The sequence below is a fragment of the Oxyura jamaicensis genome, chromosome 23 (genome assembly GCF_011077185.1).
Source record: "Oxyura jamaicensis isolate SHBP4307 breed ruddy duck chromosome 23, BPBGC_Ojam_1.0, whole genome shotgun sequence".
Taxonomy (NCBI): Eukaryota; Metazoa; Chordata; class Aves; order Anseriformes; family Anatidae; genus Oxyura; species Oxyura jamaicensis.
Genome location: NC_048915.1, coordinates 1,751,910 through 1,896,088, shown reverse-complemented (window position 1 = coordinate 1,896,088; position 144,179 = coordinate 1,751,910).

Genomic DNA, 144,179 nt, shown 5'->3' with positions numbered 1-144,179 from the left:
CTCAACTTGCTTCAGTGCTTTCCAAAAATCCCCCTAGACGCTTATTTGCATCTTCCAACTGCTATGATAAAATATTTTTTCTTTCCAAAATGTCAGTTTCCTGAGACTGAAGCCTTTTACTGTAATGTAGGAGCATTCACTCATATTTCGGAGGTCCCAAGTAGTTCAGGCTGAGGCGCCGAGTTGGATTCATCATAATTTGTAAGTGCCCCCGAGGGATCAGCGTGCTGTCAGCTGCTCGCTCCCTTCAAATGCAGGGTCTGGAAGCACGGGAACGTCTGCGGCGTGGGCAAATGACATCCCGAGGTGGCAGTGAGGTCCAGCTCCGCAGGCTGAGCGGCCTTTAGGGGAAATTCAGACAGACTCCACCAGCATTGGCCTCTGCTGGACTGCACGAACTTGCCTGTTCTGCTTTCGACGCCTGGCCCAGGACACTGCCAGGGAACAACTGGGCTAAGTCCAGCGGTCTCGGTTCCTCTGTTTCAAAGACATTTTCTTCAGGATCACCGTGCTCTGCTACCTGTGCAATGGAGCGTGATTCCTACATCTTAACGTGCTCCGTTTCTTCTTGCATGCAATAGCAAATTTGTATTTTGGTGTACTCATGCGTTTTTGGATTCTGATGAGAGATTTTCCATCTCGGATATGCCCCAGCATGGATGGTGCGAGAGCTATCTCTGGTGTTTGTGAATTCACATTTCCAAACCTCCTGCAGGATGAAATGAGCCCCCTTCACACATTCTCCCAAAGCTTTACCTGTCTTGTTAGCATTTTCAGAGTGCCGCTCTTAAGGCCACCAGATAATCCAAGCTCTTCCTGGTATGTTAGAACCATACGGCACAGCTGGGTCAGGTCCTTTCCTGGCTTCTTCATCCTCTGATGGGATGTAAAGGCATCTTCACAACACCTCCAGCCTGCCCCACACTTCCCAAAGCCGTTGCAGTAAACGTCACTCAAGAATCTTTGTTCTCCTTCCCACGACAGAGGAGCTTTGCACCTCCCTCCGTGCACTGCGATAACCCTCGCTCCATAAAGCGCCGGCAGTCACGGAGGTACTTCTGATGGAAGAAACCTGTACCATGAATAATTGAGGGGCATCACAGAAGCTTCTTCTAAACCGAATGGAAGCATTCGAATTGCTTCTGTAATGCAACACACCCAGTGTTCAAACACAGACAGCCGTAGAGGTGAAATAATTGTCCACTGTAATTAAGACCAGCCATCGGAGAGTACACGACGGAGCTGCCAGAGCTGGGGCGAGGTCTGCTTTACCCAAGTCCCCCTTCCTTCTGCGCTCTACACTTTTTCCACAACGCTGCACAGGGTTGAGAGAATTAAAACAACTTTCTTCCATTTTCAACAAGAGCTGAACCCAAACCACCTGCTGGTAAAAACTTCACTGGGTGTCCCTCGCACGTGTGTAGGGAACATGTGCTCCTGTGCGGTGCGAGGAGGAATGGGATGCAGAAGAACCCAGTGGCGTTTCTGCCTCTGCATTAGGTGTTCACCTCCATGCCCTAATGCGTGTTTTGCCCAAAGCTCCCAAATTCAGGGAGCTATTCCAGGGTTTAATTGAATTGCATCTTTGCACCACCCTTTGCTCATCCTTCATTTGCTGCAGAGCAATTGTGCGTACCCGTGGGCTTGAGCCATCCTTTTACTTAGTGAGAATGTCACTGGCTTATAGGTTGGGAATGAAGTTTTCTGCTTCTGCTTCACTTCCTATCCTCAAACACCTTCCAATCAAAAACCAGTACCTGATTGACAGTGATCCTGCTTTCTCTGTGTTGATTGATTTCAAGTTTTTTGGAGGAAAAAGGGAACTAAAAGGGTGTGAGGGAGGCGACCTCCTGACAATTGCCGTGGATTCCTGACTGTTGAATCAATAGGCTTTTAGCCATTAGCTTTCAGGATAGCGAGTTGTCTCCCAGCAGTGACACTTACAGAAACTCCCTGTAATTCCATAGGAAATTTAATGCTGGCCATCAACAGGAGTCAAATTAAACCCGCGCTGCGTGATGTGCTGGCTCCAAGCGTGATGTGTAACGCAGAGCTAATTTCTACAGAAGTTTCAAACCCGTCTAGGTCAGTTCCACTGACACACTAGGGATAATTTATTCACCTGGAGAAGGTGTTCCAGTCAGAGAGATCATTAAGGGGAAGAGCAGAGTAATTCTTCCCACACCGACCTCACAAGGAGGATTGGATTGGGTTCTTCCTTTCTTTACCTGTTTTGTGTCAAATTGCAGAATATGGCTAAAGGGGATTTTATTCACTTTGTTTACCAGCTGTGCTGAGTTCAAAACTGCTGCAGTTGAAAAGCTCACCCAGACACTACGAAATTGGGGTTATGTCCTTGAACAGCAAAATTTCAAGTTTCTACTTTATTTAACCTCTCAATAGCTAACATATCAAATCTTCTCCATTCACAGGACTGAAGACTTCTCTTAAATGTCACCCAGCAGCGCTGAAGACCCAGTTCTGGGAACTAATATTCCAGCTGTCAGTGTTGTGCTTAAAGATGTCATTGCCATGCTAAAGACTCTGGAATCAGAACTTAATTAGCTCTTTTGTTTACAATGAGCAAGGAAGACCAGATTTCTCTCTGTTACCAAAAAAAAAAAGAGGAAAAGAAAAAAGCCAGACAGAAAGATCTATTTATGACAACAAATTAAGTAGTGTTAACTCCAGAGACACACAGGGAAAGAGGAGAAAATAGAAGCATGGCTCTATTTTTACAGTCCCAGTTTCACTGAAATAAGCATGCCTGGGACATCACAAAATATCTAGACCAGCTAGGAATGACTTGAAAAATGGGACTGTCCAAAGGGGGAGACCCTTGAAGTTCGACCTGAAGTTCAAAAATATTTTAAAGAACAAGGTCAGGAGGCTGCAAGCACGGATCCTTTGTGCACGGAGCCATCCCTGCACTTTTAGGCAGATGGGGGCACCCCGCTGCAGGAGTCCGCTGGGAGCCCACTTCAGCACAGCCCCTCCGTACTATGGGACCTGGGGCACTTCTCATCCTTCGGCGGGGAAGCAGCAGTTGAGCAGCTGGCTACACACAGAGCTCTAACGTCCTCCTGAAGAAACGAAAACCCCGCCTTCGGTGTGTATTTTTGTTGTTTCAAGAACTGTGTAAAAATGTATGTGAAACACCAGCAGTCTGAAATGCCCTACGGATTGCGGCTTACAGACACTCAGGCACGTAGGTAACTTCCTCTCTGGGAGAAACGATAAATACCGAAACCGCTCACCAGCCTAAATATTTGCAATTCTGGGCCTTCTTTTCTTGCCAGCACCACTGGCATCCCCAGCTCAAGCCTGTGCTTGCCTGCTTTTGCTGTCGCCTCGAGGGCTGCATAGCCCACTGCCCACGTGAGACAAGGCTGTCACAGGCATCTGACATGCTGCAGCACCGAGCTGAATCGAGTAGCCTGATGGGTCATTCTCTTTAGCTCGATGTCTGCTGAATAAGAGGATTATTTCATCTCTCCCCTGCTGCCTCTAGGAAGGGACTGAACCGGTGAATGTAAAGCAGGCGGCAGCTCCCCAGCTCTAAGCATCCTGCCTCCAGCGTGGGGGCTTTTCAGCACTGAGAATCCCTTCCTTGCTTGGCTCTTGCAGCAGATGTAATTTAGCTCATCGTGTTGTAACATCTGCCTGTGTCTGCCATCAGCGCCAGCATCCTTACTTCAGCAGGAGCGAGGTGGGAAGGCATCGCAGGGAGCAGGGGCAAGGCAGGGCTGGATGAGACCTGTGGGCTCGCCAGAGCTTCCTCCAGCCTTGGGGGGCTCAGGAAAGCAGGCCAGCCGAGCCCCCAACAAAATCCCATCCCTACAGGACGGCAATTCTGTTCCCTGGCAGGCAGGGCTTGCTGCCCGCCTCTGCCGAGCTGCCGCTTGCTCATTGCCTGGAAGAGCAGGGATCAGAAGAGAGCAGGCACCAAAAACACCAGTGAGAAAAGCAGGGAAAAGACAGGTCACTTAGAAAGTGCCTGGACGTGTAGCGTTCCCCCAAGCATGAGCTGAGCTGGAAAACATGGGAAGCTCTGCCACACCTGGGCAACAGGAGGCACGCTCGCACAGTGGAAGCAGATTTTGGCATTAACTTCCTGAGACCCCAGTGAAAGCACAGTAACGAGATTTCTTCAATTCACCAAAATCTCCCGACACCTAGTTAGGAAGGAAAAGGCCTCGCACCGGAGCAGGAGCTGGGCAAGGCAGCGGAGGCACGCTGCTGCACGAGCATCACGGGCACGGAGCTGAGGCAGCACCCACAGGCAGAAGGGCTGGTTTGAAAGGGACTCTCCGCTTTCTTTTTCCCCTGCATAATGGAGTCAAGATATTTTTATTACAATTATTACTCTTATTTTTTCAGATGGGATGCAATGTTAATAGAGCTCCTCCACAGTTGCCTGCAAAACATAATATATATGTATTTGAGGGGCAGAACAAGCTATCCTTGAATATAAACTGATGCTTGGTGAGACTTTTCAACTTACCGCTAGGGAAAATACATCTCAGCTAACTGTGTTTCTCCCGTTCGGCATCATTACACCGCGGCAGTATTCTGAATTTAAACCCACTCAAGGTGGCACCTAGGTCACCAGAGCCAGCTGTGACCTTGAAGAGGCAGAAGGCGTCCACCCCGTACCAGGAGGGTGCTTTCAAACTGCTGCATGTTACAAATACAGTACGCATCCCATTATGGCCCCTGGCATGAATAATGTGGAGCTACCAAAAATACAGTCACCATGGTAACTGCTTCATGATGTTCGGAAGGCTGGGTGGAAAAGACCGGCCTGGGAAGGGGTCAGCTCCACACAGATGGTGTTTGGGAGGGGAGCAGAGCACGAAGCTACCACACGAAATGCAGCACAATGGGAAGGAGATGGGAAGATGCCTGAGCGTGGCTCTCACCTGAAGTTCTTGGTGTGGAGCAAGCAGCTGTGGTTGTCGGGGACTTTTGAGGCACAGTTTAGTGTTTTAAGAGGCTCTGGTTCCAATCCCTCCAGAAATAGCTCTGGGTTCCTCTGTGGGACTCCTGCTCCTGGGGACTGGCGGGGCTGAGCATCAGCTCTGAGGGGCTCCAGCGAAGTTTTCCTGTTTCCTTTTGTCTACAGTGCTGATCAAGACAGGGAATTCCCATCTGCAGTTAGGGGATGAGAAAGCCCCTGGAGTACCTCAACTGCATCCTCACAAGGACTATCACAATGAAGGACAGGGCTCTGTGGGGCTAAGTCTTCATTTCCCATGTAGAATCAATCCCTTTCTCTGGAAGCAGACCTCTAATTCCATTATAATCAGCTGGGTTTCTGTTTATTTCTGGTTTACTTTAGGGAAAGTCTGGGGCTAGACAGAGTGAAAGATGAGGAAGTCCAGGATAATGAGAAGTTCAGGCTGGGAATTTCAAAATAACCTAAGGTTACATCTCCACCGCAGTCACGGAGCAGTAGCTGTGCAGCTGAGAAGTATCTGACCTCGTCAGAAATGTTTCCAGCCTGTTGGAAGGGTAAATTAGTGCAGGCTGAGCTCTATGCTTGTTGAACTATTATCAGTAACGAATTTCAGACAGCCTCCTGCTTTTGACTGTTTAGCTACCTGGAACTTTTGCATTTCCTCGACTTCAGGTCTAACACGTCCTTAAGAGAGCTATGCACCAACAGGCTACTGTCCAGCCCGTGGTTAACCCCTTCTGGCCTCCAGACACCTTCACTAACTTTAATTTAAATATGTAGCCGTAACTAAACAGCCGGAGGAACAGCTTTGGCATTAAAACACTGGAGTTGCTGGGCTGCATGCCTTCCACCCAGTTTTTAATCTGTCTTGCTCTCCTTTATTTACACCCCCATTTTTACAGTTTTCCATTGCCATGAACAGCCCTTATGTAGGTAGAGGATTGCCAGGATTATCTGGCTGGCCATGCTATAAACACACATTCTGAACTCGAGAACTGTGGGATCACTACTGAAACTGAACAGAATCAGACGTAAGGGATTAGGTTCTTTCAGAGTTGCACCTGAAGCACCTACAAATGAAGAAATACCTCGTGGTGGTGGCTGAGACGAGGTGGGGCATGCATATGTACACCAGCATTTCAGATAGGCAGCAGGAGAGACAGCCGCTGTGCTGGGAATTTTTATTGTTCTTAGATAAAGGCTTTTATGTGTCCGTTTCACAATGGACAGCAATGCCACAACTGGAGGTGCATTCAGTGGAGCTGACTTAAACAACCTTCCCTGGAATTCAGCCAGCTCGCTGCCCTCGCTCCCCAGAACAGCTCCTGTTCATCCTCTGCTCGCGTCTCCCGGTAGAGTCCTGTCCTTTTGTAAGCACAGACACTGCCTGCATCAGCTCTAAAGTAGTCTGGAAGTGCACCTCTCTGGGGCGTGAAAAAAAGGGGAAGTTCAGCACCCTGGGCACCTCATTAGTGGCAAAGAAGCTAACAAATGGGAGATGATCCGCACACACTCAGTAACTGGGATGGCATTAGGCTTTTCCTGTTATTATCGGGGATGCAGTACCTGGATCGGGAAAGAAACTCCTGTTGTGGTTTGTAATGTTTTCCAGTGAGAGACAGTCTACTACATAAATGCATAGTACTTAAAAGAGATGTTTTTGTTTTTTTTTTTGAACATGTGAATCCCCTTCCTGGTACCTGAACTGCTGTTCCTGTGCCCTGGCCACCAGCTTGCCCCCAGTCCGAAGACCCGAGCTGTCTTGTCTCGGGGGGTTCACCACTACAGGATGCCTACCATGAGCTGCCACGTGGTGTTTGTGTGCTTGCCAGGCAAAGTGATATTGCCTCTGCACCGTGTTCAAGGAAGTCTATTTTCCTTGGAACAACTCTACCATTGCTCTCATACGGCTGTGAGTTATTAGCCCATGGAAGTCCAGATCCATCATCCCCAGCATTAGTCCCAGCATGGCAGAGGAGGACAGTCCATCACTGGAAGTTCAGCATTCTGGAGCAGACATCCCTCGGCTTTTAGTGGTTGTCATTCTTTCATTACTCACTGCAAATGGGAGAACAACAAATGAAAGGCTTTCTTCTCGCAGCGTTTCAGTAGATGGGCAAAGATAGCCAAGGCAATACATTGCAGGATACATTGCTTAACTTAGAGGTCTCTGTGCTGTAGCTCCTTATAACTTATTCATGATTCATTACTCTTTCTGGGTTGAAAATTGAGAGAAGGCCATTAAGTAACTGGAATGCATATTTATTCAAGACTAAACAGATGTTTTGGAAACGAGGCTGCAGATAACGAGTCAGCAAGAGACGCCAGGTTTTTAAAGGCAAACCAGCAAACAGCACAGAGAGAGACTGCAGAGCCGAGCGGGGAGCTCCTGAAGCTTGTAAAGAGTCTCCCAGTCTGCCCTCACCAGTGATGCAAAGGCAACTGTCGGATGGATTTCCAGCATTGCCCTCTTCATTAGGAGCCAAACCCACGGAAATGGGCCTCGCATTACACGCTTACTTGGGTGCAACAAGCCGGGCAGTCGGAGGGCTGATCTGCTCTGCCGTGAGCTGGAACCGCTCAGCAGAAGTCACGATAATTTGTGCCCATTTGAGGATCCAGCTCTTTGAGTTTTGTTAAAATCAAATCTTTCCATCCACTATTTCTGATGAATATTACGAGCCTGTCTATTTTTTTTTTCATTTCTCAAATGTCAAGTAGATCTTTTACAGCAGCTCTTAAGAAGATAAAGGGGATTAAAGGATCATTTTATCCTATTTAAAGTTAGCTCTGAGACGATAGGAGTAAACAGGCACATTTTAAAGGATGTTAATCTCAGCTTTCTTATCCCCCCCTTTTTCTTTTTCTTCTTTGCTAGCAAAATTTCACTTTTGTGGGTGAAATGACTGAGAGAAGGCAAATTTTACTACCCTTTCTCCTCACTTCAAAAAGCAAACACAAAATATCACTCCTGATTGCAATATTAAAACCAAGTTTAAATTGGGTTGTCAATCACTGGCTTAGATTTTATGGCAAAAAGATGGAAGGAATCAGGGGAAACAAAAAGTTCTCTGACAAGCGGAGGGAGCCTGTCCCCATCACTAGAATTCAGAAAGCAAGGCAGCTGCTTATTAGCAGAATAATGGAAATAACATTGTTTAAAGAAAACTGAGCATCAGAAATAAGAGCTTTGGACTATCTGTAGGGATTTCAAAATAAGCTGTCAGGGGATTGGGAGGCAGAGACAGACTTGTTAACCTCTAACGAGGGATGGTTAGCTCACACTTAATGCTTGCTAACTAAAACCCCGCTGTTAGCATTTCTGGCCTGGGCTGAGTTACTGTTAGCAGAAGGCACCCAGCTGGCTTCTCGCTGTCCCCATTCAGCCGTGCAACAGGGCCAGCAGAGCAAGCTGCTTTCTCCCCATAGTCAAACGTGACAAACTTGGTCCTCAAGATGCTTTTCAGGGCAGGATCAGGAAGGCACCTGGGCCCCGGGTGAGTTACTGGCCTCCCCGTGGCAGCAGCTGCAGGGTTAGCCGTTCAATCCTACAGTCTGCCAGCTGGGAACGTGCTCAGAGAAGGAGCCAGAGCCTCGGAACAAAGCCGGTTTGCATCCTGCTCGCTCTGCGTGACAACAGACTCGGGGTGGCTTGGAGCTGAGCGACGCGGGAGGAAGGCTGCAGTGGGGGCATGCAGGGTGGGTGCCAGCAGGCCTGGCTGTCTCCCCGTTCAATCCAGGGAGCTGAGCTTGAGTTTAGCAAGGAGAACACGGCCTTTCGTGTCAGGTCTTGTGAACGTCGCCACCTTTGGGATCAGGGGTCACCGGTGCTCACGAAGTGGCCCAAGCAGCAGCCCGCCTGCGAGCTCAGCCACACCACATCTCTGCATGAACTGCTGTAGGACGAACCAGTTCCTCTCCTCATTCACCTGAGACCTCCAGGGCAGTCCCAGGCACTACCAGCGTGCCCTCTGCCTGCAGCCCCTCTTCCACTTCCTGCCCACTCCCAGAACCTGGGGGCTGCAGGGAGCTGCTGCAGGGGTTCGCAGAGCAGCAGCCAAGGCTGCCCAGCAGAGGTGGAGCAAGGCAGAGAAGCAGGCATTGCAGAGAGTGCACCAGGAGCTCCTTAAGGTACATTTCACCTGGGGGCATTCGGTGAGGGTGGATCTGAAGGCAGCATGGTCAGCACTAGCTGTTTCAGCAGGAGCTCTTGGCCGGCCTCATGCAGTGCTGCTCCCAAACCAGGAGCGCGTGCCCTGAGTGCGTGTGGTTGCTCTCTCTCCCAGAGTTTAAGGTTTGTTCATGCTTTGTTTATTTCCCTTAATCTAAAATAAAAGTAATTGAGACTGAAAGTTCGTGTTTTACTCTTTGTCTGAGAAGCATAACAAAGAAAAACAATCGCAGAGGAAGGCAGTACATTTCACTTTCGAGCTTTCAAGGGATTATTATCAACGACAGGAGAGAAAAAATAACAGCTTTTGAAACTTAGGGGAAAGTACTTTGACAGGATCCCCATTAAACAGCCTCCCTCGTCTTGAAGCTGCAGTAATTACGTTCACTTAATACCAGACAGTAAAATATTTACAAACAACACAGGGAGCTAAATGAAGTTTCCAGCCACAGCACAGCTGCACGTCCAGCTCTGCCTCTGCTGGAGCCTCTTCTGCTGGGGGGAGGCCCTGCTGTTCGGCTGCGATGTGCTGCACCAGCGGTGCACAGACCAACGGCAAGAACCTGCCACCACTGCCACCTCAGGAGGAGTAACTCCAGTGATGGACAGCCGGGGAAAAGCATCGCCTGGGGTCAGGAGGAGAGGCACAGCGTGAGCCTGGCACGTCCCGGCACAGGGTGAGATCTCCCTGCCCAGCATCTCCCTCCCAGCTGGAGCCAAGCTCCTCTTCCCCTCTGCAGGAGTGTCCCAGGGCTCCAGGAGCTTCGTCCCTCGGCTTCAGAGCAGTTGGGCTGAGCCTCTCATTAGCAATACCTCCTCCCCACCAGGGCTGCGGAAGTGGAGTCTCTCTACAAAGTGTCTTTCTAGTTATTTTTGCCCACTTTGCTCCGTTCCTTTTTATACTTGCTCTATTGCTCCTGTCGGTCTCCCAGGTAGAGGGAACACTTTGCTGCAAGCTCCACTAGACTGAAGCCCCAGGTAGAGGAAATAGCACAAACCCACGACAGTCCAGTGCTCAGACAGCCGAGACTCCTCTGTCGGGGAAGATTCATCAAATCCACCTTTAGTAGTGGCTTCATTCATACGATTGCTGCCAGATGCCAGGTCATTAATACCGATCATCATCTGGATGAAACAGACCCTCGGTTAATATGCAAGTATCCTTCTTTTTTCTTTTTTTCAACGAGGGAACATGAACTTTGATACCCACAAAAATTACACAGGACATTCTGGAGAAACGATTGTCAAAGAAAACAGTAACCTGGCTTATCAGGCACTGTCACAAGCCAAGCTCCATCACAGCCTTTCTCGGAGAAAAGCTGCAGGGACGCAAAGTGAATGAGTACACAGTAGCACATCGATCCCACAGCCTGGAGCCTGGCAGATAAAGACTTTAGGAGAAGGTTCCAAAAAAATAATTTGGACATACATTATCTCAGACAATACAGCACTGCACACAGCCATGGCTTTTCACTAGACCCCAGCCGGGGCTTTCAGAGGGGGGTTCACGGCCCGAGCAGCACCACGCTGCAAACCACAGATATCTGGCTAAGGAGGAAATAAAACGATGTAGAGAATGGAGAAGAATCAGCCTGTGGCTACAGCAAGCTTGCTTCAAGTGTGTCACACAATCCAACCGGTTCTCCCCCTTCTTTTCTGCACCATGTTGCTGCTCCCCTCTTTATCTGCACCGCATACAGATTAGCTCTCCTCTGGGTCCTCCACAGAAAGAATCAGGTTGGTTTTATCAGAAAATAAGCCTGGGCGCGGACCAGGGGACAAGTCCCCGTGCTACACACGATGTGCACGTGCACCAGAGTGCACCACCCCTCGGCGTGGTGCTACGGAGCGGGGCACTGCTCCCTCCCGGGGACATGGCCAAGCCACCGGGCCCTGCTCCTCGGTGCGTTTCGGTACCTGCCTGTCACCACTCGGCTCGGAGCCCCCAGACCCTTCTCGTCCTGGTGAGCGCAGTATTCCTCCCACATAAAGCCCGGTCTCTAAAAATGAGATTTTGTTCACCTTCCAAGCAAGTTGTTGGCTGCCCTTCTGCACAGAGAGGTAGACGGAATGGACAAAGCAACAACACAGGGAGTGAGGAAAGGGAACTGGAGACACCGGGGACATTTTCCTTCTTCCTGCAGGGCGTCGTGGGCAGCTGGCTGCTCCACCTCCAGCACCCACTTACGGGGGCACCAAGGCCGGGGTCCCTCCGCAGCCTGCAGCTGCTTGGTGCTCCTCGCCCAACCTCTCTGCCCGTTTCCCTGTGCTGCAGTTGGCCTGGACCTCAGGAAGAAAGGGGCAAGAAGTGATCACGAAGAGCTGGAACCCCCAGACACAAAGGGTATGGAAGCCAGGTGGCTGCCTTCAAAGCCGTCCTGCAACCATGTCCCAGAGCAGCAGCCCTGTGCCGCGTGCTGCCAGCTGCAGACCAAGGCCAGCGCCTGCCTCTGAGGCTGACAACTGAAATAGAAAATAGTAAAAAAAAATGAGCCCCAGAGATGCCGGACCATTTCCCTGTTGCCTCACCACCACGGGGCTGCTCAGCTCCAGCCCCTGCCAGAGCAGCTCCTCATTCAGACCGTGCCTCCAGCCATCCCCCGGAGACCTGAGCAAACACCGAAGTGCTCCGATGAGCCGGACTGCACACCGAGCAAAGCTAAACTGAGCAAAGCCCATTTCAACTCTGAATGAGCACGTCCAGATAGGTGGCTAACACGCTTTAACCGACCCACTTGAGAAGTTAATTTGGACAAATTTTCCCGAAAGCTGTCATGTCGGGGGGTCCTGCATCACCAGTGGCCTGGGGAGTATTAGGAAAATGCCCTCTTCATTAACCTGCTGTCAGCAGTTTCCTTCCCAGCAGCCGTGCACGTTTTTAGTAGTTTACGGTTGTGTTGGACAATATAACACCACAAGCATTAAATTACTCTGCCACTTGCCAGAGAACTTGAGCCATGTAGATGGCTTTTAAATCGCCACACAGCACAAAAGAGGTCTTCTGCAACAGGTACCTTCCCCATAATTGGAAACTTCTTTAATACTTTATTGATTGATTTCTTTATTACCCTCTGACGAAGTTTAACACAGTAAACAGAATTGATCCCAGAGGCCACGGGCTGGGGCCAGCCGCTTTCTGCCTGCTGAGAGTAGGTTGGATTCTCAAATTGAATTATAGTTATTGTTCTGCTTGTAGCATTTTTTATGTCTCATCATGACAGATGGCTCTCTAAATGATAGCAGATTTGTATTTCATTAGGACACTTAGTCAGAAGATCAATACCTCTTCCACACACCTTTCTGAGAACACACATACAGACCATAGAGGCTGCTAGGAGCTTAATGCAATTTAGACAGCATTAGCTACACAGCAGACATATGTTTTACTTGTAATAATGTCTCATTGATTCCAAAAAGGCAGCCCTGGAAACCCAAGCGCTCTTATTGTCACACTTCATTTTTCCCCCTTGCGTGGTGGAAAATGGCATTTTTTGGAGCTGCAGAGGAAGGTGGGCAGGGCCCGGAGGCAACATCTGTGCTCCGCAGAGCCTGGGCACGGCTCTGTCTCCAATCTCCATTGCCCTCTTGTGGTCCTCAAGCAATATCTCATCAGAAGAGACCTCCACAGCCTGAAAAATTATTTCTAAATTGCAGCCAAACACACCGACGGAGGCTGTTTCTGTCTTAGAAGAAAGGCAAAGCATTTCAAATAGGCTTTGTTTTGCTTAACGCCCTCCTGCTCCCTTCATTGTTCTATCTTTCCACTCCCCCATCTTCATCAGTGTCATTGATTCTATCCAGGAGTTACTTTAGAGTTCCAGGCTATATTGATTAATTTGGGTTGTAACGAGTCTTTTCAATGTAAGCAGCGGTGCATAAAAAATTGGTTTTAAACCTCCCCCTTATGGTGCATTGATTCCTTGTGATTAAAGGACGATATAAGGCTTTAGCTATTTGGTGCTTGGTGCACGGGTATCGCCACAGACAAGGCTGGAAATGAGGTTTCCAAAACTGCTGAGAGCACTTGAAGGTGTGTTGAGCAAACGGTGCCTGCAGATGAACACAGCTGGTGGCGAGAGGAGGGCAAACTCCTTCACCCCTGGGCAGGAAGGACAGGAACGCTGAGAGCTCCTGCCTCCGCCGAGACGTGCTCTCCAGGACACGAAGAACACGTCACGGTGGAATGGGCACCAAGTCCTTCTGTGGCTGTGTCTTGGATACCTTTCAAGGCACCTTCAGAGCAAGTAAAGGACGCAAAATCACCGGCTGAGGGTACTGCCATCAGGGCTACCACCCTTCCGAGCTCATGGCACGTGGGCTCAGCACCTTCTGCTGCCTCTCCCCGAGCAGGGGCTTGGAGCTGACCCTCCCTTAGCCCCGGTAACTCCTTCAATCCCTTGGATGCAAGGGAAAGAAGTCGGTCCTGGAGGTTCTTGCCGTATTTCATGACTTACACATGTAGAAACATTCCAATGGGAGAGGGAATAATTCGCAGTGGGATTTGAACCCAGGTGTCCCACAGAACAGGCGGAGCGATCTGGTGAGCTGCCAGAGTGGGGCTGCCTGTCAAGATGAAAGGCTGAAGGGGCAAGAAATCCGGTGGTTGCTGGACAAAGTTAGGGGGTGTTAGTGATTTCCTGAGTGGCTTGATGCAGTCACCTTCACCCAAAGGCTTCCCCCGGAACATCCTGGCAGCTCTCCCTTCTCCAGTATTCCATCCCAGCTCCCCCCAGTCCTGCCCCTGGAAACTCTCTGCGCTCTCCCCACCACCCAACCTCCGTGTCACTTCTGATTTACACCGGGACCACAGAGATCAGCCCCATGCCTCCCCTGCTCTGCGGATGCTCAGTTTCAGGAGCCTTTGACACATTCTTTAACAGAGAGGAGGAAAAAAAAAAAAAAAAAAAAACTAGTCTTATAAAAAACGTTTTATGTTGAGCAGTGCTTACAGCTTCATGAATTGCAAAACCATTTTAAAATCTTGGTATTACAGGAAAATCCGTTCTGGTTCACTGCCTCTGTCACTAAAACTCATAGCATGCACCTTGCCAAACCAATTAATGCCCACCGATAGACGGGGATCCTGAATCCCATTTTCTAGGCCAGTCCCCATTCCTCTGAAGAAATATTTCATCCTCCAGTACAATTTAAGAAGTACGGAGGGCGAGTCAAAACTGGGGGGGGTGGGGGGGGGGATCATGTTTATCAGAGAAATGCCAGAAGAAACCAAACGAGCATATTCTTTACAATATGATCTCTTTTCTGTTTCATTTCCTCTCCTTTGTGTACGGAGTGGCAGTAACAGCAGCATCGAAGACTTGACGGCCGAGAACTTTTGACCCAGCCCTGACTTCTCATCATAAAGTCTCCTGGCCCCAAAGTCCCCATTATAGTTTGGACTTTGAAGAGCAATAAAGAATGTCAGGCTGACAAATATATGTTATCAGAAGAGATTTCTTCTTCGGTTTACAAGATGATTCCACAGTTTTATTGCACCTCTCTGGAGGTCCCAGACTATGCGCTGTTATTTTTCTGCTCCCGCTCTGAGAGATGAGCAAACAGCCTCATATTAGGTTTGTGCCCAAAGTAGTTGTCACTCCAGGGTCTTAAAAATTTTAATGGATAAATCTTAAAAGGTCAATGGCTGACAAAATCAAAGCAGATTGCTAAAAGGAAGGAAAATACAGATGACAACATTGACGCAGGCTAATAGGGATGCATCCAGCTCTGCGAACTGACCCCAAGGTGCGGAGCTGTGACTGCTCCAGACACCATTCTGCACAGTGACAAATGAACAACTCCGCCAGCAAAACGACATGCATATTTGCTACTATCACTCCACATTTCAGATGCTTCTAGAAATATGGAATTTTGCAGAAAAATCCTCAATAAACTTAATGTTATCATCACATCATTGTCCCTCTTACTGCTACTCAGTTGTGTGAAGACGCCAGCTGATAACCAGGACAACCCGCGAACCTCCAGTTCCTGTCTCAAAGAACTGATGACTAAATAGAAAATTGAAGGCAAGTGTTGGGAAAGAAAACAGAAGCTCCTCTCTCTGACAGCGTGCCTTGGATTTCCCTTTCCCGGTACCCTAATCCTAGGCTGAGAAAAATGCTGCTGTTACTTCAGGCCACACTGAACAGAACAGATCTCATTCCTGCTGCCGGGACCAGGATCCCCCTCAAGGTTTCCTGCACTCCCTGTGTTCTGTAAAGCATGCACTTGAACAGGGATGTGCTGATGTGGGATGAGGGTCACATTCAAGCTCTGTCCTCCTTAGCAGCTCCAGTAGCTGGAAGAGAGCTGCCCCCAAGTAATTCTCTGCTCTGCTCAGCTGCATGGGTAAGTGGCCTTAAAATGTACATCAAGTGGCTGGGAAATGCTCACCACTTGCCCTTAGTAGGGTGCTCTCAGCTTCAAACCTACCAGGAGCTGTCTTCACACACTCTGCAAATGCCATGGCTTTGACTCACAGGAACAAGGCATGCCCACGCTGGTGACCTGACTCTAAGGCCTCTTCCCGAGGCAGACCAAGAAACAGCTGGACAGTGGGCAAGGTCAGCCTGCATCGTGAGCAAACCGTTAGCTTTGGCCAGCCAGGGATCTGCACCACACGCCTGTTCTTCTCCCCACGCTTTCTGTGCGGCGTCGCTACGCCCAGTTAAACAGCTTTGTGCTGTTCCAGGCACATCCGAGTGACAGGGGATGTGTCTTCATACAGGCAGGCCAGCAGATACACAGGCAGAGCCTGCACCCTCCCCTCAGCAGTGTCTGCTGACACTGTTCTGAACGCAGCTGCGATGTAGGAATTACTCTACCAAAAGGACGTCTACAGGCTTTGTACTACAGCATCCATATTTCTGCTGCTACACCTGTGCCTATCTACGTTTGAGGGTGCATTCGTACGTCGTTATACATCTGCATGACGAACTATGTTTTAAAGCGTATCTTCAATATTTTATACCCCATGAGCACGGCACGTACTGTAAAAATAGGAATTAGCAAGCCAGTATCCGTGGGCCAGTCTGATGGACGTATCGGGAGCTAATTGCTCCGCACCCACCAGCACCCCACGAGAGAACGGCTTTCAGAGAAACACACATCTGCACTAACTTGAAGGAAAGGGCTGCATCGTGTCAGCCACGTGCGTGCAGAGACGGGGCTCTGCAGTAGATGTGCTTGGTGAGCGGTGAGGTACAATTAGGTGAGTTAAGTACAATAGCAGTAGCAATGAAATGCTGCATACTTTCCACTGCAATAAAAATGATAATGATTCTGCTGAAAAATATCATTACTTCACACTCATTTAATTCTGGAAATCTAAATTCACAAAGGAAACAAGAAGCCCTTTAATCTCCTGGTAGATAAATAGCCCAGTTTTATTTCTACTATTATTTTTTATCATTTTCTAAGACTTTTTATAAGACTTCAGAACATAAGAGCAAAGTTTAATTAACATTATCACATTAAAAAGCCCAGCCAAAATTTTCATGGAGTTTTAATTGAAATATAATACTGTCTCAATTCTTGTGGTTTTTTGCATCAAGCGTAATGACGAGAACCACAGCGTGCGCTGATTGCTGATGGTGTGGGGGATATTAGCAAAGAGGGCTTATCAAAAGTTGCCATTTGGATAGCGTCGGATGATCCTTCCGTGCAAAGACGTACCTAGCTGCGTTGTGAGCAGAAAGCTGTACTTGCTGTTTCCTTTGTTTCCACCTCCAAAATGATTGCTCTGTCTCCACAGGTGACGCCAATTACAAGCAAACATTTTTTGGATGGAGGTTCGTGCACCTGCTTCTCAACCGTGCAGAGGATAATAAGGCGGCTTTATACTCAAATAACACCTTCCATCAGAGGATCTCTGAGCTCTTTGGAAATGTTACAGTCTGTCCCTCGGCAGCCTTTTGGCAAGAAGAATCAGATCTGGGCCCTCTGACTAAAAACATGCAGGCATTCCCCTCTGGTCACAGCTGCAGCGATGTTCTCAGCATCTCATTACGAGGCAGCCGACGCTGGAAGGTCAGCAGTGCCACCGGCGCGGTGCCAGTCCCCAGCTCTTTGTCACACACGAGGGCAGCGAGGTGGCTCTGCCCACAGCTACCGGCGAGGAACAAAGCAGGCAGGTCAGTGGCAGAGTCACCGGACCCAGAAGTTCCCTTGGCTGTGCCAGCCCAGGAAATAATAGCTGACATTTCCATTTGCAAAGCTTTCCAAGCGAAGGGGTAGGATGAGATTTTCAAAGCTCCCTAGGAGCTCTGGACATCGCTGTCTTACCTGGCTTAACAAGAGCTGCACCTCCATCCCTAGGCAGTGAAAACCTGTGCTGTCCCCTTGGATTTTCGCTTGACCCCGACTTGAGTGAGACATGGGGACATCCAAGGGTGGCGAAAGCCCCATGTTCTGAGCGAGAGTGCTGCTGGTGGAGGCACAGTCATGTGTGTCCCAGCAGAACGAGGATCTCACGTCGGTGATACCCAGCTCTGGGAAACTGCTTTGTTCTCGATGCTGAAGCGACAAGACAGAGGACAGCCCAGGCTGCCGAGGTGCCCTGAGGAGCCCTGCACCCCATCTCCACGCATCCAACAGGAGGGTGTGTTTCCTCCACACTCAGGCCTTCCTGCTGACACTTCTCACAAAACTGGAGCTTGCCTCGCTCCGAGGAGCCTGCTCTGGCTGAATGTGGAGCTGTGCGGCTGATGTAGGCAGAACAGAGGATGTTCTCCTCCCGTCCTCCAGCAGGCTGGCTGGGATGACTTCAAATATTTCCTCCGGGCTTTGAGTCACCCATCCCCGAACGACACGCCGAGGTGTTCTGGTCCACGCATGCATCACTTTTTTAAAGAGTTTATTTTCCAGCCGACGACTGGTAACATTAGTTCACCATTTATTTACTCTCAGGGAGGCAAAGGCAAAAATTGAGCGTTTCACTTACATGGTCACTAGCTGGCAAAATTCCTACGTTTGATTTTCCTGAGGCTGTCTGCATCATTTTGAAGTTGCAATAGGAAGCCTGCTGGTCAGAACATTTCCAGCACAACGTATTGTCATTAAAATACACTGTGCTGCTGTAGCCAGCTTCTCCCATGGAATTATAATGGTTTTGAGGATGGTTTCTGATGGGAAATTTTCTGAAGCTTGACTTCTGTGACCGAAGAGGGAGAATGTGCTAGAAAGAGAGAGTGCCGGCAGAAATAGGGGGAGAAAAACAGCAAAATGGTGTTTCAAGAAAATATTCTAGATTTGGTCTTCACTGAAAAAGCAAACCTCAAATGTCTTTGTGAAACAAAATCAAGGTTAATTTCTTTTTTTTTTTTTCCTGGACAGGAACACTAGAACCTGAAGCAGCCAGTGTGAGTTCATGGAAAGTTTCCAGGCTGATGTTTGACTCCATTCTTGCCCTGGACCAGCCTTCCTTTTCCAGCCACCTACAGCAGAAAGCTTACACCAAGTGCCCCTTTCTGTGCGGGATCAATACCTTGGCTTACATGCATCAATCTGAGTAAATAGCCCACTGTCCCAGGAGTACCATAACTTTGATTGGGATCTAATTATAAGACTTTCATACTTATATATATATATATAAATCCATATTCCTTTGTGCTGCTGAGTTGCCATACAATTTGAGAGAACTGAGGACTTTCAAGGAGCAGCTTAGGGGAGACCCTAAGTGGCTAGGGTGGCCTCATCTGAATGGTTGGCACAGGGACACTCCCCTCCTCGGTACAGACCTAACATCCTTAATGAGCTGCTTGGGAACGTTTTCCTCTGTACGTTAGGAAAAATACATAAATGACCATGGTTATGAATTTATATTCTTTCTCAATGCTCTCAACTTCTTGGCAAACACAACAAAGGACAGATCTGAAGACCAAACTCCTATTCTCCTCTTTGTTTCCCCCATCCTAAATCAATAGATATATAAAAGTTAGAGATGAAAACAAATCATGATCATGCTGCAGCTTTCAGGGGAAAATACCATCTACAAGAAAACAAATCAATAAAACTTCGTATTCTTGGACATGGTCCTCTGTTTTGGTCAATAAATGCGCTGTGTTCTGCAGTATATCACTGAAGCCTACAGCAGTTTGCCAATGACTGAGCACGAATATTTGTGGGGGGAAAGAAATGGCAACTCCAGTTATTAAGCAAGTGTATTTCTCAAATGTAACGTGGTTGCTCTGAAGAATTATTTGCCCTGCCAGCAGATGGCCACAGATGAACCTGAACGACTGCACAGACTTCTAGCGCTTTCTTTGCGTAGCTTGCTGCCCGAAATAGAAAGCACTTCCTTAGCATGCATTTTCTGCATTGTTTCAGATGGGAAGGTTCATTGATTTTAACAGGCAAACTGACAAAAAGCAAGTTTGACGGAAGAAATGGAGGTAGATGGATGAGATTGAATCATCTCTTTAATGTTCAAGCAAGGCTGTCTTAGTAAAAAAAAAAAAGCAAAGTTTCATAAATACCCAGCAAAACCTCACCTCAGAATGTAGATCAAGCACTGAAGAGGCTGCTTTGTTTGCTGACAGAAGGAAGCAGAACACAATTATGTTGGTAAGAACTTGGGCATGGTTTGTATGGAATTATCTCCATGAACGGGAAATAACAGAGGAGGGGCTGCAGAAAGCGGAGTGGCTTAAAAAGTTGCTGTGCACTGATGTTAGAGATGTAGAGGCCAGTGTGTTCCTCAGCCTTCAAACTAACACGAAGAGCAGAAATGCTCTGCACCTCACCCGTCTTCTTACAAGGTTCAGCTGCAGCACTGCATGCAGAGCAGCACGACCGCTGGAGGCTCCTGAGAAGGATGCTGGTCCTCTGGTTCATTAACAAAGGGCACCTCGGGTTGTTACTAAACCCAAACCAATATTCTGTGCTCCGAGGGTATGGACAGCAACAGGCAATCAAGTCAGCGTGGTTTAATGAGCGCTAGGTTAAACGAATGGATTTTACTTTGGAGCTGTGATGCCTGGAGTACGAATGCAGTCACTGACGGTGGTCTGGCTGGGAAGTGGTAGCTCATTGTGCTACAGCAGCTGAATTGGATTTGATCAACTGTGGCTACTGCCAGCATGACCACTGTTAACAGGGGTTCGGAGCAAAGAGCTACCGAGCAAACAAATAGCCACAAGCTGCCACCGCTTGTAATGGCAAGAAGAAGGTGCTGCAAATGCTGCATCGCTGGATGCCTCCCCGAAAACTTCTGCCCTCGTGAAATCTGTCATGACTTCTCCCAATAAAGATCTTAATTTTGCTGGATGGGTCTCCTCCGAGCAGCACAAAGTAACCATCTGTCACAACAAAGCGTCATAAGGCAAATGAATCCTGCTTGGCTGCCACAAACAACACGCCGAGCTTTCCGGTCTATTGATTTTCTTTCTGTCTTTCCAAGTAGAATATTAATACACGTCTCTGAAGGGTAAAGTCAGAGATTATCTCGGAGTTAATAAAGGAAGGTGTCTTGCTCTGACACAATACATCCAGCTGCCGTTGCAACCCCTATTGTTGCTGAGTGTCGGTTAAACAGAACAATACGCAGCTCCGCGGGACAGGCGGAGTGACGGGGGATTATTCCCCCAGCCCAAATTTCTCCACCATCGCTGGGGTGGAGGAGGTTCGCTTTATCGACCTGAGCCAGCTGGGCTGGCTGATGCTCACCTGGCATCAGCACCGTGTTGCCATGATGCTGAGACTGAACAAGACCCCAAAACCCAACACCATTTGGGGTGTTCCGGGCCCCAGCGGGGCCGCAGAGCCAGCACTGCTGCACCGCGTGCCGGCCGTGGTGCGAGGCCGAGGTACCGGGCTGGCTGCACACGGCCTGGGATTGGGTCGGCTGGCTGCTTGGTCCTCCAGTTAATTATTATTATGGTCTGCAAATTTGTAGCCGATCACTCAAACTAGTCGAATGACTTTGGTCAGATAAATGCTTTAGATGTATTTTATGGCACATTTTCAAATGATTATTTGATTAATATTTTCCCTAATGTTTTCAAAGCTTAATTTTTTTCCAGTTAATGAGAACTGACATGAATCGCATCACCCTGCGCTGTAACCAGCGACAGATGTGCTTGTTGCAGGTACAGCAGTTCCACGAACCCTTCAAACTTCAGCAGTCTTTGGAGCAACAGTTGAGCTATCTTCAGGGATAGTCACTGCGGTGAGGTGAGGGCAGATACCTGAACCCCCTCACAAAGAGACAAGCACTATCAGCTTCCAAAGGACTAACCCAAGGCACAGCAGCATCCATCTAAGTATCATTTACCCTTTATTAATTGGGAAGCAGAAGCAGGCAGCTGGCAGCCTCCTTCCAGCGCTGCCTTCACGTGAGTACAGCCCGCGCAGTGGCGGTAATTAAATCATTATTCACCCACCCTTCTAGCAGGTGCGGCGCTCCTCAGGTGGGTTCTCATTCCCCTTGAAAAACCCTGGTAGAAAATTACAAGTCAGGTCCGAGCAAAGCACTCAGAAAAAAATCAGAATTAATATCCTCTCATTTTAGGCATCTACCAGGGACATGCCGGCGTGTCTGCTAGTTACTGCAGGCGTCCTCCAAAGGCAGGGGTGTCTCCAAGGGGAATCGTTTGGGCCCGGCCGAGGTGGCTGTGTGACGGCGGGAATAACCTCCCCGGTGCAGGAGGAGCTGACTTCTTCCCACTGATTCTGCAAGGAGCTTACAATGATGAGCTCCTGTGCAAGGAGTTTACAGTGATGAGCTCCTGCTTACACACCCAAGAAGTAAGCATATAACTTAGGGTGGAGGAATTGCCCCTCGAAGGGCCCCGTTTATATATATGGGATGGTTAAGTTCTGCCTCTTACCGCCAGCACAGGAAGAAATTCTGAGCCTCCTTTGAGCCACGGCACAAAGGGAACCGGACACAACAGTGCCCTCGTCCCCAGCGCCGCCGTGCCCATGCCCGCTGCTCTGAGGCTTTCCCATGTCACTGCCTCCCTCCTGCAGGCAAGAGGCACCGGAATGACAAACCTGTGAGCGTTCCCCTGGGAACGGAGCTGCCTCTAACCCCCGCGCCTGCCCCAGGCTCCAGGCGTGCAGGAGGGAGGGAAGCACTGCCCCGGAGGGAGCCACGGGGAGGAGCAGGCAGCGAGCACCCTGGGGGATCTTGGTGCTGGCTACGCCCCGAGCAGCCGCGGATGACTTTGAACAGCGAAGCAGCATGTCCCGTCGAATGGTACAGTGATTTATGTGCTGAAGAGCAAGGAGGTGAGACGGATCACCGTGTGATAAATCAATTTGGAGCTTTTCATCATACCATCAGCAGTGAGAGCACAGCTCTGGTGATTTGCAGCAATATTAGCCTGCTGTGATTCATCTGCAATGCCCGGCCCTTCTGTTGCCCTCCAAACACTGGAGCAAAGTGTGGGCAGTGTCTGACTGCTGGCACCAGGACTTCCGACACTCTCACCTTGCCTTGTTTTCCCAGGGCCTGTTCTGCTGCCTTATTCCACCTCCCCTGTGAACACTTCACTGCCAAGTGCAAGGATCAGGAGGGGCCAAACTAACTCTTCCACTCTGCTCCTATGTATCCATGCAGCTCTCTCTCACTTCCCTCCTCTTTTAGGGACTGCTGTAGCACCCCCTGTGCCAATGGAAGACTTGTACTCACCAACCCCAAGGGTGGCAAGAGCATCCAGAGCCAAGAGGGACGTTCTCCGTTCCCCAAACGTGTCTGATTCCCATGGAGGTTTTGAGGCAGCAGCTCCCGGTTCTGGTCTCCTAAGAGCCATTAGGCAGAACAGTCTTGCTCAGCAAAGTCCTCAGGCTGCGCACACAGGACTGTGCCAGCTGCCTTAAGGACTAGGGAACTTGCTGCTTCTCGCCCGTAACCCCCACAAGTGCCCGTGGTAACTGGAATGAGAGGAATGAGCTGTGGCCAGGGCAGCCAGGGGAGGAAACCCTCCAGCTGCCTCTGTTCCAAGCTCCTGGCAGTGACTTTTAAATTATTTGCAGCACCACAGAGTAGTTGCGATTGGAAGGCACCAGCCTGGGATCACCCAGTCCTGCCTCCTTGCTCAGAGCAGGGTCACACAGAGCACGCTGCCCAGGACTGTGTCCCGTCAGGATTTTGGTATCTGCAAGAATGGAGACCCCACAACCTCCCCAGACAACCTGTTCCAGGGTTTCACCATCCTCACAGTAAAAAAAAGATTTTTATGCTCACAGAAGAGCCCAGGAGGCTCTTGCCCATGAGGACACTTTGCCAGCTCGTGTTCAGCTTGGCATCCATCAGGATCCCCAGCTCCTCTCCTGCCCCATTGCTCTCCAGGTGCTCAGCCTCCAACGTTCTCGCACAAGGGGTTGGTTATTCCTGCCCTGGGGCAGGGCTTCGCGTTCCTCCTTCACCAGGTGTCTCCCTGCCCACTTCTCCAGCCTGCCCTTGTGAACGGCAGCACAGCTCTCTGGCCTGCCAACCACATTTTCCACCAGTTCTGGAAAATCTGCATTCAGCCACCCTTCTGGGTGCTGCCCATACACTTGAAGAAGACAACAGGGAGGAGACAGGAGTTAACGTGAATAAGAATCACTCAGCGATCATTTCAGAACTGGGAACGTAGTCTGGGCCACTGACGGATGAGAGCTCTGATGGATGCCTTACCCTCTAGGCTGTACTGCTTTTCTTGGCCAAAACCAAGCGTGAAGTTATGCCGAGGCTATTATTAGCAGCCCTGTTACTACACCACAGCCAGAAGCTTCAGTGGCGTGTTCGTGCGCGGTTGTGCTTGGCACTGCACACGCACGTACCGGAGAAACAACCTTTATGCCAGGGAGCTCCTGCGAGGACGCAGCAGGGAGCGGAGCCAGCAAATTACCGTCTGTAATCCTTCACTGGGAAGGGAACAGAAGTGAAATCCAGGCTCTGCTGCCCCTCAAATCAGGGACGGTGCCCCCAGCCCATGTGCGCATCCGCGTGCGCACCAACCCAGCTCCCGGTTCTGCTCAGACCGTGTAGGTGGAGAGAAGTCTTTCCTGAGATGTCTGTGTGCATGCTCACAGCCTGAAAACATTTCTTGCTGCTGAAATGAAGCGATGCTTATGGAAGTACGGTCTAGTGGCTTTGACTGCAAAAGCTCCCATGGAAACCGTGGTTTCAGTGAAAACCATATATTAATGCATGTTTTTAATTTTTCTGTAATGTGACGATACAATTCCTAATGAACACTTCAGTCCTCTCAGAGAGACACGGCCAGACACAAGGTATGTTTTCAGTATAATTATGAAGATGAAAATAGGTATTTCCATTTTGATTTGATAAGTTTGTTCATTTTTAACTAAATAAAACTTTACAAAATCAAATGACACGGCATATCAAAATGAAGATAGGAAATTAGCGCTCGTGAAGTTTCTGCTCACGTTAGTTTCACTCTTGTTTTGTGGAACAACAGAAGATGCAAAAACATCACTTTAAAGTCTTTAGTGAAGACTTCAGCGTTAACTAAACGAAAATCGGCATTTTGTTTTGAAATATTGATTGAAATATTTCCACCAAGCCCTAAACCATGCTTTGGTTTTCATTGCTCGCTCGCAAAGGAGACGCGGCAGCACAAGGCCGTGTGCACACACAAGAAACCAAAGCACAAACCCGCTCCATGAGCTGCTGAAGTTGCACGGCGCTTCCACGAGGCTGACAGAAGCCATGCCTTTCAACTCCCCGCCCAGACTTTCCCCACCAGACCACGACTCTCCTGCGGAGCGTGCTTAAAAACACATCGCGTAGCGCATCAGATTTTATTGACCTCTTAGGGAGTCCCTCCACGTCCGCCCGTTCGGCATTCTGCAGCGGTGCCATTCACACCTCTTGTTCTTTCCCGTGTTTGGCCTCTTTATTATCTGGCATAAAGCACACCAGAAAAGCATTGTAAAGCAGGATGGTAAGTGGCAGGCCGCTATTTTACACCGCGTTTGCAGGAGAGACGGAGCTTTTTTTAATAGAAAAATAAATCCTCTTTAGACAGCCGGTAGCCACTTGGGTGAGTCTGTTTTATGAATACTGCAAGGATGAATACCCAAGGATTTCCAGTTTAAAAGTGCTCTCTCCAGGCACGCCGCCTTCCTCTCTGATACACATCCAGATGGCCCAGCCATAGCAAATTAACTGAACAGCAAGTGGAGGACGAGAACAAATAGCTCTGCTTTCCGGCGAGCTTTGCTGTTGGTCACAGACTTGGTGGGTACAAGAGCTGGAGGAGCCCGCTTCTGGCTAGGATACTTCAGACGCTTCCTTGGATGTAGAAGACGGGCTGGTGGTGCTCGTTGTGCTGGCCTTAAATTAATTGCTTGATTTCATCACGCTGGGGGCTGGGTGTCTTGCATGTGTACGGTTAATGGAAAAACGAAGAGGATGAGGGAGAGGGGAATACACTATCCAGACACTATCATGAAAATAATAATCTCCAACTCCGGCACGATTTCACAGATATTTTCCACGTCTCTCCCTTTTAAATGCTCATTGTTTTCCTCTTCGCCTTTTTCTCATTCAATGTAGACAGACAGTGATAGGCAGAGGCAGCAGAGGAGTGAAAATGGAAAGAAAAAAACCTTCACCTTGTTTCCCCCTCTGTCCCAGCTTCTGGTTTTCATGATTTACTTTTTTTTCAGATAAGTTGATTTTGTACTAAAAAACAAATGTTACAAAAAAGCATTTTGTCAAACTTCAAAGCAAATTTATAACGCCGCATTACTTTGGAAGACGATTTGAAAACCAGTGGGCTCACTCAGCTTCGAGTACATTGGCAGCACGAGGGCTGGGTTCAAGTAATTGAGGCTGTTCACCACAAGCAGTACCGCCATCGAATGTATCCCACCCAGAATTTTTGGTCTAATTACTTCCCTGGAGTGTCCTTGCAGGCAACACTTCTCCACTTGCAACTCTCTTTGACCCTCTTTGATTTCTTCTTTGCTCAGTTGAATTGTACTCTCAAACCACTTCTGAGTTCACAGTTAAGTTGTGGTTACTCATAAAATGTCACTCAGGCAATCTTGGGTGGAAAGGTTAATGCAAATAAGGATCGCACTGTTTTCTATTCTCTCTCTCCTTCACCAGCAGACAGAGATTTCCTCTCCCTCTGGAGCACTTCTCTGCAAAATAATTACCTCATGCAGATGAAACACGCTGAGGCTGAGTTACTCCTCGGTTTCATCAGAGGATGACAGGAATCACTGATGCTCGGGTGTTTCATGCCAAGATCTGAGCTGCCGGGAGCTCCCCGCTGCTCCCCGGTGACACTGCTGGATGTGGTGCGCACGCTCCCCCTCTCGTGCCACGTACTCTGGAAGCGTGCTGATGGCGTGTGGGGTGTACGCCCTGCAGGACAGGGGTTTTATAGCCTTGTGTTTTGCCATTCACTCCAGTGCAGGCAGAAAGGCTTTCTTCTCGCTTGGCCCTCCCATAACTCTGGCTTTTGCAGAAAGCGGCACCCTGAAAGGCAGGTGAGAGGCAAGGGGACCGTGCACACTGGTGCCGAGGCACAGGGTGGCTGAGGAGTGTCTCCGTGTCTCCATCCCCAAGGAGCGCGGCTGGCCAAGGGGCTCTGCAACGGGATGGCTGCAGCACTGCCAGTGCTGGGGGGGCTCTGCTCTCCCATCGTGCTGCCAAGGTTGCACACTCCTGCCTTCTTGCTGGGGTTATTTTTTCCCCTCTGCCTTCTTTCCCTCCCAGCTGGCTTAAATAACAGGCAGCTGGGGCAATGAAGCCATTGCGCTCTTGGTAGCTCCAGCACTGGCCGGAGTAGAAGCATTCAATGCATGCAGTGCCCGGACTCTCATTAATAAGGCATGTTCTGCTTTTCCTCCAGTTTTACTCCTTGGAAGGATGTAAGCTGGGATGGAGGAAATCTGCTGTTTATTCAGGAGATAGTAATTTACATCATCCCTAAAACAAGGCGTTCTCCCTGAAGGATTCCGAAGCACCTACCTGCCTGTATGGCGCGTACCTCGTTTATCTGCCTGCTGCAGGACCAACACGGCGGAATGAATCATGCCCAGCACACTGACGGCAGGGTGTTTTCATGCCCGAAGTGCCCAAGTTTTGCACTTGGATATGTAGCAAAAAAAACCCCTGAATATAAATCTGTGAACTAAATATATAAATTTTCAAAAGCAAAAGCACATTCTGTAATTCCTATATAAAAAGCAGAGCATTGTAACAGTTTTATTATAATGGTAACTTGAGGATACTTCTTGTTTATGGGATGCAATAACCATATCATAGATAAAATAAATTCTAAAAGGCGGTGGTGGAATATTCAGCACCGCAGTTTATTAGCTGAGAACAGAGTTATTACCAAGTCAACTACAAACACCCCATCTTGCAGTTGTTATTATTGCAGTGACACTTATAATTAAATATTAAAATAGCAACAGGACAAATTCAGGAAAGCCTTTCACAATACGGATGCAGAAAGGGACATTACAAAAGACGCTATCGTGATCCTTCCTTTTCTCCTGCTACCAGCTCTCCCTGTTCCAGCCACGCTGCTATGTTCATCTGCATTCTCCTCTTCTCCTCCCCTCCCTGTTCCCGTCCTTCCAAGGCACAAATTCCTGCTGCAGGTAACAGTCCCCGCTGGCAGCCCAGCACTGGGTGACGGTCTCCCAGCGCAAAGGGCCGTGTAACACGGGCAGCAATTCCGTCTGAAGTAGCTAATAACCTGCTGATTGTAAAACCGGGTGCTAGAGATACATTTGGAGGAACGTAATTAGAGAGAGGTATTTGCCTGCGACTTTGCATACCAATCCCTCTCTCGCAATCTCCATAAACATGAGGGTTTAAATGATGTAGCACAGCCTCGCGTTTATTTATCAGCAGTTGAAATGGGACAGTATACAGCCGTACAGCACGCTACCATTTCTCCAAGTATCACTATATATCTGTAGTGGCTGCCAGACAGAAACGTTCCAGACCAGCAGTTAAATGTGGAACTGGAAAAGGGCCCTGAACTAACGCAAGCGCTCAGCTCCGACCACGGCAGAGGAATACGGCTTCTCAGAGAGGGGTCACTCAGTGGTGTCTGGCAAGAAGGGCCCCTGGGGTATTTCAGGCTGGGCTCACAACACTCCAGAGCCACGGAGAAAATACGCGGTCATTTGTTTTTATAGCAGAATAATGCTGCAGTTCTGCTTTGGCTCGGCCAGGCTGGCTGCATACCGCACGCACTCAGGAGATGCCATCCCCTCGGCTGATTCACCGGGTTCTTGCTTTAACTTCTTAAGCACAGCGGTTTACACGGAGTCACCCCAGCATTTGTCAGCTGTGCTCTAGCTCAGAGGAATTACAGAAAAAGGAGACTGCCACAGACACTTTTCCAAGTTCATACAACTGAGACTTTTACTAGCGCCTTCTGCAACAAGGCCAATAATTCACAGACAAGTGGAAGTGAGACGGGCCAACCCCCACAGCTAAAAATAAAGGCTGTAACTTTGGGATTTTAACACATTTATAACCACCAAGTCCATTTGCTGTTTCCACTGTACCTTATAAATTAAACATGCTGTGTTTGCTTTGCCTTTAGTATCACCTTTCTCATAGTAATGGAATTTGGAAATTCTGGACCTCAAGTATATTCTGAGATTGAGAGGTGGTACATTTTGCTTTGAAGAGTCAACCTAACAGAGCAAAACCTAACTAGATAAAGCCTCTGATACCAAACGCTGTTGGAGACAACTCGTGAAGCTGTGGTTTGATTGCTCTGAATACTTAAACTCTCACAGCAATACTACTTACTGTAACAAAAGCACATTGAGCTGATGGAAACAAACTGCCTTGGTAATTCTTCATCCAAAACTTCCATATGCTAAATGCCTCCCTTCCTGTGATGAATGGCTTCACTGTCACCGAATGCCAACACCTTAGCAGGTTGCAGCCTCTGTGCTGAAGCACAAAACGCTAGCCACTGACTCTCCAAGGCGGCCCTGCCACTTTCCAAAGCCCAGAGACTGCCAAGAAACCTCCTTTCAGGTATGTATCAGGGCTTTCTACTTCCACTTCCAAAAAATCAGAGCCCGAGCTGCAGCTGGCGAGGGCACAAAGAGTGGAGAAAAAGGAAGAGCTCCTCCCGCTGGGAGGACTGCCAGCCAGGGAGGTTTATCTTCCAGCTGATACGTCCCTATCAGCCTGTCATCTCGGATCGATCCACGGCTTCATCAAACATCACAGCTCGGCATTAAGAAGGGCTATCAAATCCAGTAGACAAATGAGGCCCCAGTCTGCCAGGCAGTGCTGCTCCAGTTTGCTCCCAGCGCTCTGCCTTCCTTTCTCCCTTTTCCCTGCCTAAATATTTGTGAAGGATGTTTGTAGGGCTCGTAGGCAGAGATGGCTGAGAGCTAAGCCTCTGTCCCCTGTGCAGAAATTACCCAGAAACTAATTTCATCAGGTGGGTATTCAGAGCACAACCTGGCTGCTGTGACAGAGTCTGGGAGTTTATAGAAATTGCCTGTGATTGCTCCAGAGTTAATGACTGCAGTTCCTAAAGATCTGGGCAGTTTGCTTTGCTTGTCCCGCTCACTGGTCCCTTCCCTCCCACTGAAATGCAGTGGGAGCTGGTTACCTGTTTCCCTGGTTAGGTCCTTCAAAATCCTCCCCTCTCCTTGCTTGGCAGCACAGAGAGCCACGCCAGAAATGACAGACATCTGCCATTTAGCTGCCAAGCCCAGCTCGAAATCCTCAGCGTACCTCATTCCGGGCACTTCCATGGGGAATTAAACTTTTTTTTGCCATTACTTCCCTTACCTGAACAGTGAGATTGGTAGTAGTGAAGATGTGAGGCTAAATTAATATTTATGATGTATCTGAAGACAGTAGAGGCTCAGATGCTCTGCCTACATGGGCACGAGATCAACTTGCATTCTACTTTAATCCTTGTTATCCAGCTCCAGAGGCTGGTCTCGGAGCAGCGTAACACAAACCTCACCGCAGACGGCAGATCTCAACGAGATGAAGAATTCTGAGGGTATCCCATGAACTCGGAGCACCCGATAGGAGCTGCCAGGAATTATTTATCACGGCCGTGCTTTGACTCATTGCAGGCGCTCTGTACCGCAGGGCTGCAGCGTGTTCTGAAAGCACCACCCAGTCCTGCTACGCCCCGCTCTGACACCCTGCAAGGTCCACGCGGAGAAATTCTCTTTGAAGCCCAACGTCAGCTTTTCATGCTGACTCTGCCAGGCTGGTTTCAGTAGGTTTCAAGGTGCTTAGCAAAACCTGAAGAAATAGCCCGAGGTTCTGCTCTTGCCAGGAGAAGTTTCTTGCTCTGGCAAACCCTGTGAGGCTGAGCAGCGTGACTGTGAAATCTCAGGTTTTTAATCCTGTGCTGGTCGAGTTAATGAAAAGGAGCTGAGGCAGAGAATGGACGGAACAGAACGATCCTCGGGCTCCAGCAGTGTGGGCCCCGAACAAACAGTGCCCCACACAGTAGCTACATACACACTTCTAATCCATTTACTGTGTTAAACCGACGTATTTAAGCATACCTACTGCTCCAAGCACAGACCTGGCCTCACCAAGATGCAGTAGCAATAAACAAACCAACAATTTCTCCAACTCTTGAACAATCTTTGCTCTCTTTGCCCACCCACTCAATAGAAATACTTTAATTTACCTGTAGCTGTTTTTTTGGGCAGAGAAGAGGTGGTTGCAGGCAAAATACGGATCATTCAGAAACGTTGAGGCCTTGAGGAATCAGCCCTATGTTCGCACTGAACAGCAGGAAGGAAAGGCATTTTGAAAGGAGAATGACAGGTCACTGACTTTCGCTTCAAAGCCTTTAGAAGCAGCAACAACAACCACAATAAAAACAGCCTGAGGTTCTGATCCTCCTGAAACACAGCGTTCAGTTCTGGCTGACGCTGAGCTGAGATTTCATTTGTTGTACAACCGCGATTTCATAAAACATTGGCTCGAGCACAGAGCTAGGACTCACTTGGCCGATTAGCAGAGTTTTGCGTGTAAGCATGAAGCTGAGCAGTACGGCAGAGATGCTCAGATGACCAGACACGGGAAGGAGAGTGCAAAGGAGAATAACGTAAAACTACCACTGAAAAAATCAAATAAAAGACAAATTAAACTCATTATTTGTTAAAGCCAATTTTAAGGGTTTGAGTCATGAATTTTGGGTGCTTTCAGCTGGCACAGCTGCATGTCCAGAATGTAATGGCTCTCACCAGGAAGGGTGGGGAGACCCCACTGCAGTTCTGGGCTGAAGCTATTCCTCTCGTGCTACTGCATCCAGCTGGGCTGACTTCAGAAAGGGCGACCCTACTGCTCCGTGCCGCGGGGCTGTCTGAGCCCGCAGCCCGAGTAACAGCACCGGCCGAGCGGGCTGGTCAACGGCTCGTGAGTTTCTCAGTGCTTTTGGACGCCACGCTCTGCTGCTGAATAAACTAACCCGAGCTTTAAGCACCGTTTTGCTGAAGTTGGAGGTTTGTTTAGCACAGATCGGTCCAAAACTAGAGTTATTAATTAAACAAAACCAGCAGCCAATGAACGCACCAGTGGTGCCAGCTTTCTCACCAGTCCCCAGGGACTCCGTTTGAGGAATACAATCTAGAGCAGTGGCAGGTCTGAACAGCAGAAGCAGCCACTCATCCACCGTTTAATCACCTGAAATTATCTTGGAGAGGACCACAAAGAAGTTTCTCCACTATTTCTTGGAAGAGCCAGGATGAGAGGGAGCAGCGAGGAATTTATCCCCCTGGGAGCCAAGAAGTGCGCTGTGAATGAACGGCAGGCTGTCCGGAGCTCAACCAGTCAGCTCCAGCACCGAGCAAGGAACAGAGCAGGAAGCTTTTGTTAAACCATGTATTAGCTACTGAGCCACACGCCTCAGCCAACGTGGCACTGGCACTTGGCTGGCCATCAAATAAATTCAACATTTAGAAAGGATTTTTTTTTCCTGATGGATGCGTTCCTGAAAACGGATGGCCATAAAAGAGAAAAATAGACTGGCTGTGCCCCGGTAACAGCAACCTGTGAAGTCATTATCAGCAGCTGCCCCTTGTGAATTAGGATTCTGTGTCTGTGCAAGGCACTTTCTGAAGTAATTTATCAGCACATAGATTTATGGACTCCACAAAGGCTGTCCTGGCCATTGTTTTCTCCCACAGTTTACTAGAGACACCTCTATTTAGATTTTGTCAAGATTACTGCTCCTCTACGCCACGCCAGGTGGGAGAAGCGCCTGCTCTCCCAGCGGCGCACTGCTGATGGCACGAGGACGAAATCCAAGCAGACAAAGGCTTCCAGAGCGTCCCACTCTTGCCTCGTCTCAAAGACACGCTGCAGACCCCGTTCCCTGTGAGAGCACGCTCCGTGTGCCGATGCTTGCAGACGTTTCAGGAGCATCCGACTCTTTGGTTGGGATTCGGCAGGGGTTGCCTGGACAGAGCAGTGGGGGACAGCGGAGGGAGGCGGCTGCTTGCAGCCGTCACCCGGGAACTGTTTCGCTTCCCAGCACGAGCCGAGCAGTTCCCACGTGCTGTTTTCAGAGACCTTTCTTAGCCACTTTTGGCTAGAGCAGTACCGAGAAGCGGGAGCTGAGGGCACGGGCTGTGTTTCTACCAAACTGAGCGAATTTCCGTACAGTAAGCGAGGTGGCTGCACAGCTAAGGGGTGTTTCTGTCCCTGCAGCTCCTGTGCTAAATGTGGTTGTGCTCCATCTGTTGCACCTTTTGTAAAGACCCAACATGGTTAAAGCGCACAGTGCCGTCCCCACAGAACCACAAAGTTCCCAACGGACACGTTCCTGGATGAGTAATGGCTCCCTCCAAAACACATGGTCACTGTTTTTACATCAGGTCTCCGGGGCCTTTTGAAGTGCCGCGAGTGGCAGGTAACCCACGTCCAGCAGAGCTGGGCTGCCTGCGCCACCTCTGCCCTGGAGCCCACCCGCAGGCTGGCCCCGCTCTGATTTACATCAGCAGAGCCTGGCGTTCGCTCCCTAATTGGTTTTATCTTTATTTGACCAGCCCTATTGACAACGCTGGTTCCAGCAAGGAAGTAAATGGTGCGGATCACGATAGAAGCAGTGGGGAACATAAGGGTGATGAAAAACAATGTTTATGAAACAGAAATGCAGAAAAACAACAGGAAAAGGAACATTATTTTGAAACTCCGGCAAGACTGTTGTATAGAAAGCCATTTTTTTGCCTGAATATTGACGGGAAGGAGCTGATATAACTGGAAATAATCCAGCTCCCCCGACAGCATGCATAAAAATCCCATATGTACAATGTGTGCTTTCTACAGATGGCAGCATGTGGAAAGATCAGAGAGTTAATGAACAAAAATATCACTGTAAAGTAACCTGATGCCATGTGTACTTCCCAGCCCCACGCACCTCTCAGCTCTTGGCTCTCGTGCACGTTTGCACCACCGCAGGGCCCCGTGTGAGGCTGGTGCACCCCTGCCAGGTTTCCTGCCCCTCTGTGGGTCCCCACTATTACTTTCAGTGCGGGATCAACTTTGCTTTCAAGGTCAGACTGCGCATCAGGTAAACATCTCAGGCATGTAGGAGCTGGCACAAGCTCCAAGGACGTCTGACACGGGCTAGGAGGAATGTGAGTGCTATCTTCCCACGGACACAAGCTGCTATTGCTGCAACTGGAGTGGATTTAGTCTGGAAGAAGCCCCCAGCCTGTTCCACCAACGGATACCCTGAGCAGTTCAGCTGTGAGCAGCGTGACCTAACAGAGCTGCTGAGAACGGAGGTGCTCCAACCCAGCCAGTGGCCCCAGCTCCCCCCTGCAGACAGCGGAGGGTCGCAGCCATCCGCAGCAGGACACGCGTCCCATCCTCTGACCCGTACCCAAGGCAGGCCAGATGAATTCCCCTTGCAGGTGCCCCGTTTCTCCTCCCTGGCAGTAATGCAGAGGTGCCCAGCTCGGAATCAGACTCCCAGCTCTTTGTCGTCTAAAATTTCATTAGAAAAATCTCATCCTCCGAGTCCAAACTGCAGCTAATAGCTGGCAAGGGGGAGGGTAAATGACTAAAGGGGCTGACTAAGCCTGTGCTCTATCCTCACCGCCAACAAAGCGCCATTGGCTCCTCTCAGCATCTCATCACCAGCTTCCCCGGGATTAAGGCAGCTTCAGCTTTGTGCTGGAGAAATGGTCCCATCACTGAACAGGAATTGGTTGGATTTGGGAGGCACGGTCACGCAGACAGGACAGGGGGAAATGATTAGATTGAAAGTAAAGCTGGTAAAAATGCACGGCAAAGGACAAACTTGAACGGCACCTCCTTCATGGAGGCTGGGGCCACCTCGCTTCATGCAGGGACGGAGCGGGACTTCACAGCACGGGTCTGCATGCTCGGTTTCCCTTTCTGTCGGAAGACGGTGTTACAGCTCCCCCATTCTCGCAGTCTTTTGTAGGAGTCTACCAGGACTCCCCGATCCTACCTGCTACCTCGTGAATCTACAGCGCTGTGAAGTAGTGCCTGAGATGCTCCTTCCCCTCTCTTCACGACCAGCAGTAGGACAGAATTGCAGAGTCAACAGTTTTATGCTGCTGGCAGCCCTTACTTTGGCTGCCTCGGTGCCAACCCCATCAGCGAGGCCATAAATCTGCCCCACAAAAGGCTCATGCTGGCAAGTCACAGGTGGAGCACCTGGAAAGAAACGGGTGCCATTCATTAAAGGGTGGCTGTGCTCTGGTGCGCCCCAGGGCACAGAAAGGAGCACAGACAGCTTGCTTCCACCAGGCACCTTGCAGCTCCCAGCTCGAGCACGCGCTGCTGGTTTTTACTCCATCACCGCAGCCCAGCGGGGTTATCCCTTGGAAGGGATAAACTCCTGCCCCTGGCCAGCCAGCTGCTCCCACCGGCACCGCCTGAGCCCAGCCTCAGCCCAGCCCACGGATCCTTCCAAGTTCGCTTCACCTCCACGCAGCCGTTTGCCCCGCTCCGGACCTGCTTACCCAGCGCCTGCACGAAGCCAGCTGGGGAGGCGTGCGGAGGCAGGTGAAATGAATTTCTTTCTTTGCAATTCCAGGAACATGCTTCATCTCAGCGTTAATAATGACTGCATTTTGAATAAGCGCTGAAGGTATATTGGGTGCAAAATTAAAATTAAGCGGCTCTGCAGAAGAGATGTATTTATATTCAGCATCAGAAAACTAGGCAAATACGTTTTTAAAATTAATTGTACCATCACTTAATAAGTTAATTAATAACCACGCTTAGCATTCTGCTTTTAACATATCTGTTTTTATAAAATACTGTAATAAGACTCTGTCCACTCCAGCAGCTGTGCTGAGTGACAAATAGCTGAGGTTGTGACTGAAACATGGAGAAGAAGTCTTACAGCCCCGACCGAATTAAATAACTGTTTTCTCATGGCAAGAAATGAAGAGATCAGCTCCACAAGCTAAACGATCATGGTAAAATTATCAGCAGAGTTAATAAGACTGGTTACAGATAACGGATCGTGCTACATCCTATTCAGATCCCAGCAAATGCAGTCTCTGCTATTAGCTTGCATTCCAGCATTATACAACTGTCTTATGAAATTTTAATTCAACCCTTATTGGAGATGAATAATTTAAAGGCAGACAGTAGCAGACGGTCATCCAGCCCATGGCCCTCGAAGGAAAAAAGCGGGATGTCAGACCATGACAGCCTTCAGCTGATGTAAATCAGCATCGCTCCGGCAGCTCTCGGGCTCCTGCACCAATTTGCAGCAGGCAGCAGAGCAGCGCGCGGGCAGCATGGAGATGCTGGCCTAGGGGCGAGAGCACCGGCGATTTGCTCTTTAGCCATGAGATGATCTGGCCTTCAATTACTTGGCCATCAGCAGACGGGTTTTTCTGACCCAAAACGCAGCTCGGATGTGTAGCCACCACTAACACAAGAGCAGATTTCCCCTTTCCCGTTCTCAGGAACTGTTTTTCCTGGAAGGTGTGGGGTTGGCAGCCCATGGAGAGGGGCAGCTGGAGCACGGCAGAAAACGCCTCCCCGTGTCACATCTGGCAGCAGCTCTGCCCCCAGCCGAGTTCCCAGAGCCAGCTCGCACCTGAGCAAGGCCCTGGCTTGCATCAGCAGAGATCCCCGGGGACACCTCTGGCCCACCCCAGCGATGCGCGGTGGATTTCACGAGCTGATTCCTGACTTTCCGCAGTCTAACCAAGAGGTGACTCAGCGCTGCGTGGATTTGGCTGATTTCTGGAAAGCTGCCTGAGTCCATGTGTCTGCTAGACTGATTGCCATTTTGTCACAGGAACTGATGAACAGAAAGCCAGCCCCCACACCATGCAGTCCTACCGAACCCTCATGGTGTGAGTGTCATTCACTCTCCACCTCTAGATTTCCAGAAAAAAATTGGATATTTGGGGCAAAGAAGAGCATTTGCTATTCAGTGTGTGGAATGGCTGCTCCTAATTCATTTCTCTCTCATCTCACATTTCAAATTCTCTGAGTATGAAGCAGAAGCCATATGGCTAAAGCTGAGCAAAATATGGGATTCCTATTCAGCGGCAAATCCTCCTGTTTCAGTAACTTGTTTCCATCCCAAACTGTGATGGAAAGCGAATGTTTGTTATTGAACTGAAACTCCAGAAGCATTTCAGTGAGACTTTTTAAATGAAGAGAAACAGGCTGACATTTTCCAAACTGAACGATTTCACTGCTGTTTTGCTGATCTAAAACATTTCCTTTTTTTTGTGATCTCAATGTTAGGATAAATTTCCCCTTTGGTGGTGTACTGCTACATCACAGCTTACAAGTTGCCACCATTTCGGGATGAATCCTGCAGAAAATACAGCGTGAGCCAGAAATGACAGAACAAGGGAATATTTCATGGTATCTTTTAAACAGAGCTACCTTTCAATTCTGCAAGGTTGGATTTTTCCCTGTTTTAATGGAACAGTGCTTTTAGGGACTGTTCAACATCAATGAACTCCTGCCCATCAGCATTGTTCAGGTGAGGTGACGTGCTTTGGGCTTTACAACGCAGAACTCCAAGAAACCTCCAGCACACTGACCCTAAAGCCTAGGTCCCCGTCCAGCAGATGTAATGTGCTTGCAACCCACTGGTAAAAAACAATCAAGGACCTCCAAAACGAAACGTGTGCAGATTTCTTCACACGGGTACAACGCAAGCAATCCAAAGGTAGTCAGACCCCCAAGACGTGAGAGCTGGCTCGCTCCTGCCAAGCCACTGATGGAGAGGGGTTGGGGCTGTAAAAGGCAACCTGGGAATCTCCCTGCCACCAGCTGCTACAGAGAGAACTGAGCAAGATGCCCGATTTAGGCCCCAATCTGCAAAACCTGCTGACTTGGCCAGGAGCTGCAGCTCGCCAAGAACAGGTCCTGGGCCCAGGTGACTTTCCAAGGTCAGAGCAGGAGTCAGCATTGCAGGACCCCCTCGTGCTCTCGTTTAATCAAAGTCATTAATTTATGAATTCTAACACCCTTTTAATCCTCCTTAACAATAAGAAGCACTATTAAATCCTTAATGCGCCTACTTTAATTATAACCTATCAAACACAGAATCAATTCTAAGTGGTAAACACAAAAAGCTGTATTCTGAGAGTGGATGAGATCACGCCTTTTAAAATGCAAATTAAGCCTGAAGCATTAAACCTATAATAACATCAATTAATCTTTCCCCTTAAAACACACACAAAATATTTAATCTCAGTCTGATCTCTGAGACTGATGGTCGGAGCCAAGGAAAGCAGCTTTGGCCTCCCACAGCCAGGACTGGCTTCCCTACCCTTATGGAAACTGGGATGTGCATGTGGGAGCTGCGGGCAGGTCCACTGACGTTTTGGATGGAAGCGATTCTTTTTGGAGGGTTATGTAGTACCAATTTTCCATTATCTCGTGAACCTTTCAAAGTTCCCTACCTGAAAAGACGTCCGCAGGGAACGTAATGGTTACCCGAGTAAGGGCACAAGGACAAGCCCCTGGCTAGGGCTGGAGAGTGACAGCCTGGGCCTGGGCTGATTTACCGCTCTTTCCTGCTTGTCAGCGCTGAGAAGGAGCGGAGCTGTAAATCAGAGGGGTAAATTATGGAAGCTGGAGAGGTTCTTACGTGGTCCCGTGGTACAGAGACTCGCCAAGGAGGCTGCGGGGCCTTGTGCCTTTCCCATCTGTGTCTCAGAGCATCCAAGGCGGTTTCTGCAACGTGCCACACAAGCTCGTGTTCAGCCCCCTCTCCTCCCTGAGCTCTGCTGCAAGGCATCCCCTGCGACCTCTCTGCTTCTTCAGAACAAGGAGGAACAGCACGGGCAAGTTGCTGTGCAGCGCTCAGTTTGCATTTCCTACAGCTTCTTCTGAGGCACTGCCCAAAAACTGCAAGGAACGGGCAGGAATCCTGCGCTCCATCGCCCAGCCCGGCTGTTTGCTGCTGCTGAACAGCGCACAAGTGGAAATGTAAATGCTGGTCCTGCGTGTTAGGGAGAAGGCATTGGGGATAATGAAGATAGTTTGTTTCATGGAAGAGAAATGTTCCAAGCTGGTTACTAAGTTTTAAAGCAATATTTATATTGTAAAACAAGGATACTTCTAAACAAAAAATCACTTGAAACACAAATAAAAATGTTTTGTTTTGACAGTGTGGGAACAGGATATTGATGTATTATTGAAACAGCCTGAGTATTTATTTTCCCCTCCTGAAATATGAATTCATCAAATTCAACATGCTGTTGTGAAACATTTTTGCTTTAGAAAAAAACCTGGCTGTTTTGTGTTGAAAAAATGCTCAATTGGAAGATTATGGAGTGAGTCTACATCTGAACGAAGTGGGTGTGGAGGGTTATTAAATCAACACAGAAGGGTTTTGGTATTGCCGAGGTGCCTGTGTTGACACTGGATGCACTGCAGCGCAGAGATATCCCTTTTATTATCAGCGTTATTTAGCTCTGATAATGGGTTCGGTCCTGCAGAGAATACAAATGTAGCTCCACAGCTGGACAAATAATGACAGTATTTGTCTTCGTGTCATTTTTGATGAAAAATATTGGCAAAAAGCCCAATGAAATTTATTTGCAATGAATTACTGGGTAATTCCACAAATGAAGTCAGAACAGGCAGAAAACACACGGAGGACAACTCTCCGCCACCTTGCGAGCTTTTGTTCGCAGCAGCAGACAACAGGGAGGAGATGTTCGCACGGCAGCTGGACAAAGCTCGATGACTGCCAGCCACTCGCTCCGCATTGATGGAAGCGCCTGCCGAAGGCAGCGGTTAGCAGGAATCCTGAAGCAGCAGGATGCTAAATACAACCTCAGATCCCAATCTTTACTGAATTGATTTAAAAAAAAATAAAATAAATCTGTGGAAAAATGTCAATGGACTTGTTTGTTTTTAAATGGAGTGCAAATGGAAATGAGCAGGCAAAGGCGAGAGATCTTCAAAGACTGCAAATGTAGAGAATTTATGGTTGAAATGACAACGCAGTTTAATTAATTCAAACCCTGATACCAAAAACTGAGAGATTAGACAGAATACTCCGCAGAGTGGGACAGAGTTAATCCAGCTATTGCCTGGAAGAGAAAGCCGTGTGCTTAGGGTCAAAGGAAGGGGAAAAACAGAAAGTTGAGTTTCAAGTGATTCTGACAGGTTTTTTCCTTTCGCACAGCCCTGCCACAAAATCAATTCTCTGCAGAGCTGCTTTGGTGTGGCGTTAACAGAGGGCGGGAGGCGGCAGCGTCAGAGCAGGGCACTGGCACGACCCGATCCTGCCAGGTCCTCAGCTAGAAGCTGATTTCATACTGCTGCAGCCCTATCCCGAGTTCCTATCTCAGATGAACTGTCACCAGCTTCCCTGGACCTAGGCTGCAGGGGACTGAGTCTCCCTTTTCGTCTACACATGGAATTGTATCTTGCAAAATGAATTAGGCCCCATGCAGTGGGACTCTTTTATCAAGAGTCTGCTTCTTATCTATTCCAGCAGTTTTCACCTGGAATAGGACTTAAAATACTGCCTTTCCAGCAGCGCAGCCTCCTTGTTATGACTAGCATGTTTTCGGCATGGTTGAGATAAAATAGAATACAATTTAGGCTTCAATATGATTACTTCAGGACATGATGCTGGATAATGCAGTTTATCTGAAAAGTTTTACATCAATCTACCTCGCAATAATTATATTATTTCAGCAAATCCCAGAAATGCAGCCCTGCACTTCTGAGCTCCTCCTGTAGAGCTCGGCACTGTAAAAATCACAGAAAACATCAGCTGTCGAAGCTCTTTAAACGGTGCTACCGCCAAACTGCTAAGAGTGATCTGTCTACAAAATGGGAACACGAGCTCCTTGCCTTGCACGAGCTGCTTCTTGGTTTGATTTTGCCAGTGTTTAGCTGAGAAGTCTTACATCGCCCCAAATGCCCCAGAAAGCCACGTGATTGGCGAAAAGCACTTTACTGTTGTTCCTATGACAGCTTATTATCTCTGCAAATATAATTACCTGGGGAGAAGACATATGAGATGCAATATGCCCATCCTACTTGCATGAGAGAGAGTGATGAAAATAGAATCAGGTTGTGTCACCTCCATTGTGTCATTTTTCTACAAGCAAGCCTGAACAGATTGATTTCTAGGTCTCCTTCAGCGTAACTTAATCAATTCTGAGTAAATTCAGCGGGGCATATGGAGGATCATGTGTCTGGCACCCGCTTCCCGCCCCTGATATGGTTACAGGAATTCCAATCGGCACCACCAGTGGCTCCCACTGCACAACCGCTTGGAACAAAAAAGGCTTCATGCGTTGTGGGCAGCAATTCATCCTGTCTGGCACCTCAGATCACGTGCAAACAGGGGCCGTATTGCCAGCGGGTGCCTGAGAACCTCCACCTCAAGGCTTGGTGGTCTCTGAATTTCCTTCAGGCAGAATTGCCAAAGATGCTCCCAATTCATTCAAGCGAAGAGGAAAGCCTCCAGATGGGCTCCAGAAAGGTCATTTTGAGTCTGGGCTCTAGGAGACGAATGAGAGAGGTTGCCCGAAGGATGAGCATGCTCGATGCCCAACAGTCGTTACTACTTCAAGAATTAACAGGAAACAGAGAAAAATGATTGATTTCCCTGCATGTAGGCATCTAATTCTGGGTGCGATGACGCGAGCTCCGCTGGACCCTACAAGCACCCGGCGGACCTTAGGGCAGCCTACGGGAGACCTGGGACCATCGGGACCCACAGCTCGAGGCCAGCAGGATTGTCCAGAGTGCATGAAACAGGATAAAGTGCCTTGTCAGACAGCTCAGTGGAGACCACAGAACCAACGCAGAGCAGAGCGAGCTCCCGGCAGACAGCTGAAGGAACGACAGAAGTGCTGGACAGAGGGTGGGGCAGGGAAATGGCTTCATTTAGCTCTGACGCTCTTAAAAGTCCTTTGGATATTTTTTAAATATGTTAAGCTGCTGATATTTGTGTGGTCATGATTAACCGAAGGCACTTTGCTGCTCTGCGCTTACAAAAATGGCTCCATAATGAGCTAATCAGAGGCTGAAATACTAGTTGGGCTTATTGATTTTTTTTGAACAAGCAGTGTCTCCACTTCCAAAACCAAAATGTTGAATTTTTTTAGGGCTATTATTTTTTTGTATTTTTTTTTCTTGTAGATATTACTGAGAATCCTATTGACGTGTTTATTTTAGTGATAACTAAGTTTTCATTAAATGTAAGATTTCAGTTATTATTTTAGTGTCTTCATGCAATTGTCACTGAGAAAGTTCACAAGCACTTTGAAGGAACTGAAAAATGCCCCCACTTCAAAAGATGCTAAATAGGAAGAACTCAAAAATTATTTGTTCAATTATTTGCTGTCTCTCTGTTGAAAAAAACAAAAAAAAAACCTTCTGAATAATGCTGGAGTCAGCAAATGGGTTTTAAAAAACATCTTCCAAATTTCCCAGATTTATTAGCTTATCACTACAATGGAGAAGAATATGGAAATGAGTGCGGAATGCATTATGCAAGGCAATAAGTGACACGCAGCAGAACAGAAAGGCAACGTTTATGTTGTTGAGCAGCTGGGTACGATTTACTGCCTGCAGAATAGAAACGGAGAGCGGACTATTTTGGGGCTAGAGTCAATAGTCCCGTCACCCCCCCAGTTCCTCCAGTTGCTTTTCCCTCTCTAGGTTTTCCAGTCTTGGTCTTTTTCTGGCTCTCTGAAGCCTTGGCTGGGTTGGTCTCGTTTCTCCCTAAAAATACAACCTGCAACACCTGCCCCAACACTCGGGACCCTCTGAGAGAGAAAATGCTGGTTACTGGGATGTGCACGGGTTGTTTGCAGCGAGGGAGAACGGCCCAGCAGAATCACCTACAAAGACCTGTGGGGCACATCCTGTATAAATAACGGCCAAGCAATCAATTCCAGCTTACGCTGTAATGGCAATGTCTGACACCAGCGCCGAGAAATATTCTGATCACCTTTTGCTACAGAATTGCACTTTCCACTTGCAGAAATGATGTCATTCTCAGTTTTTCCAGATCTTTGGGCTGAAAACTGAAAACGAGATAGAACTGCTTCATGTTTGTTACATGAAATACAAGAAGAAATGAAAGAGGAGAGCAAACCACAAATGCCTATCTCGAGACGAGCATTAAATCTCCCCACGCCACATTTCCTATGCTGTTAATTAAAACATGAACTCCAGTCCAAACCTGAGGACTAGCACATCCATTCTCGTAAGTTCTCATTACACACTTCTGAAAGGGCAAGTGTATTACTTGCAGAAGCACCAGAGGGTGTTGATGGATGCACTTTCAGCTTCGGACGTGTCCACAGCTCTGTTAGGTTCTCGCCGCAGTCAGGGCAGTGAAGGCCTGTGAGCACCCAGGCCAGGTCCGTGCCCGTGTGCTGGCCTTCCCTCTCCCTGCAGGTGAGCCAAGGTGCACAAAAAAGGCTGAGGTTCCTGCACATGCTCCTTGCCATCATCTTGGGGAGAGGGGTGGGAGCTGTTACCTGCTGGAAGCAGAGAAGGACCACAGAGCTGTGAACGCCGACGCTTTGTACTGCTGCAGGGACTGTGTGCCCCAGCGAAGGCAGACGCTGAGTGGCTACGGGAAGCCACCGAAAGAAGGCTACCATCAGCCTCCTGAAAGCAGTGTTGGGCTACGTCTCTGCTCGCAGCGTGGCTGCGTGAGCTTGTTAGCATTTGGGAATTTTATTCGTGCCTTCAGGTACGAGCCAAGTTAGAGAACAGAGCATGGTGCAAATAGCCCCGAGTCAGCCTCAGCATCTTCGGTATCTAACTGCTTGTCTGCTCCCATCCCTTAGTGCAGGACTGCAAAAACAGAACGAGGCAGGGGCTGAACTTCTCACAGTGACATTCATTAACAAAATCTTGAGGACACTTAGATCTTGAAGGGTTAATAAATGCTGGTAAACATCCCTTTTCCTGCCTCAGAGCTGAAGAAGCTACCACACTGAGCAGCAACCCAAGGTCATCTATCACTAACGGAAGAGATAACGAGGAAAAGCCAATCTTCAAGTCTGCCTCCTCGACTGGACCATCTGCAGCAGATGTGCCAAAATAGATTGTTTTAAATGGCCTAAATATGTCCAGTTCCTGAAGTGCTGAATGCCCTTAGCAGTGTTTCCTTGCTGCCTGAAGGCATCAGGCAGGAATGTTATTAATAACATCAGCAGTCAATGGGCTTACAGCTTTTTAAATCTCCCCCTGTGCCCTCTGTGCATTTCTTGTGCATGTGAGCAAAGACAAGGCGGCCGTTCCTCGTTTCTGGGAGATCTGTTCTGATTTCCCTGACGTGCCATCTCCTTGCACAGCGGTCCCTGTGGCATCCCTCTGTCCTGTGGCTTTTCCTTGCAGCAGAGCTACTGCATGCGGGATCTTTGTGTGTATCCCTCCGTCCCCGGGATAACGGGCGGGACTGGTTTGCAAACGCCTCTGCTTCTGTTCTGCGTTGAGAGGTCTCCTCAGGCATCGCAGGTGCCCTGAAACACCCCTTTTTATCACATCCCTAAAGCCCTTGGGAACTGCAGCTGAGCGCGGAGTCCTGAGCACGCGATGCATTCATGTTCCATTTGCTGCATCCTGGAATCTGTCATTCCGATTCCAGTTGCAGCTGTTAAAATTTCATTAGCAGATGTCTTGTGGTGCACCAGCAGTTGCCATTTGAGCGCGTTGGAGCTCCTCGGTTCATTAAAGCTACCTCGGAGAAGGCTTGGCTCTGACTGATCTCAGAACTGCTCCTTAGTTACGTGCCATAAATTCACACGGAATAAGAAAGCTGTGTACCGAACGCCCAAAGTGTGTGCAGCAGTTTATGGGAGGAGAAAAAAAAGCAAAACCCAACTGGTAAATGCCATTTATACCCAACTGTGGGAATCAATATGAGGCATTCCACACTGACTCCATTTTACTGCGGGTTAATGCTCTTTGTTCCCTGCTGCAAAGGGCAAAGCCGGTTATTTGTCCCCTCCTCGCACCTCAGCCACCAAGCGGCGATCATGGCTGCACAGCAGCGCTGCCATCACGTTCAGCAGGCCTGCGGTTCTCTAACAGGTTGCTTTCACATCTTTTTCTAACGGGCTCTCTCTCCCAAGCCTAATACTTGCTCCAAGCACCTCCAGCTCGGACTAATTCCTCTGCAGAGGCACTGCTGACATCCATCATGGAGGTGCCAGACGGTTTTGCACCAGGGTAAGCAAGAAACAAATACAGAGCAATGGCCAGGCCCTTGTGATTTCTCTCCCTTTTCTTTTCCAGCATTTAATGGGCCTTATTTACACCCGGGCTGGGGCAGATTCTTCACGCAAAGCCACGCGATCCCAGAGGAGTCCTTTCAGCCGCACCGATCGTGCCTTGCTCACGGAGCAGACTTGGGCACGAGGGTGCCTGGAGCACGCGGCCTTCGGCACATCTCCTCTGGAGCCCTTTACAAATCCAGCCGTGACGTTTGTTACTTCTGGGGCTGAAAGCTGAGCCAGTGCTGCAGCTCGCAGCATTGTTTCAAAACGCAGCAGCAGTTCGCAAACCTATTTGCAGATTTGCTGCAGTACTGAAAAAGAACAAAAGAAAATCTCCAAACAAACACGAAGCTACAAAAGAACAGCAACAACAAGCCCCCACCTGCCCCAAACAAACAAACAAACAGGAAAAGCTTTCATTTTTACGGCGGCACGTTTAATTAGTTTCATTTATCTGTGAATTCAGTTTGCTTGTTCTAGGCATAATAAACACTGTCAGTTATTGTTAATCCAAGAGCTACCTCCTGTTGGCTACGATGCCTGGACGGGCTTGCTGCCGGCTACCCCTCTTCTTTTCTGCCTGGATAGCAAAACCTGCATCGTATCTGCTGTGATCCTGGCACAGCAAAGAGAGGGGTTACACCTTCCGCTCTGGGCCACACAGACCTGTGCAGCTCTCCTATAGACAGCACGTAATAATTGAAAACAAAGATAAATGGAAAAAAAAAAGGCTGACAAGTGGCAAGAAAAGCAGGATGCGCAGGGACAGGGGGAGCAGGAGGTTTGTGAGCTGAACTGGGACAGAGCAGAGCACGAATGGCTACAGCAGCGTGCCCTTATCAGTGAGAAGCAGAAGCGTGGTGAAACACGGGGGAGTTTCCTCTGGGAGCACGAGATGCCGGGCTCAGAGGTGGCTACAAGCCCTCATTCTGGGGGCTGGGCTCTGCCAGTTCTGCCCCAGCAGGCTAGCCGCAGCAGATCGTTGGCCAGCCTCGAGCCAGTAGCTGGACCAAGTTGCCCTGTCTGTTTGCTCTAAGGAGAGCTGTTCCACTGATTCAACCCGACGGTCCTCAATAGCTCCATTACAAAGGATAAACGGTTGTCTCGAGCAGAAAAGAGAGAGGAAGAGACAGAAACTGGAGTCTTTAATCAGAAACCTGAATTAACCTTCCCAGAAGGGTATCCATGTGGCTTTTATTTATAAACCTATTTCAATTCCTTCAGGCTTCTTTTTATTTACAAGAAGGAGCAAAAGCATGGAAAAAGGCGGCATTTTGAGAGCATCCTGGCTGAGGATATCAACGTAGCTGTGCTAGGAAGTCCAAATAACGAGAATTAATTCAAACCCTACAGCACGATTCAGTGAGCACAACTCTTCTCCCCAAAAACAAAGAAGGAATCTCATCAGTGTCTGCACAAGGTGGTCCTGCTGACCTCCCAGCTACCTGAACCCTGTTTGAGGACTTTTGCAAGACGAATTATTTGCCTTTTGTTATATTAAGAGGCAGGTGGAAAGGTAAGCACTTGAGAAAAAGGGAGGGATTCCAAGAAAAATGTATTTTTCCATACGGATAAGGCAGGGCTGCTATTTCAGGCTCACACTGTGTTCTTCTGCAACTTGCAAAGGCTTTTCATTCCGCTTGTATTTCATGTTTCAAGTGGATTATTTCCCTTCAGTTGATAAGAGTGTAATTCAGTTAGGCCTTGGAGATAGTTACTTCATTTCTCAAAATGATATTTTGCATGGAAGGATCTTTTTTTTTTCTTTTTTGTTAAAACATCACCTGGAGCCTGTGGAAATTAGATATATTAGCAAACACTAAACGACTAATCACACAGAAAGTGAGTGGTGAATTAAACCATGGTGGGATGAAAGCAGTGCTTTCCCTAACTGCCAAGAGCCTCGTAACTCTCCGGGTAACAAAGTCTGCAGGCAGCTCTGCTGGGTCCCTCTGTCGGCTCAGGAAAATGCCCGGTGGCTACTGCAGAAACCCTGCAGCAAACTGCAGGAGACTGCCAGCACCTCTGGCAGCTGCCTCGGCCCTCTGGGCACAGGAGCTGCCTCACGTGGGAGGAATTTGGGCACCGGGGCCAACAGGACTCCAGTCCGTGGGGCGGACATCCTGCTGATGGCCGCAGAAGGAGCAAAAGGAAGCCAGTTCTCTCGCTTTGCTTCCTGGAAAGACCAAAATCCTGGCATCAGATGGCACCTCAAGGCATAAGACGCATAAGGAGTGTTGGGGTATGGCTCCGTGTCTCTGAAACTGCCCTGCGCTGTTCAGTCCCAGCGCAGTTCCTCCTGCAGCCTGGCCCAGGTAAGGACCACCAAAGTGGCCCCTTTCCAGCAGCTCAGGGGTGGCCATCAGCTTGCAGACCAGGACAGCTGAACTGTGGGGGCATTTCAGATGGGACCGAGGCCAGAGAGTGGCCCCTGGCCTCTTCCAGAGAACAAGTATAGACAGTGATACATGTACTCTGCCGTGATACATGGAGATTTCTCCGGGTGCTATCTGCAATTTGCTAGACTTTGCTGAAATTTGGCATGTCGGTTGGCCAAAGCCAGTCACATCCCCACCGCCTCTTGAGATGGGTCGGTGTGACTCCGCTGCCTGCTCCAAACCCTCGCAGCCTCCGTGGCCAGCCCGCCCCACAGACAGTCCAGAGGGAAAAGCGCTACGGAGGAGGGCTGGCACGCTGGTCAGACAGCCACCTAATAAAATCAACAGCAATTTGTCCTTTGACTTGAGGCCAGGTTTTCAGAGCGCTGTGGTTTGCTTACGGCTCCTGCTGACGGAACTGACACGGAGGCCGAGCTGCTGAGAGGGGCAGGAGAGGCGGCAGGCGTGAAGCCGGGCTGAGCCGTGCGTGGATGGCACCGCTGCTGTCCAATTACCCAGATTTTCATGAAACGCACGCCAGACGCTTGAAGCTTGTTCAGACAAGTGGCTCTGTCGATTTGCTTCTGTGGGGACTTGGAAGAGCAAAGCATATTAATGACTCCTTCCCTTTACAAGAAGAGCTCTGCTGTGGCAGAGGAATGATCAGAGGCTGAATCACTTGGAGGGAGCACAAAGAGCCTCGTGGCTACTTGCTTATTTCTAGAGACCTTGATGACATTGTGCCAGAGCCCTCTTCTCTGTTAATTTATGGGGTCATCCCCTCTGATACGAAGGGAAAGTGAAGTCATTCATTCCTTTCGGGGGAAGGATCAGGGCCAGTCTGTCTCCCTGCTGAAATGTTATGTATCCTTTTACTACCTCACAGCTTTGCATTTTGCCTATATGAAGCTTAATGCACTAAGTTTCAAGCACATTTTCTAGAAGCCTTCAATTAAATACCTCTAAGGACAATAGCTCATTAGTATGAGATAGCTGCTGCCATTCTCTTCATCCCCTCCTGCCTAGTGCTATCTCAATGTGGGTGAATTACACGAGACTTCTCTGAGCTGCATTCAAATCTCGCCTTCAGTTAAGAAAATGTGCTCGGTGTTAGGGAGGAGCTGCGGCCCGGAATACTGATGTGGCACACCAGCTCCAGAGAAGGCACGGCTGGCTGTGTGGGTACCAACTAACCTCGGGCTCGTGTTCCAGCTCTTCTCCCTGCTCTGAAACGGGCTCCTTAGCATCACTCAGCTCAGGAGCATATATCCAATACACCATGCCATGTCCCTGACCTCCAAAAAACACAAGTGGGTTTGTCTTCACCCCTAGAACTCGTAACAAACACCATGAGCTGTGCCCAGGAGGTGCTCACCTCCCGTATGTGGGAGCAAATTCCTGTCAAGAGAGATTGCCCCAGCTGTATTGTAGTGCAACAAGCGGGCACCTGTAAGCTGAAGGGGTAAAGCTGAGATGTTCCCAGTCAGATCGCAGCCCCTCCGCTGGGCGGTGTGCACACTTGGCCCTTTCTGTACAACTAAGCAACGTGGGAAACTGAGGCACGGGGAGATTCCTTCAGAAGCTGCTGTCGTGGGAACTGTGCTGCGCTCATCCCATCGGTACTGCCAACAGCCTGAGAACGGGGCTCTGCATGCCACACTGCTCTGCTCCATGTAGCACAGGCGCTGCAGTGTTACTCTGGCTGAGCTCTGCAATTCTCTCCTGCATTTCCTTGCATAAAGGCAGCTGAAATGTATTCCGTGCATTCTCTGCATGGCTGCCAAGATCACAGGCCCGTGCTTCTGGAGCAGGTGGTGACAGCACTGCACTTGGATTCTTCATTGCAAGTCCGGGAGGGAGCAACACACTTGGAAACGTTACGCAAGGAAAAGTGGCAGTGAGAAGCATCCTCATTAGGGAATGCTCATGAGCCTCAGGAAGGACAAAACTAGTGCTGCAAAATGACAAGGTGACCTTCCCCTGCCACCCAGAAGAGACTGGGCAAACTGGTGTAGCCCCCCGTGCCTGGAGGAAGCTATCCTAGCACACAAAGCACCTGTGCTGTCTTAATACTCCTTCGGCTAACAGTTGCCTAGCATCTGCCGTGCCATGAGAAATAACCCTGTGTGAAGAAGGCGCCACAGTGGGGCTTGCTCTCCTCTTCCTCACCCCTCTCGCAGTGCTGGTGTGAGCGTGCGGGTGTGTGGGGCAGGAAGGGACCTGCTGCCGGCCGAGCTCCTGCTGCTTCCATTGCACGCTCCCAGTAACAGCATCCATTAGTCTGTTTGACATAAATACTGTTTTCAGGTTAACATGTTTAACTTAATGAGGCATTTATTTGCAGCCTAAAAACTCTTCAGGAACGTGTTTTCTTCCAGTGAGTTGAACTGACGAAGGGATTAATAACAGGCTTGAACAAGCAAGCCAAGAGAACGAATCTAACAAACTCTGTGCAGGTTAAGAAGTGTGCTTGGGTTGATCCAAGTAAAGGCGATCGGTTTTGACAGTATGAAGAAGAAAATCCACATTCTCCTAGCCTGCACATCTCACTTTGTTCTGTCAGTGGCTATCTTCTTCTCCTAATGCTTCCCTCCCAACTCCATGAAATGTTAGAGGAATCTAAATGATAAAAGCTACTGAAGGGATCCAGACCTGTGTGCAAGCAACACAAGTTCTTTTTTCCAACTCTTCCCCAAAAACAAAGCAAGTGGGACATCGCTAATGGGTAGGGACAACCCCCTAAATGTGCTCTTGTCACTGGAGCCCTGTGCTCCCCTTCCTTCCCGGCCAGGTGCAATACAGATGATGTGCACAGCCCCGCCACCGACCCTGAGCCAGGCACTAAAACACAGATGTCAAACTCCGTGCCAGCCTTCCTTTTTTCAAAAAATAGTATACATTAGAGACAAAAAGTGTGCTATTTTAAGCCTGTATCTTAAAATTATAAAGAGATTGGATTTCAAACCCTAATGGATTGCCAGGGCAGACTCTGATGTATCAGAGCCCCGGTTCTGCTTCCATAACGCTGCAGCGATGGGAAGCGCCCCGCATAAGCTTTCTGCATTAACTGGTATCTCAGCCTGAGGGAGAGACGTGCTCGTGTACTCGATTCGATTGCCCTCCACTTCTTGACCAAACAAAACTACAGACCTCTAGGAATTCACCCTCACCACAGAGTAACAGGGAATTTATAGCAATACTTGCAAGGCTTTCTGTTTGATCTGCTTGATACCTTCTCATCCCTATCATTATTTTTTTCAGGTGTTTGCTGTAAAATCGTAGCCCAAATGATAAATTTAACTCCTCAAGCCTGAAGGTGTTTTCTTTAATATATAAACAGGGAACTAAGAAACAAGTGTATGGATGAAGTTAAGACAGCTAAAATAAGACTGAACTGTCTGACTAGTACATCTCCTGCTGTTTCTTTTAGGAAGTCCAGATGTTTGCATAACTTCTGCCAAGAATTTTAAATAAGGGACCAAAACCCCCTAAGAGATCATAGAGGGCTGGCTACAGATGAAGAGAATTGTTGTGGATAGTACTGAGAAGGGGTTATGGACAACATAAGGTGCAACAAAACTGTCCCTTAGGATATAATGATTTTTTTTCTTTCCAGTTCATTGCATCGTTAAGCGTGTGAATTTCCTTCCCTTAAAATGTCAGGTCATTTGTAGAGAAACAAGCAGAGTGAGGCTGCTTTAGTCAGCGTGCATGCGAGGGTTTCTTCAGGGTGAGTGCCACCAATATGAATACGGTTGTATGACGAAGGTGCAGAAACCATTTTTCTTAAATCCACTCCCATACGATTTGCCAATTACACGGCTGTTAATCTGCCATCTTTATTTCCTTACTGAAATAACCACTTCTCCATAACCTGAGAATGGTGGCACTGAGGCTCCGGAGCCAGACCCCTCCCCGTGTGCCGGGGGTACCCGCAGCTTCCAGCCCATGGGCCGACACCTCTGCCTCTGCTCCGGGACAGAAGCCCTGGCTGCAGCTGTGCCATCAGCTGGCCGGGCATCCCGACTCTCACTGAATTCCTCTGGACTCCCACTCGTTAAAAAAAGGAGTAAGACCACTGACCTTTGCAAAGTGCTTTGAGATCCACAAGTTACAATCTGAGTGTGTTTTGACTTTTTTTTCCAGTGGTTCTTGGAAAATGAAGACTCTGAAGAGCAGAGTTTTACCCCCAAGCTCCCAAATTCAGGGATGCTCACAGACTTCAGAGGTAACCACAGATCCGTCCCTTTAGTGAAGCCGGTCTGACGGCTGGCTCAGAATCGCTGTGAATAATGGATGGGAATGATATCTGAAACTTGACGTGAAGCTCTGCCTTTGCTCAAAAATAAAGTCCAGTGGAGATCTTGGCATGAAAAATAGAATTTGTGATTTATCTGCTTTGATACCACACTTTCCTACAATTCAGGAGTGCCTTTCCCACTGATCTTTGTTCAAATGAATTTAGCACTGACAGTTGCTATTAGCATGAATATGTCACAATCCACCATAGCGTTATAAAGAAAAGGATGTCCTACCCATAAATATTTGTGCCACCCCACAGGTCTCTAATGGAGTCCTCATCCATTTCGAAAATCTTTTACCAGCTTACACAGAACGTGGCAAAGCTACCCCATTTGCTGTTTGGAGATATAAATCTCTCCACAACTAGGCAGGAAAATTCTTTCTTGCCAAGTAGGATAGGAGCAAATGTAATCTGTCTGACTCTGCAAGGCATATTCATTGACTTGAGGATGGGAAAGATGAAGAACTGTGATCCTCTCTGCCAGCAGAGCCCACAGAAGGCAAGGTCTGAGTGCTGTGGGCAGCTAAGGGGGCTCAGCCAGCGGCAAAGTTTTAGAAGTTTGATAGGGAAGTTGTAGCTTTGACCAGAAAGAATTCCCATTGCAATAGCAGCTGGTGACAGGGACACATAATTAACTGCTGCTTACATGCCAGTCCGGGCTGGGATTTTCAATCCTAAAAATTCTCAGTTCTCATTAACTTTTAGTTATTGATTCTCGTCTGCTCTGTGCATCCTCAGCCCTCAGCCTGCACAACCGCAACTTTCCAGAGGATGCTGAGATTGAGCGGTGCTCTGTTTTCACCTTTCCAGAGACTTTGTGTAGGAAGTAAGAAACTAAACAAGAAAAAAGCACAAGAAAAACCGAAAGTTCTTCAATGTGTATTAAAAGAGACACATAAGGAACCTGCCTTGCTTCCTTGTGTATTCACATGTCATATGTCAGAAAATCTACACGGATGACCTGCCCAACCAAATTACGTGTCTTTGTGTTGCACCTTAGGTTCTACCTGTAAGGCTTTGGTCTGACCTTCCTTACCCATCGCCCACATTTGCAAAGTTCCACGCTTTTCTCCAAAATGCATTCAAAAAATTAGAAGCCGCTCATCTGGGCTTGGCCTCTGGCTTTTATTGGGCTCCCTCCCGTGCTTCCCGGACCTGCCTCAGTAAATGTCTTGCCTTTCATATCTTGCAGCGCAACTTCCAGTAACAAGATGCTACAAGTGCTAGGAACTGAAATCAGCATTACCAGCCTGTTGCTACTCAGAGGTACGCAGGTTTGTTTCTGCTAAGCAATCCTTAAATATCAAGTTCCGTATCTCTTAGTCCCAAGGCATCTAAGCGGGAACCTGTTAGTCAACAGGATACAATCTGGCGAGTTTGAATGCATTTCAAACACGGCAACGCAGCCAGGAATCCATCTGTCAAGTGAGCATCTCTGGCTTATGATTCAAACTGGTTTTTCCACAGGATTCGAGAAATTTAAAACATGCTGCTGCTTTAGAGCAAGGACAGAATAAAGACTTCCCCAGCCTCCTGATGTATTGCTGCAGTTGTTACAGTACCAAGGTGGAATCGATACCAGAGAACAATCCGAATGTTGGCTTGGACAGCTCGCAGATTGATAGGATTTGCATTAGGGAGACGAGAAGCAGTTTAGGAAGGAGTAGAAATTCTCGTACCAAAAAAAGAAGCCCAGGAAACCTTTTAGTCTTTCTTGGATGCTTTCCAGCTGCGAATCTCAAAGCATTTCACCGTTTATGGACAAGGGATATGTCTTCACTCCAGTCCCAGCGCCCAGCAGATCGATAGCAGTCTCGCTGTCTCAGTACAGAACTCGGGGCAGGCTAATTTACCTTCCTGAGGCTGACAACAGCCACTGAGCGGGTGCATACCCTAAATTTAACACACAGCAAGGAGAGCACATGACTTCATCTTATCAAGGAGCATCTCCAAGGGAAGTTCAGCCCTCCAGCACAAGCTCGGAAATACCATCCACTTCTCAAGATACCGCCGGGTTAGGATCTCTGCTCAACCCCGCCTTTCTTATCCCAGTGTAATCCAAATCTCGGTTTGCTTTTTTATGTCTACTTCTATATTAACCTGAACACAACCTCAGGGAACAGAAATGAACTAGTCCTGTTGTGTCAGCTAATGGACTAAGAAAGGAGTTGTGACATTTCCAGCATCTTTTTGTTGACACCAGAAGCAGTTGACACTAAGACTTGTACTGATTTGTACTCCTTTGTTCCTACCCATCTCTCCCCCCATCAGTTCCCCTCCCCAGTGACACCTTCTTGCATGACAAATGAGGTGCGTGGAGTGTCTTAGGAGCATGTTTTGTTCATACTCAACTTCTGTAAGAATTGCGGGAACCTAATTACATTTTGAGACACTGGTTCTCTGCAAGACCTCTGTCCAGCTCCACGGTGGTTAGTCTCCAAAACGTTCCTGATGGGGGGAGACATCAGGAGCTGGCAAAAGGAAAAACAGCAGCACCGCGTCCATCTTCATTCTGGGGGAAAAGCAGGCTAAACATGACGGCGTGAGCTACAGCTGCTCTTTGACTCATACAGATGTGAGGGACCCGAGAGCTGAGTGAGATTCTTACAGGAGCCTCGGTTCTTCAGAATACACATGAAGCATCAAAACCCCTTACCTGCGTGTGCTGCTCGTGGAAAATGGGGCTGTATCGACATTAATCAGCACGCACATTCTGGTAAATTTACACAACATTATGGGGAGGGAAGTATTAAGTCAGCTCTGGATATTAATACAGAAAGAGAAGGAGCTCCTATTTGCTGCTTCGGTTGTAGATAAAATGCAATTCTTTTCAATGATATTATACTGGATTACACGCTGAACCATATTAACATATTCCCCAGTGTTTTGTGATCATATAATGAAACTCCTATTACAAATCATCCATGACAGAGATATTCTTGCAGGAAAAAAAAATAAAAAAAAGCCTTAGAAAGCCTTCAGATTGAGCAAGCAATACCATACAGCCAGTTTAAACTGGCACAGCTCCACTGACAGCTCTTAACAGGGGTCCCCACAGGACAAACAAGTGGGGGGCAGGAAATCCATGCCCCTTCCCTTGGTAACAACCACTTGTGTGGTGCATGCTCTGTGCCACGGGATGGGAGAAGGGCTTTACCACCGCTTCACCCTCACTGCATTGGCATCGCAGCCTCCGTGTGTCTGAGCAGAGTGACGCCCCATCATCCCAGCTGGGTCAGAAAACCGCACACTGTTGCAGGTCCATCGAGGTCCTGCTGCTGGTGACAACCTTCTGCACTGCTAGAAAACATCACCATGGCCCAGGCAGAGAGCTGCTTGTTTGGACGGACGGTGGGTGATTACAATGGCTTGGGCATGAGCTCCAAGTCTGACACTGAGCTCCGAGTGCTCCCTGCAGGTGATGAGCAGAGCCTGGTGCAGCTCAGAGTCTTGAGTCAAGTCGTGTTAACATAAAAGGCAGCTGTAGCTAGCGTGGAATGAAACTCAGCTCAGTCGGAGTTGTTTTTCTCAAGATTTGCTGTGATACCTCGAATTACGTCCATTTAATTTAGTTTTAATAAGAATGTTATTATAGGCTAAACAAATACCAGCTGATCGCTGAAGAGGAGAATGTGCTGTATTGTATTAACTGTTCTGGAGAGGATAATTACCTATTATATTGTAAACCTCAAGCATGTTTTTAATAATCGTTGTTTAAATAACATAAACTGCCTTATTAAAAATTAACCTCCAAGAATCATAATTCACTATTGGAACAGTTGCACATTTGGAAACCCTGAAGGGAGGAGCTGTGTCTAGTGGTGAAATCTAAACGTTAACGAGTCCTTGACTCTCTTTAGGCTCTGCCACAGCCTCTGTGATCTGGGCAATCTGACTTTCTACAGCATATAACCTAATATTATTCTTTTTTTTTAATAAGTACCGTCATCGACCATGAGCAGACTGGATTGTATACGCCACGATTCTGTTCTGATGCTCTGGAAGATCAGACCAAGATTTTTTAAAGCAAAGGAGCCTTGTGAACAGCAACAATAGGTTTGGGAAGAGGGAAGACCTCTACCTTTAGGGCTCCCCACCTTGAGGCAGACAGAACAGAGGAAGACTCCATCCCATGAGGAATTAACAGTACTAAAGCTGAGGCGAAGTACCACCTGCAGTCATCTGCAGGGGTGGAGTGGTCTTTGAGATTTCTCCTCTCTGGAAGCTGGAGCTCTGACCTACCCAGTGGTTGTTAACCTTGCCGTGTCAAGACTCTCACAGGAAACTCAAGCAATTTCCCTCTTTCTTATTTTGCCCCCACTGCACTGCAGGGTATAATTCTCTGAAATAAGCACAAAAACCCTGGTCCACTCTACAACAAGATACTCACAATCATTCTCGGAAAGAGCTCTACTCCCCCCTCCAAATGCAAAGGCTGCTTTCTAGGGCGTTGTCCTGTGTCCTTTAGATTTACTTTTCCAAACATGCCTGGGATAGGTAAAGCTCCTTCTTACCACGAGCACTGCATGGGGCATTGCTCCCTCAGATCCAAAGCCCCTAGGTTTGATAAAAAAAGCCCCAGCTCCACGAGGAAGATGTGACCCGCTGACTTCCCCAGCAGGACGTGTGATTGGCATGAGGCAAATATGTCAGCAGTCACCGAACTCTGAGCGTTCCTGCCTCGTGCGAGGCTGGCCCACCCCGAGCAAATGTTCCCTGATTATTTTTAATGAAAAACGAGTCTGCATCAAAACTAAAATTATATTGTCAGCAGTTAATTATCACTTGTCAAACAGAGCACATGCCGCACTGTGGATTTCATTCTCATGTAGTTTTGTGGAACTGCATTCCTTAGCGTTGAGTGAGCGAGCCTCTTTTTGTCAAGAGATGCAGATTGTTTGAACTGCTCTCGCTGGATCCTGGTATTTAAATGAGCTTTTGATTTCCTGGAAGATGACAGGTTCAGTGTTTTTAAAGTGGCTCATTTGGAGATCAGACGGCACAATAGCGAATATATCCTAATGATCATTTACATTGTACTCTCACACTGATAGAACACTTTCTTCTTAGGCATTTCATGAATTATTTGCACCTGTGGGTCTGCTATTGGATATACCCAAGTATTACTTGAATGGCTCTACGAAATGTGCTTCTGGTATACCTGAGCTATCTGCCATCTCTTCCACTTACGCAAAAAGATCATCCGAACATTTCAGCATGCTGCTTCTTTCGCAAATTCATTTTAAATCCTTCAAAATTGAACCAGCCTGGGAATTTGGATGTTCCTTTTGACACTTAGCATTTGGTAAATAGCCCTTCTCTACGCTCTTAAAAAAAAAGTGAATCTGCAAGGCTGCTGGAAGAACAATTTCTCTTCCCCAGGAGAGGGTGGCCTATTTACCCCGTCACCGGCTGAGCAACTCGGTGTCTCCTTGCTGATGGATTTGTCAGAATCTCTTAGGAAGGAACACCGATGATTATCTCAGCACAGGAGACGGTGCAGTTTATGAGACAGCAACCGACATTAAGGCCATTTCCCCACCGGCAGAGCCAGAGCCTGCCCATTTTGCAGCCTAATCCAAATTTCTGCTAAAGCATCCACTCTGCAGCAGGCCAGAGGCCGTGACACTTCTGCAGAGCTCTCGTCCATGGAGTTCACGGCCACACACACCCCATAATCCCAACATCCTTGATGCCTCTTACCGAGAGGGCAACTGGTGCCATGAGCTTTGCAGCACCCTGACGATGCCCTGCAGAGCCAGGCCACCACATGGCATCAGGCTGTGGCAGAGGAAACAAACAAGATATTGCATTGCGATATTGCAGACCATTAAAATTGCCCTCATCCTGCCAGGATGTACCCACTGGAAGGCATTTCCTCTTTCTTTTTGGCAGCCTTTCTTTCTTTCTGGTCCACAGTTTCCTTTGTCCGATTAGGGCTGTAAAGGCAGTCGTTTAAATGAAGGATTCCTGCAGCTTGCATCTGCTAAGTATCTTGCCATTAACCAGATGACACTCCTGCTTTGCATAAGGCAAGAACTCCTTTATCTGGCATGATTAAAGGAAGCAGCACTTTCAAGATGTACCTATAAATTCTTGCATTCATTTAAGTCACAAACAGCGTTAGCACAATGGACAGATTGTGTCTAAGGCTGGGAAAATAAAACTGCCACATGATATTGATTTAAGTGTCATCCAACCATCCACACAGTTCAAAAAGCAGAGTATATCTGTGTTAGCACAGCCATCAATAAATACAAGAATTAAGGAGATGGTGTGAAGGAGAGGAGAAAGCACAGTTGACAACGTCAGAGACTTAAATCCATTATCTTTTGGCCTGGGGAAAGGAAAATAAGCATGCAGTCCAGTCTGCCTTGATTTATGAAGCAGCCCAAACCCATGCCTCTTTCACAGACTTGTTCGTTCCATCTTTATCTTCTCAAGCAGAAGATGGAGCAGCACACCAGCACGCCGAGAGCGAGCCCAGCCGTGCACCTGGTGCTGGCAGGCAGGGGCTGCTCTGTGCCACAGGCACTAACCCAAAAACACGGCGGTCAGCAGCGCGCTGCCGTGCGTGCCAACAGCAGTAAGGCCACACAGTTGGAGTTAATGCTCTGAAGAAACAGACTGTGAGGTTTTGCCTGGCCAAATGGAGGAATAAAGACAAAAAGGAGGGTGTAGCTCCCTGCACTGGCAGCTCAGGCACCGTTTGGTGCCTTATTGAAGTCTGCACCACTCTCTAAGTGAAGCAGTTCCTCCTAGCACCTCAGCTAAATCTCCTTGCTGGCAGCCCATTCAGGATGCAATTCCTGTTTGAGAGATCTTTCCACCCGGACTGACGCTGTCCACATTTACGCAAGGACAAAGTGGGAAGAAAGACACAAAAGAGAATTAAGAGCACCGAACGCCAGGTAGCATTCTGTTATTTCACAACTCCGTACCAATGCCGCCACCTCTAATTTTCTGTATCGGGCTGTAAATTCCCTTAATGCAGAATGAGATTGTAAAATTTTGATTAATTTCAAATATTGTTTCTTCAGGTGAATGCAAAAAGTTCTACAGGGTTGGGTTTTTATGTGTGTTTTTTTTTTGTGCCTTTTTTTTAGCTTTCCCTAGAATGATTTAAGGAAAATTCTCTCTCTTCAGTAACACCCTTTACTTAACCAAAAAAGGAGGGGGGGGCATTAGGGGATCAGCCGCAATGGTTATTAACGAGGGATAATGTGAGCGGAGCCATTTAGCCAATTTACTCTTTAACTCGGGGTTACACTGACCAGTTCCATCGCCCAGCCCCGGGAGACGCTCGCTGTACCAACCACACACCTCCCCACCTGCTCTCCCGCAGATGCTGGCCCGGAGGTTTTTTCCAGTCTCTTACTCCAGCTAAAGTAACGCCCGCTAAGAACAGCCGCTCGTTATGGCAAGTGAAAGGCACTCTCTGAAAAACAGCGCAGTGCTAGAATTAAAAATACTGCAGTGGCTTTCTAGCCTTGGCAAAGTGAGCCGTGCCCTGTGCTGCAGTCCCAACGTTAGAGATGCTTTTCCCCAGACGTGGATGGAGATTTCACAAATCTGCCTTTGAGAGGATGCAAGAGTGGTGGATTTCATCCCCAGGGAACTCAAGTTAGCAAAAAATGTGTGATGCTTTGCACTTCCACTGCCGCTCTTCATCAAAAGATCTCAAAGCACTTTCCAAACGCTATCAGAGTGAGCTCCACAGCTTTGTATCTTCCAGAAGTTTTCTGTATACCAATTGCAGCCTTTTTTTTCATTAAGTGTTTAACACTGCTGTGATTCTGTTCCCCTGGGATGTCACTTCCATTCTGCTCCAGGAAGGTCGAGGAAGGGTGAAACAGGCTCCTGCAGATTGCTCAAGGACCCTCCCAACACTCAGAAACAACCTTTACAGTTTTGCATTGTCTCTAATGCAAATGGGGTCGCAGGCGACGTCAAATCCACTGCCAAGGACAGGCCCGATACAACGTGCTGCTTCAAAGAGCTCAGAAAAGCTGCCCCAGGATGTGCTGAGAGCCTGGACCACTCCTTTCCCACAGCAGGAGGAAGCACATCAGAGAACCGGTGGTTTCTCTGAGCTCAGGTGAACAGCCCTGGAGGTGACAGCTGCATGGTTTGTACCGCGGGGTCAACACCACTGAGGAGCAGGGAGCTGGGGAAGGGGGCTCATCCCATGGACCTGCAGCATTTTTTGTCTCATTTTACAAGTTTGGGAATAGCACCAGAGGACATGGAGTCCTAGAGAATCAGATCTCTCTATTCGGGTATAATCTCTTCCCCACATCTCTGCAAGATTTTTTTTTTTTTAATTGTAAACAAAATGCTTAGAAAGCATAAAAATTCCACAGGACTGGACCAAGCCAGGGCACCAACCATCACCGATTTCAGTTTGGCTGCAGATAAACTCCCATCTCATTTCTCATCTTGAAAGCTGCAGTAAGCCACCCTGGAAGCCAAATCTTCCACTGGTGTCCGACACCGAAATCAAAGGCACTCTGCTGGTTTACACCAGCTGAAGTTGTGCTTTGCAGGAACCCACGACAGACGCTAGGTAATTGCACTGAGAAGTGAATCAAAGCGATGCCTTTTTTTTTCTTTTTATTTTTTTGCTGACAAGTTCAAAATCACACTTTTCATGTATGAAATGAAAGATTTGTATAATCGCTCATCCTTTGAACTCCGGTTTATTAAAACTGTGACATGCACATTAAAATGAGATTATGTACAAAGGGAGGAGAAATACATAGTAAGTAATTGCCACATAATGCGGTGACTTGGGAAGAGAAAGCAGGAACATATGTCGGCAGTGCTGATGGACAGGCTACCCACCGTCGGGATAAAGTTTCTCTAGGGGGCAAAGAAGAAGCAAGAAGTGTAGGTTCTTGACTGTCTGATTCCCATAACCTCCCCTGGACAATGCTGTCTCTGCGAGAGAAGCCAGAGCCCAGGCCTGGCCCCCCATTCCTGGGGACATTCAGCCCCGCTGGTCCCTGGTTATGAGACCACAGGCACATCACAGAGCTGAAAGCAGCAGGGAACCTAGGAAACTTCAGCGTCACTGACACAAACTGAGGGGCAGATGAAAGCTGCCAAGGTAGCTTTCAGACCAATTCACATGGGGTAGCTTAACCCCACTGCCACCTTTTACTTTCAGCTCTATTTCTGGAAGAAAAGGGTTCAGGAAGAGGGAAAGGGGAATGCCTGCAAGCTGCCTCTGTCACTTGGACCGCTTCAGAGAGAAGTTACATGAAACTGGATTATTTCTGGCTGCCACAGCACAGGCTCTGGAAGTAACCTTCATTGCCGAAAATCCCTGGAGCTTTCAGGGAGCGTAGCAGGGAAGGTTTATTCCCCGCGGGTGCTGTTGCACTTGTACTCCCCCATGCCTCCACCGCTGGCCTGCAGCCAGAGGCAGAATACCAACTAGGAAGACTTTTGATCTGACCCAATATTTTGATTTTTGACCATCTGAGGAGCTAAAAACCACTATAATTTACAGCTTCCCGCCGCCCTCCATGGCTGGGATAACAGCACTAGTTTGTATCCATTACACTCATTTGGAATCCGCTTCCAGAGCAGCGAGGAGCTGTATTTGTTCACGCTGCGACTTGGCTGGCCTACCACCAGGAACTTCTAAGTTGAAATTCCTATCAAAACCAATGAAAAAAAAAAATCTTTAAAGCAGTTGAGAGAGCACCTTCTGAGAGATGCAAATGTTGTTTATGTGCTAACGGACTGGTGGAACATACAAATTGCATCGGCTGTATCCTGAAGGCAGGACGGAATACAAAGAGGCTGACGAGACTGACAACTCACCCCCTCCTTCAACTCCTTCACCCCCAGGGAGATCCACAGCCTTGTTTTCAACCAGTGAAATCCAGCTGCTGAGGCACCACATGGAGCCCTCAAACAACCGTTTGGCCTCCTAAAATCCCAGGCAGACAGCCACAGCGGGCACCCGGAGGTGAGTCCAGCGGAGGGCAACAAAGACGATACGGGGCCTGGAGCATCTTATGAGGAAAGGCTGAGAGACCTGGGCCTGTTCAGCCTGGAGAAGAGAAGACTGAGAGGGGATCTTATCCATGTTTACAAACACCTTAAGTGTGGGAGACGGAGGGATTATTAATGCCAGCTTTCTGGTCTCCCTTTAGAGGCAATGGAGAGCCTCTAACCGCTTTTAGAGGCTGACTCTTGCTTCCCAGAAGCCATACTTTGCTTTCCCCACTGCTTCCACAATGCTCCCATGGCTCGCCGTGCCCAGCTGCTGAGGACACACACAGCACTGCCGGTGGTGCCGGCAATAAATCTGCCTTTGTACCTTCATCACAGGCCCCCAGGCTTGGGTTCTTACACAGGAACCCAACCCCACGTCACCCGGCCACACAGCTGCTTACACACACGCTGATTAGAAGTAAAGAGACAAAAGGAAAACTCGGCGCAAGAAAAAAAGAGAAGTGACAGGGTTATTTGAGATTTGTCTTCTTTCCTGAAGTGACTGTCAGTGTTAAGAACACTTTGACAATGGCTGCGAAGTATCAGATGGGGACAGTGGTGGCTGCTGCTCAGGATAGAGTCATTCAAATAGATTCAGGCCATTTCTCCTGTCATCCTAATTATTGCTGTAATAGAATGGGATGCAGAGAGAAAAAGGAGGAAAAAAGCCTGAACTGACAAGCCCTTTCTTTCAGTTCTAAGTCCCTCAAAATCCTAGCTCTCTGGATTTACATGTTTTATTAACAGGATGTCCCACAAAACGGAACAGAAGTATTAACCAGCCGGGATAAATCCTCACTCTGAGCTGGCTGTGATGAGGCCCCTGCGTTCCCTGTGTGCCCCCCTGAGAGGTGACCCCACATACTCCTGCAGGAGCCGGGGACACAAACCCCCCTGCGCGAGGCAGGTCAGCTTGCAGCCGTTCAGCACGGGGCACTGCTGCCGTGGCCACCCGGACACCCACGGGTCTCCTTGTCTGCCCTAAGGACTGAAAGGGGCAGCAAGAAGCTGCACGGCTGCTCTGGGATGTCCCTGCCCAGACAGGGTGAAGCGCTAAGGACAGCGAGCGGGGCTGCTGATGCACTCTGCAGGCTCTGTATCCTCACTTCTCCCAGCCACAGACATTGGCATGGAACAAAATCCCTGCTGGATTTAGTGCCAGGCGAGTTGTAGCCGTTCCCATGGGAAGGAGAGGGTGAATGGTGAACCTCAGATGTCCACAAGGAAGGTGAGCACGGGGCACTGCGATGCCCTGCCAGCACACCTAGCACAGCAGGACCACAGTCCCATGTGAGCCCTCGAGGCCTTATCTCAACGTACGTAACAGACTGGGTTGTGACAGAGGTGTAAAATAGTCACCAAAGCATGATTATCCCAGAGAAAGGAAGGGAGGCTCAATGAAATGCGGTTTCACAGGCCATGAAATTGTCCTTTCCGATTCCTTTGAATACAGTAACCCAATCGTGCAAGGTACACAGCAATATTGCAAGGGCCTGAAGGTACAAAGCTAAAGCTTTCCTAAGCGGAGGCAGAATAAACGAGACTGCTTTAAGGGGGGGGTGCTGTCTGTCTGTCTGTCTGTGTAAAGGCAAGAGGTAGTACAAACAGTTCCCAGAACAATAATCCTCCCAAGAGTCAAAAAACATTTTGCACAAAGATGAAAGACGTCTGAGAGGTGCAGAGTTCAAACACTGCAGCAGATGGCAAATTAACTGAATTGGGCTCCTTCCTAAAAGGAGCGTGTATCCACGTCCACGTGTGTGTGTGCTCTGTGGGTGTCTCAGCGCCCCTCTGCCTGTGCTACAGCTCTTGCTGGGCACACTGTCCTGCCGGCAGGGCCCAGCCAAAACCACTTGGTCCTGCGGAAGCACACCCATTCGACACATGGGCTTTGCTGTTGTTTGGTTTTCTTCAGGCAAAAGGTAGGATGGAGAGTGCATGGGGCTGCTACCTGGCTGCCCTGCGTCATGACGTGCCACTTGAGAGGGACCTGCCCAGGCCTACAGCCTGGTTATGTGCATATAAATACATACAGACACCCCGAGCTGCAGCAAACAAGCGGGTGGTCCTTGTTGTACATCTGCATGCTGCAGTACCCCTATGGAAACTGGTGACAAACCTCAGAACTGAACCCTCGGCTCACCTCAAACTGGCCTACACCAAAGGCAAGCTGTACCTGTAGGGCCAGAGTGCCGTGCAGTAACACGGCGCACAGAAATCCTGAGAAGGAAGCAGCAGTGTTTGCCAAAAAAAACACTTGATGTAGCCTTCCTGCTATCAGAGCCACCGCTGAATTTGTGCTTAGCTTTTAGTTAGCATCCTCACTTTACTACTCACTTTGCTCCATGTGTATATTGGCAAAGCTCCTACAATGCAGTTATTAAACTCTGATACATGTAGGTGTATAATTGCAGAGAGGATTTTTTTTAATAATGTATTTTGATCCATCTACAAATATAGAACATAATTATCTGCAATTATCGCATGCTTATTTAAATAAGTGGATATTGTTCCCCTGCCCGCTGCAGAACATGAGCTTCCTATTCACGGCACCGCTACAGTGACGCTAGGTTCATAACTGGGCTCTCCACACCACCCGGTACAGAAAGGATGTTTCTGCACCGTGTGAGCGGCAAAGGGAACATGCAACATGTGCGTTAAATCTAGAGGGGGGACATGTTCAAGCCATTGCGTTAATGTGAAGATGAACAAAATAAAACCATACTTGCTGATTGTCAAGGACAGAGCTCTTGACGGGTCCTGTATGAGAAGGGATGTTTAGGTAAGAGACCAAAACATAAACACGTAGATAGATCGCATAATACAATAGGGCTTAGTTTTCAGTTAGGTTGCCACACTCGCTGGTTAACCCACAGAACTACACAGATTATCAGTCCAGCCCCGTTTATCACGTCTGTGTTTATTGTTCCCCTGGTGTACACAGAGGGGAGGCAGCTCTGTCCCAGCTTCGACCAGGTCATGGTATGAGACTCTGCTCTGTAAAACACGACCAGGACGTTGTCTTGCAACTGCTTAATTACAGAGGAAAACATCTCCTTCTGTTGGCACCCAAATCCTCCCACCAGTACGTACTGGCCACCTACCACCCAACATCACACAGAAGGCTGGGGACAGCCCAGCCCTGCCACCTCCCAACATCTCTAGTTCAGAGCACCTCTGTCAGACGGCTTCGGTGCTGCCATCCTCAGCTGGCAATTCCAGGCACAGCTCACAATTTCCCAGTATGAAGTTCAGCCTTCGTTACAGCACTGATTGATCAAAGATAAAAAAACAAAACCTTTGCGTGTTCTAGTGTCTCACTGAAGAGCCCTCTGTTGTTACCCTCTCAGAATGAAGAGAGCTCAGAAAACAACTGACATGCATGTGCAAGGTGTTTGCTGTGCCATGTTTTACCTTACTCTTCAGGAATTGGTGCCATTTATCAATCATACTCCACGTGCCTGTACAAACTGTCTGACATAAAAGTGGCATTTTCACAAGCAAAAAAGCATGGGGAAGGGAAAGCAGAAGGAGAACAGGCTAAAATATGTTCTAAACCTTTAAAAATCTATTCTTGAGCGGCTTCACAATGTGGCATCATTTCCACATTTATCCAACAAACACGTGAACTGCTCCCTTCACTGTGGATTCTAACTCCCATTGGGTTGAAATATTGACAGTCTGGTGCATTTGAATAGCAACCCTACCCGGAGCTGGGTGTGAAGGTGATCATTTGAAATACAACTGACCGTGACATCCATATGACAACCAGGTGTAAGCACTGAATGACTGGAGGCGGACTCTGTAGGAGGCCCATCACCGCATTTGCATTTGGTAGGGAAAGATCATTTTGTCCTTGCAACAATTTACTGTTTCTTTGTTATCTTTCTGGTCGCCTCCATCAAATAATGCATATTCTGTCCATCAGACTTACAGATGTATACATTTCACATTTCATTCTTGTTGCTGCTGTTATTTGAGAGATTTTCTTCTTCTTCAACCCTTCTGCCCTGAACATGGAATATAAAAAAGGCTTTGTAATTTCCATTTTTTTTTTTTTTTTTTTTTTTTCTATAAATTGTTCTAAGAAGCAAAATCGTGGTTATTATGCCTGAATTTTCTTGGTGGATTTTTTTTTTTTCTTTTTTTAAGAAAAGATCTCTAACAATAGCACTGAGGAGGGAGAGGGGATGAAATTACTTCTCTCTGTGAAGTGGCTTTGGAATTTTAACATGATGATGTTCTAGGAGAAAAGCTTAAAGGATCAGATCAAATGAATTTTGCCATCAGAATAAGAGATCTGTCTTCAGGTGGGGAAAAAATATTTTAATTTGACAGAGGGCTTCAAGGGACTTTGACAGAATTCATTTTGCCAGCAGATATGATCTATGTATTAGACAAAAACACATTTCGTCATAGGAACACCGTTAGCTATTTGACATAATGTATTTTCGACACAGCTGGGAATTGGTGGAAGTGACAGTCATTTTCTTGTCAATGAAGCACTGAATTATTGTTTCCGCTTAGAAAGAGCCCGGTCACCTGCTCAGACGTGGGAAACAACAGCGCAGCCCTTTTAGATAGGGATGAACACGACAAGCCCCCAGACCTTTCTGGCCCCCTTTGGCTTTGTACACCACCGCCGTCACTGCACCGCAGGTGTCTGCCGGGGGGGCTTGGGGAGATGTGTGCAGAGGGGGTGATGCCCTGCCCCAGCCCCCTGCTTAAGATGAAGGACACCCAAAAATGCCCGGGGATGGCAGCCACGTCACTTCACTCTTGTGCCAGACAAGGATACAGATGTGCACAGCAGGGAGTGGGGCCGCTCCCTCCCAAGCAACTTCAGGATGTCACCCAGGGATCGTTTCATGCCCAGTACAAAGCCAGCCCTGGAGGACAGAAATGTGGATGGAGGACTGCTCACTGCTGGGTCTCCTGGGGGTACAGCACCTCACGGCTCCTCTGGCCTCTCTGTCTCTCCAGGCATCACTGGAAATCAGTGGCAAAATTTCAGCCAGGGGGAAAGAGCCCTTGTGTTCGGGGTGGCCTCCAGCCTCCTGCTCGGTGCAGGTACCACATGAGCGAGGGCTTGAACCATGTCAGGCTGAGGTGGGAACTGAGTTCACCAGTTACTGAGTGCTTACCTCTGGTGACTGAAGCCACTGTAATCACTTGCCAAAGTGCAAATGACAAAGCAGCTCAATTTAGGCCTCGGGTTTTCTGGGCGGAACAGCCCGGGCAGCTGCTGTCGGGTAAGGGATGGGCCCTCGGCAGCCCAGGAGGTATGAGGTGCCTGCTCCCAAGGAGCTCTCAGCTCCCTGATTGTGTGGAAACTTCCACTCACTCAGCCAAATCAGTTCCAGGCAGGTTTCTGCCTGTTCTCCATTTCTGCATTACAGCTACCTCCCGCTAAAATACATGCTGAATTGTTAGGGAGGAGATGGGGGGGTCAGCACTCCTGTGCTTTCAACAAATGTTGGCTATTACAGGAACCTGAGATGAAAATTCCCCTTTCAGCTGTATCCATCCCTCAGTACAGCCCTCGCTATACCTCCCTGTGCACTTAGCTGATGTTTTCTTTGTTATTTTTCTCCGGTTTCTATTTTTTCTGTCTCTCATTTTTGTTTTCTTCTTTTTTTCTCTCTCTTTTTGTGCTTTAAAGAGCTCATCAAGTTCATCCTGTGCTTCTGCTTCGATTTCATTTGGAGAGGAAATGATAGAAGCGTGGGTTCATTTGCTGAATCTTTCTAATAAACTTATCTTTGGTTAGAGGAATGTGAGTGATAAATCACAACCTCCATTGTTGTGGGTTCTGACAGTACTGTGGAAATATTTTTAAACAAAGGAACCAAAAAATTACATATTTATCTAATGAATAAATCACCCTTTGTGTATAAACAGACTAGGCAGGTCTTCACCATGGCAATGTGTGAATATTTACAGCATCTGGGCCACTGAATAGCAATCTAATCAGTGAATCCTTATGTACAAGTTCCCCAAAGCAGGAATTTCAAAATAGAGAATATCTCAAATGAAAATTCAATAGCATCGCTGCAACTTCATGATCCTTCATGCATTTGAACGAGGCCGGTTTTTGACAAAGCAAGATCTCCGGCATGTTCACACTCCCAGGCTGAGCTGTTTGAGGATGCAGCACACGCCACCCTGAGCACTACCAGAGTTTTGTGAAAAGCCCCTGGCAGCGAAGCAATGGCAGAACTGAAGGACACCTCACAAATAAAGCAACCCAGAAATGGGAAATCAATAGCTGCGGACCCTGAGGACATCAGGGGTGGTGGGACATTCTTCTATGGCCAGGAGCAGAGGTGGCCTCCAACAATCTCCAGGCAAGCAAAGTTCTCCTGCAGGGACCAAAGATCTGCCGCCAGTGCTGATCCATACAGCTCCAGCAAAGTCCACAGGCACCAAGGTGAGGATGTAGCAACGAAGAAATGCAGATGGACTCCAGCGGGGGTATCTAGCTCAGGGCTGGAGGAACATCTGAAATGGAACAACTGGTGGAAATTTGACATGCTGGAAGCTGAAGTGTGCTTCTGAGAGTTGCTGAATGCTTTTGTCTCCTTGTCAGGCTGGGTTTTCACATGCAGTAAAATCAGAATTGTTCTATCCCACAGGGCAATGCAGATTTACTTCAGCTCAGTCCCGCCTATAAGCAACATGTCCTCATCTCGGAGGAAGAGGAATTCAACATCATTGACAAATGGGGCCTTGGAGAACTGAAGGCAGAAGTCAAGAGGAACTCCACTGACTGGTGTGGTTTCACCTGCTTAATAAAGAGGGCTGCCATTGGAGACAGAAAAGAGAAAAACTAATGCAAATTTAATTTCCTTGCTTGTCAGTAGTGAAGCAAGAAGAGAAAAGAGGTTGGCAAGGACTGAAGGAGGCTCAGGAGCGAAGGGTGAAGCACCAGCCCCCTCGTCTTCAGAAGATTAGCTTGGCAGTTGGGCATCTGCTCAGCCTCAATGAAAGGGAGAGCTTGGGATCAATGTGTGTCCCATTATGCTGCCGAATTTCAATGCAGAAAATGCGTGAAATATGAAGTGAAAGTTCAAGCAACTGAGTGAGCCTTTTGAATGTATGTTGGGCAATAATTAGCTAATTAACAGTCTTTTGCTTGGCTCCAGTGGAATTTGTAATCAATTTCATATGGGATGTGCCGAAATGAACCCATAATGGGATTCTAAACACCCACCATCACTTGTTAGCCACCGAAGAGTGTGCCTGTGAAAGTCAACGTGCTTTCAGCAGCAAGGATCAGATTTTCAAGCAGCATAAATTGGCAAGGCTCTATTCACATCACCCAGCCACCTGTAACTCACTGGAGGTGCAAGGAGGGAGGAGAGGGGCTCTTCAGGTGACTTGCAGCAGCGCTGCCTCCAGGCCAGCAGAACGTCTCCCCTGAGACTGGAGAACTCCAGCAGCCCAAGCACATTTGGTGAGGAAGGACTGGCCCAGCCTTCCTGTGAGAGCCAGTAACCAGGAGTTTGAGGAGAGGGTACCATCTCCTTTAGCCCTGAGCTGGACATCTCTGCTCGGACCCTGCAGGCAGCAGTGGAAAGCCAAGAGCCTACAGAGATAGTTAATGCAGGGCGGAGGGGTTGTGACTCTTCCCAGCTACGTTAAGTACCTCTTCATTCGCTCAAGGTTCATCCTGGGAGGGCCATATTTGCCTTGATGGAGGATTTACTGCAACAGCAGGTGTGACATACAGCAAAGAGGACATACAAGGTTTTCCTTTGCTAACATTTTTAGAACCTGCTTTTTCTACCCCACCTCTCACACTGCTCTTTGTTTCCCTCACTTACAGCAATGTTTAGGGGACAGCAGTGCAAACAATCACTGCAGCAATCTGGTTGAAATTCACATTGGAAGTTCTCACGGAAGACGAACACTTCTTTGGTTTTTACGCATAGATTATTTCAGCAACCTGGCTCACAGGCAATCCTCTAACTAATCCCACTGGCACAAGGGAGTGATGCTGAGGCCTGGGACTGACAAGCCTTACCCAGGAATCCGAGTCCTCCAAGGTGTTCTGCTGCTGACGGAACTGTCAGTGTACGGCATCCTTCGCTTACACCTATCGATGTGTTTACCTCTGTGCACTAAGTTGATTATACGTACCGATTAGCGTTTCCTTATAAATCGAAAAGACATAAATCAGAAGAGAACACCACACTGTAATATTAATGAATAGCAAATTGATCTATCTGTCTTTGCACCTCACGTTCATCATTGCCGTGGCACCTAAGCACCAGTGGCAAAGTCATTGGTTATTTCTGTTGCTTCCCATCAGTCCCCGGCTTTGTAAGCAATGCCTTTGGGGATGTTGCCACTGCTGCAGCCATCTGATTAATTAAAAAGAAAAAACAAAAGACAGTAACTTAATTCAGAGGCACGACAGCTTTAGCAAGAGTCTTATTATTTGTCTATTCTTTTAATTTAGTTCTTAGAGCAACCCTTCATTTTCATATTAATGTGGCAGGATAACTTTCCTGTGCCAGCATGCCACTGGGACCACCGTAATTAAAGTATCTAATGTGAAAGTTTAAGGTTCATTAGGTTTGGAATTTAGGCGGGCTTTTAATCAAGCATGTTATAGCAAATCATTAAAAGCTAAACACAATTTGTAAAATACCACAGTGCTGCTTAGCTGTAAGTTTGCTTGGGGCAGAGTAGGTGGGCCTGAGAAACACTTTGTACCTCTGAGACCTCCTGTCAAATCAACCAGGACAGCGGCAGACAACACAAACTGATCTTCTGCTTCGGCAGGGAATAGCAGGAGCTGGGACAGGGTCGATTTTCCTAATAATAGTGGCAATTAAGAGGACAGCTGAGTTAAAGTCAATTGTGGTAATGATGATATTCTCTCCCTGCCATTGACATGTCACTCGTCTGAGGAGAAGCAGGTCCTATGCAGAGTCAGGCCATCACATGCTGTTAATTATTGTACAGCAGTGCATCCAAGACCCATGTCAGCTCAGGTCCATGCTGTGAGAGGTGCCGCGCATTCACAAACATCCTTGCATCAAGGAGTTTCCGATCTAAACAAGCCAAAGAGGCTGAGGAAGGATTGCTGTCCCCACTTACACACTGGGAACAAAGCACACAGCTGCCTCCAGGAGTTGGTAGGGACAGCAAAATGCCCTCAGCAAGACTAGGATGCTATTAGGCCAAAGGTTTTGGATTGTTTTTCAAATAGAAATGACTGAAATCCATACAACAATTGATTTAGGAATGAGATGTTCTAGTTGAGTTTGACTCTGACGTGACAACTCTGAAGGAAGGCTATGATAGGAAACAAACACACAGCTCCCAAAATACCCTACGCCAGGACAGAAATAATACCAAAGACCCAAACAGGGGTCTGAGACTGTGAGGAGCCCTCTCTTCCTGAAAAATTCAGAGGCATGTGTGAAACCTTTAGTAGAGTACTGATAACGCCAATAAAAAAGATTTCCATAAACCTCCCAATTCCAATTATCTCTTCCTTTTGTTCTCTACATTGTTTTATTTAAGCTTCTTTTTAAGCTTATAACGTTTTCTTCTTCTTCTCTTGTCCTTCTTTTTCTTTTCTCTTTCCTTTAAATAAAAAGGCACTTGGCAAGCAGGATTTCCCAAGCTTCAGCGGTTTCAATTGCATTCCAAGTAATAATCTTAAGAACACAACGTGACTGAGACAGCTCAGCTGGGCAATAGCAAGAACAAAAGAAATGTTAGAAAGTGAGTGTCAATCAATGGCAGGCTTCATTAATTAACTTGGGGTTACCTATTCCTATTCATTCTCCGAGTGACCATGGAGGCTCTAGCTCTCTCTTCACAACCTTCTTATTGGGATCTAAAATGAATGCAAAGAGGGGGGCTATCCTGGCTATGGGGAGGGTGCCAGCAGCAGAAGAGGTAGAGGAGGTTAATTAAGGTCCTGTAAATGCTAGAGGTGAGAGAAAGGCAAAGCTGGTGGGCTGGTTTGGGTCTCTAGAGCTAACAAACATGCAACGTGTCCCCCTGAGGGCCTTAGCCCACGAAGGCACTTACTACTGAAATTGCCAAGAATGTAGTGAGAACCAGCCTCTGGTGCATCATCCTCCTGTCCTCCCAGGCTCAACAATGCTCCAAGTGCTGCAATTTCAGCATATGTGCCTGCGCAGGAAGTGTTCTGCAAACCTGCCTGCTTGCTTCTGCAAGCCGACGTGATGACCTCGGTGCCTGCTTTCTGTCCTGCGTTCTTGTAACTGTCTCTGATCCTGTGCTGTGATTCCTCAGGCACTCTCTTCTGGCAGATGTTGGGCTTCACTCAAGTAGGTTTTGCAACATTTGATCTTCATTTTATCAAGTTGCTTTATTTTTCCCTGTCTCCTGGACATATTGTCATCCATCTGCTGAAACCTGGTCCGTTTGGATTAGATTGCAAGTTAAATTCTAACTGATTACATCAGTCCCTTTTGCCACTAGAATTTCTGGGATGATTAAACAGACACAACAGATAACCTCTTCTTGCACCAGACACTTTTGGTTTTAATGCTTAATATCAGCATTTGGTTTTCTAAGCAAGGTAATTGTAATGGGCGGGTAATGTTTAACATCAGCATTTGCTTTTATAAAGAGGGTAATTTTAATGAGATGTGTTCTTGTTCTCCACCTACATCGCCTCATCTTTCAACAGAAGAGTGAAAAAAAAAGAAAGAAAAAGCAAACTTTTTAGCACACTCTAAGTCTTTTTTTTTTTTTAACTCAGTGCTCCCTGAGCTTCTAAACCCAGACCTTCCCAATACCCCCTACTGGCCCTGCCAACCTCCTGACTACGCCTTTTGGGTGTGTTTCAGAGGTGCCCACCCCTGAACTAAACATGTTTGTCCTTGGTTTGGTTGGAAGTTAGATCCCTGGGGGGCTGGGCACCCAGATGACACTGATTCTCTATCCGATTTGTCTTCTGAAAGCCACAGTCCTGTCGGGTGCTCCTGTAACATCCCAAAAAGCTGCACAGTGACAAAGCCCCAGTTCTGAGTAAGGGCATCTGAACTGATGACATTCTGCGTCCAGGTTCCACCACTGCTAGCAGGACACTGACTGCCTGTGCACGTGGCTCTAACCACTTAGCAAAGCAAAGCCATCAGGATGGTTTCTCTGACTATTTGGCATTGCGTTTGCAAGGAACTAGGAATGCGCTATCAGTGACTGGGAGTCAGGCGAAGAGCAGTAACTTCTAACTGATGAAACTTTCAGGATCGTGTTTACGCAACCTCTGTGATCACGCTACAGCCTTAGGAGAGTATAAAAGCAACCGTATACATTTTTGGAGCTTAATACTTCTGAAATGGTATTATGTACAACTACATAATGAAATTGCATGTTTTTCCCCAAAAGTTCACGGCCCGAGTTACCTCCACAGCTTCTTTTTTTATTTGTCCCTAATTTAAATCACCATCACATCTCAGCTTTGCACCGGGTGCCATCACCAATGTCAGTACAGATTCCTTCCTCAGTCGGAAATTATACAATACACAGCTCCTTCTCCCCAGAGCACACACAGCACCTTGTTAAAAAAGTGAATTACAGAGAATGATTTACAGTGAACTTTCACCATTTTTGACACTATATTGAGCATTTGTTCTTTGATGTGTACTTTAGTACTAAGGAAATACTTTCTTTGCCTTTTTAACAGCCTGTGTAGCATTTCCAAGGACTTTTTGCACTATGAAATAGGGAAAAACTCTTTAAACCTTGACAATCTTCTTTTGATTAGTTTCATTGCCTCAGTATTTCTGAAAGATAGCAGATTTCTGGAAGGCCAAGATCTGATTCATTATCGGGCACAGATCAGACAGTAGGAATGATGTCATCTGTCCTGCCACAATGGTTGTTCTGTCTCCAATTGCACAATATCAACCTAACTAATAATAAAACACTTTCTCTTCCTATAACACCGTGCATACTTAAAACTGGAGCTCTTCCCAGTCGGCCCAGAAAGGCAGATGAAAACACACAATGCTGGGAGCAGCGGGGAGAAAGACTTATGAATCTGAAGGTTATTCCTCTGCTCTCCTGTGGGACGAGACTAAAAGCCTGAATCAGAAAGAATAAAGCCCTAAAGAAACACCTTTAAGAACATCTGACCCAGAGCAGCTACTTATTTTGTGCAGTTGCTTGCTCCTTGCTGACACACTGGTCAGGAATGCGGCTGGAGCTCTCCACGGTCTGTGTGATCTAATGTAACGGATAATAGCAGGCAGGACAGAAAGGGTGTCCCAGAAGCAAGGGGCAGCGCAGGAGAGCATCTAATGATCTAATCTATTCAGCTCCGCAGCCTGGCACAAATGTGCCTGCTTTAAGTGACTTTCCACTGTTCATTATCTGTTGTCTCTGTCCGGGAGGGAGAGCTACTTACAACAAAGTGCTTACAAAGGCACCGGGCCTGAAAGATGTGCTGTGCCGCTGGCTCTGACTGCCAGAGGACAGGCTGAAGGCACCTTCCCCACCTCTGCACCAAGCTCTAAGGAACACGGCCCTGGAGGCAGACGGTGATGTTACCACAAACCCCACTTCTCCCCGAACTCATTCCTTTGAGCTGTCCAGCCCCAATGGCAGGCTAATCTGGGACCTGACCTATTGAGATATCACAGCTCCCACAAAATACTGAAGCGAAACCACATAAGAAAATTGTCTGAAAATAAAATAAGTTAGCGAGCTTCAGTCTCCAGCACCAAACCTCTACGTGCAAAGACAGCTCTCCTGTGGGAATCCAGACACCTGGAAACTGTTCACAAATGTTAAACACTGGAGCTGTATTCGGCATCCCTGTGGCTCATGGAACGACTTCTCCTCGTCCACACTGCAAGCATTCCCTCCGGTTTTCCAGGTCTAGTTCTGAAACCAAAACTCTTCAGATTTGGAAGTGGAAAGGAAGATAAATTCTAGCTCTTTCCCTCTCCATTGCTATGTTTTACTACAGAATTCCATATTTTGGTTTCTTTTAGCTGACTTTTAGCTAGCTTTCCTACTTAAACAAATATAGACTGAGCATTATTTTCCTGTAGGGGTTATGAAATGCTTTATAAAATATAAATTGTCATGTACAATGGCATGTGTCTTATGCAATTCAAATGCTTTCTGCCCTCCTGGGCGTAATTACTGGGAAGAATGTAAAAAGGTTCCTTGAAACCATGAAACAGTTTACATCCCAAGTCCCTCCCGGTGCAAATGAAAGCAATTTTATTACTGTTTCAGTTCTGATAAACACAGAGCAAATCAGGCATCAATCAGCAAAAGCTTTGTTCATCTATGAGATGATTCCAAGAGTGACACTACCTTGGTAACGAGCCCCTGGGTGGCAGAAAGGAACTCGAGTTAGCTACCCAGCTCCTGGCACAGGAGCAGGCTCACTGCACACCTCGCAAACCTGACTCCAGCCTCCTGTCCCTCCTTTGCTTCTGAGTGGCGTTGATTGGCAAAGCGAGCCGGGCTCCTCTGAGTTCTTTCTTTCTGATTAGTTCAGATCACCCTGGGGTTGGCAAGCACAAAATCTGACAAGCAAAACCTGCAGCCATTTACTTAAGTCTAGTGGAGATTCCAAGTGCAGATACATCCCAGTGGCTTCGTATTAATCCTGCCAGTTCTGAATTGATGAACACCGAGCTGAAGGCCCTTCCAGGGCAAGTTCATAGCTTCAGGAGAGTTACAGCAAGGAGAGGTGTCCTCCTGGGTGAAATCACAAGCAGAGTGTGATTTGATCAAGGGGTGGCAGTTCTGAGTAGCAGTCTGACGGTCAAAGGACCAGTCTGACACCAAAATAGACAAACCCTGCCAAAAGGCATTTGTTGTTATTTTTTTACATAAGCTGGGCCGTTTCACTACTCTGAGTCACCAAGGACAGAAACAAGTGGAGGGACCGAGGTTTGGAAGAGAGAAAGCTGAAGATGCTCTTTACTGCATCACAATGCAGAGCCTGAGGTCCATAAAAGCTGGGTTAATGCAGATCGGGACGGGCTGGGACCTGGTCTTAGCCTCTTCTCGTCTTTTGTACCACCCTACCCTTTGTCCTGCGAGCAGCGCCAGTCAGAAACTTTCCCTTTTATCAACGTCCTCTCTTATCACATTCCCTCTTCTCACCATCATCTGTCATGATGAACCTCTGCTGGGATACTTTTGTATGAGCAAGGTATACGGGCTCCTCTCTTCAAGGCTTCGATAGTTCCACAGTGTGAGAGAACAGCCTCGCGAGGACACAAGGTAACCAAATGAGCAGCTCTCCTGGAGTACCAACACAGCATTTCCAAAAGAAAATGTGTATTTTGTCATTCAAAATAGTTAACGTCTCAAACTCCCATCCACAGTTTTCTTTATTTAATTCTCCTTTATCTGTTTTGTTGATTATTCTGAACCAGTTTGATTTTGGTCCTACCTAGTAAAAAACAAACACGTCTGGAAATCCTGAAAGCTGCTGTTACGCAGAGCTGTGAGTGTGCTGAGATCTGTGCTCTGCACGTGGCTCTGCACTTTCTCTTGCCACAGTCCAACCTGCAGATCCAGACATGAAGACTCTGAGGACAAAAATGAGGTTATCGCTGTCCACGCATCCATGGAAGCAATCAGATGAGGACATGGAGCTCACAATAGGCAGTGCCAAGTGAGTAGCCCAGAGGAAGGAATAATTATTTATGAAAAGTCCTTCGTTTGTTATGATCTTTGTCTCATCTCCGTCTTTCCTTTAGCAATGCTGTCATAGATAAACCCTCTTTCCAGGATGTTCCAGCTATTTTTTAATGTGTTTTGTGTCAGCTGTAAATTTGAGCTCTTCGGGTCTCTCCAAACACCCAGTTCTGTCAATCCAACAGGCAGAGGTTTGGTGAACAAGGTGTCCTTAGTATCAGTGTGTTATTTCCTGCTTTCTTCAGCAATATTTCCTACTCCATTTTTTGAAAATCCCTTCAGTCATTTAAAACTTAGGACCATTTTTCTCTCCTTATCAAGTTACTCACTTTAACCTCTTTAGTGCACTTCTGTGAAGCCCGTCATAACTTATCCAGGCTTTATATCTCCTCTCCATGAAGCCGTGCTTGTATTTACAACCAGTGGGTCAAAAATGACAGCTTAAAATGTTGTTCTTCTTAGCTGACTAACCTGACAGCCATCACGATTTGCTGGAGGCTGTGGTGAAACTCAGAACGAGGTATCCAAGTTTGACAGGGAGGAGAGCACATCCAGCAGAGATGCACAGAGCATCCGTGCTGGGAACACAGAGGGGCTGAGGGGACCAGTTCACGGGGAAAAGGCTGGAAGTGGAACTGACTCAACCCAGTTTTCCTTACGGTATCACAGCCCCAGCACGGTCTGTAGTTTACGGCAGGACTATGGAGCAAAGTCCCCAAAACTTTCACTGGGAATTATTCCCCTACTTTTTTTTTGTTGAAAAGCTTTAGATACAATTTTACTTGAGCTACAAGATTTTGCAAACAGAAGCTCCCAGCCAGGGGAACTACAGCTACGGCGGACTCAGATCATTTTAATAACACATTGTTAAAGCTGAGGGGCCAGTCCAAGATACTGTGAGAAAGGAAAGCACAGGTTTCCAACACCAGAGTAACCCAGACAATGCATAACAAAGACCAGTGCTCAGCTTAAGATGGATGGGGAACAAGGATTATTGTTGCCTAATAGCAAATACCCTGCTCAGCGATCTGCTGAGCGTGCCATCTCTGCACCTGAAGGACTAGAGGTCTACTCTCATCCTCTTAGTGTGCGTGTATCATTAATATCTGGGCCCCTCACTACAGAAGGACATGGAGGTGCTCGAGCGTGTCCAGAGAAAGGCAACGAAGCTGGTGAGGGGTCTGGAGTACAAGTCTTACGAGAAGCGGCTGGGGGAGCTCGGATTGTTCAGCCTGGAGAAGAGGAGGCTCAGGGGCGACTTTATCACACTCCACAGGTACCTTAAAGGAGGCTGTAGCAAGGTGGGGTTGGTCTGTTCTCCCACGTGCCTGCTGACAGGATGAGGGGGAATGGGCTAAAGTTGTGCCAGGGGAGGTTTAGGTTGGATGTTAGGAAGAACTTCTTTACCCAAAGGGTTGTTAGACGTTGGAATGGACTGCCCGGGGAAGTGGTTGCGTCACCATCCCTGGAGGTCTTTAAAAGGCGTTTAGATGTAGAGCTTGGTGACATGGTTTAGTGCAGGACTTGTTAGTGTTAGGTCAGAGGTTGGACTAGGGGATCTTGGAGGTGTCTTCCAACCTAGATGATTCTGGGATTCTGGGATTCTCTGCTAACTGCAGGTTGCCTGCAGCACACAGATTCTCTGCCCTGGTGCTGCAGTGCAGCTCCCTGCCCCTCGCCGTGCAGCCCTGACTGCACAGGGCCCCCACTCCGCTCCGCACCCCGAGCTTGCAGCCAGGACGTGTCAGGTGTTCGGATGCTCTCGGATGGGGCTGTCTCTGCCTGACAATTCATAATTGAGTTTGGCCATCTGGATTTATTTCAGGTCTACCCAGCAGTTCTGTTACTCTTCTAAGTGTCCTCAGGTTCAGTGGTCCAATGTGGATTTAAATGAAACAGATTTACATTATCAAAGCCCTACAGATCAGTCAGTCCCTCTCCATGGTGATTTGTGGCTCTTCTATAGATACGCCTGTCTGACAAAGACTGTGGGGTTAACTACATATTTTTACAAGATTACATCTTTCTTCTGGTGGAGTGGTCTCAACCACCCTTTGGTTCAGAGCACAGATCATTCTTTTCAGCTTCTTTGTCATTTTTTAGCTTGATGTATAAAGAGTTTTGATAGCCCCTGCAAACTTGCCATTACAGTAGGCTGCCCATGAATCTATTCAATGACTCCGTGCATCTAGTGAATTTTGCTGACATTTTTCCCCCTCTTGCTTTAGATGATTGGCACTGCAGTGATATATTTTGGAAATGCACACAAGTGGAGCAGATTTTCAAGCCTGACTGGAAAATCTACATTCTCCAAGTTGGAATTTTTTGCTTTATTTTACTTTATCTTGTAATATATCACAACTAACATGAAGAATTTCTCCTGTAGAACTTTAATCTGGAAGACAGCTTAAATAAGAATATATGCCTACCAAACACCGCAAGAATATTCTCTTCTAAATGAATGATGAAAAATAAAAAAAGGACAGATTAATGACGGGCTCAGCAATCAGTAAAAGTGGTCCCTTGAAGACCAAATTATTAAAGGTCTTTTAGGATATAAGGATATTTAATTATTTCACAACACCTTGTCCTACATTTAAATGCATCGTGTGGCCAACCTTTGACAAAACTCTTTGAGTGGAAAATGAAATGAAAGAAACGTGACCTTTGTCTGAGTCTTCCTGTGTCCAGCTGCATGGAAGCTCCAAGCAGGCTGCCTAACGCCCACAAATCCCGCACAAAGCACCACTGCTCGTACCCAGACCAAGCGCACGCTGGGCGCCTGATGCATCCAGGACATGTCTGATTCACTGAGCACGTGCTGATTGCCTTCACGATTTTCCACCCGAAATGAGGGAGCATTGCTTTGATCATTTCATATGTGATCACAAAGACAAGCTGGCAGGAGTGAGAGTGCACAGTTATTTCTATAACAGTAGCTGTAGCGCAGAAATATCTTATCTACATTTGTTCCAACTAAAGGCATCTTCTTCCATTAATCCTCTTGCTGCAAATGTTCCTCTTTCACCCCTTTTCCCCAGAGATAAACATTTGTACACAGCCAGGAGGCCTCCAGCTCACCACACGAGCTGTCTGAATGCTGGGCTGTGCAGTTTAAGTGAGCTGTGTGGGCTCCTGTCATCAGCAGACAGCTCGGCATCTCCAGAAGGGCAACTCTCCTCCACCTAAGGTGTGCGTCTCTCTTTCTTCTAACTACAGAGGGAGCAGTGATTACTCACTGGACAACACACCTAGCACTGAAAGAGCTGAAGCCCGGTAAGAAATGTTACGCTCTGATTACAGACTAATGAATATTGTCATCCCACCCCCCTGCTCACCGCATGCCATGTTAGTACATATTATATTCCCATTTCCCCCTTGTTGAAAGAAAAAAATAATTCTTCCACCCTCTATCTTTTTTCACACCCTGTCAATGTAATCTCAAGATTGCTGGAGATGAGGTGGTTCAGAATTTATTCTTGCTGCATACGAACCACATCTAGCACACGATACAATCAACTGAGTTGAACTTCATGGGAACGGTAATATAAACAAGGATTACAGTGACAAAATGATGCATGGAAGAATAAAGTATCGCATTGTTCTAATATCTCCTGGCCAGGAAGATCTTATCTACAATGATTGCTGCTTGTGCAGTGATCAAATATGGAAGGTGACTGTTTCACCTCTCTGCTTTTACTACCTTAATTCCCTTCTTTACTCAATATTAGGTCAGGTGTCCAGATCCATTCCTTGCAAGCAGGTATCCAGGTACCTTCTTATAAGAAAGTATCCCGTAAACGTCCTCCAGCTTGCAGCAACCCCCCATGACCAAGAAGGTGCAATATTCACCCCAAGGCCTCTGCTCCACCTTGTAGCCACGCTGGCTGGGTCTGAGGCTGCGTTACACTCATGCAAAGCAGTACAGCCATCCTGGACTGGGGCCAGCATCTTCAGTTTTGCTCCAGGGGAGAATGGAGTTGGGTGAGAGCAAACTGAATTTGACAAACTGTGTTCTTAATTAATTTACATCCAATTAGGATTAATTAATTGCTGACTTAAGTATCACTCCCATGTAATTATGTATCAAAATAAATAATCTTATGCACTAAATGAGGTGGCTGGTTACAAAGCAGTGAGACACTGCCCGTCCACCGCCTTGCTTCCTGCGGTGCCTGGGCTGTGCTACATCAAAGCAGGGAAAGCCCTTCGGCTGCAGACAGATTGATTTTCATTTACCCAGTGCACCCCAGATACAGCTCAAATTGTGCACCTAACACATGCCTGTCCATCCTACTGCCTTTTCCCCAAAGAAGGGATGCTCTGAAGGGCAGGAGCGAATCCCTCTTGAGCCAGTGAGCCACCAGCCAGCAGGAGACACCAGCCTCATGGCAGCCTGCAGCTCCCTCACCAGGGGAGCGAGGGGGCAGGCGCTGAGCTCTGCTCCCTGGGGACAGCGACAGGATCCGAGGGGACGGCATGGAGCTGGGACAGGGGAGGGTCAGGCTGGGGGTGAGGGAAAGGTTCTGCACCCAGAGGTGGCCGGGCACTGGGACAGGCTCCCCAGAGCACCGACCCTGCTGGAGCTCAAGAAGTGTTTGGACACCGCCGTCAGACATTGGCTCTGGCTCTGGGGTGGTGCTGTGTGGAGCCAGGATCTGGACTTGGTGACCCTTGTGGGTCCCTTCCAACTCGGGATGCCCTGTGATTCTGTGATTAATCCAGTACTATTGACTTTGTTCTTTACTCTTTTGAGATGTGTGGAGGTTTTTTTCCACTGCAGTCCAAGGCAGAGGTTATACGTGTAAACGAGCTCACACTGATAGCCAGAGTTAATCCTTTTTTCTTTTTTTAAATGTGGAGGCACCTGTCATTAAAATTTACCATGCGGGGGAAACACGATGGCCAGAAAGCCTGGTTCACAGGGCTACCTGATGTCAGTGTGACATCAGTCTAAGAAAGATGTAAGAAGAATGCAATGCAATGTACACAAACAGGACTACACAGAAATAAAGGAAAAAGCCTCAGATATGGCAGGAAAGGAAATATCATCTTGGGGTGGTTTCACCATCTAGCTTTAGCACTTTGTTCTCCAGTTCACTGGTAGATACACATTGTTCGACTGAGCAAATTCAGTGTGACACTCGCAGAGAAGTCGTTCATGAAAGATTGGGAGATTTTTGTCAGGTTGTATAAATGAATCAGCCAAAGTGACACTGCGTAGGAGACAGAACCATCTGAAGAAGAACAAAATAACCTATTTCTTACAAGGTCTAGATTTCACCTTAAATTCAAATGCCAATTGGAAGTGGCATTTGAGGGTAATGGACTTTGTGAGAAGTTAAATGAAAAAGCACAGGCAGGATAAATAATCTGAAAGTGCTTGTGTTGTCAATACGGCAACAGTAAAAGCAGAGGGCTGTGAGATGCAGCAGGATAGCAGGAGCTGCAGAGTGGTTAAGGGGCTCTTTTTAAAGGCAAGTTTGAGTCACACTCCAAGTGTCTGCTAAAAGATGACCCCAGCTGAACTTATTCTGCAGTGTTGGAAAAGCTCAAACAGATCAGGTTTGACGTAACTAGCGTATTCCTCTGGGGCTACTGGCTAAACAACCAGGTTGCCTTAACCCTGCTGGCAGGGTGGACATCTGATCTAGACTGAAACTGTGGGATTACTCATCTGTGGTGCACAGCCTCACACTAGAGAGGCACTGGAAAGAGACCAAGGTTGCGGTTTATTCCCTCTGAGCCCATTTCTTGTGCCTGCCCTTTTCTGTGAGAATGGATTCCACTTAATTGGACAAACCTCTCTGACCTCTGAGTCCCTTCAGCTCCATGGGCTTATGCTGACGGGAACAGAAGATGCCCTTTGCAAACAGCAGATAGGTCACACCACTTGCGATGATATCCTGGGAGTCAGGAGATCGGATTTTTGCTACTGTCTTGATGGCACATCTGCTGAGCCTTTCGGCCAAGCCATGTTACTTCCCAGTTTCCCACAGGGATGATGCAGACAGCCTCCTCCTGTTGTGAGCTCTGTGGAAGGAACGTCACTTGCTCAGCAGGGACAGACGAGTGCAGGGCTGCTCTGCTCCTCTGGAACTCACCAAATGGTTCCACCTCTGCCCATGCATTTTGCTCAGCGGTGAGTTTCGCCATGCAGAAACAAGCCTAGTCTTAATGCTTAGCCTGCTTCTTTCTGTGAACATCCAGTTCTATGAAAGGGGAAAAATACGGTTTGAAAATATATTTATTTCAAATCACTCTGAAGAGCTCTGTTGTCGATAGGAGGAATTTGCATAGGCTCAGATCTCCTGACGGTAGTCAGTGACCATCTAATCTCCCTGCTATCATCTCAATATCTCCCTAATACTTGTTTAAACAGATCTAAAATTATTGGTAGCTCTCATAAAGAAGAGGGTGTCATCCCTGTTCCACCTGGGTAAATAAGCACTTCAAGAAAAGGAGAAAGGAGTGTGGTGAGATCCCCCATAGCTCAGCCTGAATTAACCACAGGTAGCATCTGAGTTTTTTATTGTACTTCTTCTGCAGCTCCACCTCTGTTTAGCTTCATTTCTTTCTTTCATTGCCTGGGTGCCTTATGCTTTGTCTGCAGTCACTCACTCAGCGTCCCTGCTTGGTCTATGCAATTTAGTTTCAGAAAGTCTCCAGAGTGCCTGCTGTGAGGTGGTCCTTGGTATTTCATTTTCTTCGTGATTTGTAGTTTGAGTATCACTGCTGAGAACTGCATCATGTAGCCCATGTCTCTCCAGGCTATTCAGGCTGGATTTCCAAAGCTATTCAGGCACCTCGAAGGAGTAGAGCAAGCACAGGGCTTCCCAGAAGTGCAGGCAAAGCTGAATGCTGCCACCCCAAGGCTGAAGACATCTGTGGTCCCACAGAGACTGTGTTATCCTCTAAAAGAGAGGAGAACAGGTGAAGGGATAGTCTCTCCCAACCCTCATCCTGTTGATAGCACAGCTTCCAAAAACCTGGCTTCCTAAACCAGGAGGGCAGGGCAGATCCAAGTCCAGCCTGAGGCTGGGCTCGCTGGCAGCAGGGCTGTGCCTCCCTGCTACAGGCCTGAAGAGCCCACACAGCCTCAGCATGTCAGCTCCGCCAGAGAGCAGAGGGAATTATTCCTTCACTACTGTCTTTTTTTTGTCCTCCTCTTCTTCAAATGGCAGCCAAGTGCCAGACCTGAGGAGGGAATTAAGCACCTAACATGCTTATGTGCTCTGGCAAGAAGAGGCAGGTTGCAGAGAGCAGGCCAGGCCCTTCACAGATGTAAACTGGTGGAGCTGCCTAACTCCAGCAGATCTGCAGTGCTCAGCATCGGCTGGGGGATCTGACCCAGCATCTGCAAAGCAGAATGCAGATGCAGATGCTGAACAGTGCTATCTTTGTCTCAGCAGCACTCTTCAGAGCTCCTGACATCCACAGCTCTGCCATATGAGTGGTCCCTTAAGCCAACGGGAGGGTTTAAATCCATAATCTCCTGTATTAAAGCCTCTACTGTAGAAACATTTGTCCTCTAACAGCTACTTATGAGGAGAGCAAAAGCTTTTTCACCTACTTGTTACTTTCCTAACATTATTAGGAGGTATTCATCTTGCCCTAGCTTTCTGTCAGGTATGAAATGAGAATGTGCATAGCATCTTTTTCTTGAGGTAAATTACCTACATCCTTCAATGAAAACAACTACAAAGGACCCTCTCAGTCAGTCCCTGGCAATCACAAGAACAAGAACCTAAAAATTCCACTTTAGCTTGCCCCCACAACATGCATTGCCCTGAATTAAGATTAAGTTCTTCATATCCCAAGGCCAAGAGCTATCTAAACTACAGCACGCCATGGGAGGACAGCAGGGAAGACTACAGCCACATTTACTCTGTTTTGTTGACCACCTATGGAAGAAAATTAATGTCACTGCACGAAAGCATCGGCTGTCTCTTTTTGCAGGTTAAAATTTTACTACTCCGTATGTAGGTGTATATCCACTGCAACAAAGGCCACACTTTTTTCTCTACACCCTGTCAGGGACTGACTCACATGGGAAAGAAATAGTCTGTGAGTATGGCACTCGGTAATGGCTTCTAGCAAGGCTAAGTTCTTGCCACAAGGGAATGGCATAAACACACAAAGCGGACGGTTTCTTCTGGCTGTATGTGGGCTGCATGCTGTTCCCAGGGCTGGAGAGGTGACATTCTCACAAAACTGCTTTCCATTGATGAAAACACCATTACAAACCAGATTCTAGATCAGCCCCGTGTTGAGTGGATTTTAACTAGAGGATTTATTTCCCTTCCTTGTCTAGATTTCCATCTGTCTCCTTGGGCAGAAAGAGGAATCTCTGCTGGAAATGCACCAGAAATCCTTCTTGACAAGTCAATTGATGCCAGGCTGCCTGTGCCAGGCTCTGGATTGATCTGTTTTCACAACAGCAACACCAAGTCACCTCAGTCAAAAACTCTTCCAAACCTTGGCACAGACAGATGCTGCTGTTGATCTAGAGAAACAGCTCCTGACCTCCCAGTGCAGACTACAAAGCTGCTTTCCAGAATTTCACAATATTTACTAAGGCACATTTGCTTTTGTTTTATAAAGAAAAATGCTTCCTGTCCTCTAGGCAGCACAGAAAGAAAACCTGTCAAACGTAAATAGCTGCAGTAGTTGTCCAAAGAACTCCTGATTCCTATTTTCATCTCACTGTGTGACTTTGGGCAAATCATGATGTCTCTGCATGGTACCAGTTTAGCAAAACACGAAAGCATGTGCTTATGTCCCGTGGTGCTTTAGTGCTTAGCTGAATCACAGCCAGTCTGCTCTAGTTTCCCCTCTCATAACATGAGGACAACGATGCCACCTCTCTTTATAAAATTCCTTAGGACTTACAGATTAATTTTTCCCTAAGGAAAAAACATTCATGTTATTCTAGCTCCAGCTGTGACTACTTCAAAGGCAAATGCATAGCTCCAGAAATATTTCTGCATGTCATCATTGCTTGATCGTGGGCCCAATTCCGTGAAGGAGTTCAGAAGAGACACCTGCAAGATTGACAGAGCAGTATCAGGTCCTAAAATCCATCTAATGGGACCAATCCTGGATCATGACTGCAAATCCTGATTCCAATACCAGAATAGCCAGCTCTTTTCGTAGGAAGGAGCAATGTACTGCAAGTATTTCTCTAAGTCAAAGAACGTTGACAAGCTCTTTGACACACCTGAGTCTGTGCCCCTAATACGCAGAGCTGAATTCAGGATTTGGCTTTAACTAGGCACGGCAGAGCACAAGCCTCTGCCAGGACTAGACACAGCTCTTGAAAGAGTGTCATCAGGCAGAACAGCGACGTGCATTCTCTGGAAGAGTAAATTCCTTTTTGCCCGTGATGAGGGGAAAGCTGCAGAACGGATGCCTTCCCGTTAACCTTTTAACCAAATATCCCCGTATGTCTCTTTCAATTTCTTGTTTGCCAAAACAAATCCCCCAAACAAACCATGGTGTTTGCTTCTTCAACCCACAGAGAGTTAACTTCAGCCTCATTCTGCATTAAATCATGCAGCATATGGAGTTACAATTCCAAGCCATCTGGATTATCATTAGCCATCAGGTGTTGTGCTCATTACACCTGTTATAAAGAAAAAGGATAATTAAATGGGGGGGGAAATTATATTCCACTCACAGCATTGCTGCATTTTATCAATACCTTCCTGTCCCTGTTGGCTATACGACCAAAGTACTTTTTTGCAATATGCAAAATAAAAACCATTTGCATGAGGCGGAAGTAAAGACGAGTGAACCTTCTTAGCCTGAGCAGATGTTTTTCATTAGAAAATAATTTGTCAAAAGGTAGAGAGACTTACACTAGTAATTTTCAGAACAGCTTCCTTTTACTTTGGAGGGTAACTAGACTCAATTTAATTGCAAATGGGCTGCATGGTCCCCAGAATAAGGAAAAAAAAAAAGAAAACGGAAATGTGCACTATTTGCTTAATCAAAATCTTCCCCAAAATAAAGAGCTTGTGTCCTATTTTCCCTGGGACAAATGTTGATTCCTGATTTAACCTTATATCTATTGGGTATCTGTCTTGTGAGATAACATTTAAGCATACTAGAGAGAAACTACAAGAAGAACTTTACAAAATAAAAATAAAAAAAGCTGTTAATCCTAGAGAAGAGACGATACATTTTAAGGAGGAGAGGAGAATAGACGGGGCCAGGACAGAACAAGGGTGAGACCAGGCTGGTCCTGTTTCAGTTTCCCCTTTGGTGTAATTAGACTGTGAGTCATTCAGAGGGAACTGGGGTCTCTTTCAGGCAGCATTTGACATAATAAAACTCCATTCTCCATTAGGCTTTCTCAGCAATGGCAAAATGCAAGTATTAATGGATCCAGCACAATTAACATCTGGCAGACAGCAGCAAAACTACCGTGAGGGAATTTGGAATCTAAAACTTTGTTTCAGAGCTGAGCCCTGAAGAGAGATTTGTATTCATCTGTACCATGCAAACACCTCACATAACTTCGGTGGCATAAGCCCCCTTATTGGGTATCTGCAGGCACACAAAACTGTGTGGGCACACATTTGCTTATCTGTGCACATACCAAGCTGTAAATATGCACAAATACATATGCACATGTGTATGACCTCTCTTCCCAACTCAGTACACTCCAGTGAAAGCACCCTACACATCTGCACATGGGAGTATCCTGTGTATTATCAGAGTCCTTGAATTCACAAATCCTTTGTCCACATGTAAGCATGTTGTGCATGCACACAGGGACGCTGTGCATGAAAGCCTGTGTGCATAAGCATGCTGCAGAGGTCTGCATTCCCTACCTCCAAGCTGGAGATGTGTCGAGGGGTCCACATGTACTTTCTCTCCTCCCTTTGTTGCAAGGTTTTGTTCTGGTGAAGTTTAATAAAGAATAAATCATGCAGATAGCACAATCTGCTGTGATTCTAGAGCTCCCGTTCCATGCTGCATCACAACAGAGCCAGGCCAGGGGCTGGCTTTTCTGTTCCCTGTGCAGCTACTTATAAATCATATGCCTATGAAAACAGCCAACCCAAATAAACGAGCACTCCAACTTGGAGTCAAGGAAGTAGGCGCTGATGGAAAGGACTAAGACCGAGGCAACTGCCAGAGAGTCCCAGTCTGGGCTGCTGGTGCACATTGCAGCTGCTTATTTCCCAAAGCCAAAGACTCGTTTGTGTGACCTGCATCCATAACAAGCCTCTAAGAAAAAGAAGTCCCCACCAGTTCTTGGCTTGAGTTGCCAAAGGTTCAGTGCATAAGCTAAAAATTGCAAGGGATGATCCCTCCTTCTTTATTCCTAAAATCATAAGATTTTACCTTCCCCAAAAGAGTGAATTCACTTAGTAACACTAGGTTGCTTTTAAAGAAACAAATCATACGTCTGGATGGCCTTGAGGGAATTCCTGCCTGCACTGGCATCAACAGCAAGTCTCCCACTGACTTCCAGGAGCCAGGCTTTCACTTCAGAACATTTCCAGGACATTTTTGCAATTCAAAATAAAGCACATCACATGTACTGATAGAGACATGCAGTAAAGCATCCGTGGTATGGTTACAGTCCTACCTTGTGCACATGCTTCATCAGACTGTAGCTATCCCCATGGAAAAGGAGCTTAATCCACACCACTAGCTGCTGTTTTAACACTGCATGGGCTGGCTCACCTGTAGCTGGTCTAGTTATATCAGCACAGAAACAAAAGCACACTCTTAATATCTAGTCGTTATTGCTCAACTCAAAGAAGTCATTACCCTTATCATCGTTCTGCAGATGAGGAAAGCAAGGTGTGTTGTGTGTGACCCTGGTACAAGCAACCTTCCTTTCCCGTGTGACACAACACGGTGCTGAAACAGAGCCGAGTACAGCAATCACCTAAGTCGTTTGGTAAGGCTGCACGTGTGACTGCCCCCACCGCAAGGGTAAAAAGTTACATCTGTAATTTAAATAGCACTGGTTTGTTCAAGATGGTTTTTCAGTAACAGCAGGTAAATATATTTGGGGGATCTTTGCTGACAGAAGTAATCCATAATTCTAAGGACCAAAAAACAAAAAACCCCACACCCAAAAGAAAACCACCCCACACATAAAAAAAAAACACCCTCTGCTTGGACTTTCAGTGAAATATTCAAATTTACAATGAAACTACATCAAAACATACTGCATCGGTTGTTTATTGTTAAAGTTCTGTGTGTTTCTTTTTTCCCTTTAATTTTCAAAGGCTTTATCTTACAGTTCCAGAGATTTCTTCTGTTTTCTTATTTTGCTCTCTGAAGATGGAGATACAGTTCAGGGTTGGATATTTACTCTAAAGGCGCCGGTTCTATTTCAACAGTGTTTTCATTTAAAAATGAAAGAATGTGTTAAAAAAGAGATTTGAATTTTACAAAGCAAAGAGGAAACAGGTGATTATGGAAAATAATGAATAATAAACCTTGATGCTGAATCTCCCCAAGTGTGTAACAATACCCTGCAAACCTGTGTTTGGCTGCTTAAATCAACACTCGAAGGTTTTGCAGATCTGTAGAAATGGAGCAGAAATCTCCAGAGAAGACGGTTCCTTACTGACATTGCTGTTTCCAAGTCCAGCGTGTTGCAAGAACAGGGTTGTGTAAAGATGGAGGGGGGGAATCTGAACATTTCCCACCACTGCTAAAATTCCATTTCAATCCGTACCCTGATCTAAATTTCAAACGTCCCAAAAATCTGAGGTATTTTAATCACCTCATTATATATTTAACTTCTCCGCCATGTGTGATAAAAACCACCAGAACCTTGCTTATAATGTCTAGGGGGCCTTCTTGGAAATGAACACAAAGCATCAAGATCTCATAAAGAGTTTCAGTCTCATCCCAGCTCTGGGAATATGAAATAATTCCTCTTATCCTGTCTTAGCAGACAATTCTTTTCTCTCTTCGTGAAGACTCCTGAGCCCAATTAGGGAAATAAATAAACGAGCTTTTATCATGAGAAGGTGGCGGCTGCTACCGGGGTTGATACCTGGTGATACCCTGAGCTCTGCCAGCCAGCCCCATGCTGTCACTCAGCACAGCTGATACCACGCAGAGGTCACAGCAAGTCCCCTGCCAGGGCTGGATTGGAGGCTGCTCCGCTGCGCAGGGCGGTCCTTGCTAGGGCAGGGGCAAGGCAGATGCTGGCCCTATTCACAAATCCCTCAGCCAGGGATTTTCCGTTACATAAACATGCACAAATAGAAAAAACATCCACACACACAGGATATATACAGAAGCATGGTAGGCCCTAGACATAGGCTGACAGTATTTTTCTCAAAATCACTTTTGCAACTGTTTCTAAATTTCCCTCCTCTGCTTCCTATTTGCTTCCTGCGTATCCAGTTTCTTTGCTGTACTTTCTCTGATTTTTGTGGGGATCGTCAACAGTTATGGATTATCTGTAAAATTTACAAGAAATATGGTTCAAAGAACTGAGAGTCAGCTGAGTTTGAGCTATCAATTTCTGATCGCTTTTACCCTTACCAGCTACATGACTTGCAGATTGCTGCACACACATCAGGCAGTGCAGAATTTGGGGGACTTGGCTTTTTTAGAGGAATCCATAGTCAAGTAACTAAATCCTACTGAAATCAAATGGATGCTGGCACCTGAGTTCCGAAGGGGTCTCTGAGATAGACCCTTAGTGCTTAGGAGTGAGAAAGGGGTAAGACAGCCTCAGCCTCACCACCAGTAGGATATGGAGTGCTGTTTCCACACTTAATGCCTTACACCTCAGTGTTCCAAAAAATAAAAAATAAAAAAGCACTGTTCATAGATGTTATTTCTGCACACTTACATTTCCTTCCAACTCTTGCAGTACTTTTCTCAGTCCTTTTTGATCTGCCTACCCTGGTGCTGAAATCCACACTGGTTGCCAGTGACATTTCTTATTGATTTTTAAAAAGCTTCTGCTTGCCTACACTATAGTGCTATAATAGTCTAGCTCTGGAACTTCTTTATCATTTACTTTCTTTTTATGTTCCCAGGCTGTTTCTGAGGCACATCCTTCTAATTTATAAGTTTGTCCTACAAAAAATAAAATAAAACAAAATTGGAAGCATTTGTAGCTAGAGCTGTCAGTATTTATGCCTCACTGTTGGCAGAATCTCCTTCCGATCACTATTCAATGGTTTGAATCTCTTCAGAGATGCGTAACAGAATTTCATTTTTAATCAGGTTGGGACTGCAAAGCATCCTACAACATCACTGGCCAAGTGCCCCCAGAGAAGTATTTATGCTGTTGTAACACCGTAATCATCCATCAAACACTAGATGTTAATAACAGCATTTAATTTGAAAATGGCGTTTTGCTTTTATGTTATTTCTATGTGCTTTATGAAAGCAGGGAAAGCTAATTATCTACATTTAAGAGAAGGGAAGCAGGACTCGGAATTCAGGACAGAAAATTTCAGGGGCTGTACCTTGGAGCTGCCACAGATACACCGCTCTGGGTGCAAGGACCTGAGCTTGCTCTTTCACATGGATAGCAAGAGCAGTCAGAGTGTGAAAGAAGAGGAACGAGGCTGTGTCTTCAGAGCAGGACGATGCTTCTTTCAGAGCAGTTCTGAAGTGCCAACATCCATTTAGCAGGCAGGAGTGCCGAATCTCACTGAAGGTGTGACAGGCTGCCGGGCTGTCAGCTCTTCTCCACTCCCCCACTTAATTCACCCTCTGACCCACCGGGAGTGTTGCCTTTAATTGCACCATAACTGACACGAGGCCATGGCGTACCCCTTAAATTCAGCTGATCTGTGACCCTGCATGAGCTGATCGCAGTGCGTGCACTGGATTTAATCACCAAGTGCACAGAGGCTGTTCCAGAATGGCCACCACGAAACCAGATCCCTGCAGACACCTGACTGAAGCACTGCAAGCTGCCAGTGCCAGGGCACCACCTTTCCCACCACCTTTGCATCTGCTCAGCAATGCACCAGCTCTGGCACTTCTGGAGAACAGTGGTTAAAAACAAAGAAAAAAATCCAACAGTGCTAGCAAAGGAAAAGATGCTTACACCCTGCAGAAATGCTCCAATTTCATAAATCAAGCCATAGTAGAAGTGGAGTGAAATCTGAACCCAGGTAAGTTTCTGTCCAAAAGGCGTACACTTGTCTTTATGGCTTAAGATGAGCGCATGGCAAAGTGAGTTGTGAATGGACGAGGTGACCAGTACTGCCACACATGGGTAACACTGGTTTTAATTGATCACAGTGCAAAACAGGGCAGGTTTCCCACAGCAAAGTCCACAGTTCTTCTGTGCCATTCCATTTTGGGGAAATCTCCTTCTAACACTGATGATTCCTCTTCAACTCCAAACTTTCCGAAGTTGATTTTGCATCACAAGAGGGGGAAGGGATTAGCTGTCATCCAGAGGAATGGGTGCACCCAAGGTTTTTTGTAGTTGGAGCAGCAGGAGACAACAAAGCTGGGTTAAAAAATCTTGGCAATTATTTTAGCTTCTTTAGACTGAGAGATATATATAAAAAGTAGTATCTCAACAAAAGAGAGCTGCTAAGACTGCTACACATTTGTGCTGTTACAGTAAGTACTAAAATTAAGGAGGTCAAGTCAGCTGACAGGAAGATCTAACAAAGGATTGCTATTTTCTAATGCCATTTGTATACATACAGAGCACAAAGAGCACAAAGGTAGGGTGTGTGTGCACCTGGGTCGTCAGCTATGTCTGGGTTTCAATGTGTACCTGTATATTTAGGGTCACTGAAAAGCAGGAATGATCTGTCCTGGGACAGCATGAGCTCCATGCATCATTCCTGCCAGGTATTTGTTTAACCTGCAGACTTCACTCCCTTGCTTTTGTGGAAGAGGCAACAAAAGCCCTGGAAAAAAGCTTGACTTATGTTTTACTTGGATCTTCCTTGTTGCAGACTGCCTGTGATTTCTTATCCACAGAGGATGTGAAGAAGGCATCATTCGCCTTCTTGCAGCCACCTTTTGTGCATTAAGACTATTATCACTTAGTTTTCTCTTCTCTCTAAGCTACACAATCCAATTATTTCTCTCTGCTCTGTCAGACACAGTTTTACAGACCTCATGATCATTTATCAGTCTCCTCTGCAGTTTCCTCAGTTAATTGGCCTCCATCACTCTCGAATTTCACTGCCCCAAAGTGGGGCCAAAGTCGCCCAGCGCTCTGCAGAGCAGACGGCTGACTCCACACAGCAACAAGCTGCACTCCGGTTTACACTGCTAGTGGAAGTCTTCAAAGAGTGGCCACTGCGTTTGGCCTGCATTGGTGTCCTGCAAATCCAGCTTTACGTAAATTTGTATCGACCAGAAATTGCACCAGATCTCGATTTCTGACAAGGTTTGAGGAGACAACAATAGCTGCAGCCGCACTGCACTAAACACCATCAAACACATCTCAGGGAGCATCTTTTTGCCCGAAGTCTACACCTGGTGTCCCAAGCACAGCATCTCTGGGGTAAGATCTTAATTTTGGGATTCCTCCATGGGCCACATTCCTCTACTGCAGCAGCTCACCCAACTTCTAGGCATGCTGAGGCAGCCACTTCCCTTCTCTGAGCAAAATGCAAACCTGGAAGGAAACACCTGAGTGCTGAGACTTGGCCCACAGGGCTTTTAGATCACACTGCACCAAATCAGTACTGAATTACAGAAAAAACAAAGATGTGAGCTTGCCTCAAGTCACTCAACAGGCAAACGACATTAGAGCCCAGGTCTCGGTGTCACCGTATTGCCCATAAAATACAAATCCAGGCAGTTTATCATCTGAGAAAGAACAGGGGCTTGTTTCAGTGACTTCAAACTAAGTCACTAAAATGCGTAACACTTGCCAAACACAATGCCCCTAAGGTGTTTTGCTCACCTTGGAGCAGCAGTGGAATGGCTATGGGAGTGGATGAGCTGAGTAATCATGAACAGGGCTTTCCCATCTTCACTTGTCTCTGATCCCTAGCTGATGAAAACAGAGGACACTGAAACTCACAGCCCTACTTTGTTCAAATAATGGCTCTGCTTAGCATTCAAGCCCTTGCTAAGAGATAGTGTTTATTTTATTTTAGAGTTTAATTGAATCCCCAGAAGGCTGTCCCTAGGCAAACCAATTTGAAAGCGAGACTCTAAGAATAGTAAGTGTTGGGACGCATTTGGGACAAGCGTTAAAAGGTGACTTTCCATAGCTACAAGCCTTACCTCAGCCCCATCCCAAGCGTAAAGTTCTGCCAACTGGCCATGAGTCAGTCATCCTGTACAGTCAGAACTCCCTGCTTGCCTCTGTTCATACTTTTAACAGAGGGTCATGCTCTGATTCTGACCCAGCTTCCATTAGCTTCACATTGTTAATAATACCAAACCTGGGAGGATCAGTTCTGATTTAAATCACCAGAAAAGCGGAATTGAGTCTCACACGGTGCTTAGCAAGGTAATCCCACCTGGGTTAACACAACCAGGAAGCACTCTGGCTGGAGATCTTGTGCTCTTAGTGGAAATGGAGATCCCAGGCCAGCTATGATGCACCAAAAGCCCAGGGCAGCTTCTTCCCAAGTTCATTTCCAGCAGATTCCCGATCATTATGTAGGGTCATTAAATATGCTCCAGGCAGAGATCCCCTAGCACAGGTTGAAATGTGTTCAGGTCCCTGTGTGAACGCTCTTGTTCAGGATTTAAGCACTTCATTCAATCCACACCCCATTAGTCAAGCCTGCAAATAAACATATCCATACTCTTCAATTTACAGAAGACAAACCATGTTCCACTTCTTCAGCCAACCTGCCATGAGTGCCCTGGAGGTCACACTACAGAACCCCCAAACCAGCAGGGATTTGAGCCAGGAATTGTGACCGGACTGGGACCGCAGGCTACATTAACTCCCAAAGACCCCAATCTGCATAAGACTCATGAGGTGCTCCAGACCCCACCACGCCACAGCTCAGCCAAGGAATTCCATCCCCTCCTGCAATGCTCACGCAGAGTTAATTCCTGCCACGTTCTGGACCTGGCAAGAGCCGCAGGGGCTTCTTCACGCCAAGTGCCAGTCACTGCTATTGTAACTAACTAGCTAATGGCCTGGCAGGATGCCGGGAGCAGACCTGGGGTTAATGAAGACTTCCATCAAACACCTCACGCGTGGGTGAAGGTGACAGTGAGATTTAACACTTGGTATTTGTTTGGAAGGGGCTGGCGATAATTAAAAATTAAATGGACTTTCTCCATTATGCATTCATTATTGACAGTTCTATATTAACTGGGGATTTCAATTAATAGTTCTTCTTCTTTGCTAGTCCAACTTTTCTAGCAGCTAAAGTTATCACCAGAGGTAATTGCTAACGCCCCTTTTATCCTCCATCTCCATGTACTTCTAATCTGTAGCAGGAATCCAGGCAATGTGGGGGATGCTCTTAGGAACACTTTGCAGAAAAGCAGCAGAATGCTTCAAAGAAAACGTTCTTGTCTCTGTCCCAGCCTAGCTTTCTGTTCATTAACGGTAAAAGAAAAAAATAAGAAATACCACAACTCTCAAGACTTTCTTTTCCTGCACAGCCACAGGACGAAATGCTGACACAACTCTTTTATGGAAACTCATGCACGTGCTTACACAGTTCGGCTCATTCTTTTACCTGATAGCTTAACACCGCTTTCGAGCTTTAGTGATCAAGTTACTATTACTGTTAACATTATTTATAGCTGCAGCTTTGTTGTGAATCAGAGGAGCATGTGGTGACCCTGCTGTATGCCACAAATGCTTACTGTTGTGGTTTTCTTATTCGAGAAAAAAATATATTCAGGGAAGCCCCAGAAATAAATATCATTTCCCATTTATTTTTATTTTTTATTTATTTTTAGAATTGTGAGAAGGAAAGCCACACAGTACTGGAAAAAATATTTTGTTCTGCATTAAACAGAAGTTTTGAAGGAACAGAAATGCCCTCTTGCCTTTCACCAGTACCAACAGTAAACCCCAAATATCTGTTTTTCATACCACAAATGACTTGACCCCGGGGTTGTTCTGCTTGGCTTGTCCATGAAGACAGTTCACTCCCCACTCACACTCCTTGTGTGCCAAGGGCCAGGAAGACCCTCAGATGCAAGTCAAGTTGCTGTGATACCGTTCACTGCCTGACATTGGATCACAGAAACCATTTATTTACACACCGCAACAGGTTAAGGGGCTCTGGCCAAGCACCTTTAAAAAAATCCGCTTCCCCCCCCCAACCAACCCATCAGCAAGCACCATCTAGATAAAACTTGTTCCACTTTCCTATGAGAACTTGTTCTATGACCAATTTCTCAACCACCCCTGGTAAATGCCAGGCTCCATGGTGGCAAGAAACTGAAGACTGTACAAATGGCCATACTGGATGACCAAGGGCTTATCCCACCCAGCACCTTCTCTCTAAAACTGGACTTAAAAAAAACAAAATATCAACAGTGTGGCAAGCAGATATGATGCCTTTCCAACTCATCTCCCAGCCTCCATGCTTTTAGAACTTTTTTTTTTCTTCCTGAATCTCACAATTTTCACAATTTCTAAATGCCTGCTATGGTGTTTTGCATTTATTAGCCCTCGTTGAGGCTCTCCAGATAACCTCCCCAACACACACAACAATCCATGTATGAGAAAAGCGACGGCTGAATGCTGCCACAACGAGCAGCCAGACCTGCGCGACTGCTTTCGCTCCTCTTTCTGGAGGCATTTCTGATGCGGTGCAAACACAAGTGCCCACCTGAACACTGCCATCACGACTTCCCCTGACGGGAAGCACACCACGAGTCACCTCTGTCCCTTCCCAAATGGCACCTGGCAGTGTGCACTGGCACCATCCTGGGCTACCTGGGCTGTGGTTTGCACTGAAGAGCATCCCGGACTCAGCCACAAGCATCGTGGAAGCTCAGCAAGGTCCCCACACCAGGTGAGGGTACAGCTCTGGAGGATAACATGCCCTCTTCATTTTCCATGGCAGCAGCTGGCATCTCTCCAAAGCCTGCTAGCCAGCACTGTTCAGGTCTATTTTTTTCTCCATGCATGTGTAACTCCCGCTAAATTACAATAATAATACAAAACATTTGTAAAGTGTCCTTCACAAAATGGTCCCAAGGAGATTTCTTATTCAGGCATAATTAAACAAGCAGTGAACACAACCCTTTTCCATTCAGATTTAACAGCAGAAGCAGATGGGGCTTTTCCCAGTACCAAATCAATATTGGATTGCACATCGACCTCAGGTCAGAGATGCTGGGAAGCTGCAGAGAGAAAGCAAACGCAGAACTGGGAGCATGGGGGAAAAGTTTATGGGCTGCTTTTCTGGAAAAAGGCTTTGAGGTCAGTCCAGCACGTGGGAAACACCACCCAAAACTGAGAAACATGGAGGACAGAGGCCATCGGAGACAGCTAGGGGGAGGGGAAGAAGGAAAAAGAGCAAAGAAAGGATGGAGGAAAACACCCCTGCAAGGAGCATCCTTCCTCCTTCAGCTGTATACAGCCTTGCTCCATGGTCACTGTGGCACAAGGACAGACACAAAATACCTTTAATCTACCTTTAGCTTACCTTTACCCTAGCCAGAGTGCACAAGCCAACAGCAATGGACTTATTTCATAGATTTTCCCTTTGCTGCTGATCCCAACTCCTCCCAGGGCCTCAGAGAGGCTGCCATGCCACCTGGCTATTCACACCCCGAGTCACAGTGAGCTCAAGTACTCCAAATGCTGCAGCTAAAAACCTCCGACTGCCCTCACAGGGACATCTCATCTGCTTGTTCAGAACACAGCACACAGGAGCTGTGGTTTCGGTCTGCTTTCCAGGGCAGACCAGAGGGATCTGCAGGCAGCATCTGCCAAAATGGCAAAGGCTGTAGGACAGGAGCCCGAACACTGGGATGGCACAGAAACAGAGACAGTCACAGGCCTGAGGTTTTGAGAGGTTTTTAATTCTTCCAGTGAGTGGGAGTGTTGGTCTGTGTTGCTGTTGACACAAGGAGTGGGAAGAAAGGCTATTTACACCTTTTACTTAAGGTCATATGTGACTTCAGTCCCCGGCAGTGACATTTCAGCGCTCAGACCTGCTCTGCCCACAGAAGGTGACTCAGAGTGAACTCAAATGTCTTGCTCAGGGTAAACAGACCAAGTGAGTTGGACTGATATGGGATCCCAAACGCCCCCACAGAGCAGGCACTAACACGAGTGTTTCAGGCACAAGGACAAGAGGAGAGAGGCGAGGCAGGATCTCATTCACACACAGTATCACTGAAGGAACAGACCCCCAGGCACCCTAAGCCCCAGACCACAGACATAGACCAACTGCCCAGTCAGGGACAGTATTTTTGCACTGAACAGCAAGAGCTTCTGATTCACCACAACAGAAGTCCTCTGTCTTGAATGAAAACTGTGCAAACGAAGCTTTATGGCCACAGAACCAGTTCCACTCAGACCCCACTGGAGGCTCTTCCAGAGCGCACAGACCCCATCAGACGTTTGCTTAGTAAAGATTTTCTAGTTCTCTTGCACTGAGCAGGACCAACAAGGACAGACCACAGCATCATAAATGGTTGAGGCCGGAAGGAAGCTGCAGATGGCCTTGTCCAACCGCCCTGCTCAAAGCAGGATCAACTGCAGCAGGCTGCTCAGGGCCCTGCCCAGCTGGCTCTTTGAAAACCTGCAAGGATGCCTGGGCAGCCTGTTCCTGTGCTTGACTACCCTCACAGTAAATAAATTTGTTCTTATATTTAAACTGAATGTCCTGCATCTCAAACCATAAACCACAGAGAAGAGACTGGTTTCTTTACTCCCTCCCTTCAAATACCAGAACCAGGCCCAGCAGCCCCAGCAGCAGACGCACGCCGTACCTGCCTGTAGACCTCCCCTGCGTGTTCCCACTGTGATCATAGGGCAACTGAGGCACCAAGAGGCCAAGCAACACTGCCAAAGTTAAACGGGACACCGATGCCAGAGTCAGGAGTTCAAACCCACAAGTCCAACACCAGGCCTCAGCACTCACCCCTTCACCAGCCTCCTCTGCCCATCTCACCACATCCTGAGCTCGCTGCAGGCCCTGCAGAAGCCCAGATCACCTCCCTGGTTATGCAGGAAGCAAGATCCCTTTTGTTTTGACAAGATGCTACAAATGTGAAGGGAAAGACAGGGATGCTACCCTGTCACCCTTCTCTCCATGTAAGAAACCAGGGTTATACAAGCGTAGGGGAGAGCCAGTTGCCCACTGGTGATTTATTTAATGATGTTTCTGGGAAGCATTTTCCAGTCTTTGCTCGAAAACAGCTCCACAACTGCAGCAGTTTCACATAAATTCGAAAATAATAATAATAATAATAATAAACTCAAAAATGAAGGCAGCAACTGAACCACTGAAGATTTACAGCTTCTCCCTTTTGCACCTCGGGCCTCCGCGGGCCTCCCCGCACGCTGCTGCCCGCTGGCCCTGCCCGGCGGCACCTGCAGCTGGGTGCCCACCCTGGGGAGGGCATGGGCCGAGCTTCCACGGCTGTTGGGAACCATCTAGCGGCCCCCGGCCGGATTGCAGCGGTGTCCCCCTCCTCGAGAAGCAAACATAGCACCCAGCCAGGGCAGGGAACGGCTGCACCCCGATGGGCTCCGTCCCTGTTACTGGGGGACGAAACTGCAGACTGGGGTGTCCTTTCTTGCACAAGGCCTGCTCCTAAGCAGAGGTGAGACTGCTGCTGTTTCACACTGCAGCCAGTTTCTTAACACAAAACCTTGTGACCTTGTAACTTCACTGCAAGAGCAGCTAGGAAATTCCTCTGGGTCACAAGACTGCAAGGAACACGCTCCTGGAGACACCATCCAGACACAAAGCTCCACAAGAACTCCCTGGAGCGTTCCCACCCTTCCACCACCGCAGTTGGCCTTCTGCTGACCCTGGTGGCTTATGCCACACCGCCATGCCACCCCCTCACCATCCTTATGCCGAGTCCTCCTGTCCAGCTGAGGAAACGACCTTCCCGTGGTGACAGAGTTGGAAAAATAAAATAAACTCCCCTTTGCATGGTAGTGGAGCAGATTAATGAGGTATCAAAGGCAGAACACTCTCAACCGGAGGAATTCTCACTTAATCTAATTCATTGCCAATTAGCACCAAATCCTGATGACCGATTCGGGTATTGTGAAGAAGAGTAGTGTTGTAATTAAACACTTAGGGAGCTCCTTTCCCCCCCTCCCCGCCCTCTCCCCAGGCTCTCCACATGCTCTCCCCACGCGGCCTGCCCCATGACCCGACACCGCGGGGGCTGCGCCGCGACGAGGCTTTCTTACCGTGCCTTCCCAGCAGCTCCAGGCTCCTCAGGGGCGTCCAGGCGGGTCCGTGCTCCAAGGCCGTCCCTCCTCCGCTGTGGGTCCCTCGGGGCTCTCCTCTCCCCGCGCTCCGCCAGCCGCCCCTCGGCCCGGCGCAATGCCCCGCTCCGACCGGCCCCGCTCCGACCGGCCCCTCACCGGCACGCCGCCCCAGGCCCGCGTGTCCCTCCGCCTTCCTCAGCAGCTTTGGACAGCCACAAAAATGAGCCACGGGAGGCTTCTGAAGGGCTCTAGGGCTTCTTTTTTCCCCTGTTGCTTCCGATACTAACGATCAACTGGAAGTTTGGAAGGGTGAGCGTTTTCCTGACAGAGCCGTTTGAGAGAAACAGGTCAGATGGGAGAGATAAAGATACAGTCCGCACAAGGTGGTCTGAGAAGTAGCGAGGTGCCTTCATAGCTCTGGCACAAAGCACTGCCATGTAAACACTGCGGATTACAGAAGGGACAGAAGTTTTACTGGTGGGGGGGGGCAAAAAAATCTGAGGACGCTGAGAGCAGTGAGGAGGTTTGGATGCCGTACCTGGGAGCCACATCACGAACCTCGCTGTGCCGCTGACAGAAAATGGCGCCTCCTCGCCAAATGGCGGCGGGCACGAGGCTCGCCTCAGGTGCACCCCGAGTCTGCCTCCATCCGCGTGCTTTCAGGTAAAGATTTTCATGATTGAAATGAACTTTTGGAAAACAAGTTATGGCTGAAGTTAGGTTTCCCCCCTCCCTGTTAAATTGCCTGGAACTTTTCAGAGGAGATTTTTCGTGGGGGGTTAGGCTTCCTATGTTGGAAAGGAAAAGAAGCGAATTTTCATGGGTCAGAAAATCTATTTTCCAGCCAGTCCCGTTTCTTCCAGTACAGAGGAAGCTGGTCACCACACAGGAGGGAACAAACACCAGCATCATGTTCTTGGGGTGGTTTATGCTGAGTCACCCAGTAAAACACTTTCCCTGCTTTGATCTAATTTGCCCTAATGAGCAATCAGCACTATCCACAAGCTGGACATGCATCTCTTGCCACTTCCCCGTGCTGCAAGAAGCATGAGTGCTAAATCTGTGTGGGGAAGCTGCGGGGCTCTGCTGCCACCCAGGGCTCTGCAGAGCTCCTAGCACTCCCCATCCCCTGGGAAGCTGCAAAGCAAAAAGCTAAAAATGCTGCCCGTTTCGGTTTCCTTTAATTGTTTACTTTTGGCTGAGATGACTTACAGCAATTCGTCTCCCCAGCAGCGGGTGTGCCAGCCTGCAGTGTAAATATCCTCGTAATGTGTAATGAGCCGGTGGAGGTGTGCTGCTCAGGGGGCAGGCAGGCTGTGGCGGCTACCGGCTGCTTTCTGCTGTGGGTGTTAAAATACAGGCACAGGAACATGCAGCTTTCTTCTTGAGCATCTGCATGAACACATGCATGGCTCAGGTCAGCTCTGTCCTGTCCTGAGGAGCCGTGGATGAGCAGCCAAATCCAAATTCTGGATCACAACAGCCAGCTTCTGATCTCTGGTGCTATAATACTATAACAGTTGTTACAATAGTAGTGTATGAAGGTCCAGTCATGATCAATACCTTTCTGTGTTCGGTACTGTCTGCATTAATACACTGTGACATAGTAATCTCCACCTTGGGGATCCCAGTCTTCAAAGATGATACCAGCTAAGAGTCAAGGGTGAAAATGGAGGTGAAAATGGTTGTGTCTTCTATAAGGCTTGCCAAAAGAATGGTGACAGACTAAGGGCAAAGGGCATAGCTCCTGCAAAAGGTACAGCCCCGAGCAAGTTGTCTCTGTGATATTCAGGAGTCACTCAGCCATGAGATCTTGGTATCTTGGACTGGTCAGGACTGGGTAACATCACACTCCACAGAAGAGGACAGTTTTTTCCAGACAGCACTAGCCAGAGCCAGTCAAAGTGAGAATCTCCAGGAGTCTTTCAAACAGAAGGTGCTTCTTTGTGTGTCTGCAGTCACTGACTTTCTGTGAGACTCTGGAAAGCATAAAGAGGGAAACAACAGGGTTCTGTTACTGAATGCATGGACATTCCCAAATTGTTAAAATCCATCGCTTTGAAATAGTTAAGGGTGACATTATCAAATGATAATGAATGAAATTTGCAGAACTAGTATACTGGGAAGAAGTTGCATTTGTCCTCTTTTCAGAGACCTGAGATTCACCATATTCAATTAGCACTTCAGAAGAATAAACATGGAAAGCTATCAGCATTTACCTTAGCAGCTTCCTGCTAATCACACACAAAATCCTGTTAAAGTGGGTGTGGCTGGGAAAAAAGAGGCAGAGCAAAAGACTACCATAACACAGAGCATGGGATAAATCACCTGACCCAGACAATGTCAAAGAAATGTTCAGTGAAAAGAATATTCTTAACAGCCCAAGTAAGAAAGGAACTTTTTCTTTTCCTTTGAATATAACTTTGGAGGATTTCTTTGCAGCTAGTACAAAAGCAACTCTGCCTTCAACTGCAAAGCAGCCTGGAGGTCTGGCACACTGTATTTATAGCTTCTAACCCCACAGCTAGTACTCATCCTGCAAAGCATCTGTCTTAAAAACAAATGGAGGAGCTTGGAGGGATCTTGGAGTTGGGTTCCCATCTGGTTCACAATGTTCTACATTTCTTCTCAAATCCTGTAGATCAGAACTGGATGACCCCATTAGTCTTAGAGAGGAAATGATCCAAACTGTTTCCCCACACTCATACAGAACTGAAACTTAATTCTTTTGTAGGATCAAATAGGTTCAAACCATCTTTTCCCTTTCATATTTCTCATGCTTACAAAGAGCAGCACTGAAGTACAAGCCTGGAAAAGAGGATGCCTGGATGTACCTTCAGCTGCTGGTAAAGACCCACTCTGCAGCCACCTGGCTGTCCCCAAGGCAAAAGGAGGAAGGGCTATCTTCTTGTGGGACTGCCCAGCAGAGATTCCCTTTTCACAGTGAGTGAGCAGATGGAGAGGTCCAGACCTGGGTCAGGAGATGCAGGGGACTGTTAGGAAACCCCTCTGAGCAATGGATTAAGGGTCTTTCTGTAAAGAGGACGCCACCCCCCCCCCCCCTTTTTTTTTTTGTGCATCCAACAGCAAGATGTAGATCAGCCAAATGATGTGGCAGTGTTTCTGCTGGGCAGGGTACAAAAGATACTGTCTCTTGAGAGGGGCAGAGCTAGCAATTGTTGTTATTCCCGTACCTCCAAATCCCCTGAGCTCAGAATGCTGAGAAGTTCAGTCATGAAGTCAGTTCCATGAATACAGATTAGCCACCCCATGACTGCCTGGACGCATCAGTTTCTGGGCTAAATTCCTTAACTCTCTATTAGCGGCTAATTAAATCAAATTTCCCATTGCATACTTGAGATGGTAATGAGCCTGGGGTGACAGCAGCATGCAGCATTCAGGGTTTGCAAGATGAAGGGAAAACAGTGCAAGTATAGCAAAGAGCACTTGGGGAAGAGGGATTTAATTTGCTTTAACAGCAATGCAGCACCTGTCCCATCCTCCACCCTGTGCTTTCCTGTACCAGGTTGTTTGTCTAGCCATAAATTTAGTATTTTGTGACTCAACACAAGGCATTGTGCCCTGGCTGCTAGATGCTGATGCTAATTCAGAGCAGCAGTCTGCATGCTTGAAGCACCTTTCATCCCTGGGCATCTGACAATACCTTGCCAGCTACATCCACTTGCGTGAATCTCCTTGTCAATCACTGCTACGCTAATAACAGCACCCAGCATGCTGCCTTCTTCCCATCCGGCAACAATTCAGTCAACAGGAGTTTGTTCAAATGCCATACCGTAAAGAACGGGCACGGAGGGGAGAGCCTCAGCTGAATAAGCCAAAGGGAAATTTTTCCGTCAGCGTGGTCATCTTGTTAACAAAATAGGTTTCAAGTATTTCTTCTTTGTTTTGAAAATTAAAGAAGAAAAGAAAGAAGAAAGGAGAAAATGTAAAAAGAGGAGAAGAGAAAAAAGAAAAGAAAAGGAAAAAGAAAAGGAAAGAAAGGAAAAGAAAATAAAAATTTGTTTTCCTGGAAAATTTGGAAGGCAGTTTTTTTTCAGTTAAAAAGGCAATCAATATTCCTGAATGCTTCTGCAGCATCCCACAGGAGCTGCAGTTCACGCACATTCTGACCCATTCTCTTGTACGACCCAGAGACCCCGTCTCAATATCTCGCAGAAAGCACCTTAGTTAGCAACACATGTGTTTTCCCTGCTGGATTGTATTCGAGGTGAGGAATTCATGCACCCAAAAAGCCAAATGGTTGCCCCTAGTTTTGTGGGGGCAAGCTAGTATAGCCTTGCACTTCTAATGCAGGTCAGCAGCGGTGGGTGGAACACTTCCAGAGAGCTACAAACACGACTTGTGCCTGCGTTGCTGATGTCTGAAGCAAACTTATTACTGTTATAGCAAGGATTTGGAGCCCTAAGGAGGTTTGGGCTGGAAAGCTTCCAGGAGAAAGACGCAGTCCTGCTGAGCAGAGGTCCCAGGCAAGCAAGCAGAGGTTACCAACAAGGTCCCCACAGCTTGTTAGACTCGCCCAGCCTCCAGTGCCTTTGGCTGCCTTTGGTGTTTCTCTATATGAGATGGATTAAAAACCTCATATCCCAGAACACGAGCATGATACCAGAGGAAAGAAGCTCATGCTCCCAGTGAAATGGAAAGAGCAACTGACACTTTGCGTGGTTGGGAACTTTCATAAGTGTTTTTTTGGCCGGGTTTCATAAGCACTTTTTTATCCAGGGTTACAGAGTTACAAGTCGCTGATGTGTTTGCGGTGTTAAGGCTGAAGGCTGCACCTCTGATGTTAATTGAATCCTGTGATCCCTAGCATGCCCTTGCAACACCAATAACTGAAACATCTGGCAGAGCCAGCACAAGTGCATTAGAGCCCTGGTTCCAACAGCAATTAAAAAAGGGGGGAGAAAAAGAGAAAAAGCCAATTACATGTAATTGGATTCAGTAAACTGAATTATCTCACTATTAAAGCGGTGCTTGTTTTTTAGATAGTGGGACATTAAAACTATCAAAAGCATTAATTGATTCATCCCTTTTTTCAAGTGCTTTCCCAACAGTGCCTCTATTCAAGAGCTGCAACCTTTTGTTCACATGGGGAGTCTGAATTATACAGACCATGTTTATATCTTGGTAGCTCTATTCATTCTGACTTTTTTGTCATGTTGGTGTTTTAACTCAAAAACGAGCTGAAACTCCTGCAAAACATAATGGAAGGTTTATTTCTTCTTTTGTGGTGCCTTCACAGTAGCTGGAGGTGTAATTTAACAAGGGAGAGAAGGAGGGGGATGTTTTGAGGCTGATTCTTAGTCATTCAGGTCTCACACGTGGGAGCTGTGTGGCTGGGTAGGAAGCCAAAAGGAGCCAGACGCCTTCTCTGTGCTGCTGTGTTGTGCTGCTTGGCAGACGTCTGTTCTCCGTAGCACCTTTTAGCACGGCTCCAAGGTTGCATAAGGCAAATTCCTCTTCCTATGCCCTCTGCAACCACCTTTCAGCAAAGGATGCTCAGAAACCCAAAGGATTTGGGGGCCACCACTGACCCCAAGGGCTCCGAGCAGTGCTGTAAGAAGACCCCTTACACCCATTGTCGGTCTGCATAGCCAGGGATGTCAGGCAGTTGCTCTGTGCCCCAGTGGAACATTTGTTGCCATGCATGATTGAGGGTGAGGCCCCCTACATCTTTCTTTCTGCCTTACTAAATGGATACTGAATGCTGGAAAAGTCAGCCATGAGAATAAGTCAGATCCAATGAGTTATTTAGGCAAATTGAAAGCATTATGTCAATTTGATGGGAAGCGTTTCAGGCCAGAATGGTACTATTGGCATTTTCTTCCTTCTGAATCAATAGCTCCTAAAGGATTACAATTTAATTTTTAAAGGGTAATTCAATCAAGAATTTGAAAACACAGGACATTCTTAAAATTAAACTTTAATCAGATTTATTTATTTTTTTAAATTGTACTTGCGGAAAAAGAAGAACAATTTCCAAACTGTCCTTCACCTTGGATTTCAAGGGGCAATTCTCTCTCGTATCCCTAGCAAGAATCCCTGTGCTTACTTTGAGTTGTTCTTGTTTATGCCAGTTCTACTCAGACATGTTTCTGTTAATGCCCTGAAAAGACATCTTGTCTTTTCAAAAAACACCAAAGGCTTGGCTGAGGTTTGCAGTGGTTACTGCCCCCTGCACCGGCTGATCTCTGCTTTATTCTGGGCAATGCAACAGTTTGAAAGCCAGTTAAGCAGCATGAGATTCCCTCAAATGCCTATTTGGAAAGCTTGAAGCAGGTATAAATACCCGTGTTTTAATTGCTAATCCGCAGTCCAAAGTTTAGATCCTCAGAACTGTTTGTCTGTAGATGCCTAAGCCATGAGTCCCCAGAACTCTGCAGGTCCCGAAGTGGTTTTGTGTGCCGTGTTGTATGTCCTGGTGCAGAAACCTTCACCTCTCTGCTCCCTCCTGGCACAGAGCAGCTCCGTTTGGATAGAGCAGCACAAGCCCAGAAGGACGCCTGCCTTCACCCCTGCCCCACGTGCTTCAGCCCTGGGAGAGCACAACTTCTGCTTCGTGCTGGCTCTAATCCTGCTGCCCTTTGGAATTAAGAACCTATGTCTGCTCAGTGATAGTAACTCTGAAATCAAATTACTGATAATCGCAACAGGTTTCCATTTGCAAAAGTCACGGTGACACTACAGAAAGCAACGGGTGATGAAACGCTGCTGTAGTATGCCCTCATCTCAGTACAGCAAGACGTGTTCTTTCAAAAACTGTGATTCCTTCAGATTTCATTAGAAACCCCCATTCAGAGAACCCTCCTCTAAATAATGTGTACCTGACACTTTTTGTCATGCAAGCCACACAGAGATCAAGGACACTTTAGGTGGAGTAGTGAAATAGGGTGACACATGGCACAGGGAAACGATAATGAAGATAATTATGAAGATAAGGTCCCTTTGGGAAGCCATCGTACTAAATGCCTCAGAAAATCTGAACTACCAAGAGGTTTTTTCATAACCACTCTTTTCATGAAGAAGTACTTACACATTCCAGAACATCAAGGTTAAAAATGCTGCCTGCTTCATTATTGTAAGACAATGGCTTTCTTTCAAACTGTTGTTTATGTGCCAGATGGGCCAGTGATTTTGCTTGAAATAGAGAGAACTGTGTGATTACAAAATGCAATAAAAACCCCAAACACCTCTCTGGCTGAAATGTGATCAGCAATACTTTTGTTTAAGGTGACACCTAAAGCCTGAAAAGCTTGCTGTAATTAACCATGGAGAAAATAAAACAAAATGACACTGCCTATGAATTTTTTTCAGGATTTGATGCTTCTGCAATCTGAAACAAGATTGTAGAATAAATAACAGATGGAACAGAGTTCTTCCACTTATCTAGGCAGTGGTCAAACACTAGAGAGGATTTTGCCATAGGGATGAAAATCTAAGGAAAAGGATTAGCATACCTCTGGGGATCAATAAGTGCCTTGGAGAGAAATCCAAAGAGGTAGGGACAGGCTGAGGTATAAAATAGTCTGGGACAGTGATCCAGAAGATGTTTGCCCCAGCATCTGCAAAACCCTGCGCACAGCAGAATGATACTGGTCCCCACACAGTTCCTGAATACTTGCTAGTTTCTACACCAGGTTGAACACTCTTTAGTAGGAGTGTCTTGGTAGTTTTCTGTACCTTCCCATAGAGATATATCCAGAATGATTGTTCTCTAAATTATGTATAAAAAGTATAGGAGAAGGGCTGGGGAGAGATGGGTTTCTGTGTTTTCCAATCATCAAGAAATGAAATTTTCAGCTATAGTTTTTGTTTTATGTACTTGGCATTTATTATCTGCTAAAAAAAAAAATAGATTGTCTTTTTTTTTTTTTTTTGTACATTTCTGTTCCTTTCTGATTATCAGTGTGTTGTCAATTCCTTGCTGCAGGCACTGTTTTGTCATAATCCTTTCAGAATAAAAAAGCTAAAAAAAAAAGAATAACACAATATGAATTTCAATGATCTCTCATTTTCAATTAATGGCTCAAATAAGCATTTGATTTACATTCGTAGAGACACTTGCTGCAGGCTAATTAAAAATAACGTATTGTTGGCAGATCATTTATTGAGGGAAAACAAATTGACAAAAGATAAATTAAGTTGCTATGTAATTAACTAAAAAAATACACAGCTGAAATAGTAAATTAATACATACATTTATCAATATCTCAACCAGGAGTGAATAACGAACTTTAAATTCCCCTGTAAAGAACAGGAAATAAGCAGATGTGGCTGGAAGAATATGTAAGACTCAAATTTGCATGCAGGCTGGTGCGAGTGAGCACTGCTAGATTACATGTGCCGAGCCCTTGACCTTGTCAGTCTGAGGTCTTCTCTGCTGGCCAGTGCAGGCGTTGCAGGAAAGGATAGATGGAAGTGCAGGAGGTGGTCAGTGAGCAGCCTGCCTCCTGGAAATTTACCACCCAAATCCTCAGAGTTTGATTTTGTATTCCTGAGGAATGAAGGTCTGTAGCCATTCCACAAGTTCTTTTTTGAAGTATTTTAAATCCAATCAGTGGCAATTCTAAGTAGTTTCATTACGTGGATAAATGCCCAGTCATTTCATTCAATATTCATTTTCATCTTGACCTCATCACTGTAATATCTGTGGGTAATACTGGTTTGTATTAAGCTGTCTGATTAAAATTGGCCAAAAGTTTTATCTGTTTCACAGCACTTGACCGGGAAAACTGGCCAAGGGAAGGCTCATTGCTCTAAATTATGATGAATTTGGCATCAGAAACACTGGGTGCAACAATTCCGCTGCATGGCATATTAACACCAAAAGTACAGATTGCTGAGGAGGAGAAGGAGCTGCTGGTGGTGCTTGTGGTGCACAGGGCTGGACTTGCTGCATCGAGAGGAGGAGTGACGTGAACCCCAGGACAGAGGCTGAGGAGGATTAGCAGAATAGAGACAGACGCAAACTGTCCAGGGGCTTTACACCATGTAGTAAGAGAATCTGTACGTAGGAGTTACACAGGTGGCTTTCCCAGCCCTGACTCTAAGAAGGAGCAATTGGTTGAGAATAGGAAGGGGGAGGGCAATTTGGGTGAGAGTGTCCATGGGCTGCAAAAGTTCATGACTGGCAGGATAACAGAGTATACACAGAATGGACGTCAAGGCCACAGACATGGATACAGCCTGATAAGTGGGAGGTGAGAGCTCATACATGGGGAAAACATAACCCAGAAAGCTGGCAGTTCCTTTAAAGATGTTATGTTGCAAGTGAAGTGCAAATTACTCCAAAATGAAGGAAGGATGTCAAAGAACATCAGCCTGGCTAAATGAGAAATTATTCAGTGTCCTCAAAGAAAAGAAATGCAGAATGCCAAGGCAGACCGATAAGGACGACCGCAGAACAAGCAGCACGACCAAGAGGTACAAAAGGCCAGGTCTGGCCCTGAGGAAGCACCGCCGAGGGGCAGAACCATTGCCAGAAGCAGCCTGCAGTGACATGCCTGAGAAGGGGATGAGCAAAGAGTTGATCTGCCTTTTGCAGGGAGAAAAGCACTATTGACAGATGCTGCCAGAAGACCAATGGTTCTCATGGATGGTTTTTTTTTCTAAGTTTTCAGTGAAAAGGTCAAATACAAGCCTGTATCTGTAGTCAGTGGGGAGAAACGTGGTCGCTTCTAGAGGCTAAATCTGATCAGGAACTTCGTTCTGATTGCTCTAAATCTTTTAAAAATAAATCTTTTCTTTGTTTGGCCCTCAGCAGTGGCTCAGGTGAGTCTCTGGGTTAAACTCCCACTTCAGTATCCTTTGACCATGCGGACTGTGATACAGCAGAGTCATGACCTCTGAGTCACTGCACCCCTTTCCCCTTCCTCCATCAAACAACCCTGCATAGTCCTTGTGCTTAATGTCTGATAAAAGAAGCCGTTGGTGCTTAATGCACAGTCTGAGTTTTCAAGGCTCAGGAAGAAGAAAACAATATTTAAGGGTTGGATTTCCAGATCTGCATAAAGAGGGTATATTAGCATTGATATTTGGATAGGATAGTTTCCCACCTTGTCTGCTGAACAGAACATGAGCTTTGAATATCATATCAAACCTTTTATGCTTCATTGAGCTTCTCTTTTATGCTCTGTTGCTTTCCTTTGGCTTTTCAAGGTATGACCATTACTGAAATGGAATAATAACTAGTACCAGGGATCCCACTTCAATTGCACATTCACACAAAAGCCATTGCTTAGGTTTCAGCAGTTGTGTATAATTTGGGAAAAAAAAAAAAAAAAGAAAGAAAGAAAGAAAGAGGAAGAGAAAAATAATTTGTTATACTTCAGCAGGCAAATGAGAGGATCCAAATGAGAGTGGCTTCATAACAGCATGATGGCTTACTTGGTAACTGCTCGCGAAGCCGATTGGGAATGGACTCTCTCAGCAAGGTAGTGTTGTATGCTGACCTGAGTCATTCAGATGGGAGAGCTTTATCGCTGAACTCGGTGGGAATATAAACGATGTTCAATGGAAATGCTGCCAGCAGAGCCCCTCTGGGTTAGGAGATCAGCTCTAGAATAATTTGGGTGGGAATTTGAAGAGTTCCATGGGAGTACAAAACTGATTTCAGCTTTCAACTACAAATGAAAAGAAAAATACTGCGAGTTAGTAAAAATGTTGCATACATGAGTGCAAGGAGGGAGAATGTGAAAGATGATAGAGTTCTCTAATATTCTGTCCAGCCAGAAAAAAAAAATCATGAAGGTAGGCAACTTGAGCCTTCCACAGCATCCCTACTGCAAAGTCCAGTTTTGGTGCTCTTTTGTCCCACCCAGGTGTCCCTAATGCCTGCCAACCCCATGACTGCCACCATATGTTAACTGCACCAGGAGAACATGCAATTTTCTCTATCTCAGTTTCTGAGTTTTCTCATGCATTTTTCCTGAAGGTGAAACTCATTTTTCATTGAATTTTCCATTTGCTTTTATCTTTGGAGGTCTTCGTTCAGATTCTGCTGTTTATCCAGGCTGTAAAGGCTAACCAGAATCTGGGTTATTGTAAGAATCTGAAGGGAGAAAAGTTGTTGAATTTTGCAGAAATCACCCTAAGCCTAACTGATTTGTTTGAACTAGAAAATAACTAATTTTGCTACATTCTTATATCATTTTCTCATCATAGCAACTCCACCATATTCAGTGAATTTTTGTCTGATTTACAACTGCACATGAAAGGAAAATTAAACCCCAGTGTGTCTGAGAAGGGAAAGCTAGAGCCTGTGGATGTCTTGTTGCCCAAGTGCTGGTTGTTTGGTTGGTTTTCTCTATCTGTTCTTCAGCCCCAGCCTTGTCTCTGCTTTCTGAAACTGAAGGCAGTATGTTTGGAGGGAGAGAAAGGATTTTACCATTTTTCAAACCAGTTTTTCTACTAAGAAAGAAAACCTACACTTTGGAGTAGTGAAAGAAAGGATAATTTTCTTTTTCTTTTCCTTTTTTTTTCAGGATGAAAAATGTTTCAGGAAAATGTCTGTTTTCCTTGAAAATGTGATTCATACCAAAATAGAGAGATTCAATAGAGAATGAAAAATAGAATTCAATAGAATATATTTGCCCCATATTCCGACTCTGAAATGTTGACAGCCTGTGGCTACCCTTTGGGTTTGCTTCCATCTGTTACCATGTTCTTCAGCCTCTGCACCTGGTGTTTCCTACTGGCTACACCAGCTTAGAAACACCAAAATACAAGAAATCCAAACTAGATCTGGACATGGCAGCTTTGGTCTAAGTCTAATGATGCCATATGTCACTGGGAATTGATAAAACGTTTATTCAATTTCTCATACTTACTCATCTTACTGACTCATTCTCCTAGTTAGGCTTTTGTCCCTGACAGAAAACGCAGCTTGTTTTTAATACAGAGCCCTACCTTCCATTTTATTTAGGGTCACTCTTAGCCTTCTTTTATACTGGACCAAGAATGCACAGCACCTCATTTTGCAGCTGTCCTTATGCTAACACAACTGTGCAGTTGCCCTCCTTTGGGTATTGCTGTAGCCATAAGGAAATGTCACTTATCCACAGTGCTGATGCCTTCAGGTCCTTTCCATTTCCTTGATGTATAGTTTCCTAGCCCCGCCAATTCTCAGTCCATCCAATGTCGCTCAAAGCCCATATCTGTTCTCCAGAGAGACCCATTTCTGAGATAGAAAAGAGTGAATCCAACCGAAGCTGCACGAGATGCTGTCCCCAGAACAGCCAAGCCCGCACTGGGAGGCGGCGACTGGCAAGTTGCCCAAGACAAAGTGATCTTGAAGAGGACAATGTAGGTCTTTGAAGAGAACAAGAGGACAATGTTGTGCTGGGATCAAGCCCTGGCTGCTAACCAGAGCCAGGGCCCAGTTCCAGGGCCCAGGTGGACTCCAGGGATGTCAGAAAAAGGAAGGGAGCAAGTTCTGTCTGTTAAATAGGGAACCAAATCTCTGGAATAACATTCCCTCTGCCTGGACAACAGCGCAACTTCATTCTGGACAGTTTTGTGATAACGAGGTAACTCCAGCCCTGGTATGGGCTGCATCACTGGTTGTACCTGTGGTGTCAGCGGGAAGCTGCTGCCCCCATAGACCCATCTAACAGACACACAATTATAGTGCTAGCCTGTTGATGTCTCTCACAGCAGAGAAGAGGAGGCTTGAGTACAATAACAGGAAGAGGAGACTTTATGAAGGTGGCTAGACACATGGACACTCCATGTTTTCTCCAGGTCCTATGCCAATGCCACCTACTTTCACTGGAAATATGCCAAAGGAATGAAGAAAGAACAGAAATGAACACGCCGAGCCCCGTCATTTGGCTGTTCTGCTGGTCACAGAATGACCCACACAGGTGAGAAAGGTTGGGGCTACACTCAGATACCAAACTTGAAGGGAACCAGCCTCGGAAGAAACTTGGCATGGACTTCAGAGGTTACAGTGAGATCGACAGTGCTCCAACGAGCACCCACCCAGGGCTCACAGTTGCCCAGCAATGATGGAAAGATCTACTAGCCCTGGTACTTTCTTCCTTGCATCTGGAAACTGTTCTAATGGACTTTGGTTGGGAGAATATAAATAGTGGCTATGAGCAAAGCATACGGTGTACAGTCAAGATAGCATTTCATTAGCATGATGATTAGATTTGGTCTGAAATCCCGATGAAAGCAGATCTTGATAACAACAAGAAATGAAATCCCTGAAGCAGTTTTGTAATGCAAGTATTTGAGGAGACCAGGTAGCTCCAGGCAGCAGAGGGATGACTATGATGAATTTAATAAGCAGCAGAAACTTTGTTTGTATCAGATAGAGAAGGAACAGCCCGAAGCGAGGTTGCTATAGCATATTGTGGTAGTACATATTTTATTTATCATTGAGTGCTATATCAGAAAGAATTTTCTTCAGATCCTTCCTTTGCTCCTCATTTTTAGTTTTTCTCTCATCTGTTCAACTCTCCTTGATGTTTGATATATTTTTCATTCTCTGTCCTCACTGGACATTGCCATTTCCAAAAATTTCCTGTGAGTGTGGTCTCAAGAAGTTGAGGTCCTCACAAAGGCCTTAATGCAAGGATGTTTTAATTTCTTACTTAGCCTCTATGAAATCCACCCCATGGCAAACCTTTGGGTTCAGTGGGACTGTGACAGTGCATATGTCAAGTGCACGTGTCAGCAAATTTCTGTGAGACCAAGTTCCTCCATCCTGAATTCCCGTGGAAGTTTCAGAAACGGGTGATGTAAGAACGAGATGACAGCAATAAGGAAGACACGTGGTGTTGGACTGTTCACATCAGTTTCAGATGAACTCGAGCCAGCTCTTTTCAAGATTGGCAGGGAAGAAGATCAAAGATTTTGACTTTTAGGATTGGTGTCTTATTAGAGTCAATTGTAAGAGTCGGTGAGCTTAGCCTTTATTTGGCTTCTGGTAGGAAGCTCACAGAAATTTTGACTACTTCCCTTGGTTTCAGGCGCTTTATCTGGGGAGCACGGCAGTCCGATAATCACATGCACCACATGTGGTGCTTTCAGCCCTGTCTGCTGATCTAAGTGTGCTCTATCCGGAGACTTTGGAAGCCTTTTGAACCGTAGATTTGGAAATGACATCTCAAACTAATGGTCAGTATGTAGCAACAAGCCATTGAGAACTAAGCACTCTGGAGAGCTTGATTTGCCATCTGCTCTGGCCAAAGACTGAGCTATTATAAATGTCTCCACAACTCAGGACTAAGAAAGGCTCCTTCTTGAAGCAACCAAAATTTATATTCAGACCACCCAAGAATCTGTGAGAAACAATCCTGTAAAGTCTTTGCAACCCAGTAATTTTTTTTTCTGGATGGAAATATGCAGTAAAGGTTAATTCCAGGCCTGTTCTCTCTAGCAGTGTACCGAAGAGCTGATCTTCCTAGAAACTATTGTTCATGTCAAGAAATCATGCCTCTAAATTGCAGCTTGAAGTGGCATTTGGCCCATTAATACATAGGGAGTTAAAGCTGACTATGATCATTCTTTTATTACATTCTCTCTCCTCTAATATCTTTTAGTACTTCTAGTACTTTAGTTTCACTATAGCTGTTTTGTTCCAGGGGCCAGTAATGTAACCCTGCTATTACATCTTGGCATCAACAAGAAAGGAGCAGGAGACAACAGCTGCATGAAAATGTGCTTTTTGCAATACAGAAGGAAAGCTAGCATGACATGAGTCTTCTATAAGATTACGAGTGGGCTTGAATCCAGGTTTAATTTTGTCTAGCTATGTGAGCATTACAGTTGCTGTCCCTGTTGGTGACTGCTGGTATGGCTAAGTTTTGGACTAGAACCATACACGTGGAGATTTGGAAGGGTCAAACGTGGAACATCTGCTGATGGAATGTGCTGCCGCAGTGCTTGTTCTGAGGTCAGGTCATTGCTACAGGTACATCCTCAGGGATTAATTTAGATAGGGGTAACAAGGCCAGCTCCAAAACTTGAAGCACTCAGGTCTCATGACCTGGAACTTTCCCCACAGGGCAGATGCCCCCGCCATTGCCTAAAGAGAAGAAGAAAGAGAAAAACAGATATGTTCTTCTTTTGTGAGATCATTTCAAATCCACCTCCAACACACAGAGCCTTTTATACTAGAGGCTATAAATAGCAATAATAGCCCAAAGATGTAGGAGACCCAGGTTTGATTCTCTCTGCTTTCTGAAATGATTATAACTCACTGTCTCCTAGGAAAGCAGCCTGGCTGCTGTAGAAATATGGTGGATGTGGAGGGGCTCTGTCTCATTTTAATTCTGCATTTAAGCATCAACACATCATCTATGTAGGTCCCACCATAGCTGCTTACATCTCATTTTTGATGTGGTACTTGTCCTGCGTTTCTTTTGCTTGAAGAGCTACCACGGTCCATTAAAGAGTCCTTCTGTTTTGCATCTTTTCACCCAGGGCCTTACTCCACCCCACATTTACGTCTCATTTCCTGCTTCAATGTGTCAACACAACAGTTAGGAAATGAAGGTCATTTCAATAGCACAGGCTTGTTTGCAACAGCAATTGGGTGTAATTTCAAAACATCTGGGAGAGTGTGGGAGAAATGAGTGTGGTAGAAAATGTGCTTCAAATGCTCTGAGCACTTTATGTGAGAAAGCCTTGTTTCCATTAGTAAAATACAGATTTGTTATGACATTGTAAGTCTGAGCTGTGAGATGCACAATATTTCCTTAGAATATCTGACAGCTGTATCACTGTTTAATATATCTATTAAATACTACATCTACATGTAAAAGCAACCAATAAAACTTGCTTATTTACCTTTGAAACCTTCGGCAGAGTAAAGCATATCACTATATATATATACAAGCCTATATATATATATATATATTTCCCCATTCAAATCTACTAGATATTTGAAATGGCAGCAATAAAAGGAAAAAAAAATGTAGATTTTCTTTCCAGGTCTGCATTTACTGTGGACAAAACAAATACTATGAAGATGCCTTTATTTATTTATTTATTGCTGCTATCTTTCAAATGCACCAAAAGTACAAATCAAAGTGTTGCCCCGATGTGCTTGTACAATTGCATAAAATATCCAAGAGGGACCAATAATCACTGTCTTCACAGAGGTCTTCTCTGTAATCAATCTTCAGCAAAAACTCAGCATTTTGTTTTTATTGGCATTTATGGTCATATTTATTGTCCCTCTGCTGGGACAACTGAGGGCCTTTTTGGCTGGCACATGCATACACGCACACACCTTCCAGCATCTCTCAACTATCAATTCATGAAAATTGCTTTCAATTCTGAAACTATAACATTTCAAACAAGAGTGGGTGAAATAAAATAGAACATTAAAACAGCCTTGTGGGTTCAGACAAGTGCACAGCATCCAGGAAAGCCAAGAATAAGAATCTTTTTGCTTTCCCACTTAATGAAGGTTACAGTCTCCTGGTGACTTGTTTTCTTAAGTTTAATATCTTTTGATATTTCTCCAGTCCTGTTATAGCCAGAGCTTTAGACACATGAAATAGCCTGTGTATCAGGAAGAGCAAAGGGCAGCACGACCTTGTCTCTTGTCACTTTTCCGTTTGCTCAGCGGGAGACAACACACTGTGTTAAATCGCTAAAGTTTATAACAAGATGAATCAAGGTGGAGGCTGGGAAAAGAGTGAGAGATAAAAAGCAAGTATGTACTTTTTGTGATTCCCTTGAATCTCTCCAAATAACTGAAGAAGCCTGTGAACAAGGGAATATTTTGTCAATTTTTTCCACGGCAAACGTAAAAGAGATTGTGATCTTCCCCAGGTAACGCTGTTAATACAGTGACTAGATGAACTGGGCTTACTTTGGATCTGAAGCACAGAGGAAGCAGGCTATATTACGGCCCAAAATTGGTTCTGACTTATTTTCTCTCCTCTTTGTGTAATTTTACAAGGTGGCTGCTGAAAGAAGGTTGGCAGTGCAGGCTCAAGTATGGTCAAGGAAGGACAGAGATAGGGCAATGGGAAAGGAGATGTTCCACATGCACAGCAGTTACAAGCAATACCTTCCCAGTGTGTCTCTCCAAGTAATTAGACAGGTGTTAATGACCAGTTCAGGGTTTGTACATGTTCATCTCCGAGCATCCTGTGAGCACCAACTGGGAGCATGTATTAAACTGAAATTATCATGTCTATGGTAATTCTATAAAAGAGGAGAAGGGAGTGCATTTAACCACAGAGTGATTTGTAAGAGAGAGAAAAAAAATGGTTTTGTATTTTTTTCCTGTGATGAACAGTATATAGGTCACAATATATCCGTATTAATGGATATACCTTATGTATCTGTACAGATCATATCATTGTATAATCAATTTCTGGCAACTATTTAGCAAAGTCTTCTATCAGAAGATTCCAGTTTGGAAGCCAATTTTATAATGAGAATAATGGTGAAGATAAAGTCAATTTTATAATAAGACTAAATGGAGACCAAGACGAACATGCTAAATCTATCTTATAAAGACTTACAGATAATAAATCTGGAGCAGCCACAATGACAAGCCAATCCAGCCTTCTGGACAGAGAAATTCCCTGAACTAAGTCCTTTTTCAAACACTGTTCATCTAAAGTTTTTTTCAGTGATGGAGAATCTTGTACCAGCCTGTGTGTGTACGTTGTTCCAGCAGTTAATTAGGATCACTGCTGCAGCAGTTCAGACTCTGTCATTGAACGTATCAAGCCTCCATCTGCTAGACTGAAAGCCCCAAGATCAGAAGACCGGCTTCACGTTGACTAGCCAGCCTAGGAGCTCCCTGCACAGTGCTAAGCCCAGCACCCCTTTGTCGTGGCTTCTGTATCATGAGATACATACACTGTATATGATAATTTAGGAACTCCTGCACTAAGGACCTCCTGCAAAAATATCATGCCCCAAAGGCCCAACCTTTGTGACCACAGAACCTCTCCAGTGGACAAGTTGGATGACTTCAGAATGAACTCAAAATTTAGACCCGTGCTTGGGAAATGGTGTCTAGCTTTATTCAGGGTCACTTCACTGTCTAGGTCTTGAAGATTTTCTGTATTTGGGAGGACTTAAAATTCACAACCACATTCTGTTCAATTTTATTATCCTTTCTAAGCAGAAAGGATATGGGAACACTTTTTAAAAAACATTTACTCAATGAAAGATGGTATTGTAATGTAAAAAACCTACAAAACACTTGCAAGTAATTTTATTTTTCACAGGTATCCTATTTCAGATACTTCTTTGATGTTGCTCTCCATGAAGCAAACTGACAGACAAAACAGCAGTCAAGATTTTAACAGGACTGAACATGCTTCAGGTGCACCTCATCCAGGCACGCTCAGCTGTACAGATTTAATTACAGTTAATCCTTAGCATGCTGAGAGAATAAAAGCTTTGTGCAGGCAGTATTTTTGTGTGTCGACTTCACAAATGGTGAATCAAATCGACTAGTTCAGTAAGTCACTTCCCTCTGTTGTTCACCCATTGATATGAAATTGGAAATTTCAGAAGGGGCTGCAGTTCTGTTTGCAGGAACAATAACTTCTATTACTCCAGAGATGTTTATAATTCAGGAAAGGATGCTGACACCCTCCCTCCAAATGAAGGTATCTTGTTCCTTATGGAAAGCCTCTTCTGAGACCCCTGGCAAGGGCTGACCTTCAGGAGATGTCAATGAGTTTCATCAGGAGCTGAGCTGCAAGTCCCCCATGGCCATGCTGGATGCCCTTCTGCCTGCTGACATGGCAGACTTCAGCACGGGGCCTGTCAGAGAGGGACGATGTCGAGGTCTGCCTCTTTCCATGCCTCCAGCAGGCTGGATTTGGTCTGGGAAATGGGGGAAAATGCTGGGGAGAGAAGATCCTGTTTTTATGCTTTTTTTCAGCTTTCCAGGGAAGACTGGCTGAAATACACGAGGCCTTGCTCAAATGTCAGTGGGTGAATGAGGGAAGAGCTGCTAGAAAACATCTGGCCACACGGGCCTGGCTGTGCCAAAGCACGAAGGGAAGGAGCCCTGCACTGCCTTCACGCTCTTCATTAAATCGCCTTTGTTTCCTCAATGCCCCTTACACACACACCTGTCTAAGGGTGTAGAGAGGCGGAGGGCTAGGAACGGTCACTACAAAACCCAGATGCCCAAGCTGTGATAGTCGGTGGAGAGACCGCTTCCAGATCACGCAGAGCTTCTCCACTGACGGACTCTGCTCCCCTGACTCGGATGTGGGTGCGGGTTGGGTGATGTGGTTCCCCACGGACACACACTTTGGTGCTTCAGGCTTGCAATCTGATAAAAACGAGCATAGAGCCTGCTCTCAGGAGCATTGTCAGAGCACAGACATTAATGTCTGCAAATCACTCTGAGAGGAGCCATTAGAAAACTGTAAAATGCTATTACTAAATAACCACTTACATTTTAAAAGAGGAAAAGCAGATGCGCTTGCAATCCAAAAATGAATATATTTAGACAAAAAAAAAAGGAAAGTATCAAAGAGAGTGCACCATAAATGGCCAGTCCTTCGTAAAGAGTTGCAGAACAGCAGGGATAAGCTGGCTGCTAAATGCCCAGAAACACTAAGGCTGAGTACACAGATGACAAAAGTCATCACAGTTTCATGTGCTGTATCCTCAATTATGTGGTGTTTCAAGTCTAGTGAGCACTTTCTCATAAAGGAAGAAGCTATTCTTGACAATAATTTGCTTTAGCAGCTTTCCTAGAATCTCATGAATTTGTAGAGCACAAAACAAAACAAAACAAAAAAGCTCTAAAATAGATTTTTTTTCATTGCAGAAAGAAAAAAAAAAAAAAAAATGAGGCTACAGAAGTGGATCTATCTCTGTGTATTTTTTTCCACATGAGGCCCCTGATTTAATTAGTCGAGTCACCAGAGACTTTGAAAGAAGCTTTCTTCAAAACCCTTTTCCAGACTCTCAGGGATGGAAGTAAAAATAGATTTAAATTGGTCTTGGGGAACTGCTGTTTACTTTAGAGGTAGTTTAAAAAAAAAAAATCTACTAATGAACTCTAACGATGGCCTTGTTCCAAGCCTTTGTCAACCCAGACAGACCCAATTACTCCGCTTTCAGCCTAGCAACTCGGAGCAGCACAGTCCTGGGGCTGCTCCAGCACCGCTGACGGAGGCACCCCAGCCTCACATCGGCACAATCAGCACGGCGTGGCCAGCTGCTGGGGCATGCTCGAGAGCCCCTTGCAGCCACTTTTCCTTGTGCAAGCCTGCTGCACCTCAAACAGGGGCGGTGGGCTGACAGCAGTGAGGAGGGGAGGCCGAGCTGAAAGCCTTACGGCTGCCCCTGTCCTTATGTGTTGTGCAGAGCCTCTGAGCTCGACCTCCCTGGGTCTCTGCCTTTGCTGCATGGCCGCTCCTGAACAGGATCCAGGGCTCACTGCCACCAGTTAGTCACAAATAAGGACACTTGTGAGTCCTCACTGGCTTTGTAAGAAAAATCTTGCTGTTGCTAAAAACTGTTACTGAGCGGGGCCAGTTTGTTATGCTGCAACTGAAACCCCAAACTGGGAGAAAGAACCTTTGTGTCTAGTCAGAACGCCAAACAAGCTAGCAAAAGAAGACAGAATTTTAAATAAAATAGTGGAACCCCTACAGATATGTAAGACCATGCAGAATTTCAACATTATTGATAGAAATAATTATGGATAAGGAGAAAATGCCAATTTTGTGAACAGAGTGCTGCTGCTTCAGGCAGGACCACCCTAGGATAGATCTTCATGTATGGCAATACCCACAGGGACCTGAGCTTGGGTCTACCCGTCAGCGCATCCTGCTGCTCCTCAGCACAGAGATGATGCCACTGTACCAAGGTGTGCTGGCATCCCGAAAAGTTTAGGGAGTATTTTTCCCTTCTTGTAGTGATAAAATGCTTACCCATCTATTGCAAAAAATGTTCCCATAAAGTAGCAGGAGCACTGAAAAGTTCTTAATAAAACCATTAGCTGTATGCTATAGACTGTAGCTACTCTTCAGGGGCCAGATACGGATCTCAATTATAGGCTGGAATAATTTCCTGGCACTCAGAGGACTTACACTGGCATGCAACTAATACAAGCCAGAACTTCATCATAAAGCATCATGGCCACATTAACTTTCACAATTTACACTAGTCAAGGGGTCAACTCTCAACATTTTAGAGTTTGGCCAAGAGAGAAAGAAATGCAATTGAGTGGAGGCTCTGTTTTTGAAACCAATTTCTAACTAATAAAATTTTTCCCTTCATTTTTAAACAGAGTCCTCTCTGGTGCCTGTATCTGATTGAACAAAATATTACCGTGCTGTGTAATATCATTGCCTGGCCCCCTGGGTCATGTAGAATGCACATTACTGCATTTACCACAGGATGGCTACCACCTACCTCGCTGCACAGCCCCCAGAGTGAACCCCAGAAGACGGGACGATGACTGGGAGAGGGCTACTCTTTAATACTCACCTGTTAATAAGACATGGAAGCATTGACTTCAGCCCCGGGAGAGCAATAATAGTCAAGTGAGACTGATGGCGTTGCAGCTGGTTGGCACCACAGGGGAGCACACTGGAGGTGCCTGCACCAGTGCTCGAAATGGGAGGTGAACCAGTTCCTCTGTGGCTGCTGGTGGTGTCTTTGGAGCAGCGACAGCAGATTCAGGGAGGCCAAGCAACATTTACACCGGTGATTTGCAATCCACTCCATATGCCTGAGCAAAGCGGGGTGCTCTGGGACACCCCGTTATTAGGGGCAGGTGAAGGGAAAGCACTGTGCCACTGGGGCTGGTTTGCAATGGGGAATAAATGGGACTGCAGCAAATGGCACTTGTATGGGGAGGGTGGGGGCAGCACAAACAATTCTGTGGGAAGCAAGGTAAAGAAAAAGCTGAAAGTTGTGTTGTAGGAAGGATTTGAATGTTACTCCTCAAGCCATGAAAACCTCTAATTATGGAGGCCACTAGCAATCTGCTTTCCCTCTAGGAAAAGAGGAATTTGGGGCTGAAACTGTGATGCTAGGGGTCCTGTCTCTCAAAGCTTAATCGCCCAATAATGATGCCTGAACCAAATGAAAACTTCAACCCGGCCTGAATGAAAGATCTAGTTTTCTGATAGAGTCATGGTTTTTTAACCTGAAAACAAAAATCTGTGAATAAATGTACTTAATTTTAAGGTCAATTTAGAGATTAAAAATAAAACTACAAAGTGAAAAGTCATTTCAAACTGCAGAACCAAAATACTCTTACAATAAAAGCAGCCTTAAAAAGGGATATATCAATATTTCCAGAATTTTCTTCTAAAATAATACAGGGATGATATCAACACAGTTCTGCATAATTTTCCATCCTGATGGGACTGCCTATGTAGAGAGAGCTTTTGCGTGAAATTTTGCTATCTGTCTCTGCTTAGCAGCCATCACATCTTCTTTGAGCCCTTTGAAAATCCGGACATTCATTTGGACACAAAAACGACAACTGTGTTGTTCTGAAACGCTGATGCCTGGTGGAGAAGGATGTCCCTGGTACCTGGGGCTGACAGCTGTGTTTATCATGCCTCCACGGGCTCCTGCGGGTTGGTTTGGGGACTGTGCTGACAGTGAATCTGATATAGGAAAGACTTCTTTGTACGTGACTGCCCCATTCGAACTGTGCTCCCTTCTACTTTGCTTACAGCACATCTGGGTTTTGTGGTTCTTTTTAATGCGAACGACCTTTTAATGTGAACCACCTTTCATGCATTAGGCAGTGTTGACATGTGAGTCTTGTCACTTTATGAGGTGGAAAACAGTCACTGTCACCAACAAGCGAATAATAATAGAGATGAAAAATTAGTCATGAAGAGCAGGGCCTATACATTACTGTGCTAATTATAAGCATTGGCACATTCATACATCAGAATTAATTTCTAATAGAAAGTAGGCAATGTTCTGTTTCATTTATCACTGAGGTGAGGGATGTGCAAGGCAGGGAAATCATTACCCACTGCTTTTTTAAACTATGTAAGTAAATAAGCAGATGAGTAGGAATCCTCTGTCACTACCTGGCCATCACCTTTCACTTAGAGCTGTGTTCAGACCTATAAACCCCTGCAGAAGGGAAAAAGGGAAAAAATATTCCAAGTAATCCTTTATCTGAACTACTTTTGTTTCAAAGCACAGTCTCTGTGCTTTGAAAGTCTGTGCATCTGAAATTCCTTACTCCGAACAGGTTGTCAGGCTGGAGGTGGGGAGATTCAGTCCTCTTTCCATTCTCTGGCCAGGTTAAAAATAATTATTTATGAATCAGAACAAATTTTGACAGATGTTTTCAAGCAAAAAGGAGAGAGAGGGGGGAAAAAAAGAGGAAATAATGCATAAAAAATGATAAAATGGTTTTTACACTGGCAAAATGAATACTTTGCCTTGGCATGCTGAAATGATGTTTTACTTTGATATTGACCTAAATGTAACTTTTCAAAAGGTTTAAATGGATACAGAAACCTCCAATCTGAACTGTTTCATTTCAGATTAAACTCAACATGTTCTTTGATCTACCAGATTGTTCTCGATGCTTATCTCATTCCAGATAGAAATTAAGCAGCAAAACTGAAATTTTGGGTGTTCTGAAGATGATAATTAGTGAGAGCTTCCTCTGGGCTGACCGAAGAACCAAACACTCAACTGTTCTCAGCAATCTGGTAGGTGAGGCTGGGATTAATTCTTTAAATGACTTAAGCTATGTCACTGGTAGATGGAAAGAAAGCATTTCCAGAGGATGGGTGGTCAGAATTCAGAGTGGGTAGAAGGAGGAGATGCCTGTGCAAGTGCTCATTTCTCCCCATGGACTCCCAGGAGGGTTGTGGTGACCAGCCAGGCACAGATCTTAGCTGGCCGTACCATGGCGTACATGTTCTGCCTCTCTTCCTGGCTGATACCTTAATTTAATCATTAATTTCTTTCCCAGGTTTCTTCTTAGGACAGGAACAGAAGATGGCTAAAGGCTAGGATTTGCCTTACCCAGGCCCATCGTGTCTAGGTGGAATTACCAGGCTTATGTGTGCTAAGGGGTGAAGGGCAGAGTACAGCTCCCGGTTATCTCAACTCAATCTCTTGGATCAGAAGAATGCTACAATAATAAAAATCATAAAAATCTTCTTAGCCCTGAATTTGACATTATTAGCGACTTTCCAGTGAGTAATAAAAGTGAAAGAAGAGAGAAAGGGCATTAATGTGAACCGGTGTAGGTTTCCCTTCAGCTACAGGTAATCAAACTGACAAACCCCTTAAAGGTAATTACTAGAACCAGCTGGAAACGTTTAGTTGGAAATGCATTCTGACTAAATCTCAAGGTTTGTACTGTGTTTTGTTTAAAAATAAAACAAAAACACTTTACTTTCAACCAGTATTTTTCAGCGTCTGCACACCTGCAGATCTCTGGAGCAGACCGTAAGGCAAAGGAAGAGGCGTGACTTGGAACAACTGTGGTTTCTGACTAACAGGTTTGGAAAACCTGCCTGATCCTTGGCACAAAGCCGAAGTGATGAAGATACACTCAGAGGAGGGAGAGAACTGGCTGCAGTGGGTGACCCTGAGAAGCCCAAAATGAAAGCAGTTCCTTGGATATGTGTGGCAATGATTCATGCCTCAGCCCCAGCAGAAGAGCACCTCGCCAAAGGAAGATGATACATTTGCTGTCAGATAAATGCTCTTTCATCTCTGCATGTGATTTAAATTAATCACTCGCTCACATATCCTGAAGCAAACCTGTTCCCAACATAGGAATTAAGTCTTAGGCCAGGGACTACCTGCAATAACTTATACCCTTCACTCAGGCAGGGATTCAGGACATACGAGGAAGCAGCAGAGAAAAAAAGAAGACGGAGTTAGAGGTGAGAACAGACACTCTTCCAAAGACAATACCCCTTGATTATCTCTGAAGAAAAAAAAAAAGTGAAACTGCTGGTAGAGGTCACCAGGCTATATTAACCACTTCTGTCTGACAGCAAAACTCAAGGTATCAGCATGATTTCAGAGATACCACAGGGCCTGCAGGGCAGATTTCTACCTCATCTGCTATTGATGAAAACAATTCCTTTGCCCATCACTGCCAATTAATATTTGGAGAGATATGGTGTATCTGATGATACATTTATAACAACTGCAAACATATGACAGCTTGGATTCAGAAGGGAAACATTTCATTGTCGCTTGATGTAATTCTTGCGTTCCACAAACTCGCAGACATTGTGTAGACACTGTGGGAAGGCTGGTTGAAAACAAATGCCTGTTGTTCCTGGGAACAGAAACATGCTGGTAGACATCAAGATTGATTAAAACCATTAAGTTGTATGTAACCTTGCAGTTGGGCTTACTCAGAGCAGAAAGTTGGACCAGAGACCTCCAGTGGTTCCTTTTAACCTAAGTCATTCAGTGACTCCAAACAAAAATGGGTTGCAGGATTTTACTTAAACACAGTCGGAACCAAAATGGATCCCTCCAAGGGCCCAGGGCCTTCATCATTAAAGCAGCTGATCGCCTTATTTTCAGCAGCCCTTCCTTCTCCTTTATCCTGTTTTATTATTATTATTATTATTATTTGTACTTTAATACTAATGCTTAAGTGAGATCAGAGGGGAGTAAGAAACTCTCAGCTTCCCAGAATTGCAGGATTTCCACTGCTGGTGGGCCCAGGCTGGCCTGTGGTAGAGCATGGCCTAGAGATAATATTTCATCAGGAAGTTGTTGAGACATAAAACTGCATTTTGATGCCTAGCTGAGTCTGAGACAAGCTAGAACCTCATTCAGCACTTCTTGGATTTAATATTTCTTAGAACTGCACAGAAAAAGATCATGTGTATTTGTGAGGAATTTTTGGTATTTAAAGAAAAAAAAAACTATTGTGTGAAGATGAAAAAATGAGGTTTTAATGCTTTCCTTATTAGGAACCATCATTAAGCTGGTAACCATCTAGCTAGAAAACATCCGCTGACAGGCCCAGGCATTAGTGCAGCCAGCAGATGGACTTGCAGGCAGTCCATCTGCTCATGGTCCACGCGTCCAGGAGGCCCAAGCAGTCCCTCGCTGGGGAGCTGTGAGGTGGCCGTAGAAGGCACCAGGCCAGCAGAGCAGAACTGCCCTTTTGCAACAAATTGGCAGGCTCCCGTAGACATTTACTAAGGTGGTATTTTGGACTGGCTCCAGTACCAAAGCCCAGATTCAGTTTTAATCATGCAGCATCAGTAAGAAAGCTATTATTCAGCACTTTGTCCAAATCTCTCCTTGGATCAGGTTTTGTGGCAATGGAAGGAGGAGTTTGGTCCTCTGCCCATGGTAGTAATTGTGGTGTATTGACACGGCTGACCACACCGCAAGTGAATCTGAAAAAAACTTCCTTTGTGCTGCTCTTTCATCGAGGCCCTGGATATTGTAAATATCTAGGTGAGAGCTATCTCATCAATTTGATACACTGCGTGTCTGATCCATCTACCCTATACAAAGTCTCTGATCCTTGACCCTGATTTCCTTTCATCACTGCTCGTGCTTACAAGATTGCAGCTACTGGTCTGTTACACCCTCCATAAAAGCTCTGCCTGCTAACATCTTCAAGTGCTGAAAGGAGACTGGGAGAAACACGGATGACTTGCAAAAGCTCTCTGTATTCTGCAACAGCAAGCTACTCCTTCCCCCAAGTCCACTGCCCAAGCCACAAGAGGAGCGCGGTTCTGGAAACATCACATCAGAGCCGGACGCTCTCATGGTAGGAGAAGTCTGAACTTCCAGAAAAAAAAAAAATAATAAAAAAATAGGCTCTCATCATTACACGCTTGAACGGCTGTGGGAACAAGAAAAAAAACCTCTGCATGAATATTCTGGCAAGTACCAGAAGGGCAAAATTGATGCTGCCTTCACCCGCTCTGGCTTCTCATCACCCGTGTAATTAACACTCACCACCCCATGATAGATGGGAAATTCAGTGCAAATTTTGAATGCTAAGCAAGGAGGGTGGGTTGGTGCCCCCTCCCAGCTCCAAACTGACCTACTTAAAGGTATTCTCTGATGACCTGGGTAAATAGGAGCTTCTTGAGTCAGAGTCAGGATAATGAGGTGTGTATCAACAAGCTTTATCGATCTGTACTGCCTGGGTAACCACAAAGCCTTGGTAAAAGCTTCAAATCCCCTCTCCCAGCATGCAGTGTAATCAAGATAAAACTCAAAAGGGATTGTCTGCAGACAGCGTCTGCTTTGTTTGTTTAAAGCCCTGATCAGGAATCTGCAGAAGTATCTCAAATGAAAGGAAACAGAGATGTTCAAACCCTCCCATGAGCTGTGTGTAGGAATGGCGTAAGAGGTGTGGGACAGGCTGTCAACTTTTGTGCCAAGTCCTTGTCTTTAGAGCAGGGGTGGGAATTTCAGGGAGAGGGTTTGCCCAGTGGAACAGGCTCAGCAAACGTGCAGTGGCCCAGATGGCTGCAGAGGGCTGCTGTGCAGGTTTGGGATCCAAGCCATAGAACAGAGGGGTTCAGTACCCTTCAGTACAGCAACACTGGCAGAAAACTTTGGCCAGCTTTCACTTTCCAGTGTTTTCTAACTTTTTTTTTTTTTTTTTCCCCTGCAAACATTTCAGACCATTTCAGAGGTCTAAACAGATTTTAAAGTTCAAAAACTTTGAACTTGTTCAAAGTCAGTTGATATCAAGACTCTTTAAAAGTGCTCTGTAGGAAAGAACAATAAAAAAACGTACTTGGAGACTATAGTAAGAGAGATGAGAAAGAAGCCGTAGCACATTAGCAGTGTGGATGATCAGGCACTAAAGCAAATAGTGGAAGATTCTGTATCTTTGGCAGTTTCAAATTAAAATGTGGTAATTATCTGGATGATGCCAGTCTAGCATCTGTAAAGTGTCCATTCTTTGGCCCCAGGTAGAGCTATACAAGAGATCAGACTGGTATGAAAGCCTAAGTTGCCATCACTACTTGGTTTCAGTCTGTCGGGGAACTTACAAGACCTGTTAGCAAGAATTTCTGAGCAATTTTGAAGACACACAAACATATGAACAGAAAATCAACTCACAGTTCTCCAAGCTCAGTTCCTCCGTATGGGTTGTTTATGTGGGGCCCAGACCTTTCCAAAAGCTATGTCCTAGTGCCATCACAACTGAAAATTACAAAGCATCAAGACTAAATCAAGCTGCTCTTGCTCCTCCAAGACATATTTTTACCCTTGCACTTGAATTTTTGTGTAGCCGCAACAAACCATATAAAATGGCTGACAGATATGATCTTATCAGGGTTCCAGCATCCTTCGTGGAATATGTCCCTTTGTACAAATTACAAAATGCTCCATCTGTGCTAACTGGATTGAAATGTCAGGCCCACGGTTGGGGTAAGCCTAGCAGAATTTGTGTTTAACAATTTTGCAAGTATATTAGATTAGCAGTTATCCTGTCCTGGTTTTAAATTATAATTTCACCTTTTTTCTTGCTGCTGCAGGATGCAATATTCATGTACTGTTAAATCAAATACTCCATTAACAGCACCAGAGATAAATATTGAATTAATGGAATAATGCAGGTTAATAGCAGATTTATAGGATAATGCTGGAGAATACTGTGTATGAATTATGCCAGCAGCTGAATCACTGACCCTCACTGTGCTCTGACTGCAGGTGCAATAAAAATAAAAAATAAAAAAAAAATAAATTAAAAAAAAAAAGCTAAGCTATCTGAGATTTAAATATTTACTAGGAGTATCTAATAGGTCATGGATGTGGACAGATGCTTAGATGAAGCTAGGACAAGCAAATAAGCACTGAATTTTTCAGGTTCTCTTTTCCTGCTGAGAAGTAACAGAATCCACTGGTTGCTGCTGCTGAATAAATGCTCATTTTCCTTCACAGAAATCTCTGTCTCCTTCAGACCCACCCAGGGCAGAGGCACTCAGCTTGTAGTTCCCCACAAAGGCATCTTGTTAAGGCTGCCTGAACCTCAGCAGAGCAGCAGCCAAATGAAAATGTGACATTTTTATTAAAAAAAAATAATAATAATCCAGAAATGGCCCAAAGCAAATACCTGCTAAAGCCCAGCACCGCCCCGCAATGCCAGCCTGAGCAGAGCTCTCATTGACTTCACGCGGCTGGTCCTGACCCACATTAACAAGGGTCTGTGGGCCCTGCGCATGGCTGACATGCCCGACTGATTTAATTTCCTGCTCAGACCTGCCAAGCCTCTCCGTTCCATCCATTTTCTGGGATTGAGCAGCTGGAGAGCCCCAGCCAGGCTCCGAGGTGCTGACTCACTAACTCAGCAGCATCAGGAACGGTACAAGGGACCTGTGACAAATCCAGAGGGATGGCAGAGTCCATGACCAAGTGACTGAGAATCCCAGGAAGCCAACTGGGATGGGATTTTAAACCGTCCCCATAGCTCTATTCATCACATTCTTTTTTTAAAAGTCTGTCTAGTCAGTTACTATATTTTTATGCTTGACTTCATGAATATTTCAAGCAGGAAACTCATCCTGAATTTGTTTTGTTCTTGTCTTTTCTTCCAGGAAATGTATGTGTGCAAACTCCCCCTAATTTATGTAAATACGGAGGCGGAAGAGTTTCACTTCATTGTTACAAATTAAAAGTTCCCTGACATTTCCAATTAGCTGGAGAGAAAAGCAATGCAACTATAAATACATCACAAAGCCAGCAAGTCTGCTCTAGCATAAACAGCACGCTCCCGTCATGACACCGCGCGGTGAGGCTCCGAGGCGTGCTTGTTACAGCCGAGATTAATGGCATGGTGGCAAGGTGGTCCATTGCCCTGGGAAGCAAACAGAGAACTTGTGGGGGGATAGATGAAAATTTGGGCATAGGAGGGAAGGAAACTGCCACTGCTGCTAAACCCAGCTCAGCATTCCCCCTCTTGGCTGATCTGAGGCTTACACTGTGGAGGGGAGCATGTTTAAAACATCAGCCTAGTGATGTTTGACAGGGTCCTGGCTTCTGCAAGACAAAGTCAGTGGAATGGCCTTTCCTGTGACCTGCAAGGCTGCTGCTGTCAGGGTCAAGCTCACTGTAAACATCTCTGCCTAAAACATGGATGAGTCAGACAGGCAACTGCACTGAAGTGAAAAAAGGTGGGTGGTAAGTCTCCGGCGAGGAGGGCAGGACATGGACTGCTGCCTTCCCACAGCAGCCCACCAGCCCTGATTCATCCCTTCCTTGAAATTCCGTGTCTTTTGTACTAGTGAGACCTTGTGGGGCAACAGGACGAGATACAAAGATGGAAACATCTTTGCTGTATCTGCCCATATTACAGGACCCTGTTGTTGGCATGGAGGAAAAGCACTGTGTGGAGAGGTGAGCCCAAAGGGTAGCGTAGTCTGTGCCAACCGAACTCTCGTGACACCCCACACCCTGGAATAAAAAGGGTGCAGGAGTCATACTGTGGGGTGGCACATACTGCATTTGTCCCTCTGCCCCATGGCCTGAATGCCTTCTGCGCAGGATCTGCAAATTACCAGCCTCCAGGAGGCACAGCTATAGCTGAGGGGATGAGTAAAGTGGGGCGACAAGCACCGGCCTTCATGTGCACGGCCCTGGTGGTAAAGCTAATTCTGTATGATGGTTTTGGCTGCCTCAGACTTTTTGAGGTGGCAATGTGAAACACCTCATGCCTGGCTGCCTGACTTGGAGGTCACTCTGGCTTCCCCTGGGTATTAGGATGGTAGGAAGACACATTGCAATGCTTAGCATCTCCCACCAGTGCTCCTTCGAATGTGATACCGCCATGCTAATGTTCAGAGTTAATGTTCACGGTAATGTTCACTCTGCCTCCCAGGTCGTTACATAGTGAAGGGCACCCTGGCTTTTGGTGGTGGATGTCTAAAATTCCAGGGACATCATTTCCCATTTTACAAATCCATCAGGCTGCAGACACAGTCGGGTACAATGTGTTCAGACATCCAATGCAAGAAAAAACTAATAATAATACCGGTGCTTTTTATTGGCTTCACACACCATAGCTTGTACATCTCCTCCCCAGGGCCAGATAAAAGTTTTGTGTTGTTGTTTAAGAAAAAGACCATTTTTTGCACCATAGCTGACAGAAATATTGAGAGCTTCGTTTCTTCCCCTTCCCCCCCGCCTTTTCTTCCTCTTGTAATCTTTGATAAAGGAAAAAGTGTTCTCCAAAAAAGGTATGCTAATTAACAATTAATTCTTTTATCTTATGGTGCCGAGACTGTAAAACCTGAAGAAGATGTAGAATAAAATTAGTGGTAATTAGCTTTTTAGAGCATTAAATAAACAGTGACATGAACAATGGAGAATTAATGCTATGCATTTATTTTTAACAATATTTATACAGGCAGTTTTTGAACAAGGCCCTGTGGCATTAGCTTTTACTAATACAGGCAAAACAGCAATGAGAAATAATTACATTTAGTCTGCATTAAGACAGCACTATGCAAATGAAAGGAATAATGAAGAGAAGCCTGTTAATATGGTTTTTGGAGACTCTATCTTTGAATATAATATTTGGGCTTTGTGTTCTTCTGGGGAATTCAGAAATTACCACCCTTTATCATTTCAAGCCACAGGCACATGGCTGTAAATATCAGTGGCACGAATTAGAGCCGCAGGCCAAGGTGAAGGCTTCCAAAGCGCCCGGCATTTGGGGCTGTGCTGCTTGCTTCTGAGGGCACCCCCTGCACCTAAAGCAGTGAGCAGAAATGGGATGGGGCTCAGAGGTGTCTCCCACCACTTGCCTTGCTGAGGTGGGCACTGCTCGGGCTCTGCCTTTCCAGCCCGCATTGAAACAACTCCCCGAGTTGCCCTGAATTCCAGCAGGGTTAATGTGTCCCCCGTAAGTGAAGCGTGCAGAAAGGCTCAGGATCGTGTATTTCATCACTGACAAAACCATTTTCCTGACTGAATGTATTTGTGCTTCGCTATTGCTGTTTTGGTCTTTCGTGGCACCTCTGGGAGCCTGCCTGCACCACGTTAACACGCTCGGCGTGTGCTAACTGCCACCCAGACCACTTCATCAGCGAGGCCTCCGTGGGGACACGCTTCACTTTCCAGACTCGTTCACACAGATGAAATCTTCAGCATTCAGGCATTCATAACGCCAAAGCAGAAAGGGACAGAGAAAACGAAAATTTGGCTCCTAATCAGCTGAAAGACCCACGCATCATCCATCTTCCATTATCTCCACGGCGAATGCAAGAGAAAAAATTGGAAGATATGTAAAAAACCTTGTTTGTGTTACAGAGCTTTACTGCTAACAGGGTGTGCTAATTAAGAAAGGAGCCTCGGCAGATGAATCCTTGAAACGCTGTTTAATTAACACTCTCTCCAAAGCCAGGCAGGGGAGAGTGAGAGGAGCAGGGGAAGGGGAAGGGGCCTCCTCAGGCTCCCTCTGCCCAGAGCCCACAGCAGGAGCCCGGGGCCGTGCCTGCTGCTGTGCCCTGCCCGGCCCCGCACGCAGGCCTCGGGCCCAGCTTCAAAGGCGCCCATTTTAATTAGAAGAGGCATTGGTGACAGTCTTCAATCAGGCATTTAATGAACGACTGACAGGGCGCTTAATGCAATCAGCCCATCGTTGTTTCAATGAAGTGGCAGCAGGACGTTTATTAATATCGCAACCTCAGACCCTGAGGTCTGCTGCTTCTGTGGTGCTCGCTGCTGCCCTGGGTGTAAATGGCGGCCTGGGTTGGCGGCAGGGACAGGCGGCCAAGTGGCCGGGGGGTGTCTGAGGGGAGCTGGGTGCAGCTGGCTGGAAGAGTGGGGGGACGTGGACACCCCCAAGGGACGCCCCTGAGGGGCTGTGGCCTGTGGGTGGCCTGCACCGGCACACAGACACCCTGAGGGACCCGCACCATGGCTGCAGCCATGGGTGACCCATGCTGAGTGGAGAAAAACCAGCAAGAAGCAAAGAGCAGCAGAAACCCGTACTATAGGCAGCCTGACACCCCACTGAAGGGACTGGGAGGGAAATGTGGTGAAAACGGGGGGAGCTGAGGGTTGGATGGGTGCGGAGAGAGGTGCTTGGCTTTAACTGAGCCCCAGGGAGTGGGAGGTAATGTGTTTCCTTAAATGATTTTTATTTGTATTCTCTCTCTCTCTCCTTTTTTTTTTTTTTTTTTTTTCTCAATACCCTAATCAGGCATCAGGAGTTGGTGTTAATTGGCAAGAAATTAAATTAAGCGAAAATTTGCCGTGTCGAGATTGCTTTGCCCGCAGCGTGCTTGGCACCGAGCATGTGCTGGGCTTCGCTGCTGCCTGGCAGCGCCGTCCTCAGCCCCCACGGCCCCCGGTCCTCCCCAGGCTGTCAGCTCAAATGGGCAGGGTGGGAGCTGGCTGTCACCGCTCCATTAACCTGTTTGCTCCTCTTCACGTATCGGGAAACATTTCCCGGGCTCCTGGGTTTGCCCATATAGATCGGACTATAAGGTAATGACTAAGGTTGTAGTGTTTGACAATGGTTTCTGTAGGTAATTGCACTTTCTAAAGCTGATCGCTTGTGTGTGCATTTAATTCTTCAGTGGAACCATTGCTCTGTGTGGGGTTGGTGGAGAAAAGCACCGTGTCCAGTTACCAGCACTCTCCACTCTATCTCCTTCAGTAACCCATCCAAAGACAAGAGCAGGAACCAGAAGTCTGCATTATATCACTTGCAAACAATGGAACAAAGAGTTTGAAGTAAACAGAACTTGCTTGGTATGGGAACATGGTAAAATAAGTCAGGGTGACTGCATATGTACTTTAACAGTCCTCATCAAGACATTTCTCCACTCTTCTTTCCTTGGAGGTGGAATATTATTCCCTGATGGACAGATGGACAGCTTGGAAGATGATGATATTCCCCTTTCAGAATGATTGCAAGGTAAACAACGACAGTTCAAACCCTTGTGTTGCTCTGCCAGTCTCTTGATAACACTAATAGGACTGCCAAGAGGGCACAAGAGTGTCATGAGCCATTCAGAGCCATTCTTCCTGTGGAGACAGCCCCAGAGTCCTATTTATGCCTCAGTGTTTGGGATGACTGTGGTGTAGCTGCTTGTTCTTTATCTTCAGACCCACCTGTCTCATTCCCATCTGGATCATCTGATGGCAATTACAGTACTGGGACTTGTTAGGCTCTTGGGGGAAGAAGAAAAAGATACATTCCTTCCAACAAGTGAGACATCATGAAACACTCAAATCGTGTTCATTTATGGGATCATTCAGGGAAACACAGAGCCGTAGGAGTGGCTCAAAGGTATCACAAACAGAAACCCAATGGCAAAAACAGGCAGGCAGAGAGTGTGCTCTTCTCAGAAGCAATGCTGAATCATTGGGTGCCACTTAGGTCCTTGAGTTGAATCAACTCCATGTTTCTATAACAGAACTTGAGGAGGAGAAATTAGAACTGTGTGTCCAGTCCTGGTCTTGAACAGCTACGTTCAGCAATATCGGATACATGGTGATTTGGAGTGGAGACTGAAAAGCACTGTGCTCCTACCTGCAAGTGAGTCAGACTGAAATGCTGGTCCAGAGAGAAGAGTATTTCCTGAACCTGCCTTCCATGACCTCTTTCTGCAAAATGTTTTAATTTCTTTTACTGCTTTTTTCTAATATACTCTTTCTTTCTTCCTGCATATTTAAGTTTACTTCCTATCTCCCACCTGCAGCTGAACGCCTGCATTTCAGTGAAGACTGCATATAAAACAAAATTAGGAAAGGAGTGATCAGCTAATAAGCAGTTGCTATTCATTATGGGAAATTACAGCTTTCATGTCTTCATAAAGTAAACGCCTGTCAGCTCCAAACCAGCAGACCTGTTGCATCTAAATACTTTGCTTAAGTGGGTGGATAGATTTAAACACACTCTAAATCATTCTTCTTTTTAGCAGAAATTGCTGCTGCTGTCCTGGATGTCTGGGGTCAGATGCAACAGGCACATGGAAGGCAGATGTTCTCTCTTCTCCTCTCTTTGCTTCCCCTGTGATTCCCAGTGCCTGGTCATTGAACTGGTGTGACAGCACCAAGAACTGGTGTTCTCTAAACCACCGTAGCATATTCACCAGTGAAGAAGAAACACCGTAAGGTCTGTTCTCATCCAAGTGAGTAAAGTTTTCATTACACAGATGGAAGATGGTCACCAAATTAAAGAGAGTGGGGAAGCGTTGGGAGATTTAGTGCCCTTTCTAGGTGTGGGCAGTACCAGTAACAGCTCTGGCAGGGGCATTCCTGTCACCAGGCCTTGGTGTATCCCCTTTTTCAGGCAGGAAATTGAGGTAAGAGACACATTAAGCAACCTGGGAACAGTGGATTAGGGATGAAACCTAGGTCCTAGAGTCTCACTCTATGTCCAAGTACTAAAAGGGCTTTTCCATCCCTGCCCCTTTCATTTATTACCAGCATATTGTGCTCCTGCAAGAGATTCCTGTGTCAGAAGAATTATCCATCTAAAGACGTTAACCTCCTCTGGGGCCTCCCAGGCCCACTGTTCATCGTTCTTTGGAAGTCATACTCTGGCAGGCCGAGGTGATGCCTTCCATGAATGCAGGCAGGGATATGTGTCCTGCTAGTGTTACTTAGGACAAATGTGTCCTGTGTCTTGTGCTATTGCATCTCAGAGGAGGGTGACGTCTAATTTACATGGTCAAACTTGCCTTGCTTGCAATATTCTGCACTCCATTGCAGTTTACATATAACTGCTCTGTAAGAGAGGGATGTAGACTGTCACCTCGTTAGGGCAGGCTTTTTGCCCTTTTCTAAGGAAAGTTGGAGTATTTTCAACAGAAAAGTTCGTGCACAGAGAGGCCTTAATGAGACACCCACCACAGAGTTTTTGGATGTCTCTTGTAAGAATTTCATAAAGCAGAACAATGTTATTGGCCCATTTTGCAAACGGAAAGACACCCATGGAGAGATGGAGATAATCACTGTTTTCAGTGTTTGGATGTCACATCTAGCACAAAGCCTCACTGCTTTTCCACCCCCGCTCAGAGTTTTTTTGCCAGGCTGCATTTTGGGGAGAGAACCTGTTTTATACAAGGGATGAGAGGGGACCCACTGTGGAGGAGTGGGTCCCAGTGTGGTGGCCAGGGAACAACAGGACATTGACAACAATACAAATCAAATAACTCCAAGGTTGATAAAACCTAAACCAACAATGAAGCAAAATCCCACAAGCTACAAAGCACACAGCTCAAATCTGGGGAGGGCTGAGGCCACAATATCTCCCCAGGTATAGGGGAAATATCTCCCCTGGTGCAGAACCGGCTGCAGGACACAGATGCGAGCCCAGCCTGTGGTAATTCAGCCAGTGAGGCTGGGCAGGCGCACAGCACGCCTGGCTGGCCTCGTAAGGCAGGGACACACGCTCGCAGCTTCTGGCCGGTGACTCTGTTCCGAAAAAAAGGAGCAGAAATAAACAACATTGTCGAAAACAAAGCCCCAAGTGATGTTGGGAAACATCAGTTGCCTCTTACACAATGTAAAGCAGCTCGGCATCCCCAGGTTGCTTGCCTGTATGTTTTGGTGCTTGCACAGTATTGGGAGAGAGCAGACAGTATGCTAGGAGGTGTAGCTGTTGCTATGGCTCCCTAATTACCTTCTGCGAGGTTACCATAGAGAAAAGCCCAGAGCTGACTTCAGAAACAATAGCACTTTTACTTTGTTTACATGGACGTTTCAGTTTTTAAATAAAACTTTACATGAGCCAGAAATTGAGCCTTCAGTCCGCTGCGGAGTGGGGAGGATTTTATCACTGCAGAAACGAAACAAATATTTAAACAGTTGTTTCTCTCGTTCAGATTTCGTTGAAACACTGAAAGCAAGATTGGGGGTGGTGGTGGTGGGGTGGGATGTTGTTTGGTGGCTGGCTACTGCGTTACTGGTTCTATGAAAAGAAAACAGCCTGGCCTCTGATGATGGGCAGTCAGGCCCCTGGAACTGTTTGTAACCAAAACAAAAGAGGTGTTGTAGGTCTAAGAAATTTTTGCTTACAGAAAAGATGCATTCTCTCAAAAAGCTCAGCTGTAAACAAAGCCACATCTCCAAACAAGAACCTGCTTGGCAGAGCCGTGGCTTTGTCTGACACCGTCCCCTGCTTTACAGCTCCTATGAGGGCATGGGGTGTGCAGATCTGAGGCAGTATAAAAGCTGCTTATAAACGTGACACTGCAGAGTGCCTTTTTTGGTGGAAATAACCTATGTTTACTGCCCTAAAAACTCTTCGTATTGCACAAGGGGCAGGCAGAGTTGCAGCAACTGAAAGAGAGAGGCAGCTCCCATCAGCAGTCCCTTGGCAATGGGTGGGCTTGGTGTGCAGGTCATTGCGAAGAGGTAGGGAGGGAACTGAAGATGCCACTTGGGACCAGATGTCTGTGGTACTTTACAAAAGGCATCCTGGGATCACAAAGCACCTCATCACCGTAGTCTGAGGCTGCCTCTCCACATGTACTCTGCCATGCACTGACACACCTGGGTCCTGAGACCCGGCCCAAGAGCTGGCTGAGAGGCTGGCACCAGGATGAGCCGGTCATGGAGCATCCTCCACACCTCACCCCCCTCAAGAGAAGGTGGCACGGGTGTCCTTCAGCAAGGATTTAGACCAGACTGCGCAACAGTGGGGCCTTCTCCATTACACACAGATACTTGCAGTGCAGGCCGCCGGGGTGCAGGTCTGGTTATAGAGTCAGTGCTGCCTGGGGTGTGCTTTATGTTCTCTTGAAGCAGATGTCTACACTGGAGAGAAGAATTGCTCCTCACAGTGCCTATTTCTCTTCACTGACTTTGAAAGCAGTCTGTAGGGCCTACTTCAGCTGTAGCAGCATACTTCACTGACTTGTACCTAAGTGAGATGAATCCTATCCTGAATTTAAGTGCTGCCTTTAATTTCTCGAATGTCTAAAGTGACTGTGCATCTTAGTGATGAGGCAAACATGGACAATTCACCATTTAACCTCTTTATTTGGCCTCAGAAACCCCATTGACTCTGAAAACTTTGAGGGATGCAGATAGGTATCAGGATTTTGAGAAAAGCCAGATCAGGGTGACCACAGAGTTAGTAATAGGCTAAAAATTGAGAAGTAATTCCTACAAGGTGTCACCTCCTGCAGCTTGGTACAAAAGGAAATTCAGAAAGCTCTCCTTGCTGCTGCAGTCATAGACATAACTTCTCACAACACTGTCAGAAAGACAGAGAATGCCATACCCCCTTTTTGGCATCAGTAATATAATAGTTTATTAATTCTCCAGCAGAAGAAGTTAATTGGCTGGGGATAAATTATGAATGTAGCAGGAGGCAGGGGAGGTCTGTATTCCTCTTGCTCACAATAAATGAAATAGAGTATTATTAATACATAGAAAGATTAAAGCAATTTCTCTCTGATTCATGGTCCTGCTTTCTCTAAAGACAAGTGAAAGGGACAGAATTGTCTGTTTCTGCTTTCATGTCTCAAGGTTTTCCATCAAATTTGCACTTGTTTTCTGTCCTAATGAAGAGGACAAATACTATTACTGTCTGAAACCAGCTGCAGGTGGTCAGAAAATAAAGAAGTCAACAGTCGTGTTGGGATTGTTTTTCTGAAAACTTTTTGTCTTAGTCCATCCACTTTTCATGAAACGATAAATAATCATGGAACCATAGGATCGTTTAAGCTGGAAAAGACCCATAAGATCCTCAAGTCCATCACCTAACGCTACCAGGTCCACCACTAAACCATGTCCCTAAGCTGCACACCCACACCTCCAGGGATGGCAACTCCACCACTTCCCAGGCCATCCCATCCCATCCCAATGCCTACCCACCCTTTCCATGAAGATTTTTTTCCTAATATCTAATCTAAACCTCCCCTTGCACAACTTGAGGCTGTTTCCTCGTGTCCTAATAAGGTAAACTGTTTGTGTGTGTTGGCTTTTCAGATACTCTAACAAGCAAGCAGACAAACAAATAAAAGGAAAAAAGAAAAACGAAACAAATCAAGCTGACTTAACCACTGGTAGTCAAAAACTGAAAAGAGTACTGGGGCAGTTTTACACTGTGTGCTGGCATTGAAATGCTAAATAACCTGCGGACAAGCAGCACTTCCAAGATGTGCTACTAAGAGAGGTCATTAGCCCTTTTAAGAAATAAAAGCAGCAATTCAGTTTGCAAACAAGCTAGAAAAGAGGGAAAGCAGAAGACCAGGGAGGTCACTGGGGAAGCTGACAAACAAGTGCTGAGTCCCTTCTGCCAAAAGGAATGTGGAGAAGGACTGCGAATTAAACCTTCCTTCTAATGGGTCCCCCTGGAGAATAATAGGGCGAAGATGACAGCAGAAAAGTTGTTTTTTCAAATATTGGAAAAAAGACAGGCTCTTCAGGCTTTCCACAGTAATCCATGACTTGCAGAGCAGTGGAGGAGCGCGGGACGACCTGCATTATCTCACAAGCACAGATTTGCAGGAAGCAGATGTGAGGATATCAGGGTCTGCTGGAGATTCAGCTAGGTCAGTGATCTCCTTTCACCTGAGTCTGATACAAATGAATTCATTTTGCTCATGATTTGAGAGGTATTATGGCCACAATGCCATGAACTAGGTGGCCTTGGCTTAGAGAGAGTGTGACCGTCTCTGTCTAGTAGCTGCCTCTAGCAATGAAAATTACCTCTACCTTGCTGTCGTCAAATAAATGAATTTCCCATTTCCCCATAAGTAGAGGACTCTGGCTTTCACCCTGAGGGTATTTGGTTTGATTCATACCATCTGCACACCTGTCTGGCCCCACTGCATCAATATATTGCTGCAGTGCATAGGGGTGGTCCTGGCCACTGAAGAAAAAATGTGCATGTTGTAAGAGCAACAAGGATATAGCTCCATCTGTCCTGAGCTTTCTCTTAACTTTTACATAAGTAAACATGAGAACAAGGGAAATGTGAGTCATTCCACTGTGATTCAGAAATATTTTACACCCTGCCTGCATGAATGGAAATGGTCTGAAAGAACATCAGAGAAGAAAATGTCTAGCAACCTGCCCACTAGCTATACGAATGCATGTCAGGTTCTCTCCCTGACTTTTTGAAATACTCCACCCCGATTTCCTTTTCATGGCTTTGCAATGTCTGCTTTCTCAAAAACTAGTCATTTTTTTTTTTTAACCTCAATGATACCAATTGTTCTAATAGAAGCTATTACCTCTCCTTGCAAACCTTGTCTCCATGGAATCCTTTGACCATCATGGTCAAAGCAGCGCTACCATTTTCCACTCCTGCACATCCATCTCATTAACACTCTTCCATCATTCCGGTCCTTCACCACGTTGTCCTCCAGGAGACTTCCAGCAGCCCTTATCCACAGCCCCATCTGCTCCCACTTTCGGCAGGCTCGTACCTCATATTCCCTGTCACATCTCTCTCTTCAATAGCCCATGAAATTAGTCAGGTGGATGACCTGTTTTTGTAATGCTGCATACAAAAGTCCATTCCCACACCTGCAAGTCTTTAACTTTCTCCCCGTAGCCCGACTGCCTCGTCCCTGGATTCCCCAGGCCCCTTGGTGGCTGCCACATTCCCAGAGGTAAGGGAGCAGCAGGCTGCAGCCTCTAAACCAGGAAGGTCTGGATGCAGCAGCATTCCTTTGGTTTTACAATTTTCTTTAATCTCACAGCAGCAAAGAATGTGCTTTTAGACATGAGATCCAAGGACCAACTACTGACACAGGCAGAGAAGTTGCTACAATCAAATTCAAAGACTTCTCCCCATGCTCACCACATGAGTTTGTTTTATTTTCTTTTAAAACCAGGAATCAGAGTACTCTTTCTCTGCAGAACTGTAAATTGAAACTAAAGGGTAGATTGAAAAGGAGCAGCTTGTACCTTATAACCAGTGACCTTCCTGAAGAACTTTAATGCCTGAAACATCCTAAAATTTGTTTTGAATCAATTCAATATCACCTCAGCACAAGGCAATCTCTACATCTGAAAAAGGCTTCAAGGATCAACATGCTTGTCTAAGCCAGCCTGGCAGTGTTGCAGGTAGCACTTTACTTACAGCAGTGTAGATACCACTTCCCCTTAATGGCATTGATTAAAAGCTTCAAATGTATTATCCTTTACATGGGGGTCACTTTTATCTAGGGGTATGCTTTTTTTTTTTTTTTCCCCTCACAGGTGCAGGTTCATCACTGCTGATGCTAATAGAAGCCACGTGTTCTTGTTGGCAACAGGGTCACAGAAAGTTACACAAATCCTTTTACCCTCAAGTCAAGTTGGCAATGCCTCCTCTCAGAATAATAATGTACATGGATCAGAAAGGGCTCCAGCCTACAGAGGATCCTGCAGTAGGTTGGAGAGAATGTTGTGCTGAAGAAGCCTGCGGTGAGCTGGGGTAAGTCACTTACAATTTGCATTGCACTTTTTTTTTTTTTTTTTTTTTTTTTTTTTCATTGCAGAGGACAAAACCTCTTTTTCCTGATCCTGTTTTCCTGTTAGCCATTTGTACTCATTTGTACAAGTCATCTCTTTCAAGAGGTTTGAATCATTCCTAATGCAGATCTGGGTCTTCCCACAACCCACACTCTGGAATTTTACAACAAGGAGTAGTGCTCAGATACAGCTTCTCAGGCCTGAAAGCACTACTGCACAGCGTCCTGAATGGCAGCCTGTCGGATATTCTGGTGCCATGATGTATGTGAACCCTACATTTGTTTTGCAGGAGTCAGTGAGCACCCAAGGAGGTGCATTGGAGAGAGAGCAAAAAGTTGCAATAGAAGGGCAGTGTGCAGGGTTTTCACATCCCTGGACCATGGGTGTTCCATTTCTGGTGTCAGCCACAGGTATTCTGCTTCTGTTACCATTCTGCAGTGCAAATATTTCCATTCTGATACTTGGTTCATCTCCCAGCTGCCTGGTTTCAGAGGGGGTAAATGATATCCCTGGCGGGCCAGGGAGAAGCTGATGCTTTGCAGCTGAACACACTGGCTTGTCAAAGAAATCTCAAAAAAAATAAAAATAAAAAAATAAAAAATAATGTAGGAAACATGAAGCATGCCAGCCTGGGAGCAAGCAGCAGCTGGTGCTGGCCACTGCTGACAGCCCGAGGTCACCAGGGGTGTTGCAGGTAGCCTCTGCTCTGTGTCCCAGATGTCACTTATCCCAGTCACTGGAGAGACAGCACCATCTGCAGACTTGGGTGATTACGGGAACAGTGAGGCCTGGCAGGGAAATGGCTGTGCTGGGAGCCTGAGCTGCAATCTGGAGGAAACTCACCTCTGCTTTGGTGCTGACAAGATTGTGGTTTGTGCTTGTCAGCAGAGGCATTGTGCTGAAACAGCACGGGTGCCTGGACTCTCTCTCCTGCCCTTAGGTTGTACTCAAGCCTCAGTGGGCCAGCAGTATGTGGAAGCCTGGGCCAAAGATGCTGCTGCTGGACATTCAGCACAATGCCCTCTCCGTTCTATTGGTTACAACAAGAATTGGAAAACTTGCGACTGGTTGTTACTGGTCCCAGATGGGCAACCCTGTCCTGTGAGCAATTAATGGCTGTATTGTTTGTCTGAGCTCCCGGGAGTGACTGGTCCTTGATGCCAGCTACCACTGACCAAGAGGAAGATCACTGGAAACCCAGCCGAGGTCCAGCTCCAGTAATTTTCCCCTACGAACACAGCCCCATTTTATTCCTATTTTATCCATTCTTCTCTCAGTAAACTGAACCTGTTTTCCTCCTCTGCCAGAGAACATTAGGAGATCTTTGATTTCTGACCTTGTCCATGTCTGGATGAGTTGCTCTTCCCTTATATTTCCTGACAGCTCCCTTTTTGCCTGTCTGCATCTGCCCTAGGCTGCGTTCTCCCCTTGGGCATTTCAGCACTTTGGTGCTCAGGGGTGATGGGTTCGGAATTAAACAGATCAGTACGAATGTTCTCTTCCCTTGTCCTTACGCTATCTACCCTGGCTGGTATCGCTCTCATGAGCCAGGCATCCTCCATTCACAGTCAAGCCTGAGCTCCGTGTGATGGATCACCCCTCCAAGCAGCTAAACAGAGTCCTCCATTAGCTGCCTGAACCCTGGTAGTTGTATCAGTGTCAAATTGAGTATGTGGTACCTGAGGCTACTCTACCAATAGACTTCACAAGCAGCTAGGCTGGCATGCCCTCACACTTCGATGATGCTCTCCAGAATGGATGGTGGCAGGCAGTGCAGATGAGAGGGGGGAATTTGATTAATAAAAGAAGCATTTCTTACTCCCCCGCTCTTCTCTCATTACTGGCATTTGAAAGCCAGGATTCACATTTCTTGTAAGCTCTGGTGTTGTATACAGATGTGGAGCTGTGTCTCCCGGGAATGCTTCCACCAGCAGAATTCTGATGGGAGGAAATGGGCCTGCGACACCCAGCAGACAATAATCTATCAGAAAGTATCCTCTGCAGATGTGCTTCCCACTCTCCCTCTTCATCAGTACTTATTATCAATAGGATTCCTTCCCCTCCTGCCCCACGCTAAAAAGTGACTGATACTTGCTCTTGTTTTTCCAGAAGGATGAAAAAAATGAGCAGAAGAAAGAAAAAGTGTCTGTTTGGATGGGACTGACTTCCATGCAGGAAAGATGAAGCAAGCTTCTGGGTCATGCTAGTTCTACTGAAGCCTAGATGCCAGCTTCGCTAGGCAGCATCTGTGCGTCATTGTGGTCCATGGGTTTTAACTGTGACATGCCCTGGGAAGGTTTTCACTGCCTCAGTAAAAGCACAGAGCCTTTTTTCCTTCTGAGCCTTTTCTGGGGCTCCCCTGAAGGTTATAGTGGCCTGGTGGACTTGCAAGGCAAGTCTGTGGCAGGTCTGTTTTGTTTCTGCTGTGTGGCCCTCTTACCAGGCTTGTGTTTTATCCATACACAGTTGTGTTTTATTTTTGGGTACAGCATCGTTCTTTGTCAGCTGGCAGCACTCAGTTCATCAGCACCTGAGCTCCGTTGGGTCCTGAGTGGCTGACCACCACTGTAAGAGCTCAGCCTCATCAGGCTCTACCTACTAAGGATGCTGTTGAGCCTTGTAACTGCTTGTGGCTCTCAGTTGTCCCAGAGGTCAGGAGGGATGTTGTGATGGTGTGGCTTGTGAAGTGCTTTGGGACCTACTGCAGAGATGTACAAAAGGAGAGCTGGTGCTACCACAGATGGTGTTGGCTGAAGCTGCAATGTGATGAACAGAAGCTGTGAAGGAATACAGAGAACTGAAGATAATCAGCATATCAGAGGTCCTGCAGCATGAGACCTTAATTTAATAGGAATTCATGGTGCTATTCTTTGTAAAGAGCTATCTTTTGGAATCTCTATGAAACCTTTACCCTGAATGATTTGTCAGCCTGGTTGCCAGAAGGTCTAAAAGGCAGAGCTCCACTGACCACAGAGAAGCTCAGGCCATCACAGAGCTCAGCAGGAAACAAAGATCTTTCCCACAGAAAATGTGGTGGCTAAGCCTTTGGTTAGACATGTTTCAAGCGAGCAGGATTGTTTTGTTGCTCTAGATTTTTATTTAAATGGGAGAAACATGAAACTTTGGCAGGGTGAGGGAACAACCAAAACGAGAACAGTTGGCTCTGCTTCAATACATTCACTTGAAATGATGCTGTTTGTTTCTTTTCAACCTAAGCTGTGATTCTTGATTTTTGGAAGCAAAAAAATTTTCCATGCTAAAACTTTGGCATGTGGCTTTCCTCCCTACTGTCTTGGATTTACTTTATTATTATTATTTTCCTGCAGAAAGTCTATTTT